Source organism: Patella vulgata, chromosome 4 (genome assembly GCF_932274485.2).
Source record: "Patella vulgata chromosome 4, xgPatVulg1.2, whole genome shotgun sequence".
Classification (NCBI taxonomy): Eukaryota; Metazoa; Mollusca; class Gastropoda; family Patellidae; genus Patella; species Patella vulgata.
The window spans coordinates 50,699,809-50,843,987 of NC_065882.2; the positions used below are offsets into that span (position 1 = coordinate 50,699,809).

Genomic DNA, 144,179 nt, shown 5'->3' on the forward strand with positions numbered 1-144,179 from the left:
CGATAAAAGTTGTTCTTTATGTATAGAAATGGTTATTATTATTATATATAGCTAATAATTAATATATCGACAAATGACTGGCGCCATTTGTATTTCTGTACGTTTGGTATATCAAGTACTACGGGGTTATCCAGATTACCGGTAAATGTGCTAATTTCTTGAGTCGTCTTCATTTGACACGTGGCCTATTTAAACAAAGGCAGCTTAAATGGATCAACGGCATGATACGGCATTTGAAATTCACTCTAAAATATTCCAATCACAAATGAAAGACGGTAATTCGGTGATTATGATTAGGCCTGTCACGTGGTAATTGGACCGTCAACAGACGCTTGTCAACTTGCCGTGTGTATTGATAGTGCTATATTGTACAGACGGTGAGATATTGTATAGATAATGTATATCCTATGTGTAGTGCCTGTGACGTCACCAGGCAATCAACCGGATTAAGGTCGTAATTGAAAAATTGAAAAGCGTTTTGGCGTGTCGGACACTTAAACGTTAACAGCCGACTTAATTTTAATCAGATTGGTGAGAAATTACCGTAAAGTTGATATAGTAACCATGGGCTATACATACATGTAATTTAGATTTTTGATCTTACGTGGTCTTTAACTTTTAATCCCTGACGCTCTGAACCGTATTAAAAGACTTTTAACTAACTTTTAACCATATGGAACTTATTGGACGAACAGTTTTTAATATGTAAATAATCCACGGGTCCAGTTATGTGGATTCTACTGCGACCCTTTCGCTTTTCCACATAACGCAAGCGGATTCTTTTCCCCACGTTTTTTTTTCTATCTGCACTTATGGCGCCAAATATCAGTCAGCTGGACCACCTGTTTTGACATGTTTTTTATTATGACAAAGGGAGAAGATGACCCACCCTCTCTTCTCACGACAGCGATTTTATAAGTGTGCTTTAAATTGACTTTTTTTTAATTTTACATGGACTTTTTATTTTGTGTTTTTACCACTTTTGATATACACGGACGTTTGTATTGCATGCTTTTACCAATTGTAAACCCATTGAATGTAAATAATTTAATTAAATCAACCTGTCCATAATATCATATTTAATGTATTGGGCGTTAAATCTTTAATAAACAACAACAACATCCTAAATTCAGATAATATTCTACAGTGGCAAACGCACAACTTGAATTCAGCTTTGTACCTACAAGTCGCAGAGGACGATATCGTTGTTCATGTGGTTATATTTACGGGCCGATCCAGAAATAAATGAAGTGGCCGACTACGTAATAAACCAATGGTTCAAGGGGAGATATGCTACTCTTCAGTGGAACCGCTACGACACAGGGAAACACAGAACCAGCAAAACTCTTGGAGGATGGCATTCAAGGATCAAGAAGCTAATTAAGAAAGCTCATCCGAATGTTTTTGAAATGATCGCATTTTTACAACAAGAGCGAAATATGATTAAAATAAGAATCGTACAGAATGCCGGGGACAGGAATCACCAAGGAAGAGACATAAATATTCCCAAATCCAAAAACAGCTCCAGGATTTAAAAAGAAGACATGAAGAAGAAGAATTAACTTTAGTCTAGTATTTAGACTGGGTGTCTTATTTGGCGAAATTAAATTAGTTATATTTTTATTTCCTAAAGTCATGTCAATCATGCTGCTAAAATGTTAGTTAATTAGTCACATTAAGGATTATGAAGAAGAAGAAGAATTAACTTTAGTCTAGTATTTAGACTGGGTGTCTTATTTGGCGAAATTAAATTAGTTATATTTTTATTTCCTAAAGTCATGTCAATCATGCTGCTAAAATGTTAGTTAATTAGTCACATTAAGGATTATGAAAGTGTAAATTCGTATCATATCTATAACAGCATTGTTACATTTTAATCCATGTTTATGCCTAAAAGCTGGATTCCCACGAAGGCGTCGAAAACGCCCCCTCCCCTTTCTAATCCGTTAGGGTTAATAACTGCGCCTTCGTGGGAATAAACCAAGTTATTTACCGTGACTGTATGTAACCAACATATTCCCACTGAAAGACAATGATATACTTAATTTATAGAAGGCTTATATTTATTCAGTATGTAAGTTAGAAATGAAATGAAATGAAATGGGGTTTAACGTCCTACTGTTCTGCTCCTAACCTGGGCTAATGAAGACGGGCATACGCCATACAGTGTGCTATGAGGGAAATTTTTGCCCGGGCAGCGGCACTATCGCCTACTCTTATATCGAATTCCAACTGCCAAGGGATCTTTTACGTCTCATCCGAAGGACTAGACAGCTGTCCTTGTCAGGCCCCCCGTTCTGCACCACTGACAAGGGGGAAACCACGTCGGAAAATCCAGATGAATTTCTCGGCCAATGCAGGGATCGAACACCCGACCTCCAGGCTAGCGAGCCAGCGCTTACCCACTTAGCCACGTGATCCCCATGTAAGTTAGATCCTTACAATAGTTGAGATAATTTTAGGTGGACAAATTTGTGTTTTTCAAGAAAGTAGGAAGACAGTTTTACAAAACTGACTAATGCTAAATAAGAGCTGAACCCAACGCCTGTTTCTGTTTGGCAAAACGATTCCAAAACTGTATTTGAAAGCTCGCTGCGGACATTTAAATTTTACGTCTGTTTCCGTGACGTCAAATACTTTCACAATATTAGTTAGTATTTTTAGAGATTGGACTAGAGCATTGTGAAATATAATTTCCTAAACATATTCGAGAGATTTATCGATTGAAAAACATACTTTAGGATTATATCCAAATTGTGACGTCAATTCCATTCAAACGTTTCTAGCATTTCTGTGCAAGTGCTACCAGTTTCTTGAATCGCTAGAATAGTAAGCAATACTAGGTTATAATTGTCCAATTGGCTTCTGTGCATGTCCATCATTAACTTCCAGACGTGTTGGCAATAATAGCATTTTCAAGCAAGTGTAGGTCAATGCTACAACTTTCTACGACGAATTAGTAGATTAATTTTGGAATTGAATGTCATCACAAAGAATAGTTTGCTAAATATTTTTATTCCTCTACACTATAATGAATTTAATAATGTCAGAGAGCCAGTCAATCTACATAATTTTGCAACAAGTAGCATACGCTACACTACCAGCCATACCCGGTGTTTTCATTTCACCATTAAATGCTAAACATTTATCACCTGAAAAACATAGAAATTAAACAGACATGAGATTTGCAATAAACCAACAATAGGGTATAATAGCCAAGACCGGATTAAAGGGTGGGGAGGGACAGAATTGACTGCAACCAGCTGATTAAATATTTAAGACCCCCCCCCCCCCAAATTAGTAATAAAAAAATGTTTTACTTATAAGTTTATCTTTTTTATTGTGTTGTTTATTATCTGTAACAAATAGTTATATCTACCATACTGGTATACAAATTGCATTTGTGTGAGTTTGACAGACAATGACCAGAGTATGCCTCCGTTTCACTTTTGATGCAAGAGCCCCAGTGACATTTTCAAGGGCCCTATGCGAGCTTAATCCGATCCTGGCTTTGACTATCTGATAAACAATCAATATCAACGTTCACTTTGCGTGTATTTTACCTTCAATAAATGAACCAGAAACGTCGCCATCTTCCGAGACGCCATGACACCCAGTCATAGTCCAACCAGTGCCGCAGCTTACTACAGATGCGTCTCCAATTTTATGACCACTTACAAATGTCGATTTTTTCACTTGACAATGCATATTAGAAGCATTGCAACAAATAGAGTAAAGCCAATTTCCTGCAATTACAATTAAAAAAACATACTAATCATAAAAATTAGTAGAAAAAAATTACAATCCATCGCAATATTGACCTGAATTTCTTCAGTAAACTTTTATCCCATTAGTACATGGAAGATTAAATCGACCCAATTTTACTACATATAAAGATCACGGCTAGACAAATTAGTCCAAATAGAAAAACTCAAAATTAAGAGGATTAAAAAGACAATAGGAATTTAATTCTGAACCTCTTTAATACGATTATACTGTTGAAGTCGACTCTGCTCTGAGCCAACAGTAATATGTAAAATGAGTCTGTACTCGGTTAAGTATGAGAGTCTATAACTATGGAAGACCAAATGGGACAATATTCATGATTCTTGTTTCTACATTCCAGTTTGAACATTTTAGACACAAACGCAACATTCTAAACTAATGATTCTTGTTTCTACATTCTTATGTCAACATTTCATGCACAAAATCAACATTTTAAACAAAAAATTGACTTTATGTTTCATTTTCGGCGTTTTATCGGTAACTTTTATATATATCATTAAATATTAAAATGAAAAAATAATTTCTTAATTTTACACAACAAAGAAATCAATTCATTGGTTTCTGAAAGTATCTTAAAAAATCTGGAATTTGAACTCTTGTGAAAATATTTTCTACGTTTCAAAAAGTCTTGAAGTTAAAATCTTGAAATGAAAATGTTCAGAAAAATATAATGAATTATCAACATTATTACACCAGAGGGCGTTAGCGTATGTGTACAACAGGAACAATATTGAATAATAACATAAAACAAGAAACAAAAACACATACTTATGGAAATAGCTACTAGTGTATTTTAACGTCCACTTCGACCTAGAGTGATATCGCAGATAAGACGACAATACACATATGAGGCAAATATATAGACAGACTGTAACAACATACCCGAAATCATACATGACAACAACAAGATCAAATGTACAAAGACGGTGTCTTATCTATCAACAAGCAATTCTACCAAGAAAAAAAGCACACCAAGTATGAACAAAAAACCACACAACACGTGGCCAAGAAGTTCACACTGGGAATGGAACTGGGTGTCAGCGCCTTCTCATATTGTTTTGGCGTGAAGTAACTATGATGATGTAGAATTAACTAGATGATCCTTGGGCACTGGGGACAAGTTATACAACAATAAATGAACCGGAAACAACTGAGATTTGGATTTAATGAGACACTAATAAGCATGAATAAAACAGAGTAGAAAATAATAATAACTAATCAATAAGTTGAAACACATCACTTAGGAAAAGTAGATAACTATACTATTAATCAATTAATGGGTTATACGCGTTTTGATGGCCATATGTTAGTAATTGACGTGGGTAGTTTGTAAGGGTTTCTTAGATGTGGTCTAATTCTGTTCGGAGGGATTGTTTGTCAAAGATGTTGACTGCAATGCGTGCTAGAGTTGCTATGGTGGCTTTCTTAACACTAAATTGGTGGTCAGACCTGAAGTTATTGTACTAGTTAGTGTATTTCGATGTTCTATAAACGATTGTAGAAAGTATGTCTTCAGAATTTCTTCACTAGTACAGAGGCACTTGTTCTCTTCTTTTTATATTGTGAATTTAAACAATAACATAAACACGATACACTGCTTAAGGCTATACCAGGAAGATAAAGTCCTTAAAAACAGCCATTCCGCCAAATCACCGACTGAACTCGGGTGAGACCATAAACTCTTCTCTGCTTGTCTCCGCTCCAAGCCTCTTTAATTGTCAGAAAACACGTTGTTATATACCTCCCGACAAGAGAGAAACTGGATATTAACATCGAATAAGGAATTGGGTCTCAACACAGAAGAACATCATTATATATGAAGTTTCTTATACCACATATTATCGTATGGCCATGATACACAGGTCAGTCATAATATGTAGTTTGTCAATAACATGTGGGATTTATTAAGTCTGTAAATAAACACAACCAATACATGTACATATGTATATGTAGTGGTCAGTGTTATAGCCCTTTCAGGGTTCATTGCATTTAAAAAATGTTATTATAATATATGTATAAAATATAGTCTAAATATAATAAAAGTTATGGAGCACTTTGTCACAATACCAAGCAAAAATGCAACTCGAAAAGTAAAACTTAGCACGCCTCGAAATTAGCTACACATCATTAGGTAAGTTTTATATCTCTTCAAAAAAAAGTAGGGGCTATTCAGATGCAAATACCTATGCAGGTTGTGATATGATAAATAGTCATGAACACTTGACATGCTTTGAGAGTATGTTCACAGATGAAAAACTTATCGCCCCAACAGAACCACTGAGCTGCACATGCGACGCAATAGCGTCATACACGTGGGAGGGGTTCATTGTCAAATTTGACACTTTAAGGAAGGGTTGATGAAAACTGCCGCGTGCTGGTTTATCCTATCCATGTTTTCTTTCCTATCGGTTCTTGCAGAAGGTTTACTGTTTAACGTAATTTGCTTTAGTGGAATACGTTTAATTTGCAATGAGACGTCTTCAACATGATGAACGAGTACGTGCTATTGTCATGCTTCAAATGAGTTCTACACAGCGCGCAGTAGCCAACATGCTTAATGTGTCACGGTCTGTGATCAGCAGATCGACTGTGGAACCGGTATCAACAAACACACAATGCTGATGATAGATCCCGTTCAGGTCGTCCTAGAGCCACTACACAAGCCCAGGAATCGAGGACAAACGGCCAATCAGCTTTCTGTAAACTTGTACCAAGTTATAGGAATTCGAGTTACACCCCAAACGATAAGAAATCAGCAACATGCAGCCCATTTGCATGCGAGACGACCGCGTGTTGTGCCTCCATAAACTCGCCAGCACATGGCAAACAGGCGTCAATGGTGTAGGCAGCGTAGAAATTGGGGTAATGTTCTCAGATGAGTCCAGATTTACTCTGGATTTCACCGATAGGCGTGCTCGCGTTTGGAGGCGTATAAATGAGCGCAATGCTAACGTTAACGTCAGACAGCATGATAGATTCGGGCGTGGGTCTGTCATGGTGTGGGGAGGAATCACCATGACTTGCATATTGTTCAAGGAAAGGTCACTGGTGTGTACTACCATGACCACATTCTGGTACCGATAGTTCTCCCCTGTGCTCAACGTGGAGGTCGACATTTCATCTTTCAAGATGATAATGCCCGTGCCAACCGCGCTCGTGTCGTGAATAACTACCTCAGCGTCACCATATTGTCCATATGCCTTGGACAACGTCAACCGACAACACTGCAAGAATTGGCCGTGGCACTGCAAATGTCTGAGGATTGATGGAGCAATTACTCATTATTAATACGAAAATCAACAACGTCCATTTTCACTTTTGACAGTGTATCTCTTTGCGAGTAAAATGGGGCCGTCAGATAAGCCGCCCATATGAACTGTTTATGTTCATGTGTAGGCAATTGACCTGTTATTAACATACATTGGTTACCTCTAATAAAAACAGCAGTGCATTTCCGCAGTTTTGTATTGTTTCTGGATATCCCCTACTTTTTTTGAAGAGTATAATATTATTGACAGTTGCATAAACCTACATAGAAATAATCTTGATCGGGATAATATTATTAACATTCCTTTAAATGACCGGCATCAATACTAAATCACACAGACCATACTGTTAACGCGAATTGCGCGTATTCAAAGCTGGAATGTAGAGACTGCAAATTCCCAGGCAAAACTCGAACAGTCCTTAATATCAAAAATAAGCCAAAATGCAACTCGAAAAGTTGAAATTACGAATGGTAGTTCTAGGTTTCCATCCTCTTCTCTCATTTCCTTCTTTTTGTTGTAATAATTTCTGGGTTTCGTTTATAGTGTAGAAATTCCATAATCCAGGGTCTCGAATTACTATAAAACTATCATTCAGTGGCGAAGCTTGATAAATTTCCTCAAAATTGTGACCGGCGTCTTGTATTCGTCTACTGTTCAGGCAAAATAGCAACTTTTGTGTCAATGGCGTAGACTGAAAGTGCCGCCTATATGGCCGATCACCAGCTCCTCCTTGCCCGTCATAGTTTCTCAACCCATTCTATAACGATAAGTGTATTCACGTATTAAAAATTCATACAATATGCCCACCAGTGATAACAGGTGTTTAACAGTTTGTGTCGAGAGGAGAGTAAAAAAAACATATTCAAGGGCTTTTGCAGGTCTTCCTCAAGAACACCTTTACCTTTATGACGACCTCCTATGCGGACACCCAAAATATTGGCCTAAATCAGTGAGGCGCTATACTCTTCTTTCAATTGATAAACCTAACAACCCATTAAAGCCTACCCCACGCTCTCACCGTCCTATTGATCGTCAAATACCAACCCCCAAAGTCATCCTGATTCTGCGCCCGACAGGAATGCGTTGTAGGATAAACACCATCCATATGCCTATTCCAATTATGAGCAGCACAACCTGAAAAGACGTAAATAATCGATATTAACAGGATGCGTATTTTTGAAATTTGTGGTATTCCCTAGTACGTTATTTTCACGATTGTAGATAAAAGTCAATCAGAGAGAGAGAGAGAGAGAGAGAGAGATGGGTTTAACACCCACTCGACACAAACTAGGTCACTTCGGGACTAACATATGGTTCAATTTTATTGCAATAATTCGCTTGCGCATAGGGCTCTTTAGCAGTGGGAGGAAACCGGGGATCTGGAGAAAACCCACGAGGTTGGACAGGCGACCCTGCTCCTTGTCACGTACAACCGAGGAATGGAAACCACACCAGTTGACTCAAGACTCAATGACAGATCTTATGATACAGCGCGCACGTACTAACCATTTACTTTGCTAGTAAATCGGAATTCAAGCTATTAAAACCTCTATTGCTGATAATAAATTGAATTATTGCACGGCATGACACTTAACCCTCGACCTAAGCTTTAAAATGAACTGAAATAGGGTTTAACGTTCTACTGGGCTTATGAAGATGGACATACGCCATACAGTGTGTTATGAGGGGAATTTTGCGCGGGCAGCGGCACTATGGCCTACTCTTATATCGAATTCCAACAGCCAATGGATCTTTTACGTGCATGCCAATATACACAGGACCCTGGTTTTTTTGTCCTATCCGAATGACTAGACAGCTGCCAAAGCTTTGATGCTCAGCGCTTAATAAGAAAGAGCTAAAAAACAATACAAGTATTTTCGAAAATACATAGATTAAACGCAGCATTAATCAAGCCATACAGTATGCTATGATGGAAAGTTTGCCCAAGTAGCAGCACTATTACCTACTCTTATATCGAATGACAACTGCCAAGGGATCTTTTACGTACATGGTAATGTATACACGGGACCTCGGTTTTTCGTCCCATCCGAACGACTAGACAGCTGCCAAAGCTTTGATGCTCTGCGCTTAAAAAGAACGAACTGAAAAAAATACAAGTATTTTCGAATATACATGGATAAAACGCAGCATTAATCACGATAATTCTCACCTGTGGCATACATATTATTTGGGCATTTGGTTTCCACGATGATGTCAAATTCTGACGAAGAAGGTTTGGGTGTTGCTCTGTATTCACATTGTAATCCTGTCACTTTACAACATCTAGCAAAAGCGTGAACAGCTGTAACAGAATTCCAACGTCAAAAACAAAGGTTTTAAATAACTTTTCGAAAACCAGCAAGAACATTACCTATCATGGCTCCAATTGATAGAAGAATGCAGGTCATTTTTAAGGAATCGCATTTGATTAACTGTTTATACAAAACATAAGCGCGGTCGAATGTTTTGCGTGTGGCAAACAGTGGAAATTGCCTTCACAGCAAATTTTTAAAAATAATTTCGATTAGCCAATCAGTTGTAAAGTCAAAGGCATACACTGTCAAATTGATAATTAGCCGGTTTCATGTGCGAATTTCTGGGCTTACGGCCACTTTCAGTACGAACGATGATTTCCGCCGTGGTCAGTGGTCGCGTTCAGTATAAAATGCCCCCTCAAGAGTGGATCTGGCCTATATCTGAACGCGAAAGACATCTGTGGTAAAGAAAACCAATAAATACTGCAGAATCACCTGCCATGGGATTGTGAATCTCTACTGTACGAATGTATTGCTTGTTGTGCAATTATCGTTTTGTTGTGCAATTATCCCATACATTGCCTATTAAAGAAACAGTTTGATTTAGACTTAATTCTACTATTACAAACCCAAATCTATCAACAGTCAATTTGATACGCGCGCATCAACTGTGGAAGGTAACTTTGTCCGAGCATCGTCCACATTTCCAGATGCTCTTACTTTGAACCGGGTTTTAAATTAAATTTCGAAGATTCTTCTAAACCCACTCCTGGTTTTGACCCCGGGGAATATGTGTTGAGACGCAAATGACCCAAACTCCAGAAAAGCACAGTAAAATTCGTAAATAGATGTTTTTAATAAAATAATACGTGAATTATAATTGTCAGGTCCACCACCATTCCAAGCTCTACAGACTACACCATTCTGTGTGTCTACAGATGTTCCATCACCTTTCGCAGTTAAAGCCTATGAGAATGAAAAGAAATGAAATGAAATGGGGTTTAACGTCCTACTGTTCTGCTCCGACTGGGCTAATGAAGACGGGGAAATGCCAAACCATGTTTAATGAGGGAAACTTTGCCCGGGTAGCGGCACTATGGCCTACTCGTATATCGAATTTCAACTGCCCGGGATCTTTTACGTGCACGCCAATGTATACACGGGACCTCGGTTTTTCGTCCCATCCGAAGGACTAGACAGCTGTCCTTGTCAGGCGCTCCGTCCTGCACCAAAGACATAAGGAAAGCACGTCGGAAAATGCAGGAATCGAACTCGCGACCTCCGGGCTAGCGAGCAAGTGTCTTACTCACTTAGCCACCGAAGAGCATAACAACATGCATACTGACATCTAGAAGAAACTATACCAATAATAACATAACTAGTTAACACATTTCTGAATTTCATAAGAACACCGGATAGTCTCAAAGTAGTTTGTTAAACGAATAAAAATTAAACGGGTGTGTATAGCTAATAACAGTGCGCGCTTCGGATGGATACGTTTTTCGTATGATTATAGCCTACCGAATATTTTGTTGTTCAGTGAATGGAAAATGATTAAAATATTGTGTGATGACAAATGGGGTGTCAGATGGGAACATGTGGTCAATTCGTACGAAGGGAAAAAGTTACAGATAAAAATTATTGTTTTGTGAATAATAATCGAGCTTGTATATTTACGGGATTATCAAATTTAACGTTTGTACTATTTTTAAGTTAGATCGCGAACTGAATGACTGTTAAAAGGTTAGCTTACAATTAGTTTATTGACTAATCTTTTGACTACCTTTAATCCCATCGAGCAACATCAAGGCGATTAAAATGTCCGTACGCAGTCTGTCAAAGCAAGTTTAATGTGTAAAATGGTTAATTTCTTCCGTGTTTTATTTTCTATTGAACTGTCTACCCCAAAACAAAATATAATCCAGTTTTTATGGAATAACTCAAAATGTACAAGTAAAATAAAACACGGTCCGCTATAAATAATAAGAACCCTGTTACCATTGTGAAATGAATGGGGGTTTAACGTGTTTTTTTGCCGACTTGACTGTCAAAGGGGACTCAAATCTACTCCCAGACTAATTATATTTAGAGAGAAATGGGGTTGAATGTCAACTCGACACAGACTAGGTAATTTCGGGACTAACATATGGTTCATTTTTTATTTCAATAATTCGCTTGCGCGTAGGGGTCTTTATTAGCAGTGGTGGGAAACCGAAGGACCCAGAGAAAACCCACGAGGGTGGACAGGCGACCCTACTCCTTGTTACGTACAACCGGGGAATCGAAACCACGCCAGTTGACTCAATGACAGACCTTATCAGCCCCCCCTCCCGAAAAAAGAATTGCTGACCACAGTTCTAAAAATACCTACTGTTTGTAATAGAAAGCAGTCAGGGATCATCATGTGGAGTGTTGATTTGGGGACGTGGCACCTTGCACCCAGTCTCATATTATTGGTTATGTTCTGACATCTATCTGCCATATATTTTGTACTGACTTGCCCAGTGGCCCAGTGGGGTCCCTGTCTTGTCACTATGTTCATTTTTCAAAGTTTGCTAGAGAATGATTTTCTGGGCTGGAAAACGCGTTTGCGGCCGTCCAATTTTCAAAATTTTCCGGGGGAGGAGCAGTGACAAATCATGGTAAGGGCTACAAAGTCAAATGCTTTGGCCCGGGCTCCGATTTGGTGACAAATTTTTATATTTGTTAGAAGAAAATAATGAAGATCCATTTCCTAAAAATCGTGAAACATAGTGGCCCTTATTCGACGAGTTTTGATTATCAGAAATGTTTCCTTAACCCGAAACCCGAATTATTATTTCTGGTTGACATGTAGTGGTCTTATTAATTGTCCAATATTTCCGTCACGCCCCCGTTTCTCAGGAACCGATTTCATCGGGCAATGGGACCCCCTTCCCACTGGCTGCCTCTCTGCGATAGTTTTTTTTCTGCTTGGAACTAAGTATATGACTTTCTGTACGGGATATACTCCACCGATTACCATTTCATGTCAAAATTGGAGGATCCCGGGACCCTTCTCCATAAGGGGGGGGGGGACCCCCTCCCCCTAAAAGGTGCACCTCCGCAACGGACTTGGACCTTATGGTACAGCGAGCACGCGCTAACCCCCCACCCCCAAACACACGGCTATTGAAGTATTACAATCGTAATATATACATTAAAATATATGTCTTCATTTACCTTTGTTAATGAAGAGCAGCCAGTCAACACGTAATCTTGTGGACATTTCACATCTACGTGCTGATCATCCTTTATCACAGAGAAAGCAGACCATTTGTTCACACAGGTCACAGTAGACGAATCCCCGGAGGTAGCCCTTCCTTGATAGTAGATCTGGTGTGTAACAATTTTATGATGAACGGTCGGGCGGTGAAATATCAGGGGAGAGGAGGTTGTGGGAATGTTCACCTGAGCTTAAAGAATAACAAATAAAAACCAGAACATTCATTGTCGTATATCAAAGATGCATTATATATAAAAATACAGAGCTGGCAGTTCTTGCTGTAAAAGTTGAAAATTAGATAATGAAAATGAACATTTTCGTTCTGAATGTTTCAAGTTTTGACAAGAAATGGACTAAATTGTCACGATATTAAACGAAGTCTCTTTTGCCAGTACAGCTGTACATCAATAGACAGTCCCTGATGAGTGGTGTCAATGTTAACGTTTAACATTAGTGATCTAATGACCTGCAGGGTTTATTATGGGTTTTTCATGTGCATAAGCCTCTAAATAACAATTCGTATCACATTTGAAGACATAAAAAAATTTGTAATTGCCAGATTTAGCCCTTGCATAAATGCATCTTTCAAGAAACAAATGTATATTCAACTTACATTTATCTTGCATTATTTTAGATCTTAATACAAAAATGTTGTTACGATGTTACGATAAATAGTAACACTGGGCATATTGCCTTTTGATCCTGTAGACTTGGTGTTAGATCACTTACCATGTATATCAGTGACATCAATGTTTACTTCTTTATATTGTTTACCAAGTGAGAATGTTTGGAAAACAACTGGCACTCCTTTATATTTTATAGTTATTTCATAATCACCATGGAAGCCTCGTACTAAAAACTGTTTACCAGAAGATAACCTCCTAGTGACATGTGTATTCCACTCCTTTAAGACAAGATCAAGGTATCCTTGACCGGCTGCGTTAATCTGTGATTTAAAAGCATAAAATATATTTCTTCTTTATTAACTTTTTGCGAAGCGAGGTAAAGTATGCTTTTCCAAGATTCAAAACTCCGCAACATGTAATAAAATAAAATAAAACCAAGTACGAACAATCCAAACCATTAAACCAAATTCGAAGTCCTAAAAAAACGGTATAGGCAAAATAGTGTAATAAGGCAAAATAGTGTAATCAGCATATGGACTGTTCACCGTGTGCAAAATACACGACAAACAGTGGTAACAGGTGTCCGGAAGAGTAAGCTTACGCTACGTTTAGACATTCCAGCTCGTAAACGAATGTCTGTTTTGCGGCTGTACGAAATACCGCAGGATAAAGTAAGCCGAAACTAAGTTATGTACGGAAGTTCAAATACGAACTACTTTTGTTTTTTCATTCCCGCCCCCCCCCCCCTGGGGTGTAGGGGGTGATACGAATATACCCTTCTTATGTCCTGCGTGTCGTAAAGGGCGACTAAAAGGATCCCTGTAATAGGGCAACGTGTGTGCCGTGCGTTGCGACCCGTGGCGGTGGAAAGTGGAATCCTGGTAATTGAGTGGGGATTTGGCTTCTAGCCCTTTCTCTACAACACATTACTTTGGCCCATGGTTCACCTACACGGGAGGTCAGAGTACACTGATCAATCGGCTTTGGTCGTTTTTGCTGTGTAGAATGTACGTTCTCCTAACTGTAATGCTTTGTTGTCTTTGCACTCAGCAGATCTACCGGTGGAGCAGCCGTGTGTTTGTCCCGAAATCTCCCCCCCCCCTCTTCCCTCTCTCTTTATAAGGTGATACCTTATACAGTTCTACATGATGACTGTAAGAAATCTCCTAATGATGTCTGATATACCTTACAAGTCATACCATTAGTGGTGGACATAATGAAATATAATTACTATCCAAGTCACTAGCTAGGTAGGCTGTTAGCGAAATCCCTTAACATTGTATTCACCGCGGCCACGGTTGATACAATCTGGTAGCAACCCCACCCAAGTTTAGTAAGTGTATGTCATTTAACCTGTTGTGGTAGTTAATGTAAAGTTTCAGACTAACCGTATAATCATTGCCACTGACAAGAGATGCCTTTTCTCCAATCCAATGTTTTGGTCCCCAGAATCCCCACAGAATAATGGCTTCAACAGACGGATGACTGAAGTAAACGCGATACAATGTTTCATACCAATCACGCCTCACATTTTCGTCAGCGGCAACAACATCCATTTCTGTTATCCATATAGGCAGGCCTGTTACTGCTAACTGATCCAACCGTTTCTAATAAAGACAGGTTGGTATTTAAAAATACGGATGTTTAGAGATTCAACTTTCCCAGTGTTGTAGTTTCTAGAAGATTCCTCGAACCCTCAAATGACGTTCATATTTCAAAATTGGTGACCTTAACCACCGTGCGGAGGAGTTCACCCAACCAAAATACAACACATCAAATTGCTGGCCGCGAAAGTACAAAAGTTTGTTAGCACTGTGAACTCCTGAAACGAGTAGTTGTATCAGGTGTACCAGAACAATAAAGCATATTCTGCCCTGTGTAAATTTTTCAATTAAAACTATATTGTAAAATAACAAGTTCACTGGGATTTTAGTGTTAGAAATCGCTCATTTACGGCTTTGATTGGAATTGCATGGCTTGTGATGCCTTCTTTGTGTGTCTAAGCGTAAGCAGTTTGACAATTAACACTGCGTATCAGTCGGAAAGGTTATCTCTGTTTACTTTTCACAACACGAAAGTTCTTCATATTGTGCATATTTGGTGTGATTCAATTATATGGCAATAAATACATGGTAAGTTTTGTTTACAGGCTAAAATTGATTGTAAAGCGACATAGTAAAAAATAAAACTGCAATATCTTACCAATGTCAGAGTTGGATCGGGTTCACGGTAATCATCAAAATGACTTTGTACGCCCAGGGCGTATATAGGTATATTAGCTTTTTTGAACTCACGAGCTTGGTCAACATAAGACTGAAACATACGTATCGAATTAAGGACATATTGATTATTTCTGATTGATATATATTATCATTGCCTGGAATGTGGCATTTCGCCCATTCTTCTTCGAATTCATATTATCTAGGGATCTTTACGTGTACGCCAATGTGTACACGAGAGCTTGGGCTTTCGTTCGATTGACTAGACGCCCTTTTCTTCCAGGAAATATTAATTTTGTTTGATTAATAGCTATATACTATTGCCCGAAATTAGGCGTGTTCGCCTATTCTAATTACGATGCCTGCTGTAAATGGATCTGTTATGTGTACCCCAATGTGTACACAGGAGCTCGGGTAATAGCCATTTTCTTTCAGGTCTTCCGTCCTGCACCACCGAAAAGGGGAGACTTGGGTGAATAAAACTCCAAAGAAACTCTTGCTAATAACCCTTCCACTTATTCGATATTTACATGTTTCAAAAGGAGGTATCGTCAACATGTATATATGATGTAGATATGGACGTTTAGCAACACTGTCGCTGAAACCAAGCCAACAGTGAGGCTGATGTCCCCCGCCGAAATCTATCAGATAGAATCAAAGTTATCTTATTCCAAAGCATCGACCAAGGAAATTGCTTATCTCTGCTTAACTTTAGCTCGATATGTTAATCATTGAACTCAGTCAAGACGAACATCTACATCAAGTTTAAACATTCTACCTCAATTAGAAGCAGAGTTGTTATGTTCCAAAGTATTGACCAATCAAAATCTTTATTGCTCCTTAGCCCAAGCAGACAATTCTCATCATCGCACATAGTCAAGGTATTGATGTAATGAAACTATACACCAAGTTTCATCACTCTCACTTAATTGGAACTAAAGTTATCGTGTCCCAAAGCATCAACCAATCAAATTGCTTATCTCTGCTTACCCTAAGCAGAAAATGCTCATCTTCGAACTCCATCAAGGCATTGACCTAATAAACACCTATACCAAGTTTGAACATTCTAGGTCAATTAGAAGGAGAGTTATTGTGTCCCAAAAAGTGTGACAGACAGACAGACGGACGGACAGACAGGCGGACAAACCCATTTTAATAGTCCCCTGCTTTCTTCGAAAGGCGGGCGACAATAACTTACCGACACACTGGTACCGTTAGCAACAATCTGATAATCATTTAGAAAGAGTTTAACGGTAGGATCTGTCTGATGTACAAGTTTGTATATTTTATGACTGTAGTAAGGGTCATTCATTTTATTTTCATAAAAATGTCCATGTAACATCTCATTATTCACATCCCAATTTTCAAGCCTAAAAAATAATTCATTGGCGTTTATTTTCTTGCCGTCAAATTCAAGTGAATTTTAATATTACACGCTGTAATTTGGGTTTTACTATAGAAACATTACCAGGGTAAATTAACATGACTTTGGATTTTAACTTCACACTGTTAACAAGGTCTTTTTTTAAATTACATATATTTAAATTTAAATATCATGTTTCAATTAAAGAACATAAAACATTCTTAATGCACATCTCGATTGTAAAGAGCAGGTATTGAGATCCCACATACTTCATGAATGCTATCAAACACTATTGTTTTCCGACTGTACTGTTGATGCCAATCAGTAAACGGTGATACCAACCTTTATGATACTATTAAGGTTGTCATTTTCATTGAATATATTTTCTACTAAGTGTATCAGGGTCGACATAAACCTAGCTCACAACCCGTTTGACGCGCCTACAACCCGCAAGAGATCGGGAGAAAATTTTTGCATGTGAAGGACCAAAAGTCTCTATCGCCAGTCTGCGATCTTCTACGGTGCCGAACACACGCAAGTGACGCGTAAGTCTCAGACACGGCTTTACTAAAATTCTCCCCGTAGACTGCCCGTAGTAGCACGTACGGCGGGTTGTGAGCTAGGCTTTACATGACCAAGTGTCCAATCAATCGCAATGGTCAGTGATTAAAAGAGCTGAGCGGGTCCCAATTGCTCAGACATCAAGTAGACATAAAGACAAAAATACAGGTATGGGCGGACTGTGAAGAATTTTTGTAGAAGGCAAAACGAAATTAATTTGTTTCACATTTTCTGCACTCAACTCATATATTAAACAGCAAACAAAACGTCAGTACGATTTCAAAATCAGAGAGGCACTTTAATCAAATCATTCTAGAAAATGACTTACTAAATGGATCAAGGCAATTTTTTGGGTACAGTTTGTTGACACATTAGTGATTAATTCATCACAATTCCATGACATTACGAGAAGGTTTAGAGCCTGTACACAGTCTATACATCAGTATCTGGTGTGTCCACCGCGAGTAGACCAGACAATTGATGAACGCCATTGGCACCTGGAACCACACTCTCAGAAAAGCCTGGCGCAATCCATCGGCTGTGTTTGGCCTCGGTACGACTTTATTAAGCCTCCTCTGAATTTCATCATAAAGATGTTCAATCGGGTTTTAGTCCGGACTAACGGCTGGCCAGTGCATAACGTTGACACCGTTCTGCTGCAGAAAGTCCCGAGTAACTCTGGCGGTGTGGGCACGGGCGTTGTCATGCTGGAAAACGTTTCGATGACGTGCGAAATGTGGTATGACGTGGGGTCTGAGAGCTTGATCGATGTAGCGCACTGCTGAACTCTCCCTGAACCAAGATTTTGGAACACCACAGGGCTCACTCTCTGGTTTAGGCCGATTCCACCCCAAACCATTATGCTTGGACCTCCCCATGAGTCTCGTTCCATGACACATTGGTCATAATAACGCTGGCCACGTCGACGCCATATTCTGGTCCTGCCATCTGCAGTTGATACACAATACCGACTCTCATCTATGAACAGAACATTTCTCCATTGCCTGTGTCGCCAGTTCTGGTGTTGATGGGCAAACTGTAGACGTTCACGTCGATGGCAAGGGGTAAGGATCGGTCCACGGTAAGGTCTACGGCAATGGATGTTCTCCTGGTGATCATCCGTGGTGTTAATGGTCTAAAATCGTTGCTGAAGCCTGTAGATGGTCTGAACATTGTCCTGGAAGTGATTCGCAACGGCTTGGGCAGTGTGGCCAGCGTCGCGTCTTCCAAGCGCCTGGTTCTTCTGATTAGAGGGAGAGGCCATGGTAACGTTTTAGAAGAAGGCATGGGCACTAGGCTCGTCCCTATGATGTTATAGTTATTGTGAATTATGTAGTTTCTTGTATTTCTCATATAAACAAGAAATTTGAAAAGCGTAAATCCCTGGTCCGTATGGATACCTTTAGACGCTTAAATTTTGTATCATAGCGTTACGAATCTGTGTGTATCCTATACACGAAAGTGTATATTTCATGTGATTTTAACCATGATAAAGACTGGAATTTAATCATTATTTTATACTTTTCCTGTCTGTCTGTTTGCATACTGGTTGATGTACGTGCTAAATCTAGGGAGGTGGGACCATGCAAATCTGTAAATGATTTTATTCTATGGTAAAGGGGTATAAACTTTCTGAAATGATACATTAGTGAAACCAAATATTGCTCTCGAGTCGCAGTCGAGCGACTTCACTTCCTCCGGGAAATTGTAGACTAGACACTTGACTAGTACTGATGGTGATCTTGGTAATAGAACTATGCGACGCATACGTACCGACGCGAAAATCTGCCAAAACTCTAGAACTCCATTGACCCAACGTATCACGTATACAGTAGGGATACGTAATACGGATGTGGAAAATATCGCTTGCCAAAAGTTTCTAATGACTATTATAAAAGTACACAACGTCAGGTCAGAATATTTAGGTCTATATTGAAGTGCTGCTATGACATAATAGTAATAGTTCACCATAGTCCTCGTTGGCTGCTGTGATTCACCATATTTCCCGACTTCCTTCAGTTATCGAGGGGAGGGGTGGGGTGGGGTGGGGGGGGGGTTGGATGGCTGAATTGTTAGCGAGCGCGCGCTGTATCATAAAGTCTGTCATTGAGTCGACTGGCGTGGTTTCGAATCCCCGGTTGTACGTGACAAGGAGTAGGGTCGCCTGTCCAACCTCGTGGGTTTTCTCCGGGTCCTCCGGTTTCCTCCCACTGCTAAAGACCCCTACGCGCAAGCGAATTATTGAAATAAAATTAAACCATGTGTTAGTCCCGAAATGACCTAGTTTGTGTCGAGTGGACGTTAAACCCCATTTCTCTCTCTCTCTCTCCTTCAGTTATCAATTGATTTTATATCTATCTATCTATATTATATATATATCTGTGACTGTCGTTTGTCTGTCTGTCTGTCTGTCTGTTCGGGGTTGGCGGCTACACTAGGTCTGCCCCGAGTCTGAAATTTGGGGTATAGGGGTAGCTCGGACCGAGGAGTAACATAGGCCAGGTGGCGTTAGTCTACCACTTCCGGTTTCGGAGTTATGACCCCCGAGCGAAGCCGGTCTGTTCGAGGTTTGCGGCTACACTAGGTCTGCCCCGAGTCTGAAATTTGGGGTATAGGGATAGCTCGGACCGGGGAGTAACATAGACCAGGTGGCGTTACTCTACCACTTCCGGTTTTGGAGTTAAGACCCCCGAGCGAAGCCGGGTATCTGTCTGTCTGTCTGTTCGGGGTTGGCGACTACACTAGGTCTGCCCCGAGTCTGAAATTTGGGGTATACGGGTACCTCGGACCGGAGAGTAACATAGGCCAGGTGGCGTTAGTCTACCACTTCCGGTTTCGGAGTTATGACCCCCGAGCGAAGCCGGTCTGTTCGGGGTTGGCGGCTACACTAGGTCTGCCCCAAGTCTGAAATTTGGGGTATAGGGGTAGCTCGGACCGAGGAGTAACATATACTAGGTGGCGTTAGTCTACCACTTCCGGTTTCGTAGTTATGACCCCCGAGCGAAGCCGGGTATCCTGCTAGTATTATATATTATATTATATTATATATATATATATACTAGCAGGATACCCTGCTAGTATCCTGTAATGTAAATGTAAATTCAGCCACCCTTGTTCGATTTTACACGAAAAAAGTAACAAAAATAGCCATGCAAAACGGGGTAATAGGGTGAAAGAGAGAATTGCAAAAATGTATTATGAAATCAGGGAAACAATTACTACAGTGCAAACCCGAATTCAGTTTAAAACGTATTTGTACAGTGTAGGTCAGAATTATTTAACCATCCTGGGCTGTTCGAGTTTTGTAGGTGAGCTGAATTTTATTACAGACTAAGCAATATGTTTGCTGTAGCCATAAACAAACATATAGACGTATAAATAGTATGCATTGTAAATTAAAATAATTACATAACAATAAAGTATAAACTGTTGCTAAACATGCCCACGGTGATTTATTGCCCAGCCTGTTCTCGGGGTTAATCGGAGACAAGCATTGAGAAACAGAAAGGCACACTTTACAATTATATCCACAGAAATATTATTTTAAAAAGCGTTAACGTCCATCGTACTTATATTGTGGTGGAACACTAATGTGCCATTTTTTTAACAGTTTGTCAACAGTGAATAGTTGAACTTTTATATAAATATCAATAACGTGACTTGCCGAAATAAACTTAATAATTTATTTAATCATAACATTTCACGCTTTTTGACATAAAAGTGTTTAGTTACAGATCATCTTATACTATTACATAAATATTTTTCGAATTATAAAAGTTTTATTAAAGGATACATAATACAAATAGTAACATAATATTAAACTTATAGGTCTATTAATTTATAATATACATACTTTCCCTTGGTGACATTGAGTACATAATGGATTCTGTGTTCTATTTCCTTTTCCAGTTCAACTTGCGACAAGGGGAGAACCCATTTTGGAACAAAACGATCAACACCCCAAAAAATGTTATGACCTCTGGTTGGTATTCTAAAAAAAAGATAAAGATTAAGGTCGGTCAACTAGGTTATGATTTCATGGTATTGTAAAAGTGGTTTCTTTTGGTTTAATATCTTGAATATAAGAGAAATCCAATATTGTCGTTTCTTAGTCATTTATTAAGTGAACATCATTTAATTATTAAAATTCAAATATTAATAACAATATAGCATAAGTACAATGCATAGGGTGGCGTAGCTTATAATATGTTACTGATGTCGAATTAATATAAAAAATATTAGATTTTTATTCTATAGTTAGTAACAAGCATTAATCGATAATAAAATATATCGTACTTTTTAGTCACTAATAGTTCGAATAATCTAAATAATAAACAAGTAATATATAGTACTTTTCGGTTTATTAAATATATATATTGTAAAATATTCGCAAGTAATTAAACAAGTAATAAATATATAAATTCTTACTTTTCCGTTTATTTTAGCGCGAACCAATTTTAATTATTTTTAGACACTAAATATCTATATTTGAAACATATTTAAATAAACAAGTATTTTGTCGATAAACTTATTTTTCCATTTATTAATTAATTAAATAAATAAAAATTATATATCTAAATAAAAATATTTGTGCACATTTCTTCAATATGCTCTGTTACAATACCCCTTGTCCGTGAAAAATTTGTATCCAAAATTCAAATTAAAATGTGGCTGAATGACAAAATCAAATTAACCTTAATTTAAACAAATATAGATACATATATTCACAAAATACAAAAAGATATTTATAGGAATACAAAATATGAAATGGTTTCAGCTAATTACAAAATCAGAAAATGAATGGGGAATCTGGTATTAGGAATAATTTTGAGGCAATATAACCGATGTGTAACCATCCATGCTCAAACAACAGCTATGTCATAAATGAATGAGATAGAATTTGTTTAAGTTTATAAGCCTGGTACAAAGAAAGTCGAAATTTGTGTCTTGGTCTAATAATATCACCTGTAATTTTATTGGTTATTTTAAAATTCGGCATATCAACAGTAAGGGTAGGGAACATTGAAAAATTAAGGTAAAAATTATTAATCTTATCCGGATGTATAATATCCCAATAGTTGCCACATAATGGTAAATTCAAAACAGTTAATTGTATACAGGAATATCCGGGTGTTACTTCGAATATTATGGATGCCTTATTATAGATAACAAAAAAAAATGAAATAAATAAGAATATAATAGGTATAGTTATGTGAGGCTTGATATACAAATGATGACAATAAGCACTGATACAGTATATCAGAATGAATAACTAAATATAGCGCAAAGCTAAAGATTAAGGGCAGACAGATAGGTTATGATTTCATGGTATAATGTATATGTCTGTTTCTTTTAAATTTTGATCAAAAGGAAAGTTAAAATTAAAGACATTCTTGGTTCTCTTTATGGATTTTAATATGTGAATTAAGTGGGCTTTGGTGGGGGTTTTTGTTATTTTTTTGTTAGAATTAAGTGAGTCAAGAGTTGTTTGGATTGTTGGAATTAATTGGGGCTGGGGATGTTTTTGTTATAACAATAGGTGAGGCTGAAATCATTTTGATTAATTTTAAAATTACATAAAATTAAATTCATGTTACTGCTTAAAATGATGATGGCTCTTAAGATTCCAATGATGCATCTTCGTGATTTGTGGTGGTCTTGCGTGTACGTCACCCCACCAAATAATAATTCATGTAACTGTCTAAAATGATAATGCCTCTTAAGATTCCAAAGCTGCACCTTCGTAATTAGCGGTGGTCTTGCATGTACGTCTTATCGAATTGAAGATTACTAACTCACCCCACCAAATAAACAAAGATGTTTAGATACGTGTAGATTACCTTTGTTCTACTCAATACATTAAAATTTGTTACTTCTGAACTGACCTGGGTTATTTCAAAAAATACTTAGAAATTCCCACACAATGATTTTATACCGACACAAACGCAATGGACGTACATTTTTGAAATTTCTAACTAGACGGAAACTATCCTATTATAGCTTCACTTTCTTCGGGTAGTTTGGCTTTGTCTATTTAATCCATCTGTACACCACATGTTCAAAGCCTACATTAAATATTTCACTGGGTTTTTTTTTCAGTTGAATTATAACCATGTGTTTTTGTAGAAAAACAGTAGCCCTCCCTTTTCAGTAAAATTATTGTCCACCGCCTTCGAAGGGGGACATCAGCCTCACTGTTGGCTTGTTTTATTGATGATGTAAATGTTTTATAGGGGCGTTGAAAGCGATATAAGTGTTCATTGTTTATGGTCTATACTATCTGCAGACCAGTAACACACACACACAAACATCGCGCTAAATTTGTCAGACCTGTTGTTTCACGCATATTTCAAACTATCAATTTTTCAAATTAAAATTCAAATATAATAGATCTATGTTTTTAAAATAGGGAATGTGAATGAATATGTTAATTCGCATATTTTGCTACACTTAAAGGCACGGTAAGTCAGATAGTTCACAGTTCACATAATATTTCATGTGTACTATATTAATGTAAAGACTGCTGTCTTATTGTCTTAAACTCTTGGAGTTTTAATCAAATGGTATTTTAAAAGAATATTTACCCATTTTGTTTCAGAACATCAAGTGCTTTGTCAGAATTGCCATAATCTGGACTTTCCTGTAAATTAAATATGTGGCTAAAAATGTGTTTTCAAGGCCATATTGTAGCCTCGATTGCCAAATATGGAGTGCTGAGCGGAATGCTTTATGTATCTAGATCCAATACGACAGCGCGCGTATAACGCTGTACTCATTTCAAAACATGGACACTATATTTCGATATATAGCTTATTATTACCATGTTCATTACATTATAATTTTCTGGTGGTATCCATTTTCAGTAATTACATGGATTGAAGATAAAAGAATATATAGCAAACAAAAACTAAAGTACAATCGATTTTACGAACCCTTGGCCCATGTGACCACTGCCAGAAATAGGTTGCCATGGTTGCATAGTTGAACATATAATAGAACAGCTCTCGAAAATGGGCGTATTTAGGTTCAATAATCAAATCCTCTGTAACTTCAGATCCGAATTTGAAATCATGTTTGGTCATTTTGATCTAAAAAGAAAATGTATTCTGGCAATTTTTTTAAATGTGGACAAAAAAAGGTATAAAATAAATATCAAGAGATAAATCAATTGTTTGAATGACATGTAGTAACTGAACAGGTCACAATGATATGGAAAACAATTACTGTTTATAACGATCGACGTTTCCACTGGGCTTCCCTTGTTCAAGCAATATATAAAATGTCTCTGTTGTTTATGACAATTTAAACGTCCAATAGATTATATACAGCGAGAACAAGACTATCGCAACAACCCTATTTGAATATAGTGTTAGTGTTTGATCAGATATATTAGCTCTTTTACATTCTGAAAGGTATCCAATCTGCATGAATCGCCTGGAGGAAACACTGAACCAGCAAAGAAAGACAAAAACTAAAGTTTAAGTAGAGGATTTAATGTGATTCTCTCGAGTTCAAAATTAGAGGTGGAAAATGAGTGAAACCATGTCCAGACAACTATGGCTGGTACAGGTCAATACGAAATCCTACAGTTTTATGTTCAAGTGGTCTATATAGCCAAAGTCAATATTTGGTGTATCCTCCACGTCTTGTCTGGATCACTTGTTGGACTGTCCGCATTGACCGAATAAGACGTTGGATCTGAGCCTGCGTTAGCCTGTTTCATTCCTGGTGTACGTAGTGTGTGATCCAAATCGTCACTGGTGGATCCCTCTGACGGGTTTTACAAACAGGAATGTCACTGATATGCCCAATTTGAGTCAAAGCTTCTGGTTGGCCAAGGTAGTGTAGCAACGACCTCATGGCACAGGAATTTAACAACGGCACATTCATGATGAGTTGTAGCGTTGCCCATAATGATTAAATGAAAGGTAATCCCACGCCATGACAGAGCCACCCAATTGATAATCTGCTTTATGATGCTCTACCACGCGTCATGGACAGGAGAAAGCGACATGAGTATTTTGTCTGTACAGCTGTCAAGGGTTCTTTTACGTGCACGTAAATGTGTACACGGGTCTTCGGTCTTTAGTCCAATCCGAACGACTAGACAGCTGTCAAAGGGAAACAGGGACGGAAAATGGGGAATAAAAAAGTTAAAACATAAAACGTTTCTTGTACCGGGTGACACAAAAAAAGCGTTCACCAACTAAACTTGAATAACGAAGAAGGGTCGTCAGGGACATCCAGTGGTTCCAGCAGGATGGTGCCACCCCACCCCCTACACCTCAAATGAATCATTGGCATGGCTACAGCAGCGTTTCCCTGACCGACTGATTAGCCGCAGGTGTGACCCGGAGTGGTCTTCGCATTCACCGGACTTGAACGTCCCAGATTTGTATCTGTGGGAATACCTTAAGGACAGGGTGTATGGCAACAACCCCCAGACTATCCCTGATCTGAAGGCAGCAATCACAGCAGCAATAAAAGCGATCCCAAGGGAAGAATGTGGGAGGGTCATCGAGGATTTTGCCCGCCGGATCCAATTGTGCTACATAGACTTAACCTAATGTAGCTGAATTTTTGTGTTAATCTAAATAAAATTTTGGAAGTTATTCGATATTTATTGATGAACGTTTTTTTGTGTCACCCTGTATATAAGAATGTCACTTAAATTTGCTGTCATGAGAAAAGCGAACGTGTCACCATTCAACTGAAAAAAACAAGTTATAACAGGAGGTCTAGCTGATTGGCGTTTGCTATCGTCAATGCAAATAGAAAAGAACCCGCGGGGATAAGGAATCCGCTTATGTGAAAAAGCGAATTTTTTGCAGTAAAATTGATCATTTGTTCTTTTGCGATTGGCTGCTGCTGGCTCTGCTTTCACTTTTATCTGGACAGAGACATGTACCACAAGAAGCCCTTTTAATCGAATGAATGTATACAAACTGTATAGGATTTTAATTGTTAAATTTTGGAGTCATGAGAAAAGCGAATAAGTCATCTTCTTTCTTCAACAGAGTAAAAAAAGTTATAACATGAGGTCTAACTGATTGGCGTTTGCTATCGCCAATGCAGATAGAAAAGAACCCAGGGGAATTTGGAATCCGCTTTTGTGGAAAGCGAAGTTCTCGCAGTAAAATTGATAATTTGTTGTGTTGTGATTGGCTGCTGCTGGCTCTGTTTTCACTTTGATCTGGGCAAAGACATGTAACACAAGAAGCACTTTTAATTCAGAAAATATACAATTACACCAAATGTTTTTCGGTTTTTATGAAAAAGTAGCATGCGAACCCTACCATGCACCTGCAATCCGATTGCATATTCGTAATCTTTACAAAGGGGTCTTTAAGACAACCAAATGTGAGCTGTAAATCTTCACTAGAAAAGTACAAATAAGATATCTGAAACTCGAGTAAATTATTGATACAAATTTTGTTTCAAAAACTCATCGGTAACTCATGAAACTAAGATGCCCGTATCTCAGTCAATTTTCAAGCTACAGATCACAAATTTTGCACAGTTTCTAGTTTTTACATGTACAATAACATATAATTTTTCCAGATTTTTTCGAGGGGGTCGATGACCCTTTAACAAAAAATTCGAATTATGTTATTTGGATTTCGTGATGGGGAAAGATAATCGGGGGATCGGCTTGTATTCTAATTTCAGTAAGGATTAGTTTGGAGTATAAGTGTTTTATGTACAGGCATCATTAAACATGCATTATGCAAGAGCTAAATCTGCCTATTGTAGGGTCTTTCTTTAGGCCTGAAATGTTATCTAAATTATTAATTAAACATTAATTAACTTATCCAGTATGGAAGGGTATCGCTGCCAATATTAAATGCTCTGCTAAAATGCTTTTTTCTATTGATTTCGTGTAAAACGTACAATGTACAAAGTCTTACTACCGGTAATGATAACACCAAATTACCTCTAAACTTTGGTTTTTTGACTTTATCATTGCCGGTTTTTGGACTTTGTACATTGTACTTTTTACATACATGTAATAATAATCAATGGAAAAGACATTTTCGCAGAGCATTTAATATTGGCAGCGATACCCTTCCATAATCCAGACCATAATCAACTCTCGATGTCATCGCTAGCCTGCGATATTTACTGGATTGGAACCCGATCTGTTGCTTAACGCTCATTGATAATTAAATAAAAAATGGATAATCGAGACTATGTTTTTATTTATCCTACCGACTTTAGTAATGATGACCGGAGCTAGGCCTAAAATTCAATCGCTAAATTCTGGGTTCAGAGTGGATCAATTTGACTGACATTTTGAGCATGTTCCCTTTACATTATCCAGTTTTTAACTATTATAGTGAAAACCGCTCTTTATCTAATCTCCCATAATGTATCTCTAACTTTTTCAGACATAGTCAATGGACCATAATTCGACCAATGTCTGCCGGGTTATGTTTAAATTCGAAATGGCCTGAAATGCCATGAATACCAAATTTGATCATAATGTAGTTACAAAGATCATCGGCTTTTTATGTCATCGTCTATTTGAAATAATTTGCCAACAATATTGAGGAATCCCGTACATAAAGTAGAATACCAAGTATAAATCAGATGAAAAATATGAACGGAGAGCGCTGATAATAATATACTTATAAACGTATGAAAATGTTGACCTGGTGTTCCTCTGGATGAAACAAAAACGTTCGCCCGTATGTATCTGAGAGAGCCCCTAATATGTAAATATGTAAGTCTGAGGATGACATATCCTAAATGTTCCAATCAATTAAGTAGGCATATGAATATGAACATTACGTTGGTGGGTGTATGGTCAAATAATCATAATATATCATAAACCATGAACGAATACGAGCCTCATTTTAAGGCAAGCACTTCAATTTCAATATAAACTGGGCCTACTTGTTATTCTTTATTAGTCTGATATTTGATATGCTGTGGTTATGAATAGAATGTCGATCCCATTAAATACATAATATATCTAATAATATAATACAAACCCTAACATGGAAACAATCTGAATCAAATTCCTTACAGCAAATGCGTGCTCAGTATGTAAGAAATAATATTTAATCAGCGAAAGTGCTTGAAGACACTGCAGAAATATTAGTCATTCAGCGAACCTACAGGGTTTAAGAGATATAAATATTCCTTTATGAGGCCATTAAAGTAGTTCTTAATCTCTTACATGCCCTAAAACAAGACTTGTTGATCGTTAATGTGTTTTAAAAATAACAAATTATCAACATATTCTTCTATAATGTTTGACAAGAACACAGAACCCAAGGGATATGCTATTATTAAATAATGAGTAAATGATTGAAATACAATATAATATAAACAACCCACGTGTTTGTATTAACTTTTTATCACTTACTTCTATGTCGTACTCATGGGGGTCTGTATTAGCCGGTATGTTGAATCTAAAACAAAACTAATAAAATTAGGTCATTCTATTAGAACAGACTTGCATTGCTATGTCTTGCCTAAAGAAAAGGAAATAATATTAAGTGCACGAGATAGACAATGATATCAATTCCATTGTCCACGCGTAATGGATTGCGACGCGTAATGGGTTGCGTTTAATCAATTGCCCATGAGTAACGGGTTACTCTTAAACAGGCATTATGCAATTAAGCGCTAAATTTGCCTTTTTTGGGACGTTTTTCTAGCTTTCAATGTTTCATAAACCCTTATTTAGACATTTATTGACACCACAAGCCCATAATTACTGCATGACGTCACTCAAAGAGACTGTCGTTAAAATATCAAATATTATAATGTACAACTCTCTATTATACTGTAATAAAAGTCTTCTTTCGATTAAAATTAATACAAATGTAATCGCATCCACAGTCTGAAACCCGATAAAGGTAGCTTTTCATACCTTGGCTCAAACTAAAGTATATATTTGACAGACATTTTCAATAAATTCACTTTTCACTATATTTTTAGAACTATACTAGCCTCTTTAGAGGTATTTCCGAGTCTAAGGATAAGACATTCATGAAAATAAATTGGGGAGGTATCATTGTTTTAGAAACACATCAACAATCGATGCTAATACAATCTGGAAATATTGGATGACGCGATAAGTGTAGCAATTGTATAATTTAGATGTGGAATAATATATTTTTGATACAAGGTTAAACTGGTATTGCTTACGTAAAATTGATGTTACTTTTTCTGTATTTATCAATACGTTTGTTAGCGTTCTCCTTCCAGTTTGTTTCTTCGGGAATAAACGTTAGTGCTGCAGTATCGGCTAGAAATTCTATTCCTGGATCAGGCATTTGTATTTTCAACCCACCAGATATAAAATCTGAAAATAAAACAAGGACTGTTGAAGGTGGAGGTAGTATATAATAGTGTTAATGTAAAATACGCTACCGTTGCGTTTCTCCTAATTTGTTTGATATCTTTACTTTAATACATGTAATGTTACATCCATTTATAATTAATATCATTAATTGCACATTTTTTCAGAAACTTTACATGCGCTGCAATATCACCTAGAATAAATACCTTAGTCAAATACAAATATACAGTGTAATATGACCTAGATTGAACACAGCAGCACATGTCAAATACAAATATATTTATCTAAAACATAATTGGTTTCTCCCCAAAATGGGTATACAAATTTTAATTCATCATTTGAATCTATTTCAAAACTCCCAAATGTCAACGTGAGTGGCAACGTAATTTAGGACGCCACAAAAAAATTAATAAACCGAATATCAAGATGAATATAGTGGGAACCTGGCACATGACATTTCTTTCATAGATCAACCAACTCAAAGAGTCATTTAAAATTGGATTTTTATTTCAATGGGCAGGAGCGTTACAAACGTTTCTATACGACAAAATTACTCTATGGCATTTGCAATCAGGTCTTTAACATAATATATTCCAAGTTTCTATCTGGCACATTTTAGTTAACAGTAATTGAATTGTTGTTATAGACTGTGCATGATACCAATCTAGATGCTGTTTTATCTACGACTTGACTCGCCTCTGTCAGGGGTCTTCATATAACCTTCCAGCTTCACCCAACCTCTACCTGGATGGACTTTATGATCTCTTACAAAATCAGGATAAAACACCAAATCTGAAATACATGCGTACGTATTGATAAAAATTCCTCATGGATGACCTTAGACTTGCAATATATAAGACCAATTTAAGGCCTGCTTTCCATGGACGCGTTTTCCATGTATACAGAAATTTCGCTGAAAAGTTTGTGGAATCCCACGAAAATGACATCATAAGTGGGGATTTCTCTGTGCAGCATCTAGCCCGACATGGTTAACGATCACTTGACGCCCAAGAAATCTGCCATTTACAAGCTGAATTTGAATGACTTAGTAGAAGAGAACCCATGCTTATACGCCAGAAAGTTAACATCCGGTAGGGCACGTGTGCGCACACCTGACACGAGAAACTCTCTTTTTCGCGCCATTTTCTCTCGCGCGGACATACTTGCATTAGACCTACTTTTTCACCGGCGGAAAGCGTACATTCAGCTGGTTTTCTAACACTCACAAGTACATGTGGTAATATTATTTTTAAATGCAATGATTGTGTCCATCAATTTTATATATGAGATAGAATCGGTTAAACACGGTTCATCCATTACAAAAGTTTGAAGAATCGGGTAATGACTAAAAAGGGAAAGTAAAGAGCAATAATAACTACAAAGACTATTTTCAGCTACTGATAATTCCTGTGATGACGAAGGGTTTATGTTTTACTACAATCCATCCAACAATAAAAATTGCGCGAATTAAAAAAAGAAATTCGTAAAAAGTAATATTTGACATGAGCAACAATAACGCAAATTAAAAAAGGACATTTGTAAAAAGGTAATATTTGACAACTCAAATAAATGAAAAAGAGCGGATGTTTCTGCTTCTGATATAATACAACAATCTCTTTGTGTACTTAAATAAATGCAAGAGAGTAGATGTTTCTGCTTCTGCTATAACAATAATCTCTATAGGTAGACATACTGTTAAAGCAGTGATTCTCAACCAGTGTGCCGCCAGATCTTCCTAAGTGCGCCGCGAAATTTTGAACGGCCCATGAAGAAAATGCGAAAAACCACGTGATCCCAATTGAGTATTTACAGGTGTCTACTGAAGTTCATAGTTGTGTATTTCTTTATTTAGTTTGAGTCATTCTATGTGTCTATGACTAGTCTCTGTCTATGGTTGTATACCGTCTGTCTTACCATGTTTTTATTTTGCAAAATTCAAATATTTTTTCATATATGTTTATATAGCCGGGTGTGCTGCTATTTTTTCATGTGTTCCAAGCTGTGCCATCAGAAAGTGAAAGTACCCGTTATACGTTTTTCACGGTTTTTCTCTGACATTTTTGTTCCGATTCATCAGCTGTGGGTTCTGTGTGTGTACTTATGTTTGTGTACGAGGTGATAAGATGGGGTGTAATTCGTTTTAGCTTGTGAAATATAGGTTTATATTATATTCTTGTTTACAGCAAACAGTTTGCTTCGGCAAAACTATTCATAACTTGCCAACCGCGAGGCTGATATCACTAGCCTCTATCCTCAAATAAATAGGTGACACTCATTAATTACTTGCAAATTTGTCTTTTTATAAAGCGTCAAGAAATCAAATTGTTTATCACTCGCGCTTTGGAAGGGTATTGACATATACACTGTAAAAAATATCCATTTTTTATGTGGCCGAATTCCATAGGTTAACCCCTTTTTTTTGTTAATCGATGGCTTTTTTTTGGAGAAATTGTGTTAAAAGTGTGAATTATTTCTTCAAATTACGTGTTTTATGTAATTCTATTGAATATTCAGTATTAAACAGACCGTGAAATTTAGGGATAAAATGTTTTATTCCCTTCTATAATGGACTTAATTCTGTTATTTTACGGAATAAACGGTGGAATGACCAGGAATTTCCGTGAAATTTAGGGATAACATGTTTTATTCCATTCTATAATGAATTTAATTCTGTTATTTTACGGGATAATGACTAGGAATTTACGGATTATTTCGGTTTGCAAATGCAACGATAAGTAATCTATACATATATAATCATTCCTAATAATTATCATGTTGTAATATTATTTTCAATTTATTAACCATAATATACTATTCAAAAAAAGTAGGGGATATTTGATTTTCAAATGTTATTAAAGTCACCTAATGAAACTGACGAAGAAACAAATGACAAAATGAAATGAAGTTCACATTCATCGATTTATTCCAAATGATCGTTAGACTAAGTAAGGCACAGGCTGACCATTATAAGGGTAAAATGATACCCGGGGTCAAACAGCAAAGTTACCACATCATCACAACCAAGTCAGTAACGGGTAAATCCTCCTCTGTTTGCCAAACAAGCATTGATCCGACGTGGCATACTCCTAATGAGACGTCTAAGGTCATTTTGGTCAGGACCAATTTGTTGACGTTGATGTAACCTCTGTCCAAGCATGTCCCAGACATGCTCGATGGGGGAGAGGTCGGGACTCAGTGCTGGCCAAGGTAATGTGGTGATGTTCTGTTGTTGGAGGTAACCTGTAACGATCCTGGCCCTGTGACATCTTGCGTTGTCATCCTGGAAGATGAAACGGTGGCCATGACGTCGCGCGAACGGCACAACATGGACTGCCAAGATGTTGTCGAGGTAGTACTGGCCTGTAACACGCCCTGCAACAACATGTAAAGCCGTTCTTCCAGCAACAGTGATGCCTCCCCACACCATAACAGAACCACCCCCAAATCGATCATGTCTGATGACGTTAACGTCTTGGAAGCGCTCGTTTCGACGACGCCACACCCTCCTACGTCTGTCCAAAAAATCAACAGTGAACCTTGACTCATCTGAAAACATCACATTGCTCCAGCGTCGATTATCCCAGTGTTGACGATCCCTACACCAACGACGTCTTGCCTGAATGTGATGATCTCTCAAACAAGGGATCACGCGAGGACGTCGGGCGCGAAGGTGACCCCTATGCAGTCGATTCCGAATCGTCTGGCCACTCACTCTCACACCAGTGTCTGTTTGAAGACGAGCGCTGATCTGATTTGCTGTGATGACACGATTTCTCAAGGCCAAGGTACGGATAAATCGAGTTGTCGCCCTTGGTCGACCTGAGCGTGGTCTGTCCTGTACAGATTGTGTATCACGGTATCTGGACCATAGCCTGCTTATGACAGACTGAGAAACATTCATCGTCCGCGCCACAACCGCCTGTGTTGTGCCGATCTGTAGCATGCCAAGGGCACGTAACCTTTCATTTTGGGTAAGCCGACGCATATCAAAATTTGTTTTCTGGTCACTAAAGCAATTAAACTGATGTTTCCACCCTGGAATTCAATGCCACAATGACTGTAACATTCAAAGTCAGAGTCGTGCAAATCTTGGGTTGGACCCCCATGATGATCCCAAGCATCACCTGCATTCCATGCGGTAGCTATTGGTGCGTTTGGGCGTCACATGTAACTGGAAATGTTTCTTCTGTTAGGTTCTATAGTGACTTTTTTCGTAGTCATTTGCATATTTTAGTATTATGCCCCCAAAATCAAATATCCCCTACTTTTTTTTAATAGTATATGAAGAATCATATTTTGTAAATTTTGGTATATTACATTTCATGTACATGTATATCTAATTTCCATTATTTATAAGATCTATAAAGTGTATTGTTATTCATCATACGTTATTCAGATTGTAAGTATTTTCATAAATGTATAAAAAATATGTTTTAACGTTCCGTGTGTATACATGTAGGCTGTATTATCTGGTAACCAAGCACGTTTAAATCCGGATAGTATAACCGTTTGGCCAGTGTAAGCCGGTTTGTCACTATGGCAGAGTTTACATACCTGCAAATCGGTAGTACCACAAGCTTACATCTGAAAGCCTCTAACCGATCCAATCACTGACGAGTATCGGTTTGTGATACGTTACGCTCGTCTCTCGATCAGGGTATTCCGTACTCTCTTATATTAGAGGAAAGGGGATGCGTATAAAGATTGTCTGCGATATCACTTCCGTGGAAGCGGACGATAAATAAAGCTATTTTACACACGCGTATAGAGTCAATTGTTAATTCAATGAAATTTTTATCACTTTCATGCCCAGGAAACAAAAATTACTAGGATTTTGTTTTTTCTGTATTTGAAAATGGAATTTATGTTAATTGAAGCAATTTCTGAAAATTACAGGATAAACAAATACGGATAAAATTTTCCTGGTAATTTTTGTTTCCGGAATTTTTTTACGTTTTTTCACGAATTTTTTGTTACCGTGTAGACAGCTGTTTTGCTCAACCAGAACATACTCCGTCAATGCATTTGAACACTACCTCAATGAGAAACGGAATGATTGTGTTCATAAAGATGTGAAAACAGAAAAGCGGACAGATGCTTAGCCAAATTAAATTGCTTATCTGCTTAACGTATCTTGACAGGAACGTGTTCATCGAACTCCGCCAAGACATTCACCTAGCTAATTAACATCTACACCAAGTTGTGTCCAAAAAGGTGTGACAGACAGAAGAGAAAAGGTCCATATTATATTACCTAGTTTAGATAAATTCTCTACTTTCAATATAAGTTATAGTTTATTTCGATCAGCTAAAGTCATGCCATTATTATATATTTTTAAGTTAATGTTAATAAGTTATGGTTAATATGTGTATAATAAAGGAAGACAAGACCAAACAAATATAAACTCAATATTATTGCAATCTGTAATAATCAAAACTAGCGGTGTTTATTTTGATAGAATTCAAGGACACTCAAAATTGACCAGCAGTAAAATCCATTAATTACTTCCAAATATTCTTTTACGTGCACGCCAAAGTGTACAAGGCACCTAGGTTTTTGTCCTATCCAAATGACTAGACGTTGTTTCTCGCCTGGCCCTACATCCAATACCACTGGCACGGCAAAACCAAACTGGGAATCCTTAAATGAAGTTCCTTTGTCAACACTGATCCTCACCTGGGTGAGACAGTAGCAACCGTTTAGAAAAATAATGATGGTATGACTGGGCGATCTGATTAAACTATAACTATCGTTTAAAATGTAAATAGAGGATTAATCCTCTCTTCTTTTCATGAATTATTAATTATAGTTGGTAACAATAGCTACAATAACTTTATTTGCGTTACTTGCCGATTCTTCAAATCTTTATTACGGATCAAGTGTGTTTAACCATTTCTATCACATATGTAAAATTGGTGGACACCAATATAATATTTTAATTAAAGCAATTGGAAAATACAATATTTTATAAAGGAATAATAAAATCTCGATATGTTGACAGCTTAGCTTAAATTCAATGAAGGAACTTACTGTCATTGACACGAAAACTGCAGGTAACCCTAAATTCCTGAAAAAGTTTACCAGGAATACTGTTTAATTGTTTAACATGCCATATTACATGGTACCGGGCATTACGTTTCAACTTAACCGATTGACCTGGACCTTGGTAATAATGTTGCCTGAAACGACGAAAATTTGAAATATTTTAAGTTTCAATACTGTGTTCTCAAACTACGTACGGATCTTTGTGAAGGTGCCCCAAGTTTACATCAAACGATCTATATGGTATAATACAGGATCTACCCCTTGCGTATTTACTTTTTGTTCGAGTGCGCCATAAAGAGGTTATTATGTTTGATCGCAGATTCCCAAATACGTCTACTCACAGCATTAAAAAAGATCAATATGGTATAATACCGGTGTTACCCTTGTGTATTTAATGCTTAGGGGTTTTAAACATGGTTATATGATTATATTACGCGATTATATGTGCCCTTTTCGGATCTTACGTTCTATAAAGCAGGAATAAAAACACCTTGCCTCAACCATGCCGCAACGGTTTGCACTTGGATAGCAGCAGGTACAATCTGGTAAACCAAATGCATGCGATCTAATCTACAAGCATCACTGATCAACTTTGGGCCGCAAAATGGACCTGGAATTATGGGGACAACACCTAAGTTATTCATAACAAAACACAACACAAGGTATTTAATATGGATATAACTACTTCGCTGGGTATGTCTCTATTAAGTTGTAAATAGGTATATATTATCGTTATTACGACCAAGTTCTATTTATCTGTTACTAGCAGGATACCCGGCTTCGCTCGGGGATCATAACTCCGAAACTGGAAGTGGTAGACTAACGCCACCTGGCCTATGTTACTCCCCGGTCCGAGCTACCCCTATACCCCAAATTTCAGACTCGGGGCAGACCTAGTGTAGCCGCCAACCCCGAACAGACCGGCTTCGCTCGGGGGTCATTACTCCGAAACCGGAAGTGGTAGACTAACGCCACCTGGCCTATGTTACTCTCCATTCCGAGCTACCCCTATACCTCAAATTTCAGACTCGGGACAGACCTAGTATAGCCGCCAACCCCGAACAGACAGACTTCGCTCGGGGGTCATAACTCCGAAACCGGAAGTGGTAGACTAACGCCACCTAGCCTATGTTACTCCCCGGTCCGTGCTACCCCTATACCCCAAATTTCGGACTCGGGGCAGACCTAGTGTAGCCGCCAACCCCGAACAGACCGGCTTCACTCGGGGGTCATAACTCCGAAACCGGAAGTGGTAGACTAACGCCACCTGGCCTATGTTACTCCCCGGTCCGAGCTACCCCTATACCCCAAATTTCAGACTCGGGGCAGATGTAGCCGCCAACCCCGAACAGACTTCGCTTGGGGGGTCATAACTCCGAAACCGGAAGTGGTAGACTAACGCCACCTGGCCTATGATACTCCTCGGTCCGAGCTACCCCTATATCCCAAATTTCAGACTCGGGGCAGACCTAGTGTAGCCGCCAACCCCGAACAGACAGACAGACAGACAGACAGACAAACGACAGTCACACATATATATATAGATAGATGAAGTTGTGATATTGTGAAACCCTATTAATGTTTGTCTGATTAAGTTGTGATATTGTGAAACCCAATCAATGTTGGTCTCTGATCTTTAGTATCATCACCGTTACTGTCAACATCTCCTAGGTACTGATTATCTACCACTATTTGTCTTATTTTTGTCATTATGTTTGCTTTTAATTATTTTAATGATTTTTCCTTTTTTATTAATAAGTTTAGTGTAGGGCCATACTATATACCGGAAAACTACCGGAAAACACCATGTTATACTGAATACCGGAAAACACCGGAAAATACCGGAAAACACACTAAATACCGGAAAACACCCTATATAGGTAACCCGGAGAAGGGCTATACTATAAATCGGAAACTAACCCTAACCTTAACCCAGGCACACAGAGGACCAGGCTCCCGGTTACCTATTTATGGTGCCAGTCTCCGGGTTACCTATTTAGGGTATTTTCCGGTATTTAGTGTGTTGTCCGGTATTTAGTGTTTTTCCGGTGTTCAGTATAAAATGGCGTTTTCCTGTTGTTTTCCGGTATATAGTATTGCCGTTTAGTGTAAGCCAAAATATGTATACATAGGGTGACTAGATTGATATTTATCGGGGAGTTGGAATAGACTAGTGGTCTAGAGTGCAACGCTTCGTCCTCTGGCTTGCGGTTGTGGTTTCGATCCCTGGTGGGCGTATGTGACGCCTTCTCAACCTCTTGTGTTTACTTCGGGTACTCCGATTTCCTCCCACAAGAAAGACCCCTGCGCGTGCGCTAAGATAATAACAAAAATGAAAAATAAGACTTTTCTGTGATATCACCTTAAACGAAGCGGACGTTAAACACTAAGAACAACAACAAGGATATTTATCATTAACTTGAAAACGTAACCTGTATGTGTTATGAAACGTCGTTATATCCATATATTCCTTGTGTTGTGTTTTGTTATAAATAGTTAACGTGCTTCTAGGTGTCATTTAAAGAATTAAAGAATTAACACCTACCTTGACCAAATTCCAGGTGCTGCATTGCGGAAATATGAAAGATTCATATAAGATATCTAACAAATGAACGTTTAACATTTCTTATTAACACCAGGGAAACCCACACTTACCTGTCGGTTACTTTAATAGCACGACTACCGTTGACTTTATCATTGTTTACGGATGTCATGGTACAACCCCCATCACATTGCCAGAATTGATGTGGATTGGATGCTTCGAAATCTCCATCTTTGAAAATATTCTGAGTCTGCACATATCCTACGAGCAGAATAAACCAGCTAAGACATGTAAGACGGTCTTGCATTGTACGAATAAATACAACAACTAAAAACACATTTAACTACAGAACCGTTATCAGTGGACGTAGTTAATCTTATCGATTCGTCTTATCAAATATTATCGAAATCTACAGTAAGGGAAATTAAAATGTGATTTTCGCCAGTTTTTAAGGCTGGCAAGAGTATGCGTTGACACGAGCAAATACTTTCAGGTCTAAGTTCAATAATAATTCTAGCTTTAAAGACGAAGGTCAAACACCCGTTAAGCAAAATTTGTTTATAGTTCAATTCGACGCGGATTATAGAAATTTTAAATCGTATTGACTGTCAGTTGTTGGTAGAATTATATTCTGATTTGATTATCTTGTAAGAGACTATTGGTGCGTTATACTGGTTAATACAACACTGAATCTAATATATTCACATTTTGTCATAAGACTGTAATATATTATGTGTCTATGGCTCGTCTTCATTAGCCCAGTCGGAACAGAACATTTGGACGTTAAACCCCATTTCAGTTCATTTCGATTACCTGTGTTTTCAGTCGTACTCTTTCTACTATTCTTCGTTTGATTTTTAATTTTCTAATATCATCATTGAACCACGTTGTATTCGATGTAATATACTAAGCAGCAAAAGAAACGTCGGGTTGGTATGTTACTCTGAATAGACGTATTGCATAAAACGTGCCAAATGTTTTTATTGTATATTTGTGACCACATCTTCAACTTTACCTGAGCAATAAGGCTCCTTCCCAAACACAGAATTGAACCCAGGATATTTTCTTTAAAACGCATCCTGACTTCTGAGATGGTAATGTATTCTCCATGATTTTCATGTAACTCATGCTGCACGTGCTGTTCACCGGGACCAGTCCTATAAAATGCACCCCATACCTAGTTGAATCATTCACACTACAACGTCAGCAGCATGCCACGACTCACGACAGCTCAGAGGAACCAGGAGCTTGGAAGACTCGACGCTGGCCACACTGTCCAAGTCGTCGCCAATCACTTCCAGGTCAATGTTCGGACCATCTACAGGCTTCAGCAACGCGTTCGGGCCACCACCACGGATGATCGCCCCCGAACTGGTAGACCAAGGGTTACCAAAAGGCGACAAGACCGCCATGTTGTGCGACAGCACGTGCAGAATCCCTTCTCACAGGCATCTGGGACAGCACGTCAGACAGTGGTTACACACAGAAGACCCATCAGTACCGATACATTGTGCCGACATCTCACCAGAGAGAACATCCATTGCTGTAGACCTTACCGTGAACCGATTCTCACCCCTCGCCATCGACGTGAACGTCTACAGTTTGCCCAACAGCACCCAGAACTGACGACACAGGCAATGGAGAACTGTTCTGTTCACAGATGAGAGTCGGTATAACATATCAACTGCAGAAGGCAAGACCAGAATTATGACGTCGACGTGGCCAGCGTTATTTTGACCAATGTGTTATGGAACGAGGCTCATGGGGAGGTCCAAGCATAATGGTTTGGGTTGGAATCGACCTGAACCAGAGAGTCGGTCCTGTGGTGTTCCAAAATTTTGGTCCAGGGAGACGAGTTGGCATCACAGCAGTGCGCTACATCGATCAAGCTCTCGGATTCCACGTCATACTACATTTCGCACGTCATGGAAACAACGTTTCCAGCATGACAACGCCCGTGCCCACAACGCAAGAGTTACTCGGGACTTTCTACAGCAGAACGGTGTCAACGTTATGCACTTAAATCCGATTGAACATCTTTAGGGCGAAAATCAGAGGAGAGTTAATAACGTCGTACCGAGACCAAACAGCCGATGGATTGCGCCAGGCTTTTCTGGTAGTGTGGTTCTGGGTGCCAATGGCGCCATCAATCGTCTGGTCCACTCCATGTACAGACGCTGCGCTGCTGTTATTGACACTGGTGGTGGATACACCAGACACTGATGTATAGACTGTGTACAGACTCTAAACCTTTTTGTAATGTCTTGAATTAATCACTAATGTGTGAACATTCTGTTCACAAAAATTTCTTTGGTCAATTTAGTAAGTCGTTTTCTAGAATGATTTGATTAAAGTGCCTCTCTGATTTTGAAATCGTACTGGCGTTTTTTTTCTGTTTAGTATAGTTACTGTTCTGGTTTTCTGTGGTGATTGTGCATCCATTTTTGTCCAAAAATTATACTGTAAATGCCAGTGGGTGTTCTGACTGTGCCGTATGCCTTTGACATCGTATTGTTCAAGCTAGTCCAGACTTAATCCGAGAACAATGGTGTTAAAAAGTATAGTATTTTTTGATAATTAACTGAAGGAGAGAACATTTGATTATTACGGATCTAAAAGTGCACATGCACTCGGTGGTGCGGTTTTTGTCTAATAGACCCGAATCAGCAAGACAATCCTTATATCGAACGTGATCCATAGACAGCTTTCGTTAATTAAAGTAACTGTGCGTGATTTACATTTTTCAGAAAATGTCAAATTTTTGATAGGTTCATCCACGCTAATATGTTATGTACTCAATTACATTCAATTAAGAAAAAGATTTATAAATTATAAGGACTTAAAGTTTAACTTCACAGAATTGTAGATCGGCGTTGTTGACATATCCTGTCAAAAAAACCCAAAAAAAAACAAAAAATAAAAAAACAGAAGAGAGAAAAATAGAAAAAATAGTAAAGTTAACAATTTGTATAGTTCATTGGAATTTCAATACATCATATCTTTGTAACTTTCCAACGAAATAGAGCAATTTGGGGATATTTAGACTGAGTGATATGCCTACAAGGAGAGTCATCAAATTCCACAATTCTACAATAGTGTAGTTTGCAAAGGATTACTATGTCCCTCAAATCATGCTCAGAGGCTTGAAACAGGTATTTTTAATTCAAACGTGATGCTAAATGTTATATTATCCAGAATATTTACATCATGTTATAAATGTTTAAATTCGTACCAAGTCGAGACAGTAGAGCGTGATAAATAGAAGATTCTCTGAAAGGCGCCTGCCACATCGAAAATCTCTTTAGAAAATAACATTAAGCTGAGGCTTAGTATTATGACTTCAGGTTTTGTTTAGAGAGATTACCAACTTCAGGGGCAAATAACTCGTCTAAAACCAATTTTCTATAAGAAGATATTATATTGGATGTGAGAAACTGAATTATATTTGTTCTCTGGAATCATTATAGTTACTGACAAGACCGTTTCCAACACAAAAATAAAATGCCACCGTATTGTTTTTGGCGAAAGGGGTATTTTAAAAGCTTAGGCAGATTGAGGTGGGACATTGGTCCAATATTCGGTTAACCAGTTGCAATACATGGATTATTTTTTTTTTTTCAAAAAATGCTATTAGTGTTATTATAGACCCATCAATGACCACACGGTATTTCACATTCAGCAATTTATTCACTATGATAATCTACACAATATTAATCATAATTTAAAAATTGCCATTGGAGGTTAATGAAATACTGCGTCAAACTTTAAATTTTGCAGCACGTTACGTAAGCTACCACACCTGTCTGACTGGGGGATTTCACGGCTCCATTAAATGTCATACATTTCCCGTCTGAAAGTATAAAACATTTTACTATGCAGTTCTTTGGTGCACAGAGTTAATATAAACATCAAAGACGGAGGTTTTTCTTTCCTAAGCTATTTATTAGTTATTGGAGCAGTGCTTGCTTGTTTAGTTATTTCCCCCGAAAGTAGACGGAATTATGCGACCATTACCGAGACTCAAATGTTATTGGCCCAACTAAATAACCAGAATTTAATGCAGACTGAAGTTTGAAATATCTGCTAGTACAATTTTTTCGTGAGAATGGAGTAAGATGGCTCGTCTTAAATAAAATCCCACATTATATCGCAACAAAATCTTTAGCTGACCAAATATTACAAATTACCTTGTATAAAAGAGCCTGAAACGTCGCCATCTTCCGAAACACCATGACAACCAGTCATTGACCAACCAGTGTCACAGCTTACCACTGATGCGTCACCAATTTTATGTCCACTAACAAATGTCGACTTTTTAACCTGACATGTCAACGTCGGAGCTTTACAGCATATTGCAAAGCTGTTAATGCCTATAATTATAAATACATAACCACTCGTTGATTTGGCTTGAAATACCATCAAGTATTGCATTTGGATCCATGGTTTGGGGCGTGAAGATGGTGTTAAAGGACAATTATCTTAACATAGCGATGTTTGCTACAGTTGATCCATAACAAAGATTTTAAGATTTATGTTAAAACTATATTTGGAAGGTATTTAACCAGTGCTAGCACACAGTATTGGTGGAAACAGCCGTTGTCCTTTAATGTAGCTGTTTGGGATATAATGTAAGAGTTTAACGACATGGGAGACAATATTACAGCTTCAATTGTTTCCAACCATAGATAACATTACAAGATAAGGAAATGTCCTAAGTAACAAATTTCAATTTGGCTTCCACTTAAGCCACTTTATAATTTGATGCATTATTCCATAAAGTGTACTCGCTTTGCTAACCTGATACATTTAAAGGCTCGGTTCAATACCTAAATTGTGCCACTTTATAATTCGATGCATTATTTCATAAAGTGTACTCTTTTGATAACCTGTTATATACTATTCAAAAAAAGTAGGGGATATTTGATTTTTAAGTGTTATTAAAGTCACCTAATGAAACTGACGAAGAAACAAATGACAAAATGAAATGAAGTTCACATTCATCGATTTATTCCAAATGATCGTTAGACTAAGTAAGGCACAGACTGACCATTATAAGGGTAAAATGATACCCGGGGTCAAACAGCAAAGTTACCACAGCATCACAACCAAGTCAGTAACGGGTAAATCCTCCTCTGTTTGCCAAACAAGCATTGATCCGACGTGGCATACTCCTAATGAGACGTCTAAGGTCATTTTGGTCCAGATTGTCCCATTCCTGTTGCAACGCAGCAGCAAGTTCTTGGACATTGGCAGGACGTTGTTGACGTTGCCGTAACCTCTGTCCAAGCATGTCCCAGACATGCTCGATGGGGGAGAGGTCGAGATTCAGTGCTGGCCAAGGTAATGTGGTGATGTTCTGTTGTTGGAGGTAACCTGTAACGATCCCGGCCCTGTGACATCTTGCGTTGTCATCCTGGAAGATGAAACGGCGGCCATGACGTCGTGCGAACGGCACAACATGGACTGCCAAGATGTTGTCCCGGTAGTACTGGCCTGTAACACGCCCTGCAACAACATGTAAAGCCGTTCTTCCAGCAACAGTGATGCCTCCCTACACCATAACAGAACCACCCCCAAATCGATCATGTCTGATGACGTTAACGTCTTGGAAGCGCTCGTTTCGACGACGCCACACCCTCCTACGTCTGTCCAAAAAATCAACAGTGAACCTTGACTCATCTGAAAACATCACATTGCTCCAGCGTCGATTATCCCAGTGTTGACGATCCCTACACCAACGACGTCTTGCCTGAATGTGATGATCTCTCAAACAAGGGATCACGCGAGGACGTCGGGCGCGAAGGTGACCCCTATGCAGTCGATTCCGAATCGTCTGGCCACTCACTCTCACACCAGTGTCTGTTTGAAGACGAGCGCTGATCTGATTTGCTGTGATGACACGATTTCTCAAGGCCAAGGTACGGATAAATCGATCCTGGGCTTGAGTTGTCGCCCTTGGTCGACCTGAGCGTGGTCTGTCCTGTACAGATTGTGTATCACGGTATCTGGACCATAGCCTGCTTATGACAGACTGAGAAACATTCATCGTCCGCGCCACAACCGCCTGTGTTGTGCCGATCTGTAGCATGCCAAGGGCACGTAACCTTTCATTTTGGGTAAGCCGACGCATATCAAAATTTGTTTTCTGGTCACTAAAACAATTAAACTGATGTTTCCACCCTGGAATTCAATGCCACAATGACTGTATCATTCAAAGTCTGAGTCGTGCAAATCTTGGGTTGGACCCCCATGATGATCCCAAGCATCACCTGCATTCCATGCGGTAGCTATTGGTGCGTTTGGGCGTCACATGTAACTGGAAATGTTTCTTCTGTTAGGTTCTATAGTGACTTTTTTCGTAGTCATTTGCATATTTTAGTATTATGCCCCCAAAATCAAATATCCCCTACTTTTTTTTAATAGTATATTTAAAGGCCCGGTTCAATACTGAACTCCCAACACCTTACGCAATTAGTTGTGAACCAATTCAGAATCTGTCCAAATAGGATTTTCTAACATTGAATACTCTCTCCATTCTGCTTTCTGGGCATTTGTTGAAATCCACAGTCTTACAGAGAAAAATCCTAACGTTACATAATTTATGCGCAATATTAAACAAGAACATAATTATTTTCTAAAGAAATCGACATTTACGCAATAAACTTATAACAGATTTCAAAACGAAATCATACCCCCGAAATTCCCCTTGTTTTGGGCCATGCATGAATGCGTTGTTGAATAAAGGCCATCCATAATCCTTAAATAATTATGTGCAGCACAACCTGGAATAAAAATGGCATTCATTGGTTAAGGAAGAATGCCTGGAGATTTTAATAAATTATGGTCAAAAAATGGAAAGACATCATTGCAGTAAAGTTTATTTTGAAAAAAAAGACTTCCCGGGAAACGTCCAAGTATGTAACGCTTCAACTGATTTGCATTACAATGCTGAATTATGTCAAAGCGTAACTCCAGAAACAATGAACAGTGTAATTATCTGCGCATTAACCATTTGTAACATGTAAATAGTAATTATTGGCACTCGCTTTCATTTTCGTAAATCTTTTAAACCGTTTATCTCTGTTGGTCTACACCACATAAATCAGTTCAGTAAAAAAAAACCCGCGATAATTCATTTTTCTAGAATTATGTGGTATATAATCTGACTTCAGTAACCCTTACCGTACTTCATTAATTGTTCTGATTTACAAATTTAGAAGGTAAAGTAATTAATTCAAGATAACGTGATTTTTTTCATATTAATTTAATTTCCTTAATTACATATGAAAATGTTTAGCTTCGTGATAATATATTTTACTAGAATTAAATTATGTGGTATATAATCTAAACTTAATTATTTTTCATTGAGCTGTTTTAGCATTAAAATCCCATTGGGCTTTAAATCAGACAAAAAGATTAAAACAACTTTATAATTGCATTTACAGCTTCCCAATCCATCACACACGCCAGTAATTTAATCATTGCCACTCTAAATATATTGGATTTAAAAACATTGCAATCTTTGTAAGTAATTCAGTAAATTTCCAGTTCTATGACGATCCCTGTACATGAACGGGAGAGAAATGTTCTAAAATTACAAATGTCCATGACAAATTCTTATTAATATGAACTATCCCAAAAAGTGGTATCGTATATAAGCATACCATGCATCGTGTACAACACTTGGTAGTAACCGAAACGGTGTTTTTTTTACAGGACAAGGAGTAGTGTCTTCTGTCGATGCACCGTGTTCTTGGTTTTCCCCCATTGCGCTAATTATTCACCCGATTAGATTTTATTACATACTTCGAGAAGGTATTTGTTGAGTAATAAAACCTTCTAGTAGTTTATCGAGGTTCGGGTGCTTCCGGAGTCCAAAATGGCCGCTTTATATAAATGAGAATTTTGGGGATAACTAACCCGAACCCTAACCCTTTTTAAAAGACTGAACTTGGTCTAATTTAGTTTTTACTTCTCTTAAAAGGGTTATGGTTAGGGTTCGGGTTAGTATTCCCCTAAATACTCATTTGTATAAAGCGGCCATTTTGGTACGAGTTCTGGCTTGTTCTGGAATTTGTTGCTTCTAGTGGTGATAATATTTGTACCGTGCGGTAAGGACGGCCAGCCCTCGATAAACTACTAGAAGGTTTTATTACTCAACAAATACCTTCTCGAAGTATGTAATAAAATCTAATCGGGTGCATTATTAGCGCAAAAGTATTCCGGAATACTTATTATTACCGGAATGAACTAGCTTGTGTTGTTAATGTTAAAGTGTGTATGATGGGAGCGAATCTGACCGAAAGTGAATTTGGGTAGTATTAAAATGAAAAATACCACGAATCTAAGGCGCAAATTCTGAATATTGATTGGATTTATAACATGGTGGGGGAGGAGTGGGGGGGGGGCGTTGCGTGCCTATCCTCGTGGGATTGTCCCGGATCCTTCGGTGTAGATGTTAAACCCCCTCTCTCTCTCGTTTATAATATAACCATGTAGAAGTCGGTATAACAGAAAATCTGACCTGTTGCATACATATTATCGGGACAAGTAGTCTCTACTACGATATCATATTCTGGCGCTGACGGTTTTGATGAAGCTCTGTATTCACAGTGTAAACCACTTGCTTTACAGCATCTAGCAATTGCGTGAACAGGTGTACCTGAAAAATAAGAATTAATTTGCAAATTTCGAACGCATTTTCTATTTTGTTTGGGTGCATTCATTCACATTTGAACTTGCCATCTTCAAGATATAATTAGGGTAGATAGAATCTAAATAGTTATCCGAATCAAGATAACATAAGCTGCGTTCACACTGCATGTGCCTTCAATGCCAATTCCGGAGACCGATCTAAGGAATTCGGATTTGTTTTTCCCGGTTTAAAAGCGGTGCGTCACATTACAGTTTATTCGGATTGAATTCAGAATGAAAAGCGCCATACTGAATGCGCAGTGAAGGTCATTCATATTCAAGATGGATGCGCCAGACATTCGTATTGGTGATCTTGTCTTGCTTATGTTTAATTTCCTGAGGCAATCAAGGCTACATCAGCGACGCTGGGTCCTATATTTCGACACCTTGCCGTGCAGCGCCGGGCACGATTTCGTTGGCACCAAAATCAAATGCGAATGAGGATGATTACTCTTTTGGTCGCGTTTGCTATACATCAACACGTATGTACATGTACTTTGCTCTTGACTCTGTACTAGCGAAGCTACATTTCATAATTGAAATTTTATAAAATGGGGTTTAAACTTCCTACTGTTCTGGCCCGACTGGGCTTATAAAGACGGGCATAGACCATTTTCCCAGGACAGCGGCGCTACGGCCTACGCTTTTATCGAATTCCAACTATCAAGGATTTTTTACGTCCACGTCAATGTGTACACGGGAACTCTGTCTTTCGTCCCATCCGAACGACTAAACAGCTGTCCTTGTTAGACCTTCAGCCACTGAAAATCACGATGAACGTTTTCGGTCAACACCGGGAGCGAACCCTCGACCACCAGACTAGGGAGCCAGCTTCATACTCAATGAACAATCGTGGCTCCCATTTCATAATTCAAATCTTTTCAGCTCTAAACATACATAATGTAAAGCTTATCTGTCCTGCCCCCAAGGTCTAGACCGTGAATGGTCAGCTGTGATCTGAACACACCTATCTTTGTATTTGAAATGTGGTCGTATATTGTCATCGCCCCCGCCCGACGCGCTAGAGGCTAATGAATAATATCTGATTGAATTTAAATTTATGCACAGTGTTTAAGATCATGGATGAAGAATCAAATTGAATTTGAACGATTTACGATAATTACTGCCAGAGTTATGGCCCATGATATTAAATGTTAGTATAGGACAGAACTCGTAATCAGAATTTAGTGTGTTGTAAATGTTTGCATTACTAACAAAAGGACTTAGCTGCTGAGGGCGTATGTTTCGTTGTCTGACAACCTATTGTTAGCTAGTTATGTTAATGCAGCATTTGTTTCGGTGACGAGGGGCTGCAGCTATGTAAGCTACACCCCATCATGCGCGCAAAGTTATCGTTTCCTGTAAAACTGTTGATCTGAATCAAGTGTGTCACACTCAAATCTTGACTGCGAATAACACGATTCGGATTAATTGTTCCAAGTTGAATTCGGAAAAATATATGGATTCGTTAATTCAGATTCAATTCGGTTTTTATCGAATTGAGTGTGACGCCAAAGTCCGGAATAAGGCTTTATTCTGAATTCAATTCAGATTAAACCTCTAGTGTGAACGCAGCTATAGATTATCTTGTCTTTAATCTGGATTATGTCATACCCCCAAATTCAAACATCGAAACGAACCTGTATTACCACCGTCCCAGGCTCTACACGCTATTCCATGATCTGTTTCTATAGACGTTCCATCTCCACCCGCACTTAAATCCTTTTGAACATAAAAGATTACAAACAAATCACAAAACGCCATACAAACACAAGTAAACTAAACTGTACTAGTTATTGTGAAATGAAGTTACTAATACTAAAGGACAATATTGGTGTCAGTCAGTATCACATATGTGATAGAACTGGTTAAATACGTTCCAAATATAATTTTAATACAGAGATCATTGCTACGATAGATGCGTTGTGAAGCTTTCAAGAAAGGAAAGTGACGAACGGAAAAGGAAAACACGAGTTATACTTCTATATAACTGACTGAAGTGACGATTGATAACAGATAAACGGGCGAATTTCTGTTCACTAGTATTGGGCCTTTAAAAGGGGTTGGGGATATCTATTATTTAAAAATGTAAAAAACAATAATTTTCTTATATGTTTTACTGTTGCTACATTACTCCAACTAGGCTGTCGTCTTTGTCTGAGACCTCAACCTTCGGCGCAGTCCTCAATTTTGAGGGTCAGGATTACAATAGTTTCATTTGTTACCTATTATTGCAATTTATAACAAACTTGGCAGTTTCAAGCGTTTGTTCAATAACAAACAAAAATATTATGACATGAATTTTTAGTCAAATCGAATAAAACGCCGTTCTGGTAAGATAACGATATTAATTCGATATTTTTAGAAAGTTTTTGTACAAATTTGTGCATTTTATTACATATTTTGTTGGCATTCATTTTGGGTGTGATTGTGGATGGCGCCCTAGAATTGTATATGTCATTTGAGGTCTTAAGAGAACTACACAAAGACAGCTTGTCTTACACCCAGAACATTATAGTTGTATTTATTTGGAAATATTCGGAATGGTGCAAACAAACGTCCAACAAAAATTAGCCAGGAATATGTTACCTTCGTCATGGCAGAACATCCGGACATTACGTAACCTTGTGGACAGTAGGCGTCTACAAACATGTCATCACCAACTTGTGAGAACTGTGACCATTGATTAATGCAATGCATGGAAGCTGAATATCCAGAATTGGCCATACTTTTAAAATATTGTCCATAATTAACCACTTTGTGATTGTTGGAGGTCGAGGTCGGTTTATGATAAATCAGGGGGGATGCTGTTGTGGGTACGATGACATGGGCTGAAAAAAATGTGTAGTTTAGATGTTTAAAACAAATCAAAAAAGAAACGTCTAATATAAGGGCATTGTCGTATTATCCAACTATTCAACGCGACATTCTAGAAAACAGGTTCAATAGCATCTCAATAAGGGGATTTTACAGCCATGTTTTTATATGGTTATTTCGACCGAAGACAATCCACACAAATGATTTATTAACATAAGCCGTCTTCATTAGCCCAGTATAGGAGCAGAACAGTAGGACGTTAAACCATTTCATTTCTATTAACATAAGCAGCACCTAAACGCCTGGGTAATCTAGATAACTTTACTAACTCTTACACAGTTTATACATTAACCCAGTAAAAATACCCAATTCACACTGCCAATAACTTTTTAAAAGAGAAAATTTTAAAGCAACATGTCAAGGATAAGAATGTTATTTTTCTTGTATTTTAGAGACTGTTATCATACTAAAATCAAATGTCTTCTAATTGTAACGTGCTTATCACATTTATTTTTCAATAATCGACTAAACTGAAATTTATCGGATTTATTCTCCCAGTCTATAAAAAAAGGATGAAAGGGGTCACTGAAACGATATCGGGAAAACTCTCTTAATATGGGTGGAAATAATTGGTTATATCTTAATGTGCTTTTTAAATGGATATGTCACTGACGTACATAGAGCAATATGTTACTATTTGTATAGCCGATATTTTATACAACAATAGTTAAAGTAAATGAATGACACTTAAACAGGCATTATGCAAGAGCTAAATCTGTCTATTGAAGTTATTTCTTTGGGCCTTAAATTCTATATAAATTAACAATCAACTTCTGATGCCATCAGATGGCACTTATTTGAAGTAGATAAGAACAGTTCGGCCATTTAATTATTTAATTTAAAAATGGATAATCGAGACATTGTTTATTATCATAACAACGTTAGCAGAATGAAGTAATTTGTCGGAAATTTTCAACATATTCCCTTTTCATTGTCTATTTTTCTAACTATTATAGCGAGAACTGTCAGCTCTTTATCTAATCTTACATAATTCCCCTGTAAATTAATTAAAGAGGAATTATGCCAGCACTAAACCTGAATACTGCCTGCCGTTTTTCATGCTTTTTGTTATATAAATTATTATTGGGGATCACGGTGGTTAAGTGGGTAAGTTCATCCAGATTTTCCGGCGTGGTTCTCCCTTGTTAGTGAATCAGAACGGAGGGCCTAACAAGAACAACTATCTAGTCATTCGGATGGGACGAAAAACCGAGGTCCCGTGTACACATTGGCGTAAAAGATCCCTTGACAGTTGGAATTCGATATAAGAGTAGGCCGTAGTGCCGCTGTCCGGGAAAAATTTCCCACATCGCACACTGTATGGCGTATGCCCGTCTTCGTTAGCCCAGTTCGGAGCAGAACAGAAGGACGTTAAACAACATTTCATTTCATTATATAAATTATTATTTAGACATTAATTCACATGACAAGCCCATAACCAACCCACTAGAACATTGGATGGCTAAGATATTGAGCGGATTACACAATGCCATCTATAGCTTCGTTAAACGTCAATATGGATGCCACTCGAGACGGTAGATTGAAGGACTGAAAATCGAAACTTTATTATCACACTTGACAATCGAGACAATTGTTAATGCTATTGTTAATAACAAAAGTTATTATTAATACTTCAAACATTCATAACTTGGCTAGGGAAAATAGCAATATATTTATTTTTCAGCGGAATTCACGGCAGAATGAACTCTAGTTAATCTTTTAATGCAGATTATTTCTAATATGCATTTAATTTCATAATTATAAGTAGTCCATTGGCTATTTACACATATAAAATGGTACTTTATATGACCTTGTTCAGAAATATTCTAGTTTCAATTTGTATTTTGTTTTATTTCCATTATTACTTAAAGATACATTATGGGAGATTTTTATAGAGAGTTGGCCATTCTTGCTATAACAGTTCAAAAGTAGATGATGAAAGAAGAATATATTGAAAAATTCAGTCAAATTACTTTATTCTGAACATAATTATCATCGTTGTAATATTTGCCTAGAAATGGTAGCGAATTGTGTCTACACCTTCGCTGATCGTTTGATTGACAGGCGTTAACTCACCCTACATATCTCGATTATCAAGTAAAGTTTTCAATGGCATACGGAAACGCTTTACAGCGGCCTCGCTAAGTACGCTCTATCATTTAGCCACGATCTAACAGACGTATTTTCATCAGGTTACCCCTTATCTGATTTAATCAATTAGTAAAATCCTATCTAAATCCGAGCTGTAGCCGAGCCATCCGTGGGTCTACAGAGTTTATTTTGGTCTTGTTTAAATAAAGATCTAATTTATAATTTCTATAACATCTGAAGCATAAATTAAGACTTGCAATAATCAGATTTAGCTCTTGCATAATGCATGTTTAATAATTTAATATCATATTAAACCAGATTGTTCGGCTGAACCTTGTAGGCGAGCCAGCTTCTTGTCACGCACAAGCGTGGGATCGAAGACAATACTTGTTATATATATATATTATATATATTGTCACCCACTCACCAACCATCTCCTCCCACGCCATAATATCTGTAAAGAGGGGGTCGTTTGAAGCGACAATATCCCACCGCATTAACACGTGAACAAGCAAGACTATCCTGCCTCGTATACATTTGAAATACCTACTATGTATATCATTAACTACTACATCTAAATTGATATCATTCTTTGAAAGGGAAAACTTCTGGTAATGAACAGCAGATCCCTTATATTTGACAACCGCTTGGTAATCTCCATGGAAACCACGAACAGAAAAATGTTCATCAACTGAAGATATTTTTCTTGAGACTTGTGTAGTCCATTCCTTGTGCAGTAGATCTATGTAATGTTGCCCGGCTGCATTTATCTAGAAATTATGTGCAAAGTGTGAATTAGATTTCTTATCGCATGGCAAGCAACCAGGGGTCATACAATCGGTATCTGTCGAAATAAACACTTTAACGGTCATCTACCACTTCACCAATTGTCAGTGTACATTGTCTAAAAACGTATGTGCTCTAAAGAAGTTAACTGTTCAACTACTACTATCTATCCAGTATTGTTGCGTATGATTTTATATCAGTCGTAACAACATCGACAATTCAATTGGTTTTTAAATCTAAAGGGGAAATCCCAAATATATTTTTAGTTTATGAAACAGATTCTTTATGTATATAGCAGACATGTTTTCAAAGAAATACCAACATCCAGTGGAGTTGCATGAGCAAAACCAATTTCCTGGTATATTTTCTTTCTTGTTTTGTGTTGTTATTTTCGGCGAGAAATAGAATTTGCGGGTTATTGTTGTTGGCAAAGTTTACATACGTCACATAACCGGTTTCGTAATTACAGATACATGGGACCTTAAACATCAGGACAAATTTAATATGACAAAAGATAGAAGTTGGAATTCGCATCCATCGTACTGCACATGGAACTAAAACCACGTTAGACTGGAGGATGGAATAGATATCTTACTAAACAGGATATAACTTCATATTGTCAAACCTATACAGCGGGATATTGCAATTAATATTTATCGACTTACCCTGTAGTCATTTCCACTGACCAGGGCGGCATCTTCGCCAATCCAGTGCTTTGGTCCCCAGAAACCCCAAAAAATAATTCCTTCTATAGATGGATGGCTGAAATATATTCTGAGTACTCTATCATACCAGTCTTTTCTGACGTTTTCATCACGAGCTGTAACATCTAATTCTGTTATCCATAAAGGGTATCCAGTAGTTGCCATCTGATCTAGGCGTTTCTGAATTAGTTAATTATTTGATTTATTGATTTAATCTAACCGCATTTATGCTACTGTAAGGCAGTCAGACATATTTGATTTTAATTTAATTAACATTGGATCGAGGCCATGGTATTATCTAACCTATAGTTCTGGGTTGTTTTTTTTTAAATTTTCTAATGTACTTAATATCATTTCTCGATCCCTTTTTTGTTTAATGTAAACAAAAACGATTTTTTTATTGACCTTATGTCATAATCTCATTAAATTCATCCCAAATGTTTGCTCTTTTCTTGTCCTAGGTGAAGTGAAAAGTTGGATAACTTCCATGATTTGTCACTGAATGACACATCTGTAATGTGTAGTGTGAGGTTACATGTCTGTCACCCAAGTCAATTTTGTTTTTCACTGCTAGTCGTTTTATTTTAATAGTCCTACGCCAAGCCAACGGTGGGATCGTTGCTTTCCAGACAGCCTTGACCCAAAATCAATTTATCTTGTTATAAACGTCGAGAAATTAAAATCCTGAGCGCCGTTAATCTGAACAGAACATGTTCATTGTAACTTAGTAAAGGTATTTACGCAATATATACACAACGTTTCATCACTCTTATTCCATTAGAATAAACGTTATCGTGCCGGAAAGCATCAGCAAATCAGATTGCTTATATCTGCTTAGGAGACGAAGAAATATTTATCATCGAATATAGTCAAGGCATTCGCCTAATGAACATTTACATTTGATCATTCTATCTCAATAAGAAGCCGAGTTATTGTAAACTTCTCGAACAATCAGGTTGCTTAGTTTATCTTCCGAAGAAGATGCACATCATTGAATCCAATCAAGGAAGTCAATTAATGACAATTACATCAAGTTGATGATTTTACCCCAATTAGAAGCAGATTATGATAGACGGACAGACAAACCAAACCATTTCAACAAAAGCATAAATTTAATGCTCAGCACCGAACGTATATTTAAATACGTATATAATGTATTATAGTGATGGTTATCGAAGTTTTAAAAGAAATTAAACGTTTGAGCATCGGAGCTTATTTGATCAGCTCAAAATATATTTGATGTTATAAACCACATGACAGTTATGGTAGTCCTTTTTTGATTTAAACAATATTTTATTCATTAAATTTACAGAATTTATATAATAAATACCAGGATACGATAACAAGCTTTATCAGCTTATATAAAATCACTCCCTTAAAATGGATCTATAACAGAATTGCAACTGGCAATCATAAAATGAACACAAAAATACAAATATACAGCATAAAACATAATATGTGCAATTATGTGATAATTCGTTCGACTTGTTCAAGCATGTCTGGAAATAATACATTCTTTATTGGGCCGTCTGGGGGCTAATCCTTTAACATGGTTAACATAGACCTCCGAGACTGTAACTTAAATTTCTATATGAAAACTGTCGAAGTAAGTCAAGGTATTGATGTAAGGGGGCTACATTCAATGAGAAATAAAGTTTCCAAAGTCTCTACCAATCAAACTACTTATGGCTCATTTTCTGACTTTATCAAGGTATTTATGTAATGAAACTATAAACCAACTTTTATGACTCTCACTCGATTTGCAACTCGATTTGTTCCGAAGTTTTTACCAAACAATCTGACTTAGTCTAGGTATTGATGTAATGAAACTATCAACTATATATTTCACGACTCTCTTCCCGGTTAGAATTAAAGTTATCGTGTCCTAAAGCATCCACAAATCAAATTGTTTATCACTGAATATATTTTTTGGTATCCGGCTTCTAACTGATGCATCTCTAATTTCGTAATACGATTGATATGTTTAAAAAGTAAACATACATTGTGGCCAAAATTAATCTTGCAGTTTGTCGCCAAAAAATTGTGGCTTTAATATATTATATCTATTATTAGTTCAATTTATCGGCATACATTCTTTTTCCGATGTTTGAACAGCTAGCTATTGTTCAACGAAAAAATGTCTGATCAGGATTCGCTTGTACAATAGCAGATTATATGAACAGTAGCTGACTCTCACTAAAAGTTCCAGTTCCAACCGTCTAAAACATCATATTTAAGGCAAAAATTGGTCGCAGGTGTTAGCTTACCCCAAACATTAATTTAACCCTCTATCGCATGCAAATGATTGGCTCACTGGCAATTGTGTGCAATGTTTGAAGTATATATTCGCAAGCAGTTATACAGCGGTAATGCGAAAGCCTTCTTTTACCAGAAGACATGACCTTTAAGGTGACGTCTAATGTACTTTTACGCGAAGTCATATCCTAATGTTTACGGCTTTACTAATAATGCATTCTGTTTTTGTTGTTTCAATATAAGTTCGATGAGGTCATTTAGCTTAATGGTAAAAAAAGTGCATTCAGAATAAACAAACTGTTAAAAAAAATATCACGTGCTTTGTTTAGATCGAACAAATACAAGGTGACCCTGACAGAACTGCCCATTTTCACTCAGTTTACACCAAATACGAAATATGTTTTACCAAGATATATTTAAAACACCTCCATGTCTTTTTAAAACAATTTTAACTGTCCATTTTTACTCAGTTTACACCAAATATGAAATATGTTTTACACATATATTTAAAACACCTTCATGTCTTTTTTTAACAATTCAAAAACTTGTTTAAGAATTAAATTTATAGAAAATAAAATCGAGGCCTCATTAATTCGGTCTGATTAGAACCATATCACGGATCAGTTTGGTGTATATTGTGTATACACTCACAATGGCTGTCTTTTGGTTCGCTTATGCACACATTTCTTTCTAACAGTTAGTTTGAATTAATCTCGATAATATTTACCATAATAATTGTTGGATCTGGTGGTTCATAAAATGTAAAGTGACTCTGTATTCCTAATCCATAAATTGGTATGTTGGCGGCCTTAAATTCTCTGGCTTGATCTACATATGCCTAAAATATATAAATAAATAAATATTTCTTTCCACCAAAGTTAACCATTTACTGAAAACAAAGATGGTTAGGGCGTTATTGCCACAGATTAATCAACGCTTTAACCCAAACATCTTTCCGCACGCCTCCCATCAATTCTTTGTCACTGTTAGATGGGAAATAAATTTGACCTTGTTCATTTATTTTTAAAATATATAATTACTATCTTATCTTTTATCATCCATCAAACAAACTGCAATCTTACCGACGTGCTGGTGCCATTCACAACAATTTGATAATCATTAAGAAAAAGTTTAGGTGTAGGATCTGCTTGGTGAACTAGATTGTACATCTTATGACTATAGTAAGGATCGTTCATTTTATTTTCAAAAAAATGTCCATGTAGCATCTCATTATTCACATCCCAACCAGTCAACCTGTAACCACGATAAACAGATATATTAGGTCCAATTGACGTCACTTCCAACTTGTTATTGCGAAATTTAAAAAAAAAACCCAACAAAACCTTTGAGTTAACTTTATATAATGATCGTTTGGTTCTCTAATTCTTGCTCAAAACGATCCACTGGACCTCAATTAACTTAGATAGAACAAACGCCATATCGTTTTTAATTTCAAGGGCAAAAATAACTAAATTCCCATTATAAAGAGAAAGTCGTGTCGATTTATGTGTTTAATTAGAGAAAAGTCAAGTTAACCTCACTTTCTTCAAGAGAAGTCGGTCAGTATAGAAAATGGAATCTTATGCAAGGGTGCCTTACCATTATGGAGATTAAGCCGAATAAACTCTATCGATTTTCAGTGTCTCAAGTTTTAAACAGATTATCTTTTTCAAATGCGTTGCGGAAACATTGAGGTCACGTCGATTTTTAGCATTCCTTGACCTTCGTTCTGGGGTTAAGCTCTCTTTTCTGAAAACCTTGTGGGCGTAATAGAAGCCACAATTTTTGAAGACTTTTTTTTCAAATTAAAATTTTGTGTGCGGCATTGGAATCATTGGAGAACGAAACATGTTCATTTTCAATAGTATGCCATATTCGATTCAGCAGTTACGCACACTCTTTTGTAAATATTGGGAAACGTGATATAGCCTATATATTTTCAAGATTCAAGATGGTGCATCTCCTTTTTTTTCCTAAGCATCAATAGTTTTCTCCATTTTCAAAATAGACCAAAACGTTAGCCCCAGATATTATCTTTCATAACATTTGCAACCATTTGGCCGCTATATTGGTTTTTACAGCAAAAAAGCTTCAAATTGGTATTCAGTCACCTTCAATCAGATTTTTGCTAACTTTTTGTTTCGTTTTGAAGCTAGACAAAATGGCAACAATTCCCGGGGGTGAGGGTGCGATTTTTTAATTTCGATCTTGTTACTCCCGGTTCGACGTGTGGAGACTCGACTAACCTACTGTCGTATAACCTGATCATTCAATGGCCTTTGCATATGTAATGACCTTGCAATTACTATAATTTTGATAGTAACATTATCGGTGTTGAAATTTAACTTCCGGTTATATGGCGGCTTGGCAATGATGGTCCTTCGCGAGATCTGAAATGGCACTTTTAATGCCAGTACGTCATTAAGTATAATAAATATAACTTCGCGTTTCATTTACACCTGAAAATATCAAATGTCCCGGTGTTCTCTTTAATATTGCCGATAGCGTATAATATACAGTAATGCTACTGTCTGTGGTTAGAGTATTTACAAGGATTTACTAAGGCCAAATAAGGCCAAAGATCTGTGTAATACAAAATCATGCAATGTGTATGTCCATCTATTAATTATCATGTTATTTTAGTTGCATAATTTTAATTATCTAAGCCTTTATTTACGAATGTAGCGATTATAGCACATGGTTTATTGAACGATTATCTTACTGATCAACGCATGTAGATATAACGCTTTCGCATCTCTGTTCATTTGTTAATGTGGATGCTTGGCGGCGGGATGATTTACCCAATACTACCCAATACCATCTCAATATCACCACATACTACCAAATATTACAACATAATGATGCAAAATGAACATATTTGATTTTTTTCAAAAATAGAGAGTTATACCGCGGGAAATGTACTTCAAATGCGATACCGATGTCTGTCTGTTCCATTTGCCTCCCTATATCACCCAAAACAAGCAAATAATAACCCAATACTACCAAATATTTATCAAATACATACCAAAATTACGTTGTCTGTCTACAATTAGCTAATCGGCCGACATTTTCTAAATCGACAATTTTGCTCGAAAACAATAGTTTTCTCCATTTTCAAAATAGACCAAAACGTTAGCCCCAGATATTATCTTTCATAACATTTGCAACTATTTGGCCGCTATATTGGTTTTTACAGCAAAAAAGCTTCAAATTGGTATTCAGTCACCTTCAATCAGATTTTTGCTAACTTTTTGTTTCGTTTTGAAGCTAGACAAAATGGCAACAATTCCCGGGGGTGAGAATGCGATTTTTTAATTTCGATCTTGTTACTCCCGGTTCGACGTGTGGAGACTCGACTAACCTACTGTCGTATAACCTGATCATTCAATGGCCTTTGCATATGTAATGACCTTGCAATTACTATAATTTTGATAGTAACATTATCGGTGTTGAAATTTAACTTCCGGTTATATGGCGGCTTGGCAATGATGGTCCTTCGCGAGATCTGAAATGGCACTTTTAATGCCAGTACGTCATTAAGTATAATAAATATAACTTCGCGTTTCATTTACACCTGAAAATATCAAATGTCCCGGTGTTCTCTTTAATATTGCCGATAGCGTATAATATACAGTAATGCTACTGTCTGTGGTTAGAGTATTTACAAGGATTTACTAAGGCCAAATAAGGCCAAAGATCTGTGTAATACAAAATCATGCAATGTGTATGTCCATCTATTAATTATCATGTTATTTTAGTTGCATAATTTTAATTATCTAAGCCTTTATTTACGAATGTAGCGATTATAGCACATGGTTTATTGAACGATTATCTTACTGATCAACGCATGTAGATATAACGCTTTCGCATCTCTGTTCATTTGTTAATGTGGATGCTTGGCGGCGGGATGATTTACCCAATACTACCCAATACCATCTCAATATCACCACATACTACCAAATATTACAACATAATGATGCAAAATGAACATATTTGATTTTTTTCAAAAATAGAGAGTTATACCGCGGGAAATGTACTTCAAATGCGATACCGATGTCTGTCTGTTCCATTTGCCTCCCTATATCACCCAAAACAAGCAAATAATAACCCAATACTACCAAATATTTATCAAATACATACCAAAATTACGTTGTCTGTCTACAATTAGCTAATCGGCCGACATTTTCTAAATCGACAATTTTGCTCGAAAACAATAAAGCATACTTCGAGAATTTGGGGAAGTATTTATTCTGCTGCCATTTAATAAAATCGAAAATGTCTATTTAGTCTCTTTGTGTATGGCAGATGTAAAACGGATTCAAACCACATTACCAGGGGCGGATCCAGGGGGGGGGGGGTGCGTCCAATCCCCCACCCCCACCATCCTCAGCTACATAAAAAAATTGGCTATACTGAATTGGGAAACTGAATTGAGAAATGCAACACAAAAATGGGAACAAAATGGTGTAGTCAAGTTTAAAACAGTATGATTTGTTGATTTCATATTAAGTTTCAACACAAGCTTGCTTTGACATTTTACACAAATACACGCTGATGTTGTGTCAGAGACGATACCGATTGGATTCTAGTAGAGGCGTGAAATTTCTATAATTCAAGCCACTGATGGATTTGCCCAGTTTGGTACTTACTAATCGTATTCGCATAAGCTTCTTAACATGATTTTTTCTTAACATTTGCATACGTCACAATATTGAGAAAAAACAACAACATAGCATTGTGTCCAGCTTTTTGAGTTGACTCTAGCAACTTTGTGTCCAGAGTCACTTTTTTTGGTAGAGCATATATTTTTCTCCACTGTCCTCGAGACAGATTTAGGTTATGGATATTCGTCCATTTTATTTCATTTTTGCATTCTTTTTCCTTTGGGTCCAATTTGGTTAAGAAGTTATATATATGTTTACAACCCTTAGATTTGCTAAGTACGGTCTGGGTTGGTCTCGAGGCGCATGGTTTTTGCAAATGAGAATGTACATAGTTTGATATCATATTTTTCCATGTTTTGGGAAGAGATGTTATCAATCCGTCGTAGTGAAGAAATGAACCTTTCAGTCCAAATTCGTCTTTTATGTTGTCAATGTTTTGACCATGCCTTTATCATTTAGAAGGTCATTAATAATTCTCACTCCCTTGTAGACATTGGACCCCCATATCTCGACTCCCCCAGATCACCACACAGATTCGGAATCTACGCAAACAACTGGTCTAGCAAAACTGGATGTTATAAATTCACAGCTCGGATGGCAATTCCACCTCCACTCCGCCCCACCCCACCCCATTCAGCCACCGGACTACAATTCAATTCTTAATATTGACTTATCAAACAACATAATATACATGATATCAGAAGTAAATACAAACACACTATTAAATATATTGTTACGGTTAGAGAATAAATATAATGCAAACATACAGAAAACATCAGTATACAATAAATATTATGAAGGACGAGTATGTGTATTGTTTTGTTTATCTACGATTTATATGGCAGAACAAGATTTTCGTCAACAAAAATATTAATTATTGTTCAAAGATGGAATTACTGTTATTCCTAACCTGAATTCATCATTTCTTACAAACCGCATACAGGCGAGGTCAATTAGTATATTTGGGAGGACAACAGAGTTTCTATTTGTGGCTATTCCGATAAAAAATCAGATAAGTTTGATCGAGAATAAAATCTTCAATCTAGTCTTATGAGTTTTAATCCCGGAATCAAAATCATATTGTACCTGAAAATAATTACGGATAATACTAGTTGTCTGCATCAAGAGGAAACTAAGTTTGGTACTACTACTACTAATAATAATAATACCCCTGCAGGTGTTTCTATTACATTGAACTGATTTGTAGAGATTCTAAATGATCATTCAAGGAGACTTAGGTTTAAACGTCTTAAATTTGCAAGTTCTTAATTAGGCGAGTCTAAGTATCTTACTCTGAATGATTAATGTTTCTTTAATTTGAAATTCAAAGAACGAAAAATTATGTTCCTTATTCCATTGCAGATGCAGTGTTATTATCTTTCGTAAACAAGGGACGGGAAAATAAAATGACATAAAATACTAACCTCCCTTTGGTATATTTCATAATGTAATCGATTCGGTGTTCAACTTCTCTGTTGGAATCAGTTGGTGGCATGTAACGAGTCCAATTTGGATTAAACACCCATTCGTTCCAGAATATATTATGCCCCCTGGCAGGAATACTTAAATAACCAGTAATTACTATAATTTAAGAACTGTGTAAACTATCATAGCTTTCTACCTCGTATATTCTCCACAGAAGAGGTAGTAAGGAATTTATGCCAATAACGGTATGATCGGTAAATTTAAGAACTGTGTAAACTATCATAGCTTTCTACCTCGTATATTCTCCACAGAAGAGGTAGTAAGGAATTCATGGCAATAACGGTATGATCGGTAGAATTTAATGACATTTTTTATTTATAGACTTTAGTTTCAAACAGTTTTCCAGTCTCCTACCGGAAACTTGTTTCCACCAATATTTCGGTATAAGTCTGGTGTGTGTATATTGTCTGGTGTGATTATCGTAAATACATTTGGTGTTCTCCCAAAATGGGCTCTATTCCCAACATAACTTAATCTTAAACTAGTTTCGGCAACTATGTTCAGAAGGCAAATCATAAAAATCACCACAATAAAAAGCATATAAAACTTGTGTTTTTTCTTTATAGAGTAAAGATATTAATCTCATATTTACCCATGTTGTTTTAAAATATCAAGAGCTGTATTAGCGGCTGAGTAATCAGGACTTTCCTATTTACGTAAAACATAAGAAAAATATATATATTAAAGTAGCTAAGCCTCAAACGCAAAGTATTCCGTAATATTCGAAATTAAAGACACGAATTAGAATTCAATATTAGTCCATTTATTTCAATCAATATTAATGTTGTTATTTTGCTGTGAAAATATAAGATCCTAATGTCCAATATTTAAGTCACGATGAACATTTTAAAATCATTTTTATCTATTCATTAGAGCAGTTTTTGTCTATATTAAGGTTCCAAAGAATAGGGTCATGCCCCCTTTAAGCATTACTGGATCTTTTATTATGTCGTTGCGTGTTTGTTTGCTCGGGGTGTGTGTGAAGTTGAAATTAAAATATTACACAACATAAATACAACAGATGGCTGGCTTGCATATATGTTCGATGTAAATATAAATATGTACTATCATGATTAACAGTTTGCCGGAAAAATACAACAGTTATTATGCTGTGACCGAATTCATTTCGATAACACACCTTAAGAAATTAACGGAACACCAACAATGTCTTTCATGATAATCTAAACCAAGTATACTATGATTAGTGATCAAACGAATTCTTCATAGGTGGTCTAGCTTGAATCTTTTTAAACAGGAAATGGTCTCTCCCGAGAACTAATGCCACTTCAATGGGAGGTCCACACAGCTAATCGTCATATTTTTATACGCCCACATTTTCATGTGGACGTATATTGTCGTCGCCCCTGTCCATCTGTTCGTCCGTCCATCCACAGTTTGTTTGTGGACACACTACGGGTCACAATTTGTATCCGATTCTGACGAAACTTAAAATATAGGTTTATCTTCCAAAGATCTCGGACCTTTCGAAATCGGACCGTAACTTCATGGATTACGTCTTTAGCTTCTGGACACATTTTTTCACCCGATTTTGATAAAACTTGAAATGCATCCTTATAACCCAAAGACCTTGGTTTCTTGTCAATATTCCCCAATATCGGATCGTAACTTCCTGAATTATGGCCCCTAATTCTACGAAAAATCGCGTTTTTAGCTTGTGGTCCCTCTAGATGTCATACTTTTTATCTGATTTTAAAAAAACAAAACATTCCAATATATCACCATTACATATTATCGTCAGTTGAGATGTAATTTCGTGAAAATCGGACCAAAACTACTGGACAAAATGGCCGACTGTCGTACGCAAATAATATTTTTTAAAATATGGTATATCAATGTTGTGGACCCTATGGAGGTCACAATTTTCATCCGAATTTGATGAAACGTTAAATGCAAGTTTATAGCCCAACGATCTTGGTTCCTGTCGATATTAGGGCATATCGGATCGTAAATTCCCGAATCATGGCCCCTGATTGTATTTCGAAAAATGGCGTTTTTAGCTTGGGGTGCCTGTAGAGGTCACATTTAAAAACCGCTCAAATATATCACCGTTGCACATAAATATGTCGGTTGAGTTCGAATTTTGGACCAAATCTGTCGGACAAAATGGCTGTCCCTCGCATTTTTTGTTGTAGTTACGTTGTTATTGCATGTATGACTTGAGTACTGCATAATCTAGCCATGCATTATGTTCTAAAGTTTTAGATTTGTATATTTCGTCTATTGCGTTATTTTAAGCGACCCTTTACTGTGCTGGACTATTTCCTCTGCGATTATAAAACATAGTTAGTGCTGTCGCGTACTAACATTTGGAATTTGGGTTTTAGCTTAGCTACCATTCATTCATAAACTTGCTCTAATGAAATATGTATTCTCCATCGGATTTACAAACCTTGGGACCAGATGACCACGCCCAAAAATAAGAAGCCATAGTAGCATAATTGAACATGTAATAAAATAACTCCCTGAAATGGGAGTATTCTGGTTTTAATATCATCTCTTCTGTTACTTTAGAGCCGAAAGGAAATGCATGTCTGGTCATCCTAATCTGAAATATAAGCAAAATAATTAATGTATATACATACGTATTTAATGTGAATAAGCAGATGCATGGATTGGGGGATAAAATGTGTGGGTTGGGGGCGGTCAGCGACATCTACTTTATCCCCCCAGCAATCCCATCCTCGTTATCCTATGTCCTAATAAAGTGAACATTTTTTGTTAAATTTCAAAAAGATCCTATAGTAAATGTGACCTCGAGTATGTTAACAAGGTTTTAAAACCCTTGGAGTAATCGCCAGAACTAGTTAAAAATCAATAGTAATTGTCTTCCTTTCAATAAGTCGAACAACCTACTGGCATCCACCCTAGTCATATGCAGCACATCGTGATCTACTCCACTGTTACAACTTACAAAATTTAATATGCTCTATTTTGATTGAAAGCTCAATGAACTATCCCAAAGGTGCTCAACGGTACTTTTAAATGTAAATTTAGAATATCAGCATTATTGCAAGGACTGGGTAAAACGTGTTTACCTCAACTTGATAATCTTGTACATTTGACTGTGATGGGACCTTCACTCTGAAAAAGACAATGCCCAGATACATCATGTTATAACAGCAACTTGTTTACAGCACAGGGAGAATATCATATATTCGGGGATTTAGGTTTATAGATACTTTCCAACAGAAGTATTTATCGGGTGGTTCTTTCCAATTAAAGTATGTCAATTTTGGTATAAATAAAAATTAGAAAAAATGTAAGGCTTTCCCTTACCGGCAACCCGACGATTAGGGATGTCTGCTCGAGTGACACCAAAGGTTGCACGCGAAGATTGTCTGATCTCTCAGTTTCTGAGATAAAAAAAACACGGAAAAAGACGTGGGCAGTGGATAATCCGAGAATTTAATTAGGCTTCGATATTTATGATAAATGCACAGAGATTAAAGGCAACATCATTTTGTATATGCAATGAATTCTCCTCTGACTTGCACACGTTGCTAGGTACCGCGTTAGCCAAGTCGCGTGACACAAACATAACTTCTTTCAATAAATTTTGATAGCTTTGGGTATTTCCTCGCGAAAACAATGTTTTGAGAAGGATTTGAAGCAAAATTTTGATAGATTAATTCGTTTCAATATGTTTTAGCCCAAGACGTATCATCAAATCACCTAGTTTGTTAGCGAGAAGGTATCTTTTATCAGAGAGGTAGTAAAATAGAGACTTCAATCTCTTAACGCGAACTTCCACATTTTTGGACCTGGATATATTTGGGGGATAACGCTCTTTGAAAAAAAAAATAAGGCTATGCCAATTATAGTCGTATTCGGGAATTTGAACAGAAGGAAAGCGGGGTCCGGGCTGGAGGATTACCGGATAATTATATTTAAATTTGAAGCCCTGAGGTCATATTTCTACTAATCAAGGTGCATACAAGTATAGGATTAGAGTGGAGTGAGGCCATAACAACGACAATCCTTAGCAAGTTCGTCTTTTAGGCGTTATTTCAATGAATGTAGGGGAAACAATATTAATATGTTTTGCGCAATTCAAGTACGGTCGACATGAAACTTGACTTGATTAGCTTTGCGCTCGGTTCCTAGTCCATAAAACCGGAGGTTAGTCAGCGACCCTACGCCTTTAGATCGAAACTAATATACTCTGTAAATTATTTGAATGTATTTTACCGAACATTGATATTATTCTTTCTGTATTTCTCAATTCGTGCGTCAGCCTTTTGCTTCCAATTTTTATCTTCCGGAATAGCTGTCAGTATTGCAGCATCAACTAGAAACTCTATTCCCGGATCAGCCATTTGTATAAATATACTGCTGTTGGTAAAATCTGTTTGTTTTTGGGCGGTTTTTTTTTTTAAAAAAAAGTATAATTTTTTATATATAAAGATTTCAAGAAATAAAGGTATTATTTTTTAAAATGTTCATCCAATATATTGTAGTGTGTGTCAAACTTGAGGCGAATCTGTTCCCCCATCCGAAGTGTAGAAAGACTCTGTGCCGCATATATTTCATTATGGAGGGGGCTGGTGTTAGTATTTAAAAATTGTTGTTAAATGTGTTATGACGCAATGGACAAAGGGGTGCAGGGAATGAAAACCATATTCTTTCAATGTTTCATATATCAACAGCTAGACCCCTTGCGCTTCTTATTATTTTGAAACAGTTCATCCCACGCTTTCATAACCTTAATCTGCAGTATTATATTATTTCATCATATCTAGTGAACAATCTCTATTTAAATTGAATGTTGATAGATATTCATTCAGAAGCATTGGTTTCAGACTTGTGTGAATAATGAAAATAATCTTATCAGTTTATGAACTGCTTATCCCGGTAGACTACATGAATGGTTGAATTAGACTAATTAATTGTTTTACATGATCGTGATACAAAAAACATCAATCATGAGCATACAATTTACGCACTGTCAAAACAGTGTAGAATAAAGATTCTCCATTCTATTGCGTTCAAAGCAAAATACGGGTGAAGTTATCAATAGGATTACATTTTTATGTGACAGCTGATCGACCACACCCACCTTTATCTGGAGTCATTATGTAACCTTCCAATTTAATCCAACCTCTTTCAGGTCGAACTTTCTGATCTCGAACAAGATTGGTTTCAACTATATGGCCTAGAGAAGATAATTTTAGATATGTATTTATATACGTAGAATAAATTTCAAGTTTACAATTGTCTGTCGCAATTCATGAAATTTACTGATTTGAGCAGACGCCATAGGACCAGTGTATTATATACTATTCCAAAAAAGTAGGGGATATTCAGAAACAATACAAAACTGCGGAAATGCACTGATGGTTTTATTAGAGGTAACCAGTGTATGTTAATAACAGGCCAATTGCCTACACATGAACATAAACAGTTTATATGGGCGGCTTATCTGACGGCCCCATTTCACTCGCAAAGAAATACACCGTCAAAAGTGAAAATGGACGTTTTTGATTTTTGTCTTAATAATGAGTAATTGCTCCACCAATCCTCAGACATTCAGCAATTCGTCTTGGCATGCTCTTAATCAACCGTCCAATCACGATTTGGGGCAATCTGACCCACTCCTCTTGCAGTGCCACGGCCAATTCTTGCAGTGTTTTTGGTTGACGTCGACGAACACGTCTCCCGATCAAATTAAACGCAACACACTAAAGCAAAGATAGGCTAAACAGCAAATCTTATGCAAGAACCGATAGAAAAGCAAACATGGATAGATAAACCAGCACGCGGCAGTTTTCATCAACCCTTCCTTGAAGTGTCAAATTTGACAATGAACCCCTCGCACGTGTATGGCACTATTGCGTGTCGCATTAGCTACGGGAACGTAACTAAAAACGCTGAGATATATACTGATGTGCTTGTTTTTAGCTACGATTGGATGCCTTTAGTTCCAAGTGGCAAACTCAATTTCTTTATTAATGTATGTACCATCTTAAAAATAAGTTAATTTTATACTATTAGTACTTATTACACATACGCAGTCCAATCTACTGAAACAACATTCATTTATCAGCAAATATTGACAATAAAGTAAATCAAGCGTTGTTTTTATCAAAATTGATTCGGACGTTCATAATTACGCCGTATTACTACTGCGCAACTCTGATCAGATGGGTACTTTGATTGGCTATTGCACACGAGGCCCCGCCTTTATGTGTTACCAACGTAAATTTAAAATATCGGAAAAAGCAATCTACTGTCGCTACATTGAAGGTAATAGCATCATCTCTTATCTCAAAACACGGAGGGTTGAGAGATAAGGTTTGTTATCTAGTGTCGCATGTGCAGCTCAGTGGTTCTGTTGGGGCGATAAGTTCTTCATCTGTGAAAATACTCTGAAAGCATGCCAAGTTTCCATGACTTTATCATATCACAACTTGCATAGGTATTTCCATTTCAATATCCCCTGTTTTTTTAAGAGTATATATTTAATAAAAGAAAATGTTGCTGGTTAAATAAGGGTGTAAACGTTGTGTAAAAGTTGGGTAGTATGTATACCTGGGTTTAACTCAAAGTTTCCACTTATTCTAAACTCTTGGAAGAGCTTCGAAGGGTTTTTGTTTAGCTGCTTAATGGACCATACCAGATGATAACGAGAATTCCGAGATAAATGTACAGCCTGCATCGGACCTTGATTTGAATGTGTTCTGAAATGAATAATGTTTACTCGGTAAATTACTTCTTTGTTTTAAATTTGGTCAGAACCAAACTGGACTAACCCACATTTGACTACTATACTTTTCGAGAAACTTGTCTTCAAAGTTTGTCGATGATCAAAATTTCAATATTCCCCCATCCAGTCAGCGATATTTTGATATCCCATAGATTATAGTATGCCTCTATTCAATAACATAACATTAAGCTTGTACAACATTTTTTGAGATTTAAGGAGACACTGGATTAAATCAGTCTAGTTCTAAATAGTAGAGCAGCTAAGCACTAAAAAGCTATCAATTCTTGACTAAAGCAGTGACTGCCGTCTTAAATTCCAAAATGCCCACGAAAATAACTTAATTTTCTCCATATCTCCAATTCTACAGCACTCTGGACAGAAAATAAAGTGTATATATCCATATTTTCAATACTAAGAAACTCAAAGGCCGTATCAGAAATTCGATCAAAAGCCCGCCCTATTGGATTTAAAGATGGCCACAACGTTTCAGACATTCATTTGTATCTCAAAAATCATAAAAGCTAGAAACAAGCTTCTAACGTTTGCGACATCAGGTGAGTATAATCATGCCCGGCAAGTGCCGTGTTAAGACATTCATCTGTATTTTGGTGGCCATTTAGAGAGTCATTTTAACAGCTTTAACAGTTTCATGCTTGACTCAAGAAGTGGGCGATTCTTGTTTAATTCCCCCATAACCGCTCTACTAAAATTGTAAAATAACAATTGATTATTAGGAAACATGTACCTTCATTAAAAGCAAAATATTAAAAGTCATAAGATTTAAAGGTAAAATCATGTGAATAAATCCTACCTGTCCGTGATTTTAATAGCACGACTACCACTAACTTTGTCGTCCGTAATGGAGACCATGGTGCATCCTGATGTGCAAATCCAGTTCTTGTGATTTCCGTCTTCGAAATCACCATCTTTGAAAATATTCTGACATCCAACTAATTCTAAAAGGATGCATATATTTAAAACCTTTAACGCTACTAATAACATATTTCTATCAAGGAGGTGGTGGCCTGAATGAAACATGTGCGACCTCCATAGCTTTATCTGCCTGGATTTTTTAAGTTTAATCTTTCTAGGTCGAAACAGTGATTGGCTGATTCACGTTGTATCATTTTGCAACCTGTTAAATGTCACATCGGTAAATGGCTACATCTCTTTGAAAATGTTGAATTTATGTCGACACAGCCAAAAATTTAAACATTTAACCTTTTAACCCATTTTCTTTTTCCAATATACACAGACAAAATGTATCGCAACCTCTATTTGAATATAGTGCTAATGTTTGATCAGATGTGTTAGACCTTTTATGTTCTGGGAGGTATTCAATCATCATGAACTGCCTCTATGAAACACTGATCCAACAAAGAAAGACAAAAACTAAAGTTTAAATAGAAGATTTAAAGCGAGTTTAGAAATAGAAGCGGACATGGGTGAAACCAAGTCCATACAAACAGGTCATTGGGAAACCCTAGAGTTTAGCTCATTTCATTTGATGTTCAAGTTTGCCATTGAGCCCTCAAAAAAGCAGGGAACAAACTCAATTGGATTCTGGTCAGGGCCTCCCGTTGGCCATGGTAGAGTGATATGGTAAATTATAAGTCTACATGTAGATACAACATTAATTGTGACATATTATGTATTTAAATTTTTGTATATATTTTATTAACACACATGTTCATTCAATATAGACGTTAATCAACCCTCAAGCTTGATAGACTATTAAAATTGTAAATTAATTCCATTATTTTAATTACCATACGATTAGGCATAATAAACCAGTCAGTTTTAAATAGTATTTAATGCGTCATGTTTAATATCAATCAGGGAAGAAGCTAATTATTCAGTATTCTATCCATTATTGTTATTGGTGTTAATCTATCTAGTGATAATCCTGTATAGTATATGTTTTGATGGCAACACTTGAGCGTATCCATTTATTGTTAAAATAAAGGCTAATGTATTTCAATAGGAAAGTAATAAGGCCATCCGACTTAGTAGCATCTACGTCGGCCATCCATTGTGCTGTAGGTGTAAATTGTATGTATTGAATTATTGTCATTTGTAAGATATAAGTTTCAGCAATTAAAAGGTTGAAGAACTAGTCCAGCTTTATTAGTTAATGAAGTACCTACCGGTTATATATGGTGCAGATTAGGGTACGGATCCAGGAAACCTTTCTTCAACAAGCCAAGCGAGTAGCCAACCCCAAACCAAAGACAAAATCTGGACCTCTTCTTGTCCATATTAAACTTGAGAACAAACTAAGATAGTTGACAGACATTTTAAGTCCTAAATCGACGATTTTAGTCGAAAACACTAAGTATACTTTAAGAATTTTGTATCTATTCTGCTTCCATTTATTTAGTCTTCGTGTGTATGACAGATATGAAACGGAGTAGAAACGCATTACAAAACAGTATACTAATTTTTGGATATGGCGGCCATTCAGGGCAGAGATCTATTCTCGAGGAATATATTACATGGATCTCTTTGTGTGCAGAATGCTTCTTGTAAAGACAAAAGGAGAGTTCGAGACTATCTGTTTTTCTTTGTACACGAAATCAAAACGGCAACATGGCAGAAAACAAAACTACAAACAACAACAGTTGTACTCCAAGTGTCTCAAGAATGGAAAATGAATTACCAAATGTTACAAACCAAACTATACTGCAATCACAAATGCCATTTTACACGGGTAAATTTTACGGCGAGAAAGGATAAAATGTTGATCATTTGGGCACGTTTTAAAGCCTCAATTAATGAAGAAAACGTAAGTGGACACAACCAAAAACTGTTATTAGGAATTTCTCTTAAAGGAAGAGCAAAGATGTATTTGACTCTTTTCAGACATTTTTGGAGGCACTGAAAAGAACGTTTTGAAACAAATCATCGTTTGATCCATCAGTGCCAGAATGCAATCAAGAGGGAGAGAAATGGGGTTTAACGCCCACTTGACACAAACTAGGTCATTTCGGGACTAACATATGGTTCTATTTTATTTAAATAATTCGCTTGTTCGTAGGGGCCTTTAGCAGTGGGAGGAAACCGGAGGACCCGGAGAAAACCCACGAGGTTGGGAAGGCAACCCCACCCCTTGTCACATACAACCGTGGAATCGAAACCACGCCAGTTGACTCAATGACAGACCTTGTGATACAACGTGCGCGCGCTAAGCAGTCGGCCACCCAACTCCCCAGAATCCAGTTAAGGAATGTGTGCATCGATTCCAGACCACACATTCCTTCCAATCATGAATACGGCCGGGGGTACAAAGTAAGGATTCAAAGATTCTCCAAGAAGTGCACAGATTCACAAAATCTGTGGAAAATAACAGTAGTTATCAGTGGATGTTAATTTTGTGTAACGAGACAAACTTCAAAAATTGCTAAGAACAAACTTACGCTTTGCAAAAACAAAGAGCCAACTTTTAACAGACCAGATCAAAACCAACGTATAGACAAATGGCAGACGATACACAGATTGAAAGCTGTAGATATTGTTACATAATGTGAGCGACAGTGATAGGTAAAAGATTAGAATCGTCGAGCATTAATTCGATCAAAACTCGATTATGGGTGTATTGTGTATGGGTCTGCCCGCAAGTCTTATCTCAAAGAGCTCGACACCATACACAACCAGGGACTTAGAATCAGTTTAGGAGCATTTCGTACATCTCCAGTGGACAGTTTATACGTCGAGGCGCATGAGCCTTCACTGCACAACAGACGTGATAAACTGGCCCTGCAGTATGCTACGAAAATAGCATCACTTCCGAATCACATTTCATTTAACACCATATTTAGACCTATTCATGAGCATTTGTATCTGGTGAAGACTAATGTTATTCCATCATTCGGTATTCGCATACAACCCCTTTTGTCTGAGGCTGGTATCAGCCTTGACAGTATTGCGAATACCCCTGTCGTTAGGACTCCACCGTGGGCTATATCTCCCCCAAAGATCCATTTCGATCTTACTCAACATAAAAAGAGAGATACTAGCTCTACGGTGTTCCAATCTTAGAGAGTTAATGTCTAAGTATGGTGATTATGCTCCTATTTACACAGATGGTTCTAAAGATGGCGACCGAGTGGCTTCGGCTACCGTGACACCATCTGAGACCATTTCTGTGTGTCTTCCATCTGCTGCTTCAATATTTACAGCTGAGCTCCAGGCCATTCTTCAGGCCTTGGAGTTCATACAATCCTCTTCATCTTTAAAGCATGTCATCTTTACTGATTCTCTGTCCTCGCTTCAAGCAATTAACAATAAACGTTGTCTTTTGCTGGCTCCCCAATCACGTTGATATAAGGGGGAATGATCAAGCAGGTTTTGCTGCCAAAGCTGCTTTAGATCTTCCACAATCACCCTTTTTAATACCATATAAAGATTTTAAATCATGTATAAATCATTTTATTTATGACCACTGGCAACGGTCTTGGGATCTTGCAAGCACAAATAAACTTCATCACATTAAGCCTCTCCTAGAAGATTGGCCCAACTCCTATAGAACCAACAGGAGGGATGTTGTTTTGTGTCGCTCTCGTTAGATTCACCATATGCTTGGCGCAATATAGCCCGATTGGAGCTGGCGTGCCATAAAACCACACTTCATTTCATGTCATATGTCAGCTTGTGTGATCTAATCGCCTATGTCCTTTAATTGACCATACTATAGTTTAATTTAACAAAGGCCCAGCTGCTGCCATAGGTATACTGGCCAAGTTAGATAATCATGGTCAAGTTAGATAAGACGCTGACCGCTAGTTGCGTTTACTACAATGTGTTCAATTGTCACACATCATTGTTCTGTAACCTGCTATGTGATTATCGTGAGATAATCTAAAGTTCTTTTGTTCCGTATCATTAATGAATGTACTATTATCATTCACCATATTTGGTATACATTGTGTTAGGTTTTTGGATATAGACCAGACGAGCTTTGGTTGCTCACCAGAGAAGGGGTTCTCGTATATTTAGTATTTTGATACTATTGTATATATTATAATAAAATGTTGAATCCCGATCATCTTTTATTTCTGTTAACCCAAACTACATACGTTATAATCATAAATTGGCGACCGTGTCCAGCGAACAACTGTGTTGTATGAAAAGACACAGAATGGAGTAGTGGCAGCCGAATTCTCTCCAGTTTGAACTAACTACAGAACCAGTCGACGTCAGAAAAGGTAGTTTGTTTTGTTATTTGTTATTTTTCGTAACCAGCGGCTGCCAGGCAGGATACGCCCACATTTTCGAGAGATGGATAGAGAACAAGCTAAAAGAAAGTGATTTTCCCTACAATCAAAGGCCATAATTCAGGAAATTACAATTCGATATGCGCGAATATCGAGAAGAACCAAGATCTTTGGGTTATAAACTTATATTTCAAGTTTCAACAAAATCGGATAAAAATTGTGACCTTTATAGGGTCCACAACCTTGATATACCATGCACCCATGGAAGTATATCATTTAAGACCTTGCTAAAATGTTTAAAATGTAATAAACATGGTCATAAAACACACGAAAGTCGTTCTGCAGCGATTATTAATACGGTCTATAATAAAAGAAAGTATGACAAAGTAAAGTCAGGTCAAATTTAATAGCCAATCAAATCAATTTAGGTTCAATTCTAATATCTCGTTACAATTCAAAATCACATATAATTTGTTGGAATTGTAATCAACCAGGTCATATAAGTCGTTTTTGTCAATATAAACCTGCATATTATCCAAATCAATCAAGATTTATGAATAAAGCAACAAGACATCAAGGTAGGTAAACCCGAACACAACATTTAAACTAAAGGGCTCTTTTCATGTTGAAGCTTATGAAAAGAGTTCACTAAACATGCCTTTATTTTATTTAAATATACTATTCAAAAAAAGGAGGGGATATTTGATTTTTAAGTGTTATTAAAGTCACCTAATGAAACTGACGAAGAAACAAATGACAAAATGAAATGAAATTCACATTCATCGATTTATTCCAAATGATCGTTAGACTAAGTAAGGCACAGACTGACCATTATAAGGGTAAAATGATACCCGGGGTCAAACAGCAAAGTTACCACAGCATCACAACCAAGTCAGTAACGGGTAAATCCTCCTCTGTTTGCCAAACAAGCATTGATCCGACGTGGCATACTCCTAATGAGACGTCTACGGTCATTTTGGTCCAGATTGTCCCATTCCTGTTGCAACGCAGCAGCAAGTTCTTGGACATTGGCAGGACGTTGTTGACGTTGACGTAACCTCTGTCCAAGCATGTCCCAGACATGCTCGATGGGGGAGAGGTCGGAACTCAGTGCTGGCCAAGGTAATGTGGTGATGTTCTGTTGTTGGAGGTAACCTGTAACGATCCTGGCCCTGTGACATCTTGCGTTGTCATCCTGGAAGATGAAACGGCGGCCATGACGTCGTGCGAACGGCACAACATGGACTGCCAAGATGTTGTCCCGGTAGTACTGGCCTGTAACACGCCCTGCAACAACATGTAAAGCCGTTCTTCCAGCAACAGTGATGCCTCCCCACACCATAACAGAACCACCCCCAAATCGATCATGTCTGATGACGTTAACGTCTTGGAAGCGCTCGTTTCGACGACGCCACACCCTCCTACGTCTGTCCAAAAAATCAACAGTGAACCTTGACTCATCTGAAAACATCACATTGCTCCAGCGTCGATTATCACAGTGTTGACGATCCCTACACCAACGACGTCTTGCCTGAATGTGATGATCTCTCAAACAAGGGATCACGCGAGGACGTCGGGCGCGAAGGTGACCCCTATGCAGTCGATTCCGAATCGTCTGGCCACTCACTCTCACACCAGTGTCTGTTTGAAGACGAGCGCTGATCTGATTTACTGTGATGACACGATTTTTCAAGGCCAAGGTACGGATAAATCGATCCTGGGCTTGAGTTGTCGACCTGAGCGTGGTCTGTCCTGTACAGATTGTGTATCACGGTATCTGGACCATAGCCTGCTTATGACAGACTGAGAAACATTCATCGTCCGCGCCACAACCGCCTGTGTTGTGCCGATCTGTAGCATGCCAAGGGCACGTAACCTTTCATTTTTGGTAAGCCGACGCATATCAAAATTTGTTTTCTGGTCACTAAAACAATTAAACTGATGTTTCCACCCTGGAATTCAATGCCACAATGACTGTAACATTCAAAGTCAGAGTCGTGCAAATCTTGGGTTGGACCCCCATGATGATCCCAAGCATCACCTGCATTCCATGCGGTAGCTATTGGTGCGTTTGGGCGTCACATGTAACTGGAAATGTTTCTTCTGTTAGGTTCTATAGTGACTTTTTTCGTAGTCATTTGCATATTTTAGTATTATGCCCCCAAAATCAAATATCCCCTACTTTTTTTGAATAGTATATTTCAAAAAATCCAATTTCGTGTTTAATAACAGTAGGTAAACCATGTTTTAGGTCCTTAGTTGATAGCGGCGCAGAAGGAAGCATAATGAATTATGGTGTTTATCAAACATTAAAATTTGAACCTGAAATAATTAAAGAACGGGTCAAACTACAATCTGTTAACGGGGATGCTCTTATTATTTATGGATGTGTAAATTTTACATTTAAAATAGGACACAGTCAAATTCAACTTTAATTTTATGTGGTATCCAATATAAATAGAAATTTTATATTGCGACGTGACTGGCTTGTTTATCATGGAGTAAGGCTATATTATGACACAGTCAAATTCGACATAAATTTTATGTGGTATCCATTATTAATAGAAATTTTATATTGGGACGTGATTGGCTTGTTAATCATGTAGTAAGGCTATATTATTATGATTTAGGTTGTTTAAGACTTAAGGAGGAGTATATACCTTTATTACAAGATATACATATTTCGTCTATAGTACGAATAGCTAATCAGGTAATTATCAAACCACAAACGTCAACAGTTTGTTTAGTGCGTGCTAAACAATTTGCTAATCTTATAGAAAAGGAGTCTTTTATTATATCGCCTATAGAATGCGGATTCATTAGTAATAAGCCAAGACTATTAGTTATGACTAGTGTAGGGCGTGTAAATAAACAACGTAGATTTCCAATCATGATCACGAATAGCACCAATAGAACTTTCAAATTAAAGAGAGGTTGCATAGTTGGTAAAATCGAAAATATTGATTCCGACAAGTAAATTGCTTTGACCGATATTCCCCCTTCAACGGATGACAGTCCTACAGACGATTTTAATAAAATTGACGTACCGTTGGAACATAAAGATATGTTACATAATTTTATTAAACGTAATGATGATTTATTTAAGGCTTCTGATTTGGAACTTACTCAAACTAATACTGTGCAGATGAAAATTGACACGGGTTCACATGCTCCAATTAAGCTTCCACCTTATCGAACACCTTTAAATAAATGCCCAGTTGTTGAACAAGCTATTGGTGATATGCTCATAGCAAACATTATTAGGCCCTCACCATCTTCTTGGTGTTTTCCAATTGTCATTTTTTCAAAAAACAAATATGGTTCAAATAGGTTTTGTATTGATTTTCGAAAATTAAATAAAATAACCAAATTTAAATGCATACCCATCGCCATTAATTGACGACATTCTTGCTCAATTAAATGTAAAAAATATTTCAGTAAACTGGACATGAAATCAAATTATTGGCAAATATCAATGCATCGAATAGTCAACGCCCCATGCTTATTTCAAAATTAAACGGCTAATGTTCTAAGCGATATGCAAGGTTTTGCTATTGCTTATTTAAAATTAAAGAAATGTAGGTTTTTTTTACAAACTGAAATTAATTATTTAGTATTTATCATAACGCCCAATGGCATTAACCTTGACGTAAATAAATTAAAAGTAATACAAAACATGAGTAATCCCGTCACTGTTAAACAAGTTCGTTCAATGATTGGTATGTGTTCATACTATAGACGTTATTTTCCTAATTATTCTAAATTGTCAGAACCTTTAATTGCATTGACACGCAAAAATGCCAAATTTGAGTGGACAGTTCAATGTGAAAATTATTTCATAGCTTTAACAAATACCCTGTCAGAAATTCCAATGTTAAATTATCCTGATCATAATAAACCACATATTTTATACACTGATGCCAGTGGGTCTTTGGCGGGGGCCTTTTTGGATCAAAACAAATTAAATGCAAGGGGCATTGAGGAAGAAATGCCAATTTATTTACTATCGCATAAACTCAGTAATACAAAAAGTCGTCGGTCAACGATTGAAAAAGATTGTGACGCTATTCACTGTGCTTTAAACAAATTTGATTTATATCTACATGATGCACAATTCACATTCGTACAGACCACAAACCTTTAAAATATTTACTACACTCGCCAATGAATAATAAAAAGTCAGAAGTGTGGGCTTTAACGACAAGTGCGTATAATTGTTATATAGAATATTTGTCTGATAAACAAAACTTCACCAGGTTTTTTGAGTCGAATGTCTACAAAACAAAAAGAGCTTGAGGTGCACGATCCTGATATAAATGATAACACCTTTAAGATTAATGCTTTAAATTCCAATAAATTTGAACCTTAAGATTATTCTAAATGTGAATATGATTCTCAGGTTAACATCCAAACCGATTTTACCCAAGAATTAGATATTGTGCAAAGTTATAATATGATTGATGAACAGGCAAAAGATAATGATATTGTTACTTTAATTTCACAAGTCAAAAGTGGTAAAACTACTTTAAGTTTGAATAAATACCTGTTAATTGAGGATGTGTTATATTAAATGTCTAAAGTTAATGATGAACCAAACACTAGGTTATTTATTCCAGTTCACCTTAGATCCGATGTTATTAAAGAATATGATATGTTTCATTTGGGAATTGACAAAACGTTTTGGTTCATATCACAGAAATACTATTGGCCAATTTTATATAAGCAAATATATCATGTCAAAATTGTATTACATGTCAAAAACGTTATTTAACTAAAATTAAACCACCACGCCAAGAAATGGATATTCCGCCTTATCCTTTTGTGAAAATTTCTCTTGATTTATGAGGACCATACCCATTATCTGGTAATAAATATATTCTTTCATTTGTTGACTGGTATAGTTGTTGGCCAGGGGCTTTTGTCGTTAAAGATAAAAGTGTAGATAATGTTGCTCATTTATTCATTGATGAAATCTTCCCAAGATATGGTAATCCTTTACAGTTGGTAACTGACAACGGTACGAAAAATGAAAATAGAGCCATGAATGAGACTCTAGCGGCATTGAATATAACCCATGTTACAACTTCTTTTTACCATCCCCAGAGCAATGCTAAAGTAGAGAGATTTCATCGAACACTTCATGATGTTCTTTCCAAAAGGTTGGACGATACTTGGGATTTGTATCTTAATCAAACGTTAGCAGCAGTTAGGTTTAATATTAATGAATCGTCTAAATTTTCACCTTTCTTTTTAGTATACAATAGGGATGTAGTATTACCAATTGGCAACATAATAAAACCGCGTCGAAAATATTTAGGCGAAGAATTTCGCAAAATTGCTCTTGAAAATCAACAGAAATCTTTTTTACTTGTCCATAAAAATTTTAAAAAAAAAAGCAAAACGTCGACAAGCTCATTATGCTGATAAAAATAGTAAGACTATACAACTTCAAGTTGGCGATCCCGTATATATTAAAAATCATTTACGCAAAAAATAAACTCCAATCAAAATGGGGGCCTTATTATCGAATAATTGAGCAAACATCATCAGTTTCTTTTATTGTAAAAAATCAGTTAGATGGTTCAACTACAAAATCTCAAGCCGAACATTTACGTTTAGCTATTTTAGATTGGGAGATACCAGACGACGAAATTCCAAAATTACGTCCAACTAATTATGTAGTTCCACCTGATGACTCTTCTGAAGATTCGGATATTCTGTCCCATTAAAAGTCCTCTATATCCAAGAAATTTAAGTAAACTATGTATAATATCTTTGTTTATGCAAAATTCTAAATTAGTAAAACAAGTTTGTAATGTTAATATTAAACCTAGAATAATTCTACCATTTGCTGACTATTTGACAGGTGATTATTGGGTTATATCTCCTCTGTTTTTATGGTAAACATTCGAATTTTTGACAAAATTTAGTTGCACATCCTCCCATTGATATTATAAAATTGAATATGTCTTGCTCTGCATCTAATGAATATCTCTCGTTACTACCATATTATACAAAGCAAAGTAATTATGTCGTTAAAAATTCCATTCGAAATATACATCTGCATTTCAATCTTTCAAGTATTAAATTATGGAAACCATTTAACAGTAGTATTTCATAACGTCTCAATTCCCAAAATGCCGTCTAAACTTGAAAATATTCCTATTAAAGATTTAGTCAATCAACTGAGAAGTGTACATAAGATAAGTGTTGACATGTGTATTGTGAACTATTAATGTGTTAAAATTGGATCAACATTATGACAATTTATTAGAAGAACTTTTCAAATACGTCTTGTTCATATTAAATATGTTGGGTTGGATGGCCGAATGGTTAGCACGCGTGCGCTGTATCATAAGGCCTGTCATTGAGTCAACTGGCGTGGTTTTGAATCCCCGGTTGTACGTGACAAGGAGTAGGATCGCCTGTCCAACCCACTGCTAAAGACCCCTATGCACAAGCAAATTATTGAAATAAAATTAATACCATATGTTAGTCCCAAATGACCTAGTTTGTGTCGAGTGGACGTTAAACCCCATTTCTCTCTCATATTATATGTTTTATATATTTTTCAAGGATTGGGTGATTATATTTTTATTTGTTTCCCAAACTGTTGGCAATGGAGGAATTGTTACATAATGTGATAGGTAAAAGATTATAATCATCATATGGCAGCTTGTGTGATACAATCTCCGATGCCCTTTAATTGATAATACTATTGTTTAATTTAATAAAGGCCCAGCTAGTTGCGTTTACTACAATGTGTTCAATTGTCAAACATCATTGTTCTGTAACCTGCTATGCGATTATCGTGAGATAATCTAAAGTTCTTTTGTTCAGTATCATTAATGAATGTACTATTATCATTCACCATATTTAGTATAAATTGTGTTAGGTTTTTGGATATAGACTTGTCTGCGATATCACCTCGGTGGAAGCGGACGTAAAATACAACTAACACTAACTAACTGGATATAGACCAGACGAGCTTTGGTTTCTCATCAGAGAAGGCTTTCTCATATATTTAGTATTTTTATACTATTGTATATGTTATAATAAAATGTTAAATCCCGATCATCTTTTATTTCTGTTAACCCAAACTATGTTATAATATTGTGGTGAGGCTTATATTAGGTTTTGATTTCATGGAAACCAGTAGTGTAGCGTCCGCTTCCTGACAGTCAAGTCAACAATTGCACGCACACGGTATGATCAAGAGTTATCGTTAAAGATACTTTCCCACAAAAGTATATATCGGGTTGCAATTTCCAATTTTGGTATATATGGAAAGTAGAGACACCCAATCTTACTGGACTCACCCATGGAGCGCATGCAGGACAAAAATGTAAGGATGTGCTAACCGACCACCCGACAATTAGGGATGTTTGCTCGAGTGGCATCAAAGGTTGCACGCTCAGATTGTCTGATCTCCAGCGTTAGTGAGCGCTTCGTATGTTGATAAACTTGATGGTGAGTTTCTAGGAAAAAAAAACAAGGAAAAAGACGTGGGTAGTGGATAATCCGAGAATTTAATTAGGCTTCGATATTTATAAACAATAGCATCGCTACCGCTGCAATATACGTCCACATTCCTGTTTTGATTGATATGGTACTTTTCAAAATGAACAGCATGGAATATGAAATGGTTGCAATGACTATAATATGACAACAGGCAAAGTAGGCTATAAGCGTTGGGTTTATTTTGCCAAATTTACAGACTAAATATTAACAAAAAGTGGGTGTCGGGGCATTCATCTAAATAATTAGTTGACGCCGTTAGGCTATAACAAATACGTATGCGCAGTTTAAAGATGAACTATTCAGAACTGCGGCTAGTATACGATAAACACAAAAATTGGGCGTGGCGCTGTCCCTGGGAGTCGGGACATGCACCAAAATCAACAGTTGCGGTCCTTATGCTACATAGAATACTTATACCAAGTTCCAAGACAATCCATTAACAATTGTGGCCTGTAGGCAACACACATAAAGACAAGAAAAAATGGGTGTGGCTCAACCCCTGCGGGTCGGGCATTCACCAAAAACAATAGGTATAAGGAATAGGTACTAAGAATTGCGGCCTGAAGGCGACACATAGAGACAAATTGGACGTGGCACAAAAAACAATAGGGGTGATTCTTCGGGTATAAGGAATAAGTTTCAAGATGATCCGGAAATGGGGGCCGGACATACACCAAAAATAATAGGGATCATCCTTAGGGTACAGGGAATAAGTATACAAAGTTCCAAGAGAATCCATTAAGAACTGCGCCCGGTAGCCGACCCAGACACACACACATACATACATACATACATACACACATTATGAATGTGGACGTATAAAAATGGACAGCGATTAAAGACAGCATGGTCTTGTATATGCAATAAATTCTCCTCCGGCTTCGCACCCGTTGCTAGGTACCACGGCAGCCAGGTCACGTGACACAACCGTGACTTCTATTAATATATGTTTTTATAGCAGAGGTATTCCTAGCGAATGCAATGTTTTGAGAAGGATTTGAAGCAAAATTTCGATAGATTAATCAGTTTGAATATGTTTGTAGTCCAAATATATTATCAAAGCACCCAGTTTGTACATGGGAAGTATCTTTAATAAAGATTGACCTTGTGAGAAGAGAGTGGTTGTCAAAGTGGGGCACTACAACCCTGTCCAGGATATATATTTCGTACAGTTGCCAGTGGAAGCTTACGGTCAGATAAAAGACCACAACATTACAAGAGAGAGTCGCCACTGAAAAGAGCCTGTTCAAGGATGTTCTCTGTACATAATATGCTAGGTTCACTCGTAAAATCAAATAAACGATTAGTCAGACATTTTAATTTCATTTATCGATAATATCGATGATGTTCTATCACTGAATAATCCAAAATTTAGTGATTATGTAGAATTCATATATCCTGATGAGCTCAAAATTAAAAACACTACTGACAGTGACAATTACGCTTCCTACTTGGATCTGCGTCTCGAGTTTGACAATTGCCATAAACTTAGTGTTAAATTGTACGATAAACGTGATGACTTTGACTTTCCGATTGTTAACTTTCCATTTATTAGTAGTAACATTCCGATATCACCAGGTTATGGAGTGTTTGTGTCTCAGCAAATTCGTTACGCGAGAGCTTGTTCATTTTATTCTGATTTTTTAAGTAGATCGAGGCATTTGTCATCTAAGCTTCAACTACAGGGATACTTGCGAACTAAACCTTATTAAAACCTTTAAAAAGTTTTATGGCCGTCATATTGACATGATTAGTAAATATACCATGTCTCTCTCACCTATTCGGCTATTATTCTAGATATATTTAATTGACGCGTATACTATCTCCCTGATAATGTCTGTCTACTACATCGTTAACACTGTTTATCACGTGCATTTTGCATACCGATAGTCCATTGGCCAATCACGCTATTTTACCGAGATTTCGCCTAATAGTTTGGATGCAGCTATGGCGGGTGTGGCGCCAGGCAGGGTAAGCTTATTCTTCCGGACACCTGATACCCCTGTTTGTCGTGTATTTTGTACACGGTGAACAGTCCATATGCTGATTACACTATTTAGCCTGATTACACTATTTTGCCCATACCGTTTTTTTAGGACTTCGAATTTTGTCTAATGGTTTGGATTGTTCATACTTGGTTTTATTTTATTCATCATGAGCAAGAGTAAGCTATTCTCATTTTTCGCCATGTCCCGATGGCGACATTTTCAGCACCATGCAAGTCATAAGTCTGTTGATGTTATTACAATAATCGGCTATGGTCGAGTTGGTGACCCAACTGTCGTGCATTCTGCCTCATCGAAATATAAACATTCACCTCTAGCCAATAACTTGCCAGCTGTTGTGGAATTCATATTTTTCATTAAGGCCTGTTACGTGCCGCACTGTCAGATTTTACTGGTATATATGGAGGACAATACGTAATGTTTTTCATTTCATTCACGTAATACATTTCTCTTAAGCCAATTAACATTCGGATGTTCGGAATATTTTAATGTAATGAAGATATTTCTTCGATCCCTGTATTGGCCGAGAAAGTTCATCTAGATTTTCCAGCGTGGTTCCCCCTTGTCAGTGATGCAGGTCGGAGGGCCTGACAAGGACAGCTGCCTAGTCGTTCGTATGGGACGAAAAACCGAGGTCCCGTGTACATATATGCGTGTACGTAAAAGATCCCTTGACAGTTGGAATTCGATATGAGAGTAGGCCGTAGGGCCGATGTCCAGGCAAAATTTTCCTCATGGCACACTGTATGGCGTATGCTCGTCTTCATTAGCCCAGTTTAGAGCAGAACAGTATAACGTTAAACCCCATTCCATTTCTTTTCATGAAGATATTTCGAATGCCGATTGGCCGTGACTAACCAAATGATCAATAACCAGCTTTCTGGTCAACTTGGGTATTTAATGTAGATCCATTTGCGTATTTATAGAACAGCGGTTACCAGGCAAGATACGACCACAGTTTGCAAGAGATGGTTAGAGATCGAGCCAAAAGAAAATGCGATTTTTTGTACATAATCCTGGAAGTTACAGTCCGATATGCACGAATACCGACAGGAACCGAGATCTTTTTGGATATAAACATATATTTAAAGTTTCATCAAAATCGGATGAATACTGTGACCTTTAGAAGGCCCACAATCTTGGTAGAACATACTTTTACACTATTTGCGTACAAGTATCAGACATTTTGTCGAACAGTTTCGGTCCGATTTTCACCAAATTCGAACTTAACCATTACCAGGGTGTAACGGTAATATATTTAAACGTTGTTTAAAATCGGATAAAAATTCTTACCACTAGAGGTTCCGCAAGCTAATAAACGCGATTTTTCGTACAATCAGGGGCCATTATCCAGGTATTTACGGTCCGATATGCTCGAATATTCATATGAACCAAGATATTTGCGTTATAAACATACATTTCAAGTTTCATCAAAATCGCAAAACCAGCGGTCGCCAGGCAAGATACACCCACATTTCCAAGAGATAGATAGAGGACAAACTAAAAGCAATCAGGGACCACAATCCAGAAAGTTATGGACAGATATTCGCGAATATCGAAAAGGACTTGAGATCGTTTTGAAAAAATATATTTAAAGTTTCATCAAAATCGGTTAAACCTTTTGACCTCTAGAGGGTCCACAACCTTCGTAATTCATATCTTTAAAGGCTCAATACCACTCTTGTTGTATTGAATAATATGTCCCAAACTTTATTCTGGTCAACAAATTGTTCTATTTTACAATATTCCAATTAATTGATGATACAAATTTCATCATAACACACCTATTTTAAACAATTGGAAAAATTCAACTAAATGATTTGAAAAGCCTGACGTAAAGCTTTTCAAATGTGACTTGGATTTAAAAATATCTTTGAACCCTCTGGACAACTAAAATAGGATTTAATGGATAATTTACACAACAGGTAGGACACTAACACATCTAGTACTTAGAATAAGTACACCTTCATTATGGTGATATATTTAAACGGTTTTTAAAATCAGATAAAAATTGTAACCATTAGAGAGTCCACAAGCTAAAAAAACACGATTTTTCGTACAATCAGGGGCCATAGTTCAGGAATTTGCGATCCGATATGAACGAATATCGAACGGAACCAAGATCTTTGGGTTATAAACATGCATATCAAGGTCCATCAAAATTAAATGAAAATTGTGACCTCTAGAGTGTAGTCGCATGACAAAATATAAAACTGATCCGTTATGTTGCATTCAATGCTATACATAAGAAATAAAGCACACGAATTCTCTTGAAAGATATTCCTCTGGTCCTATACCTCTTGAAACGCAAATTACTATTCTAGGAAGTGATTGAGTATTCGCTTGCCATCTTATAGTTACAAAGTACGAACGCGTGACAATTATATGTCTAGCCAGTATGTCGTGCCCTATACAGAGAAGAATTTGTCTGGCAGGGCCTGTTTTGTAATCAATGGGGTGTACCTGTTTATTTTAATTTGGTTCCATGTGGTATCCCAAAGTATGATCCAGGTCATTTGGGGCCCTTGGGCCTACACGCAGCAACCAGACCCCGACAGACATCCATATCTAAATGTGTTAAGTTACACAGAAAACGCTACGGTACTCGGATATTCGTACCTTGTTCGTTTTAGTAGTTTTACCAAAATGCTCTAGGCTGCTGATATATTTTCTGCTTAGGGTAAGCAGAGATAAACAATTTGATTAGTTGATGCTTTAGGGATCGGTCACTTTGGTTCTGATTAAGTGAGAGTGCTGAAACTTGGTGTATAGTTTCATCTTATCAATACCTTGATTTGTCGAGACTTTGGAGTTTGATAACGTTCATTCTAATTGGGTGATGGTGGTGAAACTGTGTATAGTTCCATTACAAGTAAAGACCTCAATCCGATTGGTCGAGACTTTGCAACACAATAACTCTCCTTCTAGTTGAGGTAGAATATTCGAACAGGGTGTAGGCGTTTATTAGTTGCCTTTTCAACTAAGACTAAGCAGAGATAAGCAATTTGATTGGTTGAGACTTTTGAACACGATAACTTTGGTTGGGAGACGATAACCTTGGTTCTAGTAGGGTGGGAGCGATGAAACTCCGAGAATAGATTGATTGTATCAATACCTTGACAGAGTTCGATGATAAGAATTTTGTGCTTAGGCCTAGAAGCGATAATCAGTTTGTTTGGTCAAGACTATGGAAAATAACAACTCTGCTTTTAATTGAGGTAGAATGTTTAAACTTGATGTATATGTTCATTAGGTGAATGTCTTGAACGAGTTCAATGATTAACATTTCCCGCTAAATCTAAGCAGAGCTAAACAATTTCATTGGTCGATGGGACAAGATAACTTTGATTCTAACTGATGGAGCGTGGTGAAGCTTAGTGTATGGTTTCACAACCAGGTACTTCAAAACCTTGACTGAGTTGGATCGTGAACATTTTATTTAAATATAGATAATCAGTTAGATTGCCTGGTACTTTTGAAAAATAGATAATTGCGCAATTAATTAATATGTGTCATCTATTGCTTGGGGCATTTAGGCGGAGGACATCAGATTCACTGTTGGCTTGTTTACACCACTTCCTGCATGTTAACGAGTTTGATGTTCCTTTAGCTGGTTATTGACTGTCTTCATTTACACCTTTGATCTGTCCCAAATTCAGCTCTCGAGTGTTGACGAGGTAATCGAGATTTTCCGGCATGGTTTCCCCTTGACAGTGGTGAAGGACGAAGGGTCAGCGAGGTCTTGTGTACACACTGGTGTGCGCTTAAAAGATTCATTGATTCGTTATAAGAGTAGTCCGTAGCGTTCATAGCACACTTCATTAGCCCAGTCCGGACAAAAATTCCTTTATAGCACACTGTCCGTCTTCATTAGCCCAGTCGTAGCAGAACAGTACTTGTCATTTCATTAACGAGTTTAATATTATATTTCTTTTGAGGTATCTTTATACGTCCACCATTAATTTTAAAGCCCAGGTAGACAGTCTATTAAAGATATATTATAGGAGATTAGATAACGAGTTGGCAGTTCTCACTATAATAGTTAACAACTAGATAATGTAAAGGCAATTTGCTGAAAATTTCATTCAAATTAATCCACTATGAACCGAGAATTAAGCGATTGAAATTTCCGCCTAGCCTAGATCATCATTACTAAAGTCAGTACGATAAGCAGCATAGTCTCGATTATCCATTTAATCATTAAATCGTGAAGGAAAGTTATGCAGTAAATCGGCTCATAATCCAATAAAGATCGCGGGCTAGCGATGCCATCGAGAGTTGATTATGGTCTGGATAGGTTAATTAATGTAAAATTAATAATTTAGATAACATTTTAGGCCTAAAGAAAGACCTGAAATAGACCGATTTAGCTCTTGCATAATGTATGTTTAAGTATTTCTCGTTGTCGACATGATGAAATGTTATTAATTTATTAACCTATTTTATTCTTTTATACAGAATTCAATCGCCTACATACAAGTTCAAGAATACGGGATGGTAATAATGAAGACAGTTGTACTCACAGAAAACATTATTATTTTCTGCAGAACGCTGCACTAAAAGAAAGGGGTAAAGATGAAAGGTAAAAAAGGTTACCAGTACTGTGGTTAGAGATTGGTGACATAGTGCATGCAGATAGTGGAGACACTGCATGTGAAGGTATTGACAAGCGTGCATATGGATCCAGACAAAAGGCATTACACATGGCTAGAAAAGCACTACTGAATAGAAGGTTAAACAGTGTTAATTGTAGTTAACAAGGGTTCGACAAAGAAGACGTTAGCGCTTAAAGAGGGGCAACGTGAAGTTGGCACGTTATTCGAGATTTGCCAATAACGAATAACGAAACAGCATGTTATTCGGGATTCGCCACTAAAACAGACCGGTCTACCTTCAATCCGACCATTTCCTCGCTACGTCCGACCCTAGGGGTAAGTGAACGTCGGGTGGCAGACTAGTACGGAGGCGGCAGCTTCTCAAGCGAGTAGGGTGCTGACTGGTTTGTTGGGAGTGCACGGGGCAGTAAGTGAACGTTTGGTGACTGACTACCAAGGAGACGACTGTTTGTGATACCTAGAACAAATTGCAACAGAATTTTTCTCGACGGGATCTGGTAGAGCAAATAGGGTGTTAACTGGTTTGCTGGCGTGCACTAGGCAGTCCTCTCCTGTACTCACCTGTTTTATTGTCGAATCCCGAATGACGAGACAGTACGTTATTCGGGAATTGGAAGTAAAACAAGAAAGGCCTACCTTCCATCCGACCATTTCCTCGTTACCTCCGACTGTAGAGATAAGTGAACGTTGCATGGCCGACTAGCACGGAGATACTATTTTATATATTACCATGATTCAAGTATACATTATATTTTCAAATAATTAATAGGCCCCCAAAAAATAAAACCCTAAAAAAAAAAAATCTAAATCCACTTCATATCTAATGTCTAAAAAAATATCTTTGTAGGCCTATAATTGTTTAAAATGAGAGGGGGGGGGGCGTAACGTCCACTAGACACAAACTAGGTCATTTTGGGACTAACACATGGTTCAATTTTATTTCAATAATTCGCTTGCGGGTAGGGATCTTTAGTAGAGGGAGGACCCGGAGAAAACCCAGTCCTATAATACTAGATACACCATATGAAAAGTATTTATGGTTTTGGGGTTGTGATGATTTATATAGGATCCAAGGGTATTTTATATTGGGGAAAATCATTTTAATTTAGTAAGATAGATAGGCATTATCCAATAAGGAGTGTGGCACTTTGAAATTTTCAAATTAAGATTGAAAGGGTCTATGGGACTGGCATTTCAAATCTAGGCATTGGAACATTGGTTATTTCGTGTATTAGTTTAAAAGTTATTAAATACTTTTAAAAATCGACAATAATTTAGTCTAGATTAATCGTTTGAGTCAGAAATATCACGTTTGTGACAATTTCTCAAGTTTCTGTTATCCAAAATACCACAAAATTAGTATAGCGATACGCATTATTTCTATTGAAGCCTGTGGGTAAATCATATGCCAGGGTCACGAAAGTGACATGCAAGTTCAAGGCCAACCAACTAATAACACGCAATTAACTTATTTATTCCATCTCTCTACGACTGTCTGGCCATGTGCAGACATTGTTACAACGTATGAAACCCTCCTCATTGGTATTGTAACGGTTAGTTCAACCTGGTAAAAGTTTTCAGTTCCGAAGCGTTTATAAAGTATACACGCTAAGTGCCCTCGCCGGAATTTACACTGCGCTAGCGCAAGCACTTTTAACTAAAATCTATTAAAATTGCATTTTAAGTTACAATCGATCTTCGTGAAATGCATAAAATTTAAAATTTCAGTTTGATTTTAGTTTAAGTTTTTGTGAAACAGGGCCCAGGAAGTTAAGTTGGGATATGCGCGATTATCGAAAGGAACCAACCATCATTAGGACGTAACGGTGATATATTCGAACGTCGTTTTGAATCGGATAATAATTTTGACCTCTAGGGCCACAAGCGAAAAACGCGATTTTCGTACAATCAATTCAGAAAGTTACGATCCGATATGCGCAAATATCGAAAGAAACACCAAGATCTTGGGGTTCTAAACATGTATCGGATCACAATTGTGACCTCTATAGGATCCACAAACTTGATGTACCATATTTATTTTTGTTCAAATTGGATAATAATTGTGATCCTTAGAGGGACTACAAGCTAAAAAAACCCAACGATTTTTCGTACAATCAGGGGTCATAATTTAGGAAGTGACGATCCGATATTAGCGAATATTGACAGTAACCAAGCTCTTTGGGTTATCAAAATGCATTTCAAGTTTTATCAAAATCGGATGAAAATTGTGACCTCTAGAGTGTCCACAAGCTAAAAACGTGATTATTCGTGCAATCAGGTGCCATAAACCATGAAGTTTCGATCCGATAGATGCCGATATGGAAAGGAACCGAGATCATTTGGAGATGAACCTATCGTGGACCGACAATATGACGACAATTTACGTCCACATGAAAATGTGGGCGTATAAAAAGTGATCTTTTCTAACACTACAACCATTTTCTAAGAATATTTGTAATAAAGATTAGCAGCATTAACAAGAAAAAACAACTCAGTAATAACCTAGAATTAGATGAATTCTTGGGTGTTTTGGGTTATACTTAAAACTTTAACTGCAGCTACCTACGGGGTGGAGTACTGGGTGCACATGATTCAACCATAATCCACCTAATAGTAGTTTATTATCACTGTACGCAATGCCAAATACTTGTGACTGAACGCTGCATCATGCTTTGAATTCTGATTTTCTCTAAGTTCACAAGTTTCAAGAAGTTGTTTCAATCATCTGACCACAACCAGGTCGCTAATTCTAGCTAGATTTTATAGATTTTCCGATGGATGCTCCAGCCAGTGCAATAGTAACTGACCCATATCGGATATCCGCTACGCCAAAGAATATTTTGGATTTCATATAGTTCATAATTACAGAAGTACTCTTCATGGAGAAGGAGCCTGTGGTGAAGAGGGTGGATTTGCGAAACGGAAAGTATCAATCGGGAAACAGTAATCAACACACCTAAAGCCCATTATGATTTTGTTCATGTTACTATGAGCAAAGAACAAGACGACGCCTGCTGTTTACCCTGGGTTTTTTTTCCATTCCCTTTGATGATGTTAAACAGAGACTGACCATCCAGAGCTATGAAAACGGTCCCCGGAACGAGGACGGTACATAGTATCGAAAACCTTACGGGTGGAATAACAGAAGTTAGAAATTTGTATTACATGTGTACCTCCTGGCATTATAACACTCACCAGCTATATGAAAATCTTATAACCAATTCTAACAGGAACGGATAACCAATGTAAATCTATTTTGATGCTTTTCATGGACTTTATTCTAGATAATCAACTGTAGTAGTTTACTGGGGGTGTATATAGGAGTGAGCTTCAAGCCAATAAATGGAAGCGTTCTATCCTTGACATAGAAAAGATTTACTATGTCATATTTGACTAAAGGGCTTATTACAAAACTGTAATTTTCTACAAGAAGGTTTGTATTTTAGTTTTCTTATTTGATATTATTACTTATAAATTAGCGTTTCTGTCATCAAATGTAAAATGTCAATGTTTCAGCATCCGCCCAGATATTTTAAATTTGTTCCATGTGTACTAATAATCATCGTTAATCTGATATTTCCAGATTTGATGACCTTGGTGTATAATACACCACTGATTGCATGCTGTACAGCACAAAGTAAGTAATAGTGATATGCTATCCACTTTTAATAAATACTTTCAAATTTTATCCTCAAGAAGAAAACAATAATGTGGAAGTGTCGTTTTCTAAGCTTTGGAGACGTTTGAGAAAAATATGGCAATAGAATAGTCACGCGCTTCCACTGTTACAATGTTATCAGGCAGTGCCACATTCTTTGACCTAAACCAACTGCCAAGGGATCTTTTACGTGCACGCCAATGTGTACACGGGACCTCGGTTTTTCGTCCCATCCGAACGACTAGACAGTTGTCCTTGTCAGGCCCTCCTTCCTGCATCACTGACAAGGGGAAAACCACGCCGGAAAATCTCGATGAAATTTCTCGGCCAATGCAGGGATCAAACACCCGATCTCCAGGACAGTGATCCAGCGTCTCACCCACTTAGCCACCGTGATCCCTTTTCTTTTCTTAATTGATATGTTTAATTATTTTTTTACTACATGCGTCATGAATTGTGTATGTCTGTTTGTCTTCACAAATATTTTTTTTCTTTATTTTCAACTATTTATGTGAACTCCAATAATGGACCAAATAATAGATCGAATTGATGGTTTAAACATCAACAGAGACCTTGTCCTTGCCCACTTTTTATCCTTTCAAGATTATTTAGAGCAACATAATATCAATATTGAAACCGAATTTGAAAAAATCCTCACATTTTTAAGCAATCCTTAAAGGGGAAGGCTAGATTGTGGATCGAAGGAATTCCAATCAGATCTTTCCGAAATCTGAAAGAATCTTTTTTAGAACGGTTCTCAGAAACCAAAACACAGCTGGGATTATACAATAATTAAACCCAGTTTGCATATAATGAGACAATTAATCCATCAGATAATTGAGAAAAATTACATAACCAACATTTGAAGGATAAATTTATATCTATTCTTCCTAAACGATGCCAGAGGAAGCCGTTATTATGTCGAGTACTGACAATGCCCCTGTTGGTAAGCTAGCTACAAAAGCTCAGTGTTATTTTAATGTCAGTAGCCATGCCTCTGCTATCAAAGATGTTTCTTTCAATTTAGAACATACGGATGATTTACATCTTCTTAGAAAAGAGTTTGACAATTTTAAATTTGAAAATACAGAAAAACACACATCTATACATGATAGGAGAGGTAGAAAGAAATCTTTTCGAGATTCTCTTAACAGATCAAGTAGTCGAGGTTATTCACGTAGACCGAGAGGACAAGATACTGCTTCAAATCCAGGTAAAGCGCCGATACTTCTGCGAGTACTGTCTTAAACCAGGTCATACCTGGGATCATTGTTTCAACGTCAACGAGAAATTCGGAAACGTCGGCTATATTATGGACCTACACGCCAATATGAGAGACCACATAACTCACATCAGGATTTTTGGATGAGGGAACAATTGCCAATGCTCTTCAAATATTCCCTAATCTGAATCCAGATTCTCTAGTGCGCATTCAACATAATTCTCGAAATTATTGTGAGGGTACTTTAAAGAATGGTAAACCTCTATATATACTCTTCAAAAAAAGTAGGGGATATTCAGAAACAATACAAAACTGCGGAAATCACTGCTGTTTTTTTTTAGAGGTAACCAGTGTATGTTAATAATAATTAATAATAAAAATTTATTTTTAGAGCACCTATAATCCAATATTTTGATTGCTCTATGGCGCTATTACATTATGGTAAAAGTATCAAATATAAAACATCTCAAGAATAAGATTTGGAAAAAAAATTGCACAATTGGAATAAAATATGGTATGCAATAATAAAAAGTAAACTCTGGAAACGTTTAAGCATTTAACAATTAAAATGGCTTTTAAAAAGGTGGGTCTTTAACTTTTTCTTAAAAACAGGCAAGGAAGGGGGATCTTCATCTTCAGACGGTAAGTTATTCCATAGTTTAAAAGCAGCAAAACTAAAAGATCTTTCACCAAATGAGGATTTTGCATGATAGGGCATTAGCAAGTTTTTGTTTTGTCACCTAAGTGAAATGATGAAATTCTAGTTTCGTCTGACGAAAAGCAAATTCTTCCACCATGGTGAAGCCGCGACGGGCTAGAACTACATCACCAGGAAGTAAGTTATCAAGAAAACCGGATTCCATTGTAACTTGCTTATCGCTGGCTCTACCTCCATAACATTTGGATAAAAATATAATGGCACCAGTTGGGCTAATTCCAACTGAAAACTTGACGGTGTTGTGTCATTTGTAATTTGAAAAAGTCTGAGCACGAGGCTTCAACCCTGTTGGTCTGTCCATAAATATTTCAGAGCAATCAATTATCCGGTAGTTCCATAACATCATATTCCTGAAGCAAAAGCCCGAGAAATCCCTCTCTGGCCATTGCTGGATTAGCTTCTGATACTTGCGCTTTTGAGGGAGTGTGTCTATTCTTCCGGTTCAATCAAATCTATCCCCAAACACAGCAACATGGCAGCCCTTCTTTTAATCAGGGGCCTTTCCTAAAACTTTGGACAGTGATTTAAGGTATTATAAACGGTGAAAGTGCTGTTCGTCTCAAAATAATATTGTTTGTAAACATTATTGTTTGTCACACAATTAGTTTTTCTGCAATATTTTGCTATGCACTGATTAATGGGGCATAATAAAATCGTGAGTCATGACGTAACGTTATGTAAACATAATTTGGAGCTCTGTTTGGTATTGTTACGCAGTTAGCTAATTGGTTGTTAATCGGACTATTGACCAGTCATAATTTAGAAAAAGAATTTGCTTTCTTTACAGCAGTGAGTAGTGGGATTAGCTCTAATAAAACGAAACACTGCGAGGAGTATGCATAACATCGGATTCTGGCCACATGACAAGTCCTCCTAAATGTATATACATTAAATCCAGCCATTTATGAAATACTCGGGGCACAAATGAAGGGCTTACACCAAATATCTATCCTAAGTCAGACACAGTTAAATTTCTCTTTATACGAATAATCGTTTTTAAAAAAGCTCATTTTGTTCACTAAGTCCTCTTTTCTTTGGAAGGGAATCATTCTTAATAGTTTCAAAAATGGCATTGAATGTTGAAATATTAGGCAGTCCTATATACAATTGTATTTTTGATATTTTCAAAAGCCAAAACTTGGGAACTGTTTTTCTGTATAAGCTGACAATTTTGGTCTTTTAAGTTTTGTACTTGAGTCTTTAATTCAACCTAATTATCTTTTAATAAGCTTGCTTATTTATATCTTCACATTCAAAACTTTTCTGATCTACAGAATTTTTCAAATATTGGTTTGTGTATAAAATATTTTGTAAAAGAATACAATGAATGTCTGTCTGTACAGAATCATCAAATAATAGTTATCTTTCAGTTTGAGTCCATGTTCCAGGAGAATTGGGACAATTAGGCCTATTTTCGTTGTCGTTGTTAACGTCTAAAAGGTCACTAGCGGTAATTGCCTGTTCACTGTTTTCTTGCCTTGTTCTGTATCTGGAGTGTCTCTCTATATCAGAAGTGTAGCTGAAAACTGGCGGTACAAAATAAGGGTTGTTTAGGTCTTTTAAAGGATAATGCAATCGATTAAAAAATTAATATCGATATTAAAGAACGTTGACAAAAAATTCAAGGCTTGGGGCAGCTAGATACAAAAGGTCAAGAATGTCACTAAAACATTGAGATAAATCTTTTCTTTTTTAAGATTTCCAAGTCGAAATGAAACTCTATGCCTCGTCCACTTTGATTGATATCAGGTCATTTGCGCCTATGTCAGGTTGGAATAGGATTATATATGCTCAAAGTAATAAACGACAAGAAAACAATAAACGACAAAAACATCAATCTTTTTAGAAAAAAAATAGCCTAAGCCTAGTTGATAGTTTTTCTCCAGATAGGCCTAACGTCCATATCTCGAGACATGGTGGGTTGAGAGATGAGGTACCTTATCTAATGGGCAATATAAAATATATTGATTATATTACTAGTTTAGGCCCACTACAAATTCAATAGGTCTAGTGGCTGGTGTAGACCCTTTTTTTAAAAAAAAAAATATTATAAGCTTAATTAAACATTATTTTTATTCAGGATATCTGATAGCCTTTGTAAGATGTTGGACAAAATTATAATGATTAAATACTAGAAATATATAGTTCTCTAAATTCATTAATTAAAAGAAATAAAAGACCAAATCAAATTCAAAGAAGCAGACGACACATTCTTTATGGACCTACCTTGAATAAAGTGTTCACTGCAAATTCGACTGTGTTCGTTTGGTGTCCAATTTTCCCTTCTTATTGCTACAATCCACTTCGTCTGAACATATTGGTATTTAGGTATTCTAAAGAATCTCACGTTTGAACCATGTGCATTTCGTTGACGCTTTTCAAAGGAAGTGGCAATGTAGGTCAAATCGTTTTCTTGACTTACGCATGCGCACGGATTGCCCAAGTACGGTAAAACGGTCTATATGGGACATCAGATTGTTATTAGAAGCGATGGTTTGATATCGATCCAACCACTAGCAAACAGATGTAGTTCTATTCGTAATCTCACACGTCCTAAGACTACAAAAGATGTAGGCTACGTAGGTTTATTGGTGCCGTTAATTACGTTTCTAATTTTCATCTACAATTACAGTTAGTTCTATCACCATTACGCAAAATCTCTAACAAAAGGTCAGTACTCATCTGGACAGAAGAACACGAAGCTGCCTTGGCCAAAGTTAAATCGCTTCTTGTTCAACCTTCTGTAGCCATAATCGGGTGAAAAAATCAAATTCTAAGCCAATCAGAAACCATAAAAAGCAAAGATCGTCATAGGGTCACGGGTCAATAGCCATAAATAGACCAGGGAATACCTTTTACGAGACGGAACACGTTGGCTTGTTTACATTTGTCAGAGAGGATTTCTCTGCAAATATGCCGCGATTACTGGATAATACCACCTGTTAATTGCATTGACACGGTGAAGACGACTAACACCTCTGTGGGATAAATATGGCCAATAATAGGGAAATAGCACCAATGATTGAATGAATCTGTTATTTTCTGGAAACAAGTATTTTTCAAAACTATTTTAGTGAAACAATATCCAAGAGAAATGTATACTTAATATAGATGAAAACGATTTTGGCATGATTGAAATACTGGTTCGGTCTTATAATTATATATAATATTAAGAAAAAAAAAAGTAATAATACCATGTGATCTGAACGATACAATTAATAATAATTCACCTTCATCAATTATACTAATTTTTTTTCAAAGAGAGAGAGAGAAGTGGGGTTTAACGTCCACTCGACACAAATTAGGTCATTTCGGGACTAACATATGGTTTTAATTTCATTTCAATAATTCGCTTGCGCGTAGGGGTCTTTAGCAGTGGGGGGAAACCGGAGGACAGGGAGAAAACCCACGAGGTTGGACAAGCGATCCTACTCCTTGTCACGTACAACCGGGGATTCGAAACCACGCCAGTCGACTCAATGACAGACTTTATGATACAGCGCGCGCACGCTAACCATTCAGCCATCCAACCCCCCATTTTTAAAAAAAAAAAAAAAGAAAACAATAGACTTTTTATAAGAGTATAGACTATAGAAAGAGAGAGAGAGAGATGGGGTCTAACTTCCATTCGACACTACTAGGTAATTTCGGGACGAACACATGGTTCAATTTTATTCCAATAATTCGCTTGCGTGTAGTGGTCTTTAGCAGTGGGAGGAAACCGGGGGAGCCAGAGAAAACTCATGAGGTTGGACAGGCGACCCTTCTCCTTGTCACGTACAACCGTGGAATCTAAACCACGCCAATGGACTCAATGACAGACCTTATGATACAGCTCGCACATGCTACCGAATCGGCTACCCAACCCCCATATAAGAGAGTATAAGATATGTACATAAAAAAAATAAACAAATGCAATTACATAAATTTCCACGTACACAACAATACCATACACCACTGTATGTAATAATAATAACATCATCATTTATAAAGTGTATTAACACTGGAGAACGGTTTCTAGTGTGCTGTTCAGGTTCTTATATTCACAGAATACATGTATTTACACACAGATCAGGTCTTGTGGCCATATACCCTGTACCAAATTAAAAGATATATACCAACCACTGGTTGGCAACCAGTTAATAAAAGTACATATAAGAGAAAAACAAACAGTTACCCAAGTAAAATGAATTAGAAATGAAATGGGGTTTAACGTCCTACTGTTCTGCTCCTATACATGTACTGGGCATATGCCATACAGTGTGCTATGAGGGAAATTTTTCCCGGGGACAGCACTATGGCCTACGCTTATATCGAATTCCAACTACTAAGGGATCTTTTTACGTGCACACCAATGTATACACGGGACCTCGACTAGACTGCTGTCATTGTGCCTTGTCAGCCCCTCCGCCTGCACCACTGACAAGGGGAAACCGTTGGAAATGAATTAGAATTAAAAAAAAGTAAAATAAAAACATACAGTAAGCATAAAGTGACAAAATATAATATGAAAATGTATTGACATGTACAGTACATTTAAGTAAAACATTTTTAAAATATATAATATTTAAAAACCGCTTACAAAAATACATGTATACAGGTGTAAGCCTACTCATAAAAACTCACATAATTTCATCAATATCATCATCACTATTAAAATCAGTGTAACTGTCAGCATATGTTTGGCTGTCACTCCATACAAGAAAGTTTTCACTTGTAACAAGTACATATATCTGTAGTGCAGCTTGATTTACATTCACAATGAAAATTTTGTTTGGTGCTTAATTGATCTCTAGTCATCATAACCCTGTCATTTGTTCAATAGAGTTTAACAAGAGGGGTTTAAATTTCCGCAGCTACAGTAAGGAAACCAGGGAGAAATGCGCCAGAATATGCCCCCTTTTTGACTGGTGATGCAAGGGCCGCAGAGACATTTTCAGCCAGGAGACTCATGCAAGTTCAGTCAGGTGCAGGAATAATTCATACATATTTTTTTCTAAAAAAGTAAGTGCACTTGTACCAACTCATCTATTTCGGTTCTAATTTTCTCCATAACAGCTTGGGTATGAGTACTGCACATTGTATTTCGCCTCAATGGTGACACAATCTTTACCATAGTGGTCTTCTGTTTTTGACTGAGTGAACTTCTATTGAGTGGTCTTGCGCCGAGTAGTCCTTGGTCTAGGTTGTCATGGATTTAGGGGAATATAATCTTCATCAGCTTAATTGCATTTGCAAGAAAATGGGAAAATGTTAAGATATGATCTCCTTAACACATAAACCAGACCTACGTAAACAAAGTGCAGGTGACCTTTCACCACACGACCTGTTGAACTTTTCGTCGTGGGTGTCTGATTGGCAAGCTATGTCATGTGATCTGTTAAAACCAAATCACCGCGAAATTCAAATACCATCGCACATTGATAATTAAGCCCGTATTTATTTTACGTTTTCTGCCAAACGTCAAAGAATGGATAACAGAAAAGTTGTTTGGCAATACAAAGTAATACTAGAGGAATTAGATGATGTACTTTTTTTTTCACCTGAAACTTGCCGGCACGGAAAAACAGAAGCAGACGAGCTAGAAATTTCACACCACGGCCTAACAGGAATATCAAACGCAGTAAGTCGGATGTGGGAATGATTATAGGTGTAAACAAGCCAACAGCGAGTCTAATGTCCTCCGCCGAAATGCCAAAAAAATAGATGACACATATTAATTAATTGCGTGTTTTTCTTTTTTAAAAAGTATCGGGCAATCAAAACTGATTACCCATACTTAGTCTAACCATGAAATATTCACGATCAAACTCAGTCAAGGTTTTGAAGTACCTGGTTGTGAAACAATACACTAAACTTCACCACGCTCCATCAGTTAGAATCAAAGTTATCTTGTCCTATCGACCAACGAAATTGCTTAGCTGCGCTAAGATTTTGCGGGAAATGTTAATCATTGAACTCCGTCAAGACATTCACCTAATGAATATCTACATCAAGTTTAAACATTCTACTTCAATTAAAAGCAGAGGGTTTATTTTCCATAGTCTTGACCAACCAAACTTCTTATCGCTACTAAGCCTAAGCACACAATTCTTTTCATCGAACTCTGTCAAGGTATTGCTACAATGAATCTATACTCGGGAGTGTCATCGCTCTCACCCAACTAGAACCAAAGTTATCGTGTCCCAACCAAAGTTATCGTGTTCCAAAGTCTCAACCAATCAAATTGCTTATCTCTGCTTAGCCTTAGTTGAAAAGGCAACTAATAGACGCCTACACCAAGTTCGAATATTCTATCTCAATTAGGAGAGTTATTGTGTTGCAAAATGAAATGGAATGGTGTTGAACGTCCTACTGTTCTGCCCCAAACTGTGCTAATGAAGACCGGCATACGCCATACAGTGTGCTATGAGGGAAATTTTGCCCGGACAGCGGCACTACGGCCTACTCTTATATCAAATTTCAACTGCCAAGGGATCTTTTACGTGCACACCAATGTGTACTTGGGATCTCCGTTTTTCGTCCCATCCGAACGACTAGACAGCTGTCCTTGTCAGCCCCCCACCCCGTCCTGCATCACTGACAAGGGGGAATCACGCCGGAAAATATGGACGAACTTTCTCGGCCAATGCAGGGGTCGAATACCCGACCTCCAGGCTAGCGAGCCAGCGTCTTACCCACCGTGATCCCCTGTACATGTCAGAGATTTTCAATAAACTTGAGCAACTGACTCTGGAACCTTGGTGCTGTCTTACATGATAGTAAGCGTTTATCGCCCTCATTTTATATTCCGAACTGGGTTACAAAACAAGTGAAACGACTGTAATACGCCACATGCATTCGGTCAAGGTCGGTTAATAATAACATCTATGCCATTCAATTTGTGTACGCCTCCGGTCAATTTAAAATGCGAATTATATTATAAGAATAACAAAGATAACTATGACGATCACTTTTTGGAAGACTTCTGTTAAAAGTAAATTTCAAATGAGAAATAACTGTCGGTCAATTAGCTAACTGTTTGTTCTCACGCGGGTCTTATGTTCCCAGGCGGAGCTAATTGTAGACAGGCAGCGTTAAGCAAGGCTGACACTTATACGATTCCGTGGCACGCATTGGCACGACTCGAGTAGTGCGCAAACTAGTCGTAAACTGGCGTGAAGTGTGCGTAAACCCGTCGTGACTGCGTGCCATGTCGGGACGAGAATTTTGAAATGTTCAAATTTTGGTCTCTACAAAATTTAGCGACCGGGTCGTGAACTATGCGCAAACTGTTCGTGAACTCGTCGGGACGATGCGTGCCAGTGCGCGCCATGCCACGAACTGCCACGAATAGTTCACGACTACTGCGCGACAGTGGCGTTCGCGTCGGTGCAGGTGTATATATAGGGCTGGTCATCATTAGGGAGTGGTTCTGGTTGAGGCACTCCAGCTCTGTTCTCTTCTACAGCATCATGCAGGGAACAGTTACTACATGTTCCTCCATCCGACGCTTCTTCATGGCGATGTGCTTGCCGTCCACAGCCCCCAGACAGTTGTGGTAGATCCTTCTGGAGCTGAACCTGGCAGTAACTTCCTTCCACTCCTATTCAGTGTTGGGGCAGCGCACCACTTCGTCCTTGTAGACCACGATGATGGTTTTACACACCTCGGGTATGAACTTGCAGATGGTACTTGCTTCAACCCTGAAGCTGTACTGCAGACTTGGATAGGAATTTCCAGTGGCTAGGAAGCGGGGGTGACAGCTAGCTTGAGTCCAACTTGAAGCGGTTCCCTCATGAAGGTGGACTGCTTCTGGAGGCGAGGGGTTAACTTCTCAACCATTTCTTGGAACAGGTCAGGTGTGATTCTGAGGTAATTTTTGTACCCCCTTTGATCTTCCTGTTGGAGTTTAGTCAGTAAACTGTCATACTGTCCAAACTCTTGCCTTCTGGTCAACCATTCCCTGACCCACACTTTCCTTTGTGTCTTTCTTTCGAGGTGGGGTTGCCTTTTCTTGCTCTTCTGCCTCTTCCAGCCTTTGCCAAAATGGCACGACTTGCCACGACAAAATCGTGGCCAAAAGTCGTGCAAGTGTCAGCCTGGCTTAAGTATACTATACCCCCACCCACCCCCATGTGTTGCGCCTCTGTTGACAGTGTTCAGTCAACGTTGTGTGGGTATATTAATATCATCAGTGCTACTGGTGGGAGGTTCTTATCCGCATAACACTCGCTGAACCGAAGATAAGTTATTTACTGTCAGTGCAATTATATAAAAGAAAAATCATAATATTTGATCATTATAAAATATAAAATATGATGTAAAAATCATGAAATTCCACTAGAATCTTTCATAAAAAATATAAATTTTTGATTAAAAATCTGTGTACGGCCACTGCTATTGTTAGACAATCGAGTCTAGCCTGTTAATAAATGTAGTAGACTTTTCGCCAATCCATGGCGTGGTTTTGATTCCCCACTTGTGCGTGACAAGAAGCTAGCTCGCCCGTGCAACCACGTGGGTTTTCTCCGGTGTCCTTCCACTGCTAAAGACACTTTACGCGCAAGGGAATTATTGAAATAAAATTGAACTATATGTTAGACCGGAAATGACCTGGTTTGTGTCGAGTTTCTTGGGTTTAACGTCCTACTTTTTTTGCACACACCGGAATAATGACATTTAAATTCTAACTGTCAAAAGTTCTCTCGCGTGCATTCCAACGTGTACACGGAACGTCGGTTTTTGGTTTCATCGGAAAAACTAGGCGACACCACTGCTAGACCCTATGACGTCACTGCATCAGTGACAAGTGGGAGGGGGGGGGGGAATCTCGCTTGAAAACCTCAAAGAACTTTCGCTGCCAACAACAGCTTTGAAGCCGGTACCTCCCGGTTAGGAAGCCAATGCCGAATCTTAGAAAGTACGATGTTTCATGCATATTTTTGAAGAATATTGATATTTCAAATGTTCTGGTAGCGGATTATGACTCTTAATTATTATATGTATAATGGTGACTATGTGCAGTAGGGGATGGTGGCTGGGGTCAAGATTTTCTTCATTGTGACTAATTACAGTCGGGTGGGGTGGGGCGGTCGAGAGTTTATCAAAATCTTCGAAAATCAGAAAGCTAGAAACTATGCACTATGTACTTCATCATTCGGTCCCATAATTATTGATGATAACAATATGTAATAGTTTCGGGTGAATCCATGGATGCTACGGGTGTCAAAATTTATCTTGAGTCAACCTTGAATAATAATAATGGCGTGCTTCGGTGATATGGGTCAACGTGAGTGTCAAAAAATATCGATATATTACTCTAACAATATCAAAATACGTCACTGTATCACGTCATCATGCCAGATGTCATTTCACGTGTCATGCCACATCTTGTCACGTTAGATCATGTCAACAACCAATACGCCAAACATGCAGTATCGAATATAGTCACATCAAAAAATAACTATTAACGTCGAAAAACCTAAAGTTAGTTTTTAGTAGAGGTCACGGTGACTGAACAATCAGGTCACCAGATAAGTGGGTTAGTAGGATCCGATTAGCAGACGGGGAAAACTGGAACCGGAAGTAAAGAAAATACCGGAGGTTTGTTGTCATTTTGTTAAAATAATACAAAACGTGTGCGATATGTGAAACGTTTTTTTTTAAACCCAATATGGCTGCCAAATGGTTGAAAATATTATTGAACGGGGTCTCTAAAAATGAAAGATGTTATCTTGGATTAACACCACAATATATCCTTTTTAGTCTATTTCCTATAGAAAAGTTTTAAAAGCGGGTTTAATAGAGTTCTGATTGGTTGAAAATGTTTATAACACCGTAACCTGAGATAAAAAAAAATAGTCTATTTATCATGTGGGTTACATGCATACCCTTTTGCCACACAACAAATGTCAGATTCTTTAAATACAATCTAGATGTCGACCTTACATGTAAAAATCTTATTGAAACGTTGCAGTATAATAAACCAAGTGATTGTATCCATATTAAGTGTTCTAGTATTACATCATAAATGAATTGCTAAATGCCCCTCAAGGATTATACAATCTAGATGTCGACTTTATTTTTCCTTCAGATTTTTGCAAAGAAATCACAGGTCTTTGTAGATAGATCTAACAAGCAAGCCAACAGTGAGGCTGATGCCCCCCGTAGAAATCCCGCAATAAATAGATGACACATATTAATTGCACATTTTTTTTTTTTCAAAAGTATCGAGCAAGCAAACTGATTATCAACTATATACTAAGTTTCATCAATCTCTTGTCATCAAAGTTACATTGTCCCAAAGCATCGACCAATGAAATTGCTTAGTTTTAGCTCGAAATGTCAATCATTGAACTCAGTCAAGACATTCACCTAATGAACATCTACATTAAAAGCAGAGTTGTTATGTTCCAAAGTCTTGATCAATCAAATTGCTTATCGCTCCTTAGCCTAAGCAGAAAATTCTCATCATCGAACTTAGTCAAGGTAATGATATAATGAATGTATACTCTGAGTTTCATCACTCTCAATTAAAACCAAAGTTATCATGCCCCAAAGCATCAACCAATCAGATTGCTTATCTCTGCTTACCGTAAGCAGACGATGTTTATCATCGAACTTCATCGAGGCATTTACCTAATGAACGCCGGCACCAAGTTTGAACATTCTACCTCAATTAGAAGGAGAGTTATTGTGTTCCAAAGTCTCGACCAATCAAATTGCTTATCGCTCTGCTTACCCTCAGCAGAAAATGTTCATTATCGAATTTAGTCAAGGTATTGATGTGATAAAACTATACACCAAGTGTCATCACTCTAGAACTAAAGTTATCGTGTCCCAAAGCATCAACCAATCAAATTGCTTATCTCTGCTTACCCTAAGCAGAAAAATCTCCCCTGTGGCATTAAAGATACATTATGTAAGATTTAGATAAAGAACTAGCCATTCTTGCTATAATAGTTCGAAAGTAGATGATGTAAAATGAATAATTTGAAAATTTCATTCAAATTACTCTATTGCAAGCGAAGATATTAGCTTTTGAAGGTTTGACAGACGTGTGCAATAATTTCAACCACCGTACTGGTTGATCGAAGCTAGGTCTCGGTCCCCCATATTTGATTAAATCAAAGTATCGCTGAACCAGTCTAATCTATTTAATATCGGAGAAATCGGATGCCATCGAGAGTTGATTAAGGCCCGTCTTCATTAGCCCAGTATAGGAGCAGAACAGTAGGACGTTAAACCCCATTTCATTTCATTTCATTTCCTGGATCAGTTAATTAATGTTAGAAAACATTTCAGGCCTAAAGAAAGACCTGCAATAGGCAGATTTAGCTCTTGCATAATGCATGTTTAAGTTCCTTAATCCATCTGCCATTTAATTAATATCCAAAGAAGTTAAAAAAAATTCAATGTCACTGCGTCATGTTTTTATGAGAATCCCCATTTCAGGCCTAGAGCAAGATTGTGTGGACGTTATCTTCACCTTAAACAGAAAACTTCCTTATGTCAGATTATGTTTTCTTTATTAATGATGCTAGTAAGCTATACCGTACATGTTATTTGTATCTATATCAACTTAAACTATATTATGGTAATTAGTTTAATAAATACGTTTGCTTGCATGCCACATCATTATCGATTTTTTATTTTTAGAATGCTGTTTGAACTGCTGTCTTTTCTTATTGGATAATGTACTCGTTATTGGCACCGCCTTGAATGTCTTCTAGTAAGGTTTCTACTGGTAATTACTCATCAAATGTTTATGACACAATTCTCTTGTATATAAAAGATATCTGGCCAACATACCAACAGTATTCTTGAATTGTGCTGCTTGACAAATAATAAGTCGTTATGGTTAGCAGCTACAACATCGTGGTTTTAGGACCCGAAAAGGTTGGAAAATCGGCTTTAGTGCATCAATTTTTGAAAAAGGATTTTGTTAGTACGTATGAACCTACAGTGGAGGAAAGCTATAAATATGTAGCTAAAATGTCAGGTATGTATAGCTCTAAACTTTTATTTATATTTAAGATGTTTCGTGTTAGATCGTTGGTATTATCATCTTGGGGTCCAACGTGACACATTATATTCACGCGGTGTACCATTACCATATCCCGAAGTTTCAATTAACTTTAATTATTCGCATTCAGATTGAACAAATAACAGATGTTAATTTCAGAGATTCAACTCTCACAATACAAATCCCCTTAAATGACAATCAGAGACTTTAATACTTTGCTAAGTACGTATGCTTAATTATATTTAATTAACTAATATAAGTGTGTTTTATCATAACAAAAGATATAATTTAATCCGATAAAGATATTAAATGACAATCTGTTTAAAACACAGATCCTATTTCGTTTCGTTTTTTATAGTTTAAAATTTTGTTTTACTTGTCTTCATGAACACTGGGATCTGGAAGAGTTGTCATATAAGCCAAGTTCTGGTGGTGTGAAGGATTAGTCAATGAAACGGTCTTTTACGGCGAATTCTTGGCGTGCAATGCTACGGAACTATTGGTAAACCACTAGAAACGTTAACACTGGTTGATTAATCAATGTCTGGTGTCATAGGGTCAAAAGCTGCTCGAGCTGACATGACCCCTCACTACAATTGGTCGATCTTCATGTAGAGTAGGCCATCGAAATATAAATCTGTATCAGATTGTATTCTGCCTTGCAACGATTTAATAGCAAAAGAACATAATTACTTTAGAATAAATCTTTAGACCAATTTACATACATGCATAATATTTGATGTACAGTATATATGTACAATACCTCACACCATAGTTATGACGTCATCCTTTGATCTTTTAATCCATTAGAATAAAGACCGAATTATTTGAAATATAATGTACAACAATATAGTTATATCTGTAAACTTTGTGTTTAAGGTTATATTTATCTATTTTATTTTATTTTATTTTCAGACGGTGTCTTTAAATCTGTCGACATCTTAGATACAGCTGGATGTGATGATTTCCCGGTAATGAGAAAACTGAGAATAAAACGAGGAGATGCCTTCGTCATCGTCTACTCAGTCGATGACATGAATTCATTCGTCAACATCAAAAGCTATTACGAACAAATCAGTCAGGAGAAAGGTGATTACTTATTTAATGATAACCATATAAATTTATAATCCTAATCCCTTTAAAATCTTTAAGAATCCATGATATTTGATAATGCTGAATTAATTTTACACTTGACATTACAAGTGAATTAAAAAGTTTATGAACGTCACACTACGTCATACATATAACACTATAATACATTGTCCAATTTAACTCATAACGATATTTTTCAATTCTTAGGAACCACAGTAGTGCCAATCATTTTAGTGGGAAATAAAATGGACACAACCAGTCGCCAAGTTTCAACTGAAATGGCTACCAGACTCGCCAAAGAGGACCTTAAGTGTTTCCATCTTGAAACCAGTGCTAAATGTAACCTGAATGTTGAAAACATGTTCAACATACTATTTTTGAAAGCAATAGCCGCTCCAGTGGAGTTTTCAAAAACCAAACACTCTGGAAAAAGAAAAAGGAAACGTTCTTTAATTTTTTTCATTAGGCATAATTCAAAGAATGGGCAATCGCGAAAAACCGAAGATGTGTCCAAATCGACTTTAAATAAGGACAAAGTTCAAACAAGAAGACACTCAATTCATACGTTTCTTAGCATTACAGATACAAAAAACATTAAAACAATTCCCAGGCGTGTTAGATTTAACGTCTTATTGTTTCGCAATTAAATATATATATATATATGTATATATAAGCGATTAAAAAAAGTTTATGACGCTAGTCATCATTTCCTGAATGGGGTGTCATTATATTAACACTATAGGAAATGATTTTACCATGCTGCGAGAAAAAAAAGATAGACATTTCGAGATATTATTTTATAAATATACTGCTAAAAGCAGTGGTTCTCAGCCTGTTTTTGCCAACGGCACACCTGGCTAAATATATACGAAAAATATTTGAATTCTGCAAAATAAAAACATGGCAAGTCATGGACGGCATACAACCGTAGACAGTCATAGACACATAGAGTGACTCAAACTAAAAACAAAATACAGCTTTGAAGTTACCAGATAGTATGGTTTTTCGCATTTTCTTAGTGTGCCGTTCAAAATTTTGCGGCACACTTAAGAAGATCTTGTGACACACCTGTGTGAGGCGGCACACTGGATGAGAATCACTGGCTTAAGTGTGCCTATGTATTTGTGCAAGTATTGTTTACAAAGGTTATGCATGTACGTCAGTGAAGGAGAACATGTAAGTCAAATGACTAAAAAAATAAACAAAAAATGCTATCTAACAGTTGATCGATTTAACTAACTACAAGAGTGTCTTATGTATTGTTATTAATTAAATTATTATATTTTTATAAATGAATTAAAGTTTTTTAAGTAGATAAGTGTTGTGCATAAATGTTTAACTTAAAAGGAAAATCCGATGCACTCGGAAGTCGAGCCTCCCTAAGTATCCCTTGTTTAATGCCTGTTAACCATAAGGTTGAGTTCAAATTTCGTGAAAATCGGACCAAAATTGCCGCTCCGTGTACGCAAACTACTGTAAACTACGGACAACAAGGTTGTGGGGACCCTCTAGTGGGCACAATTTTCATCCGATTTTGATGAAACTTGAAATCCGTGTTTATAACCCAGACGTCTTGCTTCTTTTCGATATTCGTGCATAACTTCCTGAATTATGGTCCCTGATTGTACGAAAGATCGCGTTTTTAGCTTGTGGTCCCACTGCGGTCACAATTGTCATCCGATTTACAACATTCGAATATATCACCGTTACACCATAATGCCAATTGAGTTCGAATTTCGGGAAAATCGGACCGAAACTGCTGGACAAATACCAAGGTTGTGGACCCACTACAAGTCACAATTTTTATCCGATTTTGATGAAACTTTAAATGTATGTTTATAATCCAAAGATCTTGGTTCCTTTCGATATTCGCACATATCAGACTGTCACTTCCATGATTATTAGCTTGTGAATTCCCCAGAGGTCACAATTTTTATCCGAATTTAAAAACTGTTTAAATATATCACCATTAAATATATCTTTGTACGCAAATTTTGTAAAAGTATGTAATACGAAGATTGTGAACCCTGGACGTATATTGCCTCCATACCAACATGGACAAAAAGGTAAATTGGTATTCCATGTGACGACAAAAGATTATGCAATTTCTCAGCTAAACCTGAAATCCGTATACCACTGTAAGAGAGCACTTTAAATTTGTCTAACACTACCTCATCTAAGCCACGAATAATTGAGTCTCCTAATATTGTCACGGAACGGTCATAATTATATGCGAAAGACTTTAAACATTTAGGCCCAATATGGCATTCTACGAAGTCCTGCGGTAAACCTCTTTTGTCACGCAGAAATCCCTTTTTCGAGGGATACTTTAAAATAAATGTATCGTCATGAACCCCCAATAAGAATATACTACTACACAAAGCGATGTGTTTTGGCCACCAACACGGCCTCGGGAAGAACACTGGCAAAATCACTGAACCTATCAAGTACTCTTGTTCAAAAATGGGATCATACAAAAATGGGGAGGGGGGGGAGATGTAACAAACTTCATCTCTAGAAATATTTTGCGAAAACATGTCAACACCTGAAGTGTTAGGGGTTACAAAAGGAGTAAAATGGCGCGCTACCAAGGCATTTGAATCAAGTACCATCAAATCAACCGTGTTAGTTTGCCTACTATGCTGAACTCTAAACCAAGCTATTTCCGAAAGCATAACATCTTTGCTGAATACCCGTGAGTAACTATCTGCAGTATTTAGTTTAGACTGGACATATTGAAATGTTAACTGCACACGATGATCTCTGATAAAGACAAATATTATCTTTCAAGATGATTTTTAACGCAGCCGATCTTGACCCTTGTTTGTTCCATGCAAAAATAAATGATTCAGAATCAGAATTTACTGTAAGTCTTGAATCCAAACGAAGTGTATATCTAATGATTTCAGCGAAAACAAAACAGCCTTAGCTTCATTCAGGATTATAGGTAACCCTATTTCTTCATCTTTCCAGTAATCTCCAAAATGTTTAGTAACACGTCCCGACCTTATATTACAAGCCCACTTAAATTGTGATGAATCCGTGTACATATTCAATAATGTGTGGTTTTCTTCCTTCCAAGGCAGAAAACCCTCTCAAAAGTAAAGAAAACGGCAAAATTCTAATTCTTCCACTAACTCTCCATGAACTTTACAAACATTACAACCAGATTTAAAACACGATGAAATTGCGACCGAACACACAGTAGTAAATAATTTGGCCCCCGGAACTGCCAGCATAAAAGATATGCAAATTCCTAGGAATTTTTGAAGATCAACAATAGTACAGCTGGAACTGGCCAGGATATTTTCCCTCAAACTTACGAACTTATCGCTTTTCTTTTGTGGCAATATAAAAGCTTGTTATGAAACCCAAATATACCAGAGAAGTGGATGGTTGCAATTTAGATTTACCCAAACCAATACAGTAGCCTAATCTAATCACTACCTGACCAGTTCGCGTCCAGCGTCACAGTTGATTTTAACAAACGATCATTCCTGGGATACTCTACTGCTTCCCCAATTAGCTGATCATTAATATGAATCAAATTACAAATATTCAAGAACCGTAAATATGAGTCAACAGACAGATTTAATGAATGATATATAAGCGGAATTTTTCCACCCAAACGGTAATGTGTTGCATACATAAAATTAACCTTTCCATGAGAACCCAAAATACTGTCTTGATATTTCATTTACAAACACGTGGTCGTATCCAGACTTGTCTAATTTCGACATAAATGAATTTTTAAAAGAATCAAGAGAAAACGGCGAAGCGATCATTCAATAATTTAACAGCCTAAGATCAATACATAATCTTGGTTTGGTCTTGGTTTTGGACGGTTAAACTACACATGGCTTTCTCTCCACTTCTGCTATCGCCCCAGATACAAGTCTGTTTTGTTCTCAGAGTCAATAAATTCCGCAATACTGTCACATGATTTTGAATTTGGTAGTTGAATAGGCGATGGCTTAACAGAATTATATGTCACTCCTGTAACTCATAGTTATCTGTTAGGTCATGTAAACTCCTATGTCATTCGTCAACATAATTATGTAGCCTACCTGCACGAAAGTGATTTGGATCCCTAAATGACAAGTAATGAATGCCTGGCGTGTGTGTACCTTTAAGTACATTCTAAGCAGATGGTGGGCAAGTCACATCTTTCACAAAACCCCCGACGGAGACCCAATGTTCTTTAATATCAAGCACACACCCATAGTTCGGTAACAATCCCTAACAGGAATGAACAAATATCAATTATTCACAGAACAAAACAAATATCACTACGCGGTTTGAATCGAAGTCAAACAAACTATTCGTCATTCTTGGGGCAAAACCTCGCTATATGGCCATACTATGGAAGCCTATAACTACCATTCATAATTTCTACTTTTCGACTTTCGTGTTTTGAAGGAGCGAAAAGTTACGACAAAATGTGAGGCGACAGCACGCTATACAAGCCAAAATGAACTCGAAAATAGGAAATTAAAAATAACAAACTGCGATAATAGCGCCCCTCGTTTTTTCCTAATTTCTTATTTTCGACATGCATTTTGGCTTGTGTATCGTCTTAGTCATATTTTTATTTTTATTGATGTCAGTAAGAAGGCGACAACACGCACGCCAAGCCATAATGCAACTCGAAAAGTAGAAATTAGGAAATAAAAAAACACGCGAGCGACCTATCATTTTGGCTTGCTGTCGTACTGTCGACTTTTCGAGTTTCGCGTAGGAAGTTGTTGTAGTCTCTGAATTCCAGGTCACATTTGAATACATGCAATTCGCGATATTAGCGACCATTGATTTTGGCTTGCTGTCGACTTTTCGCCTCAGAAGTTGATGTAGTCGCTACTTTCAAGGTCACATTTGAATATGCCCATTGATAATTAATTTTATTTTCCCGATTGGATATTACTATTTTATTTCAAATTATATCATAGGTAGGAAACGTAAGAACAGTACCTGCAATTAACAAATAGGCCTATTTATATGTAAAACGTAAATTTAAAGAGAGGGGGAGTGTGTGTGTGTGTTTAACGTCCAATCGACGCCTACTAAATCATTTCGAGACTAACACGTGATTCAATAACTATTTCAATAATTCGCTTGCATGTGTGTTTGGGGGGGGGGGGGTCGCCGGTCTAACCTCGTGGGTTTTCTCCGGGTCCTCCAGTTTCCTCCCACTGCTAAAGACCCCTACGCAGAAGCGAATTTTTGAAATAAAATTGGACCATATGTTATTCCCGAAATGACCTAGTTTGTGTCGAGTGGACGTTAAACTCCATTTCTCCTTCCCTCTCTCTGGCACCTAGGGGTCTTTAGCAGTGGGAAGAAACTCGGATGCCAAGCGAAAACCCACAAAGTTGGACAAGCGACCCTACTCCCTTGTGTATGTGGGGAATCGAAGCCACGCCATTTGAATCAATGACAGATTTTGTGATCGCACGCGTTAAACCACTAGATCACCCAACCCCCATGTAAGACGCATTTTATAAGTTGTATATTGTATATATACCGGCACGGGATAATTGTTTTATAATAGGCCTACATAATAAATTAAATTGTTGTTAGTTTTTGGTTTTTTTATCAGACATTTTTGGCAGATAAAATATTCCAGTTGGCGAAGAGAAAATATGAATAACTTTTTTAAATAAAAATTGTTATCCATTTTGGCGGAAAAAATGAGCCCTGATTGCACGTATTCAAATGTGACCTGGTAAATTGAGACTACAACAGCTTCCGAGGCGAAACTCGCGGTGGAAAGCATTGCCGCTACCATACTTCTAACATGCGGACTATATTTTAAATGATGGAACCTCTGGATGATGAATGAATACGAATCTGCTTCCGGATGAGACGACTTCCTGGCACGTTGTTCCATTATCAAAAGCTTTTGTACAAGTACATCAGGGTTAAAGTCATATGATCGGCAACCATATTCTTTTACCTGCGCAAGCGCGACTTCTATCGATACCTCTGTTATACCCTTCTGTTGATCTGCGACCAACTTCTTCGGCTCTTTTACTTCTTGCTCTAAAGATTTCTCCCGAAATAACTGTAATATTCATTTAGACAACCTACAAACTTTTCAAAGCAGCCCAGCTAAATATGCATTGACATATCTTTGTTATCTGCGTGTAGTCTTTCTCGTGCACACATTTATTCGTAAGTGATTCAGATTTCGTACGCGACCTGGACACATTCCACAAACGGATATAACGTTCAAGCATGCCTTTGGACTTCCAACTCAGAGGTTTCATAATCTCGTCTGACACACCAAACATTTTAAGGGTAATAGCGCATCCAGACCTTGCCCCGTGAGGAGTCTCACCCTCCCATAAGCCTGCTGCAATCAGATGCTTTTTCAGACGACTGTTCATACAAGACGACGAAACCCCCCTGTCAGAATCGAACCCCTTGATAGACCGACACGCTCTAAATAAATGACCTGTCCTCACATCAAGTTTTTTTTGGGGTAGCTAACGGATATATAACCCAATATCTCTGTTAAAGGACATAGTGACTTAACGTCGTTCTGTGCTACCACATACACACGAGGTTCTGCTTTTATTGTTTTTCCCCTTGTCATCTGTATCAAAGGCCCATCTTTATCTAATCTTTTAACTTGCTCAGTTCGCAATTCCGCGAGGTCCCGTGTGGCATATCAATTTAAATAAGGCCTTATCTCGTCTCAGCAGATAAAAATCTCTTACGTTCTTTGCATACAAAGTCCTGAACTCCAAAAACCTACATAGTTTCTGTAGGTTTGAAATCTTAAATTACAGCTAGGCTATTAACTGGTGTATTTCATCTGTTTTGACCAGCAAGTAAATCAACGGGTTCCTATTAATGGATTTAATTTTTGATGGTATTACACACATTTGTTGGGGAGAGAGGAGTGAAATTAAATTTTAAAATTTTTGAAATCTTCAATTACAGCTGTTAACTTTGGTGTATTTCATCTGTTTTTACCAGCAATTAAATCAACGGGTTCATATTAATGGATTTAATTTTAGATGGTATTGCACATACATTTTGGTGCTGACGTGCTATTAAACCCAGTGTCAATATTAATTATTCTGAGCAGAGTATTCGACATCTGATATAATACATTGCGGGTTGTCGGCGAATTCTATATAAGTCTTATTTTTCTTCACCTACCGGGATCACGAAGACGGGCATACGTCATACAGTGTGCTATTTAGGATAATTCGCTCGGCAACACGTAAAATCCACCTGTCAAGGGTTCTTTTGCGTGCACGAATCCTCGGTTTTTCGAACAACTAGGCGATGTCACTGGGCTAGACCCGCTGTCATTGCCAAACCCTCCGTCTCATATCACTGATAAGGGGGTACCACACCGGAAAACCCCTATGAACTTTTGCTGAAGGAAAGTGTATTATGTAACTTTTGATTAACATTTCTAAAAGATCCTATAATAATTGTGAGTTCTAAGAGTGTAAGCAGTTTATCATAACTGAAATGGAACATCTCTGGGAAGAATTGTTCTATAGACATCACGTCTCTATAAACCAAATAACTATTACATTTTAAATAAGTGTGGCTTAGTGGTCAAGAGTAATATATTGATACTGCACGTGAATTGTAGTATAAGGGCCTATAGAGGGATGCACGTGCGTGACCTTGTACTGGATGACCGTATGACCTAGTTCGTCGTGACCTGGCGATGAACCCGTGACCTAATTAAGAGAGAAAGAGGGCGCACGCACACACACTCCTATTTATGGCTCGTCACGGGACGGGTCTAATTTGTTGGGACGATACCATTTTCCATCAATCAGAATAGCATGGCGTCACGAAACACATGATGTCAAAAAACAGACATGATATTTTGCTGACAAAGCATTTTATTGAAAAAGTATGATTACCATAAAATTACAAAAGCAATCAAACGAGAAAAAAAACACTTTAAAAAAAACTTTCCGCGATATATCGCCTTACGGAAGATGGCCCGGGAAACAACGTTCAGTTGGTAACCTTGTTCTACCAAATATTTGGCGTACAATTCCCACGTTTCAATACCCGTGCAGGATTGTCTTGTTCAACCGACGGCCTCGATGAGAGCTAACGTTTTCCTCGCCTGCCACGATTGGGGTCCTGCCCTGCTCTGTAGTCTGTTCTTCTCTCTTTCCCATTCAGGCGTGTACTGTTTGTTCGCATAGTGACGAGCGACGGACGATATTGGCTCACTGGAAAACACAAATTCGTCGGCATTCTTGATGGTGACGAGACATCTCTTTTTCTTTAAATACTCGTTGTGGCACATCCATGGCCGGGACGTGGGTCCAATCCTCAAGAAAGTCTGTTTCTACGCACGGCGATTCGGTCCTAAACTGTCTACTGCATCTTCTGTCGACGGGTCGTAGAGAAAAACTCATCTTGCTCTGCGCGGTGATAGTATAATGGTGTGATAATCTGCTATCGCTAATATAATTAATGCTTATTAAATTAACCACTTTAAGGTCAACTTCCTAGTAAGTCGTTAACCTGTCACCACTTTTCAAGCCGTCATTGGTAACGACGTTAATCCCATCTATTGTTTTTGTTGATTTATTATATTGTTTAATCTTTTATGCATTGCTCATCTATCGACATGTCAGTTTTAATTACATTTATCTTTTTATTTGATTTTCCTTAAATATTTCAAAATGTGTACATTGAAGGCAGTCACTATTTAAGATCCCGTACTAAGTGCAGTAACTGGCCTGTCAGTACTGTATGACGATATATGTATATTTATGTTCCGGTATATTAAAGAATTGAAGAATCATTCGAAGTCTGTTATATCCGAAGAGAGAATTTACACCTCTAAAATAGCGTAAAAGTGTTCAAACCTTTCGCGTCGCGTTCCTTTTATCCCTCTCATTTCGTGACGTCATATTCATTGAACGTACATGGAAGGTTGGATAGGTATTGAGCCTCACACAACATACGTGGCATAACGTTGCATAATATATTATACGTCTTTATTTAGCCTCCAACTTACACCATATTTACGTTGCATTGTCGTTGGTGGGATTCTAAAACCTCGTATCTCGAAAACCGTGATTTTTCAGGAGGAAGTAAAAACTTAATAAAACCCCACACAATAAGCAGAGATGGCTAGTTTCTTTACAGTGTCCTTAATTTATAGGTAATCAACGATATATGTAAAGACCGTGACCCTCTTGCTTAATTTATTTTTATTGCGTGTAATTGTCATTATGGAATAGTGGATTTTTTTTACATACTTCCTTTCATTGTACATACGATATTTTAGATTTGTAACTTTTATAGTAATTAGAAACGATAGTAGAGATACGACCTTTTAGCTTAAAATACTTTGTTTACAGGACACGTAGGTAGCAGTGTGCGAAACGCAGAAAACTGCAAAATTGCCCAAAGACACGTATATATAAATGAGATAGGTGGTACTTTTACTGCTTTCTGCATCCCATCTATAGCGCGTCTCCCGTAAATGCAAATTAAAGGTGGTTCGTATCAAGTTTACCATCGAATGAACAGCACAAACTTAATAAATTTCTGTCCATACATTAGGGCTTCTGGCTTCGCACATTAGGGTGTTCGTTGTTTATATTCAAGTTTTCCGGGCTCCGTATATTCCAATTTACGTAACGCTCTTGTCCAGTAAAACCAGCTTTATTTCTACAATTCTTAAAAGTTTTATTGCATCTAGTTCCATGGAAGTAGGGAAGTAAAAGTGGGAAGATAATAGTATATATGATTGGAAAACACGAAATGAAAATACGGGACTTAACGTCCTACTGTTGTGGAAATTTTGTCCAGGCAGCGGCGCTACGGCCTACTCTTATATCGAATCGCAACTACCAAGGGTTATGTCACGTGCACGCCAATATGTAAACGGGATCCCGGTTTTTCGTTCCACCCAAACGGCTATACGTTGTCCCTTGCATCACGGACAAGGGGGGGGGGGCATATGGGAAATCCCGTTGAACATTTTCGGCAACATCCGTACAAGCTGGCCGATGTGGTACAAATATTATGTTTGTTGGTATAATTTCTAGCAAAAAGTCTTCTTCGGTTTCTTCAGTCGGTATAATCAGCTCTTCTAAAAGAGAAACCTCAAACCATCGGTAAAACAATCAGAGGATGACTGTATATCAGGCATCCGATTTTTTAAGAATTCATAAAGCGTGACAGCACTGGAGGCTTGGTGTGTTATCTCTTTGGTTGACAGTTTAGTGATTCTTTTCGATGCCAGTTGTGTGATATCTTGTGCTGGGTAATCTCAATGGATGACGGGTGAGGATGACTGGTGAGTGATTTGTATTGATTCTAGCTTTGATGACTGATGTGTTATATCTTTGATTGACTGAAGTTGGGTGGTATTACTTTTGATGATAGTTGTGTGATCTGTTTGTATGATGACTGCTGTGTAGCTGCGTTTGTTGATTGTTGGTTTGTGATATCCGTAAATGACTGTCGGGGTATCTTGGATGACTGTTGTGTGATCTCTTTTGATGCAAGTTGTGTAATCCCCTTGGGTGAATGTTGGGTGATCTCTTTAGATTTCGACTGTGTGTTCTTCTGTGATGGCTGTTGTATGGCCTCGTCTGTAAATAGAATATGCCCGGTTGACTATTGGGAGATTTCCTTAAATGACTGATGTGTTACTCCCGTTGGAGTTAGTATTTGGGTGATTTCTTGGGATGCTAATAGTTTGATCTCCTTAAATGACGGTTGTATGATTTCCTTGATTACCTGTACGTGTGTGAGATCTATCAATGTAGGTGTGAGTTCCTTGGTTGGCTGATTGCTAGCGATGTCGTTGGGCATGTGTTGCTTTTCATTGGATGCGTTTAGGTGTAGGATATGATCGTGGTGGGATAATTCTTCATTTCAGGGATATCGCCGAGTTTACATTTTTTGATCGTATATTTATTGACATCTTTATCATAATCGATCTTTCGACGACATGTTTGATGCGCGGTTTTGGTGTTATGCAGGACAGGAGAAGGCGTGGGCTTACTACCATTGTTATTTCTGGCAAGATGCACTAAAAATCTCCCCTAGTTCGAAATAATTCCCTCTTGCTCATACTACTTTAACCTGAAGTAAATCAAATCGAATGAAATAAAATATGGGGTTTAACCTACTACTGTTCGGCTCCGACTGGGCTTTCGAAGACGGGCATAAGCCTACGCCATGCAATGTACTATGGGGTACATTTTGCCCAGACAAAGACGCTATATCGAATTCCAATTGCGACGGGATCTTTAACGTGCACCCCAATGTGTACATGTTACCTCAGTTTTCCGCACCATCCGAACAACTATACGTTGTCCCTTACCAGTACCCCTGTCTTGCACGTCTTACTGTGCCACTGTCGTTCCCCTAAAGTAAATGAATAATTAGCGACTAAATGTCTTATGTCGACATAAATTCAACACAAATGTTACGAAGTGTGATTTTTTCCAAATTCTCGAAAGTCAAATTTTCAGGAAAAATTGGAGATTACAATCACTTGGTGTGTTATTTTGTATATTAAAGAATTCATAAGACATTTTGTAGTTTTGTTACACAGAGCGGGAAATTATTTATAATTTATGAACGAAATAGGCATATGTGATTACGTCCTCAACCACGTGCTGTAACGTGATAGTTGCATTTTTATATAAAAGAACTGTTTTATCTTGATATTTGTTGTCTTGAGACCTTGGTAGCAATAGTTTTTATAATATGTAAGTGTAAATTGCATTAGAATTACTTACCATCAATAAAATCAGACGTTTGCGTGGTTATTTTTTAGCAGACGACGCACGTTGGTTCTCTTTGTTGACATACGATATTTTGGAAGTAATACTTTAGACCACCAATGAAATACGAGGTTTCATTTTTTGGCCTCCAATTACGTTGTATAAAGTTGCATAACTTTATCCTAAGTGTTGTGACGTCACGTTATACCCCATTTCTCAAATGGATTCGTCCTTACGCCACTTACGGTTATATAACAAAACATCATCCGTCTCTCATTATCAGAATGGTTGACGGTGCTCCGATCTTACGCATCGAAGAAAACCGCAACGTGGACACTTTTGTTTACCTCAGAGGTAATACTCTTGCCGTGATTACCCCGACGATATCTTCGCCTTACCTGATGAGGTATTAAAAACACCTCCCATGAAAAGACCCCCTCCCAAATTAGTGGAGGAAATTAGACGCAACCGACATAAAGTGCACCACATCCGCTCATTCTAATGAGGACAACGGTCCTCATCAGGGCCAACATATTCAATACAAAAAGAGTTTTTGTATTTCCTCTTCACCCCCCTCTGCCCTTTTCTTCATTCTGTCTTTCTTTCTAGGTCACGGGGTCATCACCAGGTCATGACGAACTAGGTCACACACGTGCAAAAGGTCATGGGGTCACGCACTGCGTCCCTATACAGGACCTTATACTACATGCATTTCAATGAAGTCGTCAATAGAATAGAATATTTCATCTAGTATAAATAATGTACGATTGGCACGTTGTCCGTACCATTATTTGAAATAATTGTACACCAACATGATGACGTCACACATGCATTTTAAGACTCCATAATAATTGTGGCATATGTAATGTTAACCGGTGACGATGAGATGCTCTAGGAAGTGGCTCTGGACAGATATGCCGGAAATAGTTCAAAATCAATAGGAATCCCTGTAGAAATCATTGCATACCGGAAGAAAGGGAGGATGTCATTTATAGCTACAACGGTCAAGAACATAGCCATAAAACTGAAATAAAACTAGAAATCCCGCTTCCGTTAAATGACCCCAAACGGTTTGGTGGGATGTCCAGCAGGTGGTATGTTTCGTTGAGCCCCGGAAGCCATAATGGCACAGTGATACAGGATGATAGGGGGCGCTACTAATAAATGTAGATAGTTTGTTAGACATTTACGCCTACGGGTGTGCCTAACGTTAAGAACATGCTCTGTAGCTAAAGAAGGTTTGTACGTTCCAGTCAATCCCCAGAATGGACAAATGCACGAGCCATAGTGCTAAAATGTTAACTTGGTTGCCGTGACGCAGGATCACTGGGTAGTGATTCGGTAATGTAACATATGTATGTTAAAAACACCAATATGTACAGTATATTGATAACTAATTGACTTACTTATATTCCACCACGGTTAGATCTATTTGTTAAGGCAAACTCAATTTTTTTCAAGGGCGATGGGATGTAAATAAGGTTAGGACACGTGATTGTAGGTTAGGGTAATCAGGAGGTGAGGGTTCTTTTTACAGATCACCCAAAAGAAAGCACGGGTCGTGGGTCTAACGTTTCCTAACCCTTACGTGAATCGAACCCATGATGGCACCCAACGCCTCGCAGTTGCCGGTCCAGCGCTCGAACACTGAGCTATTGCACAACCATCCCGGCGTTGGCCAGGAAAGCTCATCTGGATTTTCCGGCCTGGTTCCCCTTGTCAGTGGTGTTGGACGGGGTCTGGCAGGGGACAATGTATAGTTGTTCGAATGGGATGGTCTCGTGTACACATTGGCATGTACGTAAAACAACTCTTTACTATTCTGTACAACGCCGGGCAAAATGGTGTTTTAGGGTATGTCGACACCGAACGGGGAAAAATGGTTTTTTTTATGATATGTCAACACCAAACCGGGCAAAGTGGGTTTTTTTTATGATAAATATCAGGGGGGTTGGATGGCCGAATGGTTAGCGCTGTATCATACGGTCTGTCATTGAGTCAACTGGTGGGGTTTCGAATCCCCGGTTGTACGTGACAAGGAGTAGGGTTGCCTGTCCAACCTCGTGGTTTCCTCCCACAGCTAAAGACCCCTACGCGCAAGCGAATTATAGAAATAAAATTGAACCATATGTTAGTCCCGAAATGACCTAGTTTGTGTCGAGTGGACGTTAAACCCCATTTCTCTCTCTCTCTCTCTCTCTGATAAATATCAACACCAAGGTTCGAGAAGTCTCGGCCGATACCGTGCATTGAACAAGGGATACTTAGGTAATGGGAGGTTCGACTACCGAGTGCATCGGATTTCCCCTTTAAGCTAAACATTTATTCACAACACTTATCTACTTTAAAACCTTTAATTCATTTATAAAAATATAATAATATAATTAATAACAATACATAAGATACCCTTGTAGTTAGTTAAATCGATCAACTGTTAGATAGAATTTGCTGTTTGTTTATTTTTTTTAGAGTCATTTGACTTGTATGTTCTCCCTCACTGACATAAATATATATTTTTATATATATAACGTCTGTAAACAATACTTGCGCAAATATAATATAATATATCTCGAAATGCCGATCTGATTGTTCTCGCACCAATTAGACGTTAAAACTAATACGTCTGGGAATCGTTTCGATGTTTTTTGTGTCTGCAATGTCAAGAAACGTATGAATTGAGTGTCTTCTTGTTTGAACTTTGTCCTTATTTAAGGTCGATTTGGACACATCTTCGGTTTTTCGCGATTGCCCATTCTTTGAATTATGCCTAATGAAAAAATTTAAAGAACGTTTCCTTTGTCTTTTTCCAGAGTGTTTGGTTTTTGAAAGCTCCACTGGAGCGACTATTGCTTTCAAAAATAGTATGTTGAACATATTTTCAACATTCAGGTTACATTTAGCACTGGTTTCTAGATAAAAACACTTAAGGTCCTCCTTGGCGAGTCTGGTAGCCATTTCAGTTGAAACTTGGCGGCTGGTTGTGTCCATTTTATTTCCCACTAAAATGATTGGCACTACTGTTGTTCCTGAAAATTGAAAATTGGCCAATTTATTATAGTGATATACGTATGACGTAGTGTGACGTTCCTAATCTTTTTAATTCAATTATAATGTTAAGTGTAAAATTAATTCAACATTATCAAATATCATAGAATCTTAAAGGGAATATAAATTAATATGGTTAGCATTTAAAAAAAAAATATTCACCTTTCTCCTGACTGATTTGTTCGTAATAACGTTTGATGTTGACGAATGAATTCATGTCATCGACCGAGTAGACGATGACGAAGGCATCTCCTCGTTTTATTCTCAGTTTTCTCATTACCGGGAAATCATCAGATCCAGCTGTATCTAAGATGTCGACAGATTTAAAGACACCGTCTGAAATGAAAATAAATAAGTCATCCATAAGCAAATATAAATACCCAGTTATTATAATGGATTAAAAGATCAAAGGATCACGCCCTAACTATTTTGAAAGGTATTATGCACATATATAAATATTGCACATGCATGTATTATATCTAAATTTTTCTAAAGTTTCATTCTAAATCCGCATTTTCCATTACATAAGGTTAGCTTGCATACTTCAGTCCTCTTTTGAACTTAATTGTGTACTTTTGGTATTAAATCATGAACGAATTAAAATTTATAGTAAGCCTTCGATCATGTAAAGTCTTTATCTGATCAAATTATGTCTTTTTATGATAAACACACTTATATTAATTAAAAAATATATTATTCAACATTAAGTACTTTGTAAAGTCTTAAAGGCTCTGATTATCATTTGAGGTGATTTGTTTTGTGAAAGTTGAATCTCTGAAGGAAAATTTTGTCTAAAATTTGTTCAATTCCTTTGTGTATTAATAAGTGGCGATGCTACGCCGTGTGAATATAATGCCTGGGTTCCCAACCTCTGGGTCATGAAAAGCATATACATTTTTGATCTATACAGCTTTTGCCACATTGCCAATCGTCTTTCTCACGCCCACGATTTGTTTCCCCAGTCTCTCATTTTAATAAATTGTCAAATAAGTAAAACAATAATAAATGTTAATAAAGATGGTGTTTCATAGTGAAAGGTGGCTTTGTTCTTCGAGGGGTCGTCATCAAATGCTGGTTTCTGGAATAGGGTCGCAACCAACAAAAGGTTGGGATCCACTGATATGTTTAACGCTGAACCGAAAGATGACAAAAAATACTAACAATCTAACACGGGACATCTTATACATTAATCACACTAAAACAGGGAAGTGTGCAGAAAAATGATCAAAGGGGAGGGGGGCTGCTGTTCCGGCGTGAATGATCGCAGAGCCTAAGAAATCTTTGAATGTCGATTTCCTTGCTTCTGAGGAATTTACCCTTTCAAATGTACAGGCTCTCTCTTGTATAAATACCGCGTGAGCAGAGTACCCCCCCCCCCCCCCGCCCGGACACGCGCATATTAAAATACTAAACAAAAAGCCATGTTTTCGTGGAAAAACTAGTTGCAAAGTCTTGAGAAACAACCATTTTGTGACTCGTAATTACCCATCAACATCGACTAAAATATTGAAATTAAGTTTACAGTTATTCCTACCTGACATTTTAGCTACATATTTATAGCTTTCCTCCACTGTGGGTTCATATGTGCTAACAAAATCCTTTTTCAAAAATTGATGCACTAAAGCCGATTTTCCAACCTTTTCGGGTCCTAAAACCACGACGTTGTAGCTGGTAACCATAATGACTTATTATTTCTCAAGAAGCACAATTCAACAATACTGTTTATATCTTGGTCAGGTTTGGGTTTATATACAAGAGAATTGTGTCATAAATATTTCAAAAATACAATCAATAGAAAGCATTCTTGAAGACATTCGAGGCGGTGCCAATAAGGTGTAAATTATCCAATGAGAAAAGTCACCAGTTCGTATGGCATTCTAAAAAAATCGATAATGCGTCAGTGTGACATAGACACACAAGCAAATATATTTGTTAAATGTTTACTATGATTTAGTTTACGTTGATATAGATACAAATAACATGTTCAAACATAATCTTACATCAAGGAACTTTAAGGTGAAGATAACGTCCCCACAGTCTTGTTCCTAAGCCTGAAATGGGGATTCTCATAAAAACATGAGGTAGTGACATTGAAATTTGTAACTTATATGGATATGGACAGCTACAACGTAAAAACAGAAGATGGCAGATGGCAGGGGACTTACCAACATATTATTATGACCCTACCGATCCTTATTAAATTGTGAAAATTAGGTAGCCTTGAATTTGGATGAGATTTAGATCACCTAAGTATGTTTAGATCTAGGTTGTACTTAAAGAATCTGACACTTTTCGTGTGGCAAATGTGTATATATGAAACCCACTTTATCGCAGGTTACGGGGTTATAAATATTTCTTGACAATCGGAACTCTTTTAAACCCGCTTTTAAAACCTATCTATAGAAAATAGAGTAAAAATGATATATTATTGTAGTGTTAGTCCAAGATGGTATCTTTCATTATTTTCAGGGACTCCATTCAATAACATTTTCAACCTTTTGGCAGCCATATTGGATTTTATAAAAACGTTTCACAGATCTCAAAAGTTCTTTTTTTTTTTTTTGTATTTTCTTTACTTCCGTTTCCAGTTTTCCACCCGATTGTTCGGTCAACCTGACTAAAAACTAGCATTGGGTCTTTTCGACGTTAATAGTTATTTGATGTGACTTTATTCGATACTGCATGGTGTAACTTGACTGGGGGATCACGTGGCTAAGCGGGTAAGACGCTAGCTCGCTAGCCTGGAGGTCGGGTGTTCGATCCCTGCATTGGCCGAGAAAGTTCATCCAGATTTTCCGGCGTGGTTCTCCCTTGTCAGTGATGCAGTGATGCAGGACGGAGGGTCTGACAAGGAAAGCTGTCTAGTCGTTCGGATGGGACGAAAAACCGAGGTCCCGTGTACACATTGGCGTGCACGTAAAATATCCCTTGGCAGTTGGAATTCGATATAAGAGTAGGCCGTAGTGCCGCTGTCCGGGCAAAATTTCCCTCATAGCACACTGTATGGCGTATGGCCGTCTTCATTAGCCCATTTGTAACTTGACTGTTGTCGTGACCTAACGTGATAAGATGGGACATGGCGTGACATGACATGTGAAATGACTCGATATTACATGATGACATGTTAAGGTGATAGTTATTATTACACTTCGAAGATCATAGAATCCTTTACCCTATTCCATCGCTATATTCAAGGTTTAAAAAAGTTAAATTTTGACACCCCTACCGTGCATATTGTTAACATCAATAATTATGGGACCGACGATGAAGACATAACACATTTTTTTACATAATTTCTAGCTTACTGATTTTCGAAGATTTTGATAACTGCCTCGAGATCAATGTGCATCCGCGCCTTTATTCGAGCAAGAGGGGAGAAGCCCTGACAGATAGGTGAATCTTGACACGCCCCCACCGCAACAAGTTGAACATTGGAAATATCAAAAATATGCATGAGTAAGGCGTTGGCTCAATCCCGGTGTTGGCAGCGAAAGTTGGTTTAAACATTATTTTAAGTTCAACACATGGGTAGAGAGAGACACCTCTTGACTTCGATTTCAAGTGTAAAGCATTGTGGCCAAAAGAGGACAACTTCATTAATATTCAGGGAGATAGGCTAGAGTTCTATACATTTATTTCACGTTTTGGAGTCATCAGAGGACGAACCATATCGATTTACGGTCCTTTTTTCAAAGACCTTGTGGACATGATAGAGGCTACGGTCCTTAATGAATTTGCTTTAAATCTGATGTAAAGCACTGTGATTATGATAGGAACTATCCTATCGATATTCAGCATTCTCTGCCTTTTCGTTCCAGTTTTTAACAGATGGTTTCAAGCTTGTAAACACGACAGAGCACAGTTTTATTTTTACAATTTCAAATGTCTTCCTTTTGCATATTACTGAGTATTAGACCCTATACTGTTCTGCGTATTGACGGCGATTTCCAACAATTCCTCCAAGACTTATTACCCTTGATTTACAAAATCTTTTAAGATTTTAAAATCACAATTATGATGAAATATTTTCGAAATTTTAATTGGGGGTTCAGTTGCACGGATTCCGTTACTTATCCCGTCGGTCCGGGAGCCACAATTATAAAGGGACCTCTTCAATGGTTTGTTTAGCTCGGTCAGTGGAATGGTTAAACACCCGGGGCTTCATTCACACATACCCCAACCCCCGAAAAACTACACCTGATTAACAGAATTCCGGAGTTTTTACGGAAATTCCATTAATTCGCCACTTAACCGGAAGTTCTCCAGACAAACGTTATAGCACTGCACGTGCATTACATTCATGTGAAGCTTCTACAATATAATCACGTATGTATAAGTTTGTAAATTTTACCCCAGGCCCGATGTAGTGGGGGTGGGGCTTGGCCGCCAGTACTCTTTTCTCCGGGTTATTCTATTAAAAACAAAGAGGCTTGATTTTAACATAGAAGTGAGTAGAACGTAGACTTTCATAAGAAGAAAACCCTGCTATGCTCTATACTGATACCTGGGTTAAGAGACTCACGGTTGCGAGAGTTGCGATTAGATAACTGAACAACCAATCTTTATTTCAAGTCCATCTCACTTCCTTTGTATCTATGACATATTAGGTAATTAGAAAAACGACGGGATAGAGTTTTATTTATTCTCTTTCCTTGTGTTCCATAAAATAATTCGCTGCTATCTGTTATGACCAGTAAAAACAAGCGGTTGCCATGCAAGATATGCCCACATTTTGCAAGAAATGGATGGGGAAGAGGCAAAATCAATAGAGCTTATCCTCTCATTCAATATCTTTTGATCCTTAACATATCAGAATTGGACAACAATGGTAGCCTCCAATGGAGGATCTCAAAATCCGTACATATTTCAAATTTTGCGTGAAAAACAGGGCTATAGCTCTAGAATGTAAAGTCTGATGCTACCAAAGTCGAACTCATGCAAGAACTTTTGATCCTTAACACGCAGTTTAACTTTCATCGTTGAAGGTCCACATACTTCATTCATATTTCATATTTTGTGTAAAAGACCGGGGCAGATGCGTATGAAAATTGAACAACTCACACAAGAACTAGTGATAGTCGATTTACATGCAAGTTTCATCTAAATCGGATAAAATTGTGACCTCTATATCGTCGACGAAATGGGTATCACATGCTTTTATTATACTATTTTTATAAAGAGGGGTGGCTATTTGACCGGGAAGTTTCGGTCCGATTTTGAGGAAATGATTATGGTGTAACGGTGATATATTTGAACAGTTTTGAAAATAAGATACAAATTGTGACCTCTAGAGGGCCCATAAGCTAAAAACGTGATATTTCGTACAATCAGGGGGTCATAATCCAGAAAGTTAACAGTCCAATACGCGCCAGTATCGAAAGGAACCCAGATCTTTGAGATATAAATATACATTTAAGTTTCATCGAAATTGGATAAAAAAAAGTCGAATCCCATGGATGCTCTACAACCTGGATATTAAAGTCACCGGCAGATTTCGTCAGTCACGAGATGTAAACAGTGTTAGGGCACGTGATTGTTGCTGAGGATTGTGGGTTAGGGTAAGGGCTTAGTCGTGGGTTAGGATTGGCGCTAGCTCTGTTAATATCTCGTGACCTTCACGATTTTTCGTACACTCAGGAGCTATGATCCAGGAAGTTACAATACAATATGCACGAATATGAAAAGGAACCAAACATACATTTCAAGTTTCATCAAAATTAGATGAAAATTGTGACCTCTAGAGTGTCCATGAGCTAAAAACGTGATTTTCGTACAGAGGTCATAATCCATGAAGTTACGGTTCCATATATGCCAGTTTCGAAAGGAACCGAGGCCTTTGGGAGACAGACCTATGTTTCAAGTTTCGTCAATATCGGATAAAAATTTTGACCTCATATAATTGAACGGTTTTTACAATCAAATGAAAACTGTTACTTCGTTACTTCTACAGGGTCCACAAACTAAAATTTGATTGTTCGTACAATCCACAAACTAAAATGTGATTGTTCGTACAATCAGGGGCCATAATCCAGGATGTGACGGTCCCGTATGCGCTAATATCAAAAGGGACCGAGATCTTTCGGTAATAAACATACATTGTAAGTTTCATCAAAATAGGATAAAAATTGTGACCTCTAGAGTGTCCAAAGCCTTGGTATTATTATGCACATATTTGTCAAGTTCAGCATCACAGGATTAAACCACCATAGATTGTGTTTTCATGGTGAGGGAGTTAGAAAAGAAATACAATTTCACTTCATTGCTGAATAATGTTATTAGCCAGAAATCGCTCAGAAAGGGTCTCCGACGATCTAGGCCCCCAAGAGCTTTCGGGTCCTAGGCGGCCCCTGGACCCTCACCTAGGATCTAGGATGGTAGCCCCCCGCAAAAAAATCAAGAATTGTTTCCGCCGGCCCTGTGCCAGCAAGTAAATCAACGGGGTTTAATTTGATATGGTATTAAACCCAGTTCCATTACATAAATCTGAACAGAGTATTAGATATCTGAAATAATACATTGCGGGTTGTCGGCGATAATTCAAAATACGAATGATATATGATATTGTTATAGCAGAAATAACAAGCATCACAACTGCAACCTTCACATTGAACACGGCTATTGACATACCCGGTCAGACCAATCAAATAGCTAGAGGTTATCATATTTTAAATATTGTCGCAAGATTCTCAATATATCTAGAAGTAAATAAAACTGCCACTCATTGAATCCGCTAATATGGCCCACAATGTTGTGTGTGTGAGAGAGAGAAAGGGGGAGAGAGAGAGAACAAAGTTGATTTTTCAGACGATTCTTAGAAAAATGGAAATTTTTATGCTTAGACCTATTCCATTGGAAATATAATTTCTAGGTTAAACATTCCTCAAATATAATTTCAAAAACAAAGAGGTTTGCTACGGTTGATGCAAAAAGAATCAAGCGACACTAAGTTCGGATTTCAGGTTAAAATATTTTTCAGGAAATCAGAGGTTCAATTATTCTTTTCTTCTAATTGTAGTTTTCAAGGGATGTTTTACCTGTACGCTATTGTGTACATACGTGCGCCTCGGTGTTTTGTCCCATTTAAACGATCATAGGGCAGGCACACCTCCCTTCAGTACAGGGAAATGAAAAAAATGACATCGATTCTTGTCAGAATCGTGATTGAAAATACTAGTTCAAATTTGGGCAGGAAGATGTCACTTAGAAGACCCCGTATTGAATGAATCGTGGACGATATTTATTGAACAGGGGTGATTCGTGATTTTGATGGCTGGCTACAGAAAATGGGAATTAACTCTGTAAGACACATTTTCAAATCGTTTCTCCAAATTGAATTTTAATAGAAGGGAGATAACTCGTACCTGCGTAATTGAACTTTTCGCTGTTAACTGTTAAGCAGATACACATAATCATGCCGCGAATTCTTACATGAAATTAATCCAGCTTTTCGATGTTAAAAAAAGTTTTTCTGTAGCGAAGTCCAAGAAGCTCATTAATGACACTATCAAAGAATATGTTCCGATATGCCATATGGAATTGGGAATTGAAACATGAAACTATATCACATTAGATGTTAACGATCGTTTATGTAACGCATGCCGGGAGGTAGAGGATGCAATTTATTTTTTTTTAACACACTGCAAAAACACAGAGAGAGAAGAAAATATCTATTTAGACTAATTTTATTTCTAGAACCAACTTCAATGAATTAAACGATTCCCAACAATTTAAAGCTACAATTTCATATTTTTCTAAGAAAGTCAAAACATAATTATGTCTATGTCTTTTGCTCAATAGGTTGTCAACTCACTAATATATGATCATAGATATCATTCTCACACTCAAAAATATTTCACACCGGAAATAATAACACAATTAGCTCCTAATTACCTCCCTTGTTTTTCTATTCCCTACCATGGAATAGCTATCTGCAAACGTTTGAATTTGAAGTTAAAAATGATATTTTTGCCAATTTCTCAACTGGCAATAGTGAATTATAGGATTAATAGGATTATTCTTTATCAAGGTAGGACTGTTTATACATAGCATCGATTTTAAGGCTTTATTTTAATACATTTTAAACAATATAACTTAAAAATATGAAATTGTAGCTTTAAAATACTGATGATGCAGAATAAAAATGTAGAAATAGTCAAATGGTTAGGGACTTTTGTATACCAGTCATTTATAATGTCATTGTAACTTTATATCTCTGTGTAGGGCCTACCTATAATTATATGTATGTTTTTATGCAAGGTTTTTTATGCAATAAAGTTTCTTCTCCCTGGGTCGCTCCCGAACCCGTGTCCCATGTACACGAAAAGGAGAAGAGAGAGAGAGAGATGGGGTTTAACGTCCACTCGACACAAACTGGTCATTTCGGGACTAACATATGGTTCAATTTTATTTCCATAATTCGCTTGCGCGTAGGGGTCTTTAGCAGTGGGAGGAAACCGGAGGACCCGGAGAAAATCCACGAGGTTGGACAGGCGACCCTACTCCTTGTCACGTACAACCGAGGAATCGAACACGAAAAGGAACCCTTGACAATTGCAATTCGAAATAACAGGCCGCAGGCACTGCCTGGGTAAATTTCCTCTGTAGCACACTGTATGGCGTATGTCTGTCTTCATTAGCCCAGTCGGTAAGACGTTAAATCCTATTTCGTTTCCTCTTTAATTGTTCGTTAAAGCATCTTGATTTAGAGCTTATTATAGTCGCCTTTTCCCTAACGACAAGATGATAAAAATAAACACGCTTATGAATTTTAATTGAAACTATGCTTAGAATGCTTGGTATGGAATCACCCGCATCTATCCTACATAAACGTCTGCTTCAATTATATAGGCTTACTTAAAAGCTATGACGTCAATAATTTTAGTCTGACATCAATATAATGTGTTATTATGGTTGTCACTTATATCTAATAATTATTGTGACAAGGTAGACCACGTATATTCGTCGTTACTATTTTAGAAATATTTTGAAGAAAAGGGCTGCTGAATAGATAGCCCTCTATCTATATAAACAAGCCAACAGTGTGCAATAATTTCAACCACCGCACTGGTTCTTCGAAGCTAAGTCTCGCTCCTTCATTTTTTAGCTTAAATCAAAATATGGCTGAACTGTTCTGATCTATTTAATATCGGAGAAATCCGATGCCATCGAAAATTGATAATGGCCTGAAAAAGTTAATTAATGTCTAATTAATAATTTAGTAAACAATTCAGGCCTAAAGAAAGACCTGCAATAGGCAGATTTAGGTCTTGTATAATGTATGTTTAATAAATCGCACATTTATTTTCTTCAAAAGTATCAAGCAATCAAACTGATTATCAACTATACACTACGTTTCATCACTCTCTATCAGATAGAATTAAAGTTATCTTGTCCCAAAGCATCGACCAATGAAATTGCTTAGCTCTGCTTGGCTATAGCTCGAAATGTTAATCATTGAACTCGAGTCAAGACATTCACCTAATGAACATCTACATCAAGTTTAAACATTCTACCTAAATTAAAAGCAGAGTTGTTATGTTCCAAAGTCTTGACCAATCAAATTGCTTATCGCTCCTTAGCCTAAGCAGAAAATTCTCATCATCGAACTTAGTCAAAGTAATGATATAATGAATCTATACTCGAAGTTTGATCACCCTCACTTAAATAAAACCAAATTTATCATGCCCCAAAGCATCAACCGATCAGATTGCTTATCTCTGCTTACCGTAAGCAGACAATGTTTACCATCGTGGCATTCACCTAATAACGCCTACACCAAGTTTGAACATTCTACCTCAATTAGAAGGAGGGTTATTGTGTTCCAAAGTATCGACCAATCAAAGTGCTTATCCCTCTGCTTACCCTGAACAGAAAATACCCATTATCGAATTTAGTCAAGGTATTGATGTAATAAAACTGTACACAAAATTTCATAACTCTCACTTAATTAGAACTAAAGTTATTAGAACTAAAGTCTCGACCAATCAAATTGCTTATCGCTCCGCTTACCCTGACCAAAATATGCTCATTATCGAACTTCGTCAAGGTATTGATGTAATAAAACTATACACCAATCCCCCAGGCATCAACCCATCAAATTGCTTATCTCTGCTTACCCTAAGCAGAAAATGCTCATCTTCGAACTCCATCAAGGCATTGACCACATAAACACCCACGCCATGTTTGACAGACGGACGGACAGACATGCGGGGGACAATAAAAATTGAAGATGTATGTATGTTCACCTATCACGCTTCGTCGCCGCATTCCACCACCACATAGGTGGTATCCCACATAGGTGGTATCAAATTAACCAGCATGATCCCGTCAATGTTTTAGGCCCGGGCAAATTATGGTCCCTGGGCGATTTTGGGCCCGGGCGAATTGGGACACTGGTGAAGTCGGGTATCCTGCTAGTTACCAATATAAAAGATAGCCTGACCTATATGTTTGCGCGAGTGGCGTCAGATCCAATATTTTACCGACAACATTGGTTTCTATGGCACAGATATAATATAGTCCTTTATCATTCGTAGTAGCTGATGAGCAATACAACAGGTAAATATTATAGAAAATAAAACAGTTTTAAATTAGTGACGCCTCACTGACTATTCCATTTCTATCGGTGATAGTAAGATAGACTCAGTAGGTCTATGGATTGTTGAGGCTGTGCGAATATTTACTGCGGATCAGTTTAAGACATAAGTATTACTATTACGCATACTGCTACTACTACCTCGGTGCTCTAACGTCTGCTTCCACTGAATTGATATCGCATACAAAGTAATTCGCATGAAATGAATGGGATTTAATGTCCTACTGTTCTGTTCTGATTGGGCTAATGAAGATAGGTATAGTATAATATTATGCCGTACATTTTGACCGGACAGCGGCGCTACGGCCTACTCTTATATCTATTCCCAACTGTCGAGGGTTCCTTTACGTGCACGATAATGTGTAAACAGGACCTTGGATTTTCGTCCCATCCGAAAGATTATACGTTATCCCTTGCCAGGCCTTCCATCCTACACCACTGACAATGGGGAATCATGAACTTTCTTGGCCAACACCGGGATCGAACAAGAGACCCCCAGGTTAGCCAGCCAACGGCTTACTCACTGAGCGACGTGAAGTACAAGTAATGGTAATACATTCATCATATGCGGGACAGGTATACTGGATGAAAACGATGCGGCGTATAACATCCGTTGCCGTGGATACCGTTGAATATCGTAAATGAATAATATACACAGCTCATACATACAGCTAGTTTCTCAGCTTTCAGTACCACACCATTCTTATCAACATGACTGAAAATATTTTTACATGTAGAGTGGTAGACATTTCATTCTAGAGTGGCCTACGACTATTACGTTGATGAAATTCGGTCTCAAGGTTAATGAATGTATCATTTCGTGTTTACATTCGTTTTTTCATTCTATGTAGTTCTGCATACTGTGCAAATTATAGGAAAATATGCTTAGATTGTTATCGTGTTGGTGCGCAAACACCTTTTCTGATGCTAAATCAAGAAGACATCCAGGTCTATATTCATACCACAAGTAGTTAGACTCCATGTATATACTTGTACATCACCTGTAGTATGGAGAACAAACAGCCCTTTATTCAGTTCTTAATTCATAGTCCTTAATTCTTATTTCTTCATTTGTTGTCGTATTTCGACATTTGTACACTAAAATTAACTTTTGTATCTTAAACTCAATATTTGTTTTACAAATCAGATATTTGTCATATGAAATTTGTAAATGGTATTTTTGTTTAATTGTATTTTAATATAAAGATAAGATTTATTTTAGAAAATCACAAAAATAGCCCACATTTACATTTTATCATAGACATAAAATCTCCAAATACAAATCTTGCAAAATATTTCTCCAAAAACATTTCTCGAAATTCATCGAACCGGAACATTATGACGAAATGAACGGAAATTAACCTGGCATACAATAAGTCACCACACAATAATGGGGAATCGAGCAAGCATATATACAATATGAAAAATCGCCCGATGACTGTGACTATTGTGAAACCATGTCAGATTTGTAAATTGTTTTGGTTTTTTTGTATTTGTTTAATTTAATTGTATTTTAATATAAAGATGAAATTTATTTTACAAAATCAAAAAAAATAGCCTACATTTTATCATAGACATACAACGAAGCAATGTGTTTCACGGAGAATTACGAGTAATATTTCTGTCAAAGATGACTGCCTTAACACGTGCCGTCACAGCACGCGGCGTCAATCATTGGCTGAATGGCGCGTTCATTGTTTACATAAGACGTTACTGCTTCGGGCGGAATGCTGCCTTTTAGTCATTTTAATACCCATTTACACTAAATAGGAAATAATTTTTACCTACAAACAATTCAAACGTCTTTATTTATTTTTATAAATGCTCATATTAAACAACAATTAAATTAAACAAAAATACAATTTACAAATACAATTAAATTAAACAAAAATGCCATTTACAAATCTGATATGACAAATGTCTGATTTGTAAAACAATACTGATTTTAAGATACAAATGTTAATTTTAGTGTACAAATGTCGGAATACGACATTAAATGACGAAATAACAATTACGGACTAAGAATTAAGAACTAAGAATTAAGAACACTGAATAAAGGGCTGCTTGGTCTTCCACAGGAAAGACCATGGGAAATGCTAATTGTCCACAATGGCCACTTTATATAAATGACTATTTGGGGGAAAACTAACCCTAACCCTTTTTATAAGACCGAACCTGGATCCAATATAGCTCTTACCCCTCTTAAAATGGTTAAGGTTAGTATTCCCAAAAATACAATTAGCATCTCCCAAAGACCATACGACGTTTCGGCAACTGAGATCAACGGTATTCAACTGACTGCAACTGAAAACGGGGTGACTTAGGTGCCTTTTACAACCAAAGCAACTAAATCCACTGGAAGTCAACTGGCTATGTTCAACTTTTTGCAACTTGTTTTAACTAGCGCCAGAGTCTTTGACTTTTTGTCCACATGAGCGCTCTTACAAATGACTTCAATCAGTTTCCATTAAAACATCACGTGGTAAGAGAAATAAGTCATGTGACAGCAAGTAGGCAATACGGAGCTAAATACATCCATTTTTCAAGTGTCAACGATGTCGATAATAATGTAATAATAGAACTGCATCAGGCCAATAACATATAGACATGATAATAATATTAGTATGTCTCTGGCCATATTTTCTTCGTTTGAACACGATTCACCATTTTGTTGATCACGTGATAAATAAACTGACAGTCGCGTGTTAAAGGACAATATTGGTGTCAGTCATTATCACATATGTGATAGAACTAATTAAACACGTTCCAAATATAATTTTAACACAGAGATCATTGCTACGATAGCTGAATAATACAGGTTTCCTGAATCGGAAGTGACGAACGCCAAAGGAAAACACGGGGCATCCCTCTATATAACTGACTAAAGCGACGAGTGATAATAGATACATGGGCGAATTTATGCTTACTAATAATTCCTTCCAAGACCAAAGGTTGTTGTGTGAGACTGTGAAAGGATATCTGACAATTCATAAAAAGAATTGACTGCCACTAGATGTTTTTATAAGGTATAGAATGAATATAAACGAGGGAATGTACGGACTATTTCTATTTTTCTCGTGTTCTCTTATCTAATGACATTCAATTACTTTATTGAATTGTCAGGTATTCAGTTGCTCTCAGTTGCTGATTTTATCGACGTAAGCACATTTACAGCTAGTAATTGATGCGCTTTAACTACTCATGGCAAAGTTTACGAACGGTATCGAATAGTCCGGTTTATCAGGTCACTCAATAAATATTGGGCGGGGGTAGCGGTGGGGCTATAAAAGGATTGTGTAACTGGGAGAACTGAGACTAATAATTTAGAGGTCCCAATCGTACATAAAAACAAACACGCGAGATTATCTCAACCTTTTAGCCACCTTTCCTTAGTTATTGGGCCACCAAATTTCAAGGGACCACGGTGGCTATATGGGTAAAACGCTGGCTCGCTAGCCTAGCTGGAGGTCGGGTGTTCGATCCCTGCATTGGCCGAGAAAGTTCATTCAGATTTTCCGGCGTGGTTCTCTCTTGGCACTGATGCTGGACGGGGTGTCTGACAAGGACAGCTGTCTAGTCGTTCGGATGGGACGAAAAACCGAGGTCCCGTGTAACATTGGCGTGCACGTAAAAGATCCCTTGACAGTTGAAATTCGATATAAGAGTAGACCGTAGTGCCGCTGTCCGGGAAAAATTTCCCTCATAGCACAATGCATGACGTATGCCCGTCTTCATTAGCCGAATTCAGAGCAGAACAGTGGGACGTTAAACCCCATTTCATTTCACCAAATTTCAATGGAATCAAGTTGGTTCGCTAACCTGGAGGTCCCGTGTGTGATCCAGGTGTTGGCCGAGAAAGTTCATCAGGATATTCCGGCGTGGTTTCCCCTTGTCACTGATGCAGGACAGCGGGCCTGGCAAGTAACAACATATGAGTCATTAGGATGGGACGATAAACTGAGGTCCCGTGTACACATTGGCGTTCACGTACAAGAACACTTAGAAATTGGAATTCAATGTAAGAGTATGCCGGGCAAACTTTCCCTCATAGCACACTGTATAGCGTAAGCCCGTCTTCATTAGCCCAGTCGGGTCAGAACAGTAGGCGTTAATCCCCATTCCATTTCATTTTTCCGAATTTCCATCGAGAATTTTACTCCTTAATCACCAATTACGAATTTCTAACGAGTTATTCCATTATATTCAATCATATCACCGGAAAGGTTTTGATGTCAAACTGTAAATGGTGAACTATCCAGCCAGATTTGAACATATTTAATCTGCACAATATACGGCAAAGATGAATTTCGAAAGGGTTTTTCTTTAGAAATGAAATGGGGTTTAACGTCCTGCAGTAAATATATTAATTCCACCATAAATTGAGTCCTGTGTCACGGTTACGGGGAGACACTTTGCGAAATTTGAGAAATGCAACATAGTTCTTCATCATTACTAAATGAACTACGCTTTTTGCAAAAATTCCGAGCAACATGGTTTGCCTTGGAGCATACACTAACAAGCGGCAATCTTGGTCTAAAATTGTCTTACTAAGCTTATGATATAGCATAGATATTTTTGTTGTTCAAAATAGTATTTTTTAAATTTAAATGGGGCCACTGAACTAAGATCCTTAACCATTTATACCGATCGTCTATCTGGAACCTTATTCTTAGACAATTCCAGATACACTTGATTTTTCTATTCCCAGGCAACAACCTGAGCATGGCAACCTTTATAAACTCCAATGTGACCCATGGTAATTGTAGGATTCCTGAAAACACCTCGACAGCCTAAAGATTTTTTTTTAAAAAATGGATGTTAAATGTAGCTGGAAAATGTCGGTAGCAAAATATCCAAGCTTTAAATAATAGGTATGAACAAAGGCATAGTCTCGCCTAGTTAACTAAAAATCAAGTCACTAGAACAACCAATATTTTGGTCCAAACGTTCGATAAACTATGTGAAAATAACTTCAATAACCTTTGCACCTCCCTGCACGTTTCTCCGAAATAGATTATTAGATTTGCCCCAAAATAATATGCACAATTGTATACTTTTTATCAAATCACATTGGATTGAAAATGGTGGTTTTGCAGACAGAATTAAAAAGTCAAAGTAGTAGCATTTCTTTAATACCAACAATTAGAAACACATGTTTTATAACAAAAATCATAGATCTCTTTACATGTCAAAAAAAATCAGGTTTTAAATTACTTTATTACGTTCTAAAATTCAATAAGAAAAATAAAAGAGTAGCATTAAAGTGATATATGTTATGTACATGTAGGAGTGGCATAAATCTCAGACTAACTTTATTTTAAGAACCGAGACAATAAAAATAGACTTCTTAAAATAAACATATAGGTCAGATCAACAGATTTTGTTTTGAGAGCAGGAATACATAACGTTAGACAGACATGGGCATACATTAGTGTATATATCAATTCTTCGATTATAAACGTTAAGATTAAAGTAGCAATATTGTTATTAATTTCATAACTTTCGACAACTCAAATTCATAAATTAGTCGACAACGAAATTATCCGAAAGATGTTATACATTATTGTTGTTCACATAATTTGATAAGGATCTTCAGCGATCTAAACACTGTCGTGTTCACATTAATCACAAACTTGAAAAAAACCGTTACAAATTGTAGCCTCTATCGCACAACTAGGTTTTCGGACGAGGGGGTTAATGTAACTCTGGAACTGAAGGTCACAGAACGCTCAATATCGATAGGGCCCACTGCTGCACACCAAATTTCAATTAAATCCGTTAAAAATTGTAGCCCCTGACGCGTTAACAAGGTTTCCGGAGAAGGGTGGAGGGTGCTCCGGATCGCTGAATTTGGATAAGATTAATCCTCTCGCGATCTCAGTGCTTCAATGCAACTATTTTTCTTAATATGTTCAAAGGGGTTTTTGGACAAGAGGGGTAACTTCGGAACCTAACTTTGCAAAGCGCTAAAACAGATAGGGTTTCGCCTTCTTATGACCCTTATGCATCGCATCAAGTTTTGAAATCTGTTTGTTAAAAACTGTAGCCTCTATCCCGTTAACAAGGTTTTTGGGAAAAGGGTAATAACTCATGAACGAGGGCATTGAAAATAGATAGGGTTCGTCCTCTCAGCATCATACTTCTTTAAAGCTGAACTCCGATTACAAAACTACAGAAATAATTTTTAAAAAAAGGTAACGCCCTAAACGACCGTCCTACTTGTTTTCAATTTGTAGAAGTAACATGGCGATCGCTTAGGGGTAACAAAAACACAGACAGGCCACGCCCACGTTCAGTATAAGCCGTGACAAACAAACTGTCCACATCCGGTTAGCTAGCCAACTATGGCGGTATATTACATTCAAAATTCTAACATGCTATCGTCTAATTTCTTACTTCCATTCATGTAATTTCTAACTTCCATTCATGTAATTTCTAACTTCCATTCATGTAATTTCTAAATAAAGACAATGTATAATCCAACTTCTTTATTTGTTCAATGTAAATTTTAATTCTGTTTCATCTTATTTCTATTATTAAGACGAAAAATGTCTACTTCATTGTCGCTTTACATGTTAGAATTTTGATACTTTTACCTAGCAACCGTCATTATGACGACGTTTGGTGTCGCCACCGTGTGCTCAATTTGGCGATTGAGCACCTGATCTGGACCATTCTGTTGATACAAACGACTCGCTCTTCGTAAGGTTGAATGGTTTGACAGAGTGTTAAAATTAAATACATCGAGAGAAATGAAATGGGGGTTAACGTCCCACTGTTCTGCTCCTATGCTGGGCTAATGAAGACGGGCATACGCCATACAGTGTGCTATGAGGGAAACTTTGCCCGGACAGCGGCACTATCGCCTACTCTTATATCGAATTCCAACTGCCAAGGGATCTTTTACGTGCATTCCAATGTATACACGGGACCTCTGTTTTTCGTCTCATCGGAAGGACTAGACAGCTGTCCTTGTCAGGCCCTCCGTCCTGCATCACTGACAAGGGGGAACCACCCCGGAAAATCTGGATGAACTTTCTCTGCCAATGCAGGGATCGAACACCAGACCTCCAGGATAGCGAGCCAGCATCTTACCCACTTAGCCCCGTGATCCCCATACATCGAGAGAGAGAGAGAGAGAGAGAGAAATGGGGTTTAACGTCCACGTGACACAAGCTAAGTCATTTCGGGACTAACATATGGGCTCAATTTTTATTTCAATAATTCGCTTGCGCGTAGTGTCTTTAGCAGTGGGAGGAACCTGGAGGACTCGGAGAAAACCCATGAGGTTGGACAGGCGAACATACTCCTTGGCACGTACAACCGGGAAATCGAAACCACACCAGTTGACTCGATAACAGACCTTATGATACAGCGCGCACGTACTAACAACTCGGCCATCCAACCCCCCAAACAACACCGAACGTGATATGGTTTACAAATACTATTTCAAATATAAGCTAAACAGCATTAATTGCTAATTTTTTATTTAAAGCAAGTGCAGGATTTGGAGAATTTTATTTTATTTTATTTTTACAATTGAGCCAATTAATATTTATATATACTGTACGGTCTATATTAACACAGGGTACAATTTTATGGATACACAATTACTGAGTTTAATACTAAGCGACGTTTCGACGAGGATACACTCGTCTTTACCAAGCCCGTCTCTCTCTCTCTCTCTCTCTCTCTCTCTCTCTCTCTCTCCCTCTCAGCAAATTTCAGCACTCCTGTCCAACCTTCAACCCGGCGAAGGACGAGTCGTTTATATTAACACAATGGTCCCGACCAGGTGCGCAATCACCAAATGAGCACGCAGTGGCGACACCAAGCGACTTCATAATGATGGTTGCTAGGTAGAATGTAAAAATTCTAAATTCGTTGATTTTGATGCTAAACGTGTAAAGCATCAATGAAGAAGACGTTTTTCGTCTAAATAATAGAAATAAGATGAAATAGAATTAAAATTTACACTGAACAAATAAAAAAGTTGGATTATACATTGTCTTAATTTAAAAGTTAGAAATTACATGAATAGAAGTTAGAAATTACATGAACAGAAGTTAGAAGTTAGACGAAAGCATTTTAGAATTTTGAATCTAATATACCGCCATAGCCAACTACCAATTATCTCCTGACTGATCGAAGATCTTTTACTATCACTACTATCAGCTAACTAAAAATATTACATGTATTGCTACACAATTATTATGTCTGGTCAGGTACATATTACTCTGATAACTTTTACATCTCCCTGCACGTTTCTCCGCAATGGATTGCTAGATTTACCTCGAAGTAAAATGCACAATTGAATAGTTTTAATCAAATCACATTGAATTGAAAATTAGGTTTGTGCAGATCTAGTTGTTCGGATATGACATAGAACGGTGTCCCGTGAACACATTAGAGCGCACTTAAAAGAGCAAATTATGGCGATTGGAATTCGATTAAGAGTAAGTAGAAACGCCACTGTTCGAGCAAACTTTCCCTGGTATTTCGACAATGCTTTTTCTCACTTGCAAGTGAATTATACTATGTCAAATAACATCTAGCTCGTTATCAAAAATACCTTTTAGACTGACCGACATTATAACTCATGCTCTTCATTTAATTAAAGAAACAAATTTATAACAAACATATTAACTCACAGGAGAACCAGCAATGAGCGAATATTAAAATAGGCGCTGCTGTTTCTTCACTTGATACCATTATGACAACGGATTTTCGCTTGAATGACTGTAGGGAACTGGTCCTTCTGTTGAGAAACCTGAAAAGTAACCGGAAACGTTTGAAAACGCTCGAATTCGACGAGTTTTCTAATCAGGGTATAGGGAGTGGGGTGGCTGTGCCCCCACCCCCACTCCCTTCGAATAAGTGCCCTCCCTGAAAAGTGCCGTCCTTTTTGAAAAATGCCCTCTCTTCTCAAATAGTACCCTCCATTCTGAAAAAGTACCCTCTCGTCTGATATTACCTCAAATACTCATGGAAATGTCCGCGACAATGTCACATTTGACCCCCTTTTCCTGTTACCATCCCCTTGTTCCAACCAGATCCTGTGACACTAATAAAAGCAATCACGCTCAATGTACGTATATGCGCTATTGGCCACCGACCACTCCTCGCTGCTGGTTTGCTTTCATCCTCAGTGGGACAGGGAACCAGTCAACGTTTCTGGTGATCGCGTAAATGTGGCTTGTATTTCTCTAGTTTCTTTTTCGATTAGGGTGTGCGTTAATCAGTGTGCAACGATGGGCGGTTCAGGGTCGTCCCCTGGAAAATTTTGAAAATTACATCACAGTAGATGAGATTTAGGGCACTTTCCCGTGGGTTTAGATAGAAACTGGAACTCATGATTTCGTTGTCTAAATCTGTGGATAAACAAATAATTGAGTTTGCATATTTGAATATCATGCAACCTAAAGTATCCCACATCGAAGTGCCCAGTTATTTATACAACAACCCACGTCCTTCATAAAATTACGTTTGTCATCCATAAAGCATGATCGACCCCTCCCAAACAACCACCTCCTCCATAAAACAGCACCGTCCTTCATCACAACATTGCCCTGTACTCTAGAACCCCTATAAGCCATCATCCTCTATAACATACCCCGTCTTTCATAAAACAACCTAGGTCCCCCACATGGGCATAGTGTGGACTTTGAAAACTGTACATACCGAGGCATGTAACAGGGAATTTTGTAAACCGAATACATATTATTCTATTAACAAGACTGGGTTTATTCCAACTCTTATACTAGTACTCATAGAATACAGATTGATCTATTAACTAAACTGGGTTGATTCTAAACTGTTAAATTAGTACTATACCACTACGGATTAATCCATTAACTACTGAGATGATCTTAAACTGTAATACCAGTACTCATCGAGTACAAATTGGTCTATAACTAAACTGAGATGATTTTACAACATATTCTCTTTTCATTATTTATTTTTTTTACTTGTATCTAATCTTACCTAATACCACTTTTACTAAACTGGGTGGATTTTAATCTGTTATAATTGTACTCACTGAATACAGATTGGCCTACTACTAGTGAGTTGATTTAAACTGGACTCAACGAATACAGACTGATCTATTAACTGCACTGAGTTGATTTTAAACTGTTATACCATTATTGATCTATTAACTATATATATACTGAGTTGAATTTTAACTGTTATACCAATATTGATCTATTAACTACACTGAGTTGATTTTAAACTGTTAAACTAATACCCACTGAATACAGATTGCAATCTACCAACCAGTGAGATGATTTTAAACTGTTAAACTAGTACTCACTGAATACGTTGCTAACAATGTTCATGTTCAGATCTTCAGGACTTAATCCCTCAACCAGTGTATGGTTTGTCATGGCTCAGATATACGTCAGATCAATTCTAGCATGCGCCATAGAACCCAAACTCTCCTGTCGTTGCCCATCCACCTCCTTAAGTGCATTGAGTTCGATACCTTATATAATGTTGCAACATAACAGTACATGGAAACTCCGTTACACACTATTCCTTTCCATTTCCTTAACATAGTCGAAAAAAGCCAACCTCCACATGCTACAATAATAATTAGGAATAAACTGTATAATCTATGCTTAAATTACTGAGAAATCTACACATTATGGTTAACAAATTTGATATTTACGAAATGAAACGGGGTTTAACGTCCCATTTTTCTGCTCCAGTCGGGCCAGTGAAGACGGTAATATTCCCGATATATGAAAACATGGTTATGGTTTATAGAAGTTAAAACCTATCCTTAAATGACAGTGTGTTATTATGAAAGTTAAAACCTATTTTAAACATCCAGATCTGGAAATACAAATATATATAATCTGCAAATGTAAAACGCAAAGAAAAATATACGCTGTGCAAAAACTTATATTTATACTAAATAAGGACGGACGTTATGTCTTCCTGGGTTATGCTCTGCGTCGTGCATGGCAACTTTCACTAATATTAAAGCTAATTAAAACCATGGTTTGGATTTTGGTTCTCATTTTTTGAGTGCTTGTGAGAGATACGGTTGTTTGGTGATCTAATTGTCTAAATTGGAAGTTTTAAATGATAAGGTCTGCCATTGAGAAAAGTAAGAGGCAGTAAGGTCGATGGCTTAACTTCATCGGTTTTCTACGAATTATCCGGATTCTTCCCACTGCAAAAGAGTTTTGAATAACTTAAATTTTTGTAAAAATTAAACTATTTCTGACTACGCCGTTATCTATTGTAAAAGTTGTTTTATTTATTGTTTTATCTGATCAGTGATTATTAGATCATCGTTTTAGTAGCAGATCTTAATCTCTGCCCATAGTGGGGGTATATAATTAGTGAGTCAAATTACCTACATTAGATACACATAAATTAGTGGTAATCTAAAGATGGTAGATCAGGATATGTATCATCACTGTAAGCATTGAAAGGGAAAAGAAGATAATCGTTAATGCCCCCTAATGAGTTAATGTGTTTCGTATCATACCTTATGTAATGTTGCAACATAACAGTACAGTGAAACTCCGTTACTTACTAGAACATAATGCTATCTAATATTGGAATACAATCTTACTGATAAGACATGTATCTGATTTTAATTTCGCTAGCTCAAGAAAAACAAATTAGTTGTTAAATTATTATATATGCCAATTCAGCTAAGATGTCAATCAGACCCTGAATATTTATATGACGGCTCAGTCTGTCAAATTAAAAAAGAAAAGAATGCAATATTATATCAATGTATAAATCAAATTTTGAAAATAATATACGGGGTAACCCAAATAAAACCAGACCCCAATAAATTTGTTGGGCGACTTACACTTCAATCTGTGTACGATCATTCCCCAAAGTTTCAGTTATCTTGTTCGCTCTGCATAAAAGTCATTTCATTTCAGAATATGCTCCAAATGACCTTGGCGCCGTTGAAGGCAAACTTGCAAACGTCGCGCAAAATTGTCAATTACTCGAACACGTTCGTCTTTGGGGATTTCCGTTCAGTTCACCAATCGTTTGAGGGTTCTTCTGGTACACATTATCACTGCAAAAATCCAACTTCGACGGTTTCTTTTGCACGTCAATGTATAAACGGATGGACTTCGTTTTTTGTTTGTTTTTTTTTTTTGTCCCAAGCGTTAGCCCTTACAAAGAGTGGGGATGGAGGCGGAATTGAAAATCCCGAGATTCCTATCGGCCCACGCCGGTATTCGAACCCGGAACGTTCTAGT

General features: G+C 37.4%; 2 protein-coding genes and 2 long non-coding RNA genes across 4 annotated transcripts; all 4 read right to left on the minus strand.

The window, feature by feature from the left end:
- Window positions 1–3,053: 3,053 nt before the first annotated feature.
- Window positions 3,054–29,571, minus strand: LOC126818350 (anti-sigma-I factor RsgI6). Its single transcript, XM_050545718.2, has 15 exons — window positions 29,483–29,571; window positions 28,695–28,740; window positions 24,256–24,411; window positions 23,908–23,963; window positions 21,177–21,314; window positions 16,598–16,769; window positions 15,383–15,493; window positions 14,569–14,787; window positions 13,284–13,500; window positions 12,512–12,744; window positions 10,180–10,276; window positions 9,226–9,357; window positions 8,100–8,189; window positions 3,564–3,746; window positions 3,054–3,152 (listed from the first exon to the last, which is right to left on the minus strand). Exons 3-15 carry the CDS (start codon window positions 24,403–24,405, stop codon window positions 3,064–3,066), a joined length of 1,887 nt encoding a protein of 628 aa, XP_050401675.2. The 5' UTR covers window positions 24,406–24,411; window positions 28,695–28,740; window positions 29,483–29,571; the 3' UTR covers window positions 3,054–3,063.
- A 771-nt stretch (window positions 29,572–30,342) lies between these two features.
- Window positions 30,343–38,470, minus strand: LOC126818362 (uncharacterized). The gene is made up of 3 exons (XR_007679209.2): window positions 38,337–38,470; window positions 35,667–35,815; window positions 30,343–30,428 (listed from the first exon to the last, which is right to left on the minus strand). It is a non-coding gene; the product is annotated as an uncharacterized LOC126818362 (long non-coding RNA).
- Window positions 38,471–41,890: 3,420 nt separating this feature from the next.
- Window positions 41,891–69,451, minus strand: LOC126818348 (uncharacterized). Its single transcript, XM_050545716.2, has 18 exons — window positions 69,316–69,451; window positions 68,330–68,478; window positions 66,858–66,953; window positions 65,990–66,146; window positions 64,837–64,882; window positions 64,191–64,346; window positions 62,373–62,428; window positions 61,720–61,857; window positions 56,714–56,885; window positions 56,359–56,469; window positions 53,337–53,555; window positions 52,436–52,655; window positions 49,507–49,748; window positions 48,558–48,639; window positions 46,748–46,885; window positions 44,916–45,005; window positions 42,411–42,593; window positions 41,891–42,073 (listed from the first exon to the last, which is right to left on the minus strand). The coding sequence occupies exons 1-18, from the start codon at window positions 69,372–69,374 to the stop codon at window positions 41,988–41,990; spliced, it is 2,400 nt and encodes a 799-aa protein (XP_050401673.1). The 5' UTR covers window positions 69,375–69,451; the 3' UTR covers window positions 41,891–41,987.
- A 51,289-nt stretch (window positions 69,452–120,740) lies between these two features.
- LOC126818364 (uncharacterized) lies at window positions 120,741–140,712 on the minus strand. Its single transcript, XR_007679211.2, has 3 exons — window positions 140,592–140,712; window positions 121,509–121,682; window positions 120,741–121,327 (listed from the first exon to the last, which is right to left on the minus strand). It is a non-coding gene; the product is annotated as an uncharacterized LOC126818364 (long non-coding RNA).
- Between the last annotated feature and the right edge of the window lie 3,467 nt (window positions 140,713–144,179).

What these genes read in the sequence shown, in the direction of transcription:
- LOC126818350 (XM_050545718.2), bottom strand. Translation starts at nt 24,405, where the DNA reads ATGACCAAACATGATTTCAAATTCGGATCTGAAGTTACAGAGGATTTG. An exon ending in CTAACGGTACCAGTGTGTCG is followed by an intron (nt 15,494 to 16,597) that starts GTAAGTTATTGT and finishes CGTATGTTTCAG; the next exon opens with TCTTATGTTGACCAAGCTCG. An exon ending in ACCTGACAATTATAATTCAC is followed by an intron (nt 9,358 to 10,179) that starts GTATTATTTTAT and finishes ATTCTGTTACAG; the next exon opens with CTGTTCACGCTTTTGCTAGA.
- LOC126818348 (XM_050545716.2), bottom strand. Translation starts at nt 69,374, where the DNA reads ATGGTCTCCATTACGGACGACAAAGTTAGTGGTAGTCGTGCTATTAAA. An exon ending in GATGTTCTGCCATGACGAAG is followed by an intron (nt 48,640 to 49,506) that starts GTAACATATTCC and finishes TATGTTCAAAAG; the next exon opens with GATTTAAGTGCGGGTGGAGA. An exon ending in TTCAGGCTCTTTTATACAAG is followed by an intron (nt 42,074 to 42,410) that starts GTAATTTGTAAT and finishes TTATACTTTCAG; the next exon opens with ACGGGAAATGTATGACATTT.